We start from the raw sequence: 144,179 nt of genomic DNA, 5'->3' as shown, positions 1-144,179 counted from the left end.
CGACCATGATCTGAGGGTCTGTGCCAAACTTGGGAACAGCGCCACCTACAGGTCATGAGATATGAAAAATGGCTATTTTGGCCAATAACTTTTGAACAGTTTGTCAGAAAATCAAGATCTTGGTGTCTATGGATTCCTTGGGCCATGCCGAATCCGTGGATATATTTTGTCAACATCGGATGAAAAGCCTGTCTGCCATTTTGAATTTTGTCATAAATTGCAATATCTTTTAAACAATTTAACATATCTTCACCAAAATTGGTACGTATGACCTTTAGAAGGTCCTGAAGGTACCTGAGAAGTTTCAACACAGCGCCACCTAATGTTCCACAGATATAATGTTTTTTGCAAAAACGCTTATAACTTTTGAAAACACTTTCCAAAATGTGTATGCTTTATGTCATTTTATTCCCTGGCTAATGCCAATTCCAACGATGTGTCATTTGTCATTTTCCTTAAATGTACCTGTCCGCCATATTGAAATAAATGAAAAACAGTTTTTTCGCTACTCCTCCCACAAATTTTGTCCAATTTTGTCCAAAATCAGCTCAGATGATCTTTAGACCGAGCCGCATAGAAATGACTGAACGGATTTTTGATATTCGCTACCATTCCCGAGATATTCGTCTCTGAATATGACCTCGCAGTGGCGCAAAGAGTTGAGTGACAGACACATGACGTAGAGACTGTGGGTTCGAGTCCTGTGTGGGGCAACTTTATGAAATGCTCTGTTTGATGTGCTGTGTTGCTCTGCTTGCGGTGCCTTCGGTGCTTAGCCCCGCATTGCTGCTTGCAGCTATATTTATTATTATTATTTTTCCCGAATGGGAGTCTATGGCAGCCCTATCAACGGAACATGAGAAAATGATGAAATTTGGCACACTTGTAGTGATTTTCATGTCTAGAAATCTGACCAATTTTGGAGTCTCTAGGACCAACTCTATAGCGCCACCACCAGTTCAAAAATTCACTATTCTAATGGTTATAACTTTTGAACCATTTGCTCTATAAAAATGAAATTTAGTACAGCTGATTTGCCTCTTAATGCTGATGCTATGCAACATCTGACATCAAGTCTCCGCCCATTACAGTAGCAGCCATTTTGAAAAGTACAGTATTCTGTTTTTTTGCTACTCCTCCTCCAAATTTTGTCCAATTTTGTCCAAACTTTGATCATATGATCCTTGTTCTGAGCTGCACAGAAATGACTGAAGAGATTTTTTGTATTCATCTTTGTTCAAAAGTTATGATGTCACGAAGTTAATGAGGTCGACCCGAAATTAGTATAGAGGCTGTATTTCGGCCAAACTTTGAGCAATCGAAACAAAAATTGGTACACATCATCACGACCATGATCTGAGGGTCTGTGCCAAACTTGGGAACAGCGCCACCTACAGGTCATGAGATATGAAAAATGGCTATTTTGGCCAATAACTTTTGAACAGTTTGTCAGAAAATCAAGATCTTGGTGTCTATGGATTCCTTGGGCCATGCCGAATCCGTGGATATATTTTGTCAACATCGGATGAAAAGCCTGTCTGCCATTTTGAATTTTGTCATAAATTGCAATATCTTTTAAACAATTTAACATATCTTCACCAAAATTGGTACGTATGACCTTTAGAAGGTCCTGAAGGTACCTGAGACGTTTCAACACAGCACCACCTACTGTTCCACAGATAAAATGTTTTTTGCAAAAACGCTTATAACTTTTGAAAACACTTTCCAAAATGTGTATGCTTTATGTCATTTTATTCCCTGGCTAATGCCAATTCCAACGATGTGTCATTTGTCATTTTCCTTAAATGTACCTGTCCGCCATATTGAAATAAATGAAAAACAGTTTTTTCGCTACTCCTCCCACAAATTTTGTCCAATTTTGTCCAAAATCAGCTCAGATGATCTTTAGACCGAGCCGCATAGAAATGACTGAACGGATTTTTGATATTCGCTACCATTCCCGAGATATTCGTCTCTGAATATGACCTCGCAGTGGCGCAAAGAGTTGAGTGACAGACACATGACGTAGAGACTGTGGGTTCGAGTCCCGTGTGGGGCAACTTTATGAAATGCTCTGTTTGATGTGCTGTGTTGCTCTGCTTGCGGTGCCTTCGGTGCTTAGCCCCGCATTGCTGCTTGCAGCTATATTTATTATTATTATTTTTCCCGAATGGGAGTCTATGGCAGCCCTATCAACGGAACATGAGAAAATGATGAAATTTGGCACACTTGTAGTGATTTTCATGTCTAGAAATCTGACCAATTTTGGAGTCTCTAGGACCAACTCTATAGCGCCACCACCAGTTCAAAAATTCACTATTCTAATGGTTATAACTTTTGAACCATTTGCTCTATAAAAATGAAATTTAGTACAGCTGATTTGCCTCTTAATGCTGATGCTATGCAACATCTGACATCAAGTCTCCGCCCATTACAGTAGCAGCCATTTTGAAAAGTACAGTATTCTGTTTTTTTGCTACTCCTCCTCCAAATTTTGTCCAATTTTGTCCAAACTTTGATCATATGATCCTTGTTCTGAGCTGCACAGAAATGACTGAAGAGATTTTTTGTATTCATCTTTGTTCAAAAGTTATGATGTCACGAAGTTAATGAGGTCGACCCGAAATTAGTATAGAGGCTGTATTTCGGCCAAACTTTGAGCAATCGAAACAAAAATTGGTACACATCATCACGACCATGATCTGAGGGTCTGTGCCAAACTTGGGAACAGCGCCACCTACAGGTCATGAGATATGAAAAATGGCTATTTTGGCCAATAACTTTTGAACAGTTTGTCAGAAAATCAAGATCTTGGTGTCTATGGATTCCTTGGGCCATGCCGAATCCGTGGATATAGATTTTGTCAACATCGGATGAACCACATGTCCGCCATTTTGAATTTTGTCATAAATTGCAATATCTTTTAAACAATTTGACATATCTTCACCAAAATTGGTACGTATGACCTTTAGAAGGTCCTGAAGGTACCTGAGAAGTTTCAACACAGCGCCACCTACTGTTCCACAGATATAATGTTTTTTGCAAAAACGCTTATAACTTTTGAAAACACTTTCCAAAATGTGTATGCTTTATGTCATTTTATTCCCTGGCTAATGCCAATTCCAACGATGTGTCATTTGTCATTTTCCTTAAATGTACCTGTCCGCCATATTGAAATAAATGAAAAACAGTTTTTTCGCTACTCCTCCCACAAATTTTGTCCAATTTTGTCCAAAATCAGCTCAGATGATCTTTAGACCGAGCCGCATAGAAATGACTGAACGGATTTTTGATATTCGCTACCATTCCCGAGATATTCGTCTCTGAATATGACCTCGCAGTGGCGCAAAGAGTTGAGTGACAGACACATGACGTAGAGACTGTGGGTTCGAGTCCTGTGTGGGGCAACTTTATGAAATGCTCTGTTTGATGTGCTGTGTTGCTCTGCTTGCGGTGCCTTCGGTGCTTAGCCCCGCATTGCTGCTTGCAGCTATATTTATTATTATTATTTTTCCCGAATGGGAGTCTATGGCAGCCCTATCAACGGAACATGAGAAAATGATGAAATTTGGCACACTTGTAGTGATTTTCATGTCTAGAAATCTGACCAATTTTGGAGTCTCTAGGACCAACTCTATAGCGCCACCACCAGTTCAAAAATTCACTATTCTAATGGTTATAACTTTTGAACCATTTGCTCTATAAAAATGAAATTTAGTACAGCTGATTTGCCTCTTAATGCTGATGCTATGCAACATCTGACATCAAGTCTCCGCCCATTACAGTAGCAGCCATTTTGAAAAGTACAGTATTCTGTTTTTTTGCTACTCCTCCTCCAAATTTTGTCCAATTTTGTCCAAACTTTGATCATATGATCCTTGTTCTGAGCTGCACAGAAATGACTGAAGAGATTTTTTGTATTCATCTTTGTTCAAAAGTTATGATGTCACGAAGTTAATGAGGTCGACCCGAAATTAGTATAGAGGCTGTATTTCGGCCAAACTTTGAGCAATCGAAACAAAAATTGGTACACATCATCACGACCATGATCTGAGGGTCTGTGCCAAACTTGGGAACAGCGCCACCTACAGGTCATGAGATATGAAAAATGGCTATTTTGGCCAATAACTTTTGAACAGTTTGTCAGAAAATCAAGATCTTGGTGTCTATGGATTCCTTGGGCCATGCCGAATCCGTGGATATATTTTGTCAACATCGGATGAAAAGCCTGTCTGCCATTTTGAATTTTGTCATAAATTGCAATATCTTTTAAACAATTTAACATATCTTCACCAAAATTGGTACGTATGACCTTTAGAAGGTCCTGAAGGTACCTGAGACGTTTCAACACAGCACCACCTACTGTTCCACAGATAAAATGTTTTTTGCAAAAACGCTTATAACTTTTGAAAACACTTTCCAAAATGTGTATGCTTTATGTCATTTTATTCCCTGGCTAATGCCAATTCCAACGATGTGTCATTTGTCATTTTCCTTAAATGTACCTGTCCGCCATATTGAAATAAATGAAAAACAGTTTTTTCGCTACTCCTCCCACAAATTTTGTCCAATTTTGTCCAAAATCAGCTCAGATGATCTTTAGACCGAGCCGCATAGAAATGACTGAACGGATTTTTGATATTCGCTACCATTCCCGAGATATTCGTCTCTGAATATGACCTCGCAGTGGCGCAAAGAGTTGAGTGACAGACACATGACGTAGAGACTGTGGGTTCGAGTCCCGTGTGGGGCAACTTTATGAAATGCTCTGTTTGATGTGCTGTGTTGCTCTGCTTGCGGTGCCTTCGGTGCTTAGCCCCGCATTGCTGCTTGCAGCTATATTTATTATTATTATTTTTCCCGAATGGGAGTCTATGGCAGCCCTATCAACGGAACATGAGAAAATGATGAAATTTGGCACACTTGTAGTGATTTTCATGTCTAGAAATCTGACCAATTTTGGAGTCTCTAGGACCAACTCTATAGCGCCACCACCAGTTCAAAAATTCACTATTCTAATGGTTATAACTTTTGAACCATTTGCTCTATAAAAATGAAATTTAGTACAGCTGATTTGCCTCTTAATGCTGATGCTATGCAACATCTGACATCAAGTCTCCGCCCATTACAGTAGCAGCCATTTTGAAAAGTACAGTATTCTGTTTTTTTGCTACTCCTCCTCCAAATTTTGTCCAATTTTGTCCAAACTTTGATCATATGATCCTTGTTCTGAGCTGCACAGAAATGACTGAAGAGATTTTTTGTATTCATCTTTGTTCAAAAGTTATGATGTCACGAAGTTAATGAGGTCGACCCGAAATTAGTATAGAGGCTGTATTTCGGCCAAACTTTGAGCAATCGAAACAAAAATTGGTACACATCATCACGACCATGATCTGAGGGTCTGTGCCAAACTTGGGAACAGCGCCACCTACAGGTCATGAGATATGAAAAATGGCTATTTTGGCCAATAACTTTTGAACAGTTTGTCAGAAAATCAAGATCTTGGTGTCTATGGATTCCTTGGGCCATGCCGAATCCGTGGATATATTTTGTCGGATGAAAAGCCTGTCTGCCATTTTGAATTTTGTCATAAATTGCAATATCTTTTAAACAATTTAACATATCTTCACCAAAATTGGTACGTATGACCTTTAGAAGGTCCTGAAGGTACCTGAGAAGTTTCAACACAGCACCACCTACTGTTCCACAGATATAATGTTTTTTGCAAAAACGCTTATAACTTTTGAAAACACTTTCCAAAATGTGTATGCTTTATGTCATTTTATTCCCTGGCTAATGCCAATTCCAACGATGTGTCATTTGTCATTTTCCTTAAATGTACCTGTCCGCCATATTGAAATAAATGAAAAACAGTTTTTTCGCTACTCCTCCCACAAATTTTGTCCAATTTTGTCCAAAATCAGCTCAGATGATCTTTAGACCGAGCCGCATAGAAATGACTGAACGGATTTTTGATATTCGCTACCATTCCCGAGATATTCGTCTCTGAATATGACCTTGCTTGTGTTTGTTGTCTTATTTTGCTTACATTGCTGCTTGCAGCTATATTTTATTTTGTTTTCCGTAGGCTAATTTAAGGTAGTTTTGGCGCCTTTCGAAAATCACCAATTCACTAAATTAAAAGAATGTATAGCTGATATAAAAAACTGGATGACCAGTAATTTCCTACTACTAAATTCAGGAAAAACAGAGATTCTAATTTTTGGACCAAAAACTTCTTCACGCAATAATCTAGAATACTGTCTAACACTTGATGGCTGCTCTGTTAAGTCTTCGTCGTCAGCTAGGAACCTGGGTGTGCTCTTTGATACCAATCTTTCATTTGAAGGCCATGTTACTAGCATCTGTAAAACTGCATTCTTCCATCTTAAAAATATATCTAAACTACGACATATGCTCTCAATGAAGAATGCAGAACAGTTAGTTCATGCGTTCATGACCTCAAGGTTAGACTACTGTAACGCTCTACTGGGTGGTTGTTCCTCCCGCTTGATAAATAAACTACAGCTCGTACAAAATGCAGCAGCTAGAGTTCTTACTAGAATTAGGAAGTATTACCATATTAGCCCAGTTCTGTCATCACTGCATTGGCTTCCTGTTAAACATCGTATAGATTTTAAAATCTTGCTAATTACTTACAAAGCACTAAATGGTTTAGCTCCCCAGTACCTAAGCGAGCTCTTAATGCATTATAGTCCTTCACGTTTATTGCGATCTCAGAATTCAGGCCAGCTGATAATACCTAGAATATTAAAATCAACTGCAGGTGGTAGATCCTTCTCCTATTTGGCACCCAAACTCTGGAACAACCTTCCTAGCATTGTTCGGGATGCAGACACACTCTGTCAGTTTAAATCTAGACTAAAAACACATCTCTTTAACCTGGCATACACATAACACATTATCAATTTATATTTTCAAATCCGTTAAAGGATTATTAGGCTGCATAAATTAGTTCAGCTGGAACCGGGAACACTTCCTATAACACCAGATGTACTCGTTACATCAGAAGAAGAATGGCATCTACGCTAATATTAGTCTTTCTGTTTATCCCGAGGTTTACCGTAGTCAACCGGATCCAGGCCGTATCCAGCTGAGACCAAGGACCGGTGCCATGACACGACCACAACGCAGCCCTGAAGTATCAGCAGAGATCGAGTCAACTAGATCATCCATTGTGAAGACATCATCAACACGACAGCCAGTAGCACAGTTCCTCAACAGACCGTCCATACCGGCGTGATGAATACGATCCTCAACTGGATGGAACTGAAATAAATACTTTGATTGTTGCGATCCTATCAGACTTATGATAGCAACCTGATTCGTAACAAAGCACTGTTTGCCAGAGGAGAACTGGCCCCCCGACTAAGCCTGGTTTCTCCCAAGGTTTTTTTTTTTCTCCATCTTAACACCTATTTCCACTTGTTTGCCACCTGATGTCACCTGATGGAGTTTGGGTTCCTTGCCGCTGTCGCCTTTGGCTTGCTTAGTTGGGGACACTTGACATTTGATATTCAATAGTATTCTTGACATTTATTCAACAGTGCTTTGATCTGCCTGCATTGACTTTAAGAGCTGCTGTGCAGCCAAATTATGTACCAGCTATCAATGTAAAGCTGCTTTGACACAATCTGCATTGTAAAAAGCGCTATATAAATAAAGGTGACTTGACTTGACTTGACTTTTGTTTTACATGTGGCAGGAAGCGCGCGCTTCTGTTGACACAGTTTATGTTTTATATGTTCTCCAGAGAAGTACTACCTCCATTACATGTTTACAGTCCTGACTAAAGCAGACACATTCCCAGAGTTCAGTGCTGTGGTTGTTGCTAATGGCAGACAGGTCAAACACTTCAGTGATGAAGAAAGAGCCTGGATTCTGACTGAAGATGACTGGACTGAAGCTCCTAAAGATCCACCTGATTCTATAGACTGGTTCATTCATCAGATCAGGACTCTGACAAACTGCACAAACTCACAGTGTTCTGGTGAGATTCATGATTTACTCTCATTCATTATCAGACATTATATTCACTGTAAGTTTGTCATGAGTGTTGTTCTGTGATTGTAGAGCTTCATGTTCTTCAGAGAATAATTGGCTGTGAACTGGAGAAACTTCCTGATGGAACAGTGAATCTGTCTTTGATGAATATGGATTTGATGGAGAGGATTTTATATCCTTTAATTCTGACACTATGAAGTGGATTGATAAAAGCCCCAAAGCCAAAGAAACCAAAGAGGAAACAGGACGAAACCAGTTCCTCAAGTATTTCCTCAAGAACTGCATTGACTGGATCTCAAAGTTTCACAACACAAAAAAGTGTATGTTCTGATCAAGTTATTTTAATTACACCTGTCTTTGTATGTGTGTGTGAGTGTGAGTGTGTGTGTGTGTTAAAACGACCTCACAAAGTACGAAACATACACTATATTGCCAAAAGTTTTGGGACGCCTGTCTTTACATGCACATGAACTTTAATGACATCCCATTCTTAATCCGTAGGGATTAATATGGAGTTGGCTCAGCCTTTGCCGCTATAACAGCTTCAACTCTTCTGGGAAGGCTTTCCACAAGGTTTAGGAGTGTGTTTATGGGAATTTTTAAACCATTCTTCAAGAAGCGCATTTGTGAGGTCAGGCAGTGATGTTGGCGAGAAGGCGTGACTCACGGTCTCTGCTCTAATTCATCCCAGAGGTGTTCTATCGGGATGAGGTCAGAACTCTGTGCAGGCCAGTCAAGTTCCTCCACACCAAACTCGCTCATCCATGTCTTTATGGACCTTGCTTTGTGTACTGGTGCGCAGTCATGTTGGAATAGGAAGGGTCCATCCCCAAACTGTTCCCACAAAGTTGGGAGCACGAAATTGTCCAAAATGTCTTGGTATGCTGAAGCAATAAGAGTTCCTTTCACTGGAACTAAGGGTCAAGCCCAACCCCTGAAAAACAACCCCACACCATATTCCCCCTCTACCAAACTTTACACTTGGCACAATGCAGTCAAGCAAGTACCAAACCCAGACTCGTCCATCAGATTGCCAGACAGAGAAGTGTGACACTGAGCTCATGAGAGCGACCCATTCTTTCACAAATGTTTGTAGAAGCAGTCTGCATGCCTAGGTGCTTGATTTTATACACCTGTGTTCATGGAAGTGATTGGAACACCTGAATTCAATGATTTGGTAATGATTAGTGTACGTAATCTTTGACTTTGTGGGGTCAAAGGGACAAAATCTTTTATATGAGACTAAATGTTGACTCAATTTGCTATCGTCCTTCCCTACACTAAACCTACCTGTCAAAGGAACCTAATGTAATTCTAACATTCTTTTTTTAAATATATATATATATATATATATATATATATATATATATATATATATATATATATATTTACACATATATACAGTGACGTGCACAGACATTTTGGGGGGCAGGGGCTCAAGTGGGAAAAAAGGGCATTTCTCATAATTATTTATTTTAATAAAATAATAAACAAAATGTTAAATATATTAACACAACTCCGACTTCCTTACCAATTTATTTTAATTCCCTTACATTCACGCAATTGTTTCATACTCCACAGATTTTTACAAAATAATCAGTTCACACAGAGTCCATTGTCTTCTTTAGTGTTCACTAGGTTTGTCGCAAGAGCATGTTTTCTACTACTATTTTTAAGTAGCTATATATTTAGAATAAATGACTGCACCAAGTGAAGTGAAGCTGTACGCAAACAGGAATATATATTAATTTACTTAAAAAAAAATAATAATAATAAAAAAACACCCCAGAAAAAGGGCACTTTCTCTAAAGGATATATATATATATATATATATATATATATATATATATATATATATATATATATATATATATATATCTATGTAAAAATTTTAAAGACCACTCCCAGGTCAGAAATCAATGTTAAGTGGTCTCTTAATTTTTTCCATAGCTGTATATTTCCCCGGTTTGTTCATGTTTTACTTTTTTTATTTTTTTTATTTATGGTTTATGTATGGTCCTGTTATTGTCACTGTATGTCTGCCTTGTCACAAGCATTTCAATGCACAGTTTTTCCCTTGTATTAACTATGCAAATGATAAATAAATGCCTCTTGACCTCTTGAAACTGAGAGATTTCTGTGCATATATTCATCTGTTAAATTTCATTATGATTTTATGCTTATTTCTTCTCCAGGTTCTCCAGATGTTCGTGTCTCTGCGAGGAAAGCTCCTGATGATGACAGTAATCTGGTTCTGACGTGTCTGGCCACTGGTTTCTACCCCAGAGATGTTCAGATGAACATTAGATTGAACAAATACATCCTTGAGGATCAAACATCTTCTGAAATCAGACCAAATGATGATGAATCCTTTCAGATGAGAATCAGTGTGAAGATCAACAGAAACCATGAAGGATCTTATGACTGTCTGCTCATTCACAGTCTGACTGAACCAGTGTCAGTAAACTTTGGTAAATATGACTATAAATTCTTGAGTGAGTGTGAGCAGAATGAGCTTTATTATACACTAATTTAATACACTAATCTTCATTCTGCAGATGAAAAATGTTTTGATCATGGAACAGAATCTCAGAATCGCTGTTGCAGAATCTGTATACCAGGAGCAATAGCTGCAGTTCTAGCTGTTGTTATAGTTCTCATTTGTTGGCGAATTTACAAACAGTGAGTTCTTCTAAATATTCAACTTTATTATTGTTTTAAATCTCTTGTTATTAAATATACTTGTTTTAAAGACATTATTTAAAATGGATGAACTAGAGCTGGACAGTTTGGACTGTATGAAAGTAGAATTATGTGAATCGGTAGAGATTCTCATATTGATTATTTTGTGTATTTGAATTGTATTTGTTAGACACAGACTATAAATTAAGATTATCCATAACTAATTTTTATTCCTTCAGCCATTTCTAATCTGTGACGCCTCTATTTTAGTAAGAATACTTAATCTTGATGGTCACTTTTTATTATGTTCCTTTATGGTTAGATGAAATATGATACTGCATCAGACATTTTATATTTGACAGTTTCTTTTCAAAGGACTGAGAACACATAATATTTGTTACATGTAACATAATTCTCTGTTGTTGTTTCAGACAAGGACATCAGATACAAAACGGTGAAACGGACTTAGAGAAGTCAGATGGTTGTTACTTGTACTGTGAGCGGGTCGAAACAATAATTATATAATAATTTTATTTTTATAAAATGTATTGCACACAATTTTTTAATTATAAATAAATGTCTTGTGTGTATTTACTTTTGTATTGGACATCTTCATTCATTTCAGACATTTCAAACCAGCCTAAATCGGGTTCCTGGATTAAGCTGTTTTCAGCATGTCTAAATCTTTGTTTATAAGATGTTCACAGACTAATATCAGAGCATAAGCTGATGATCCATCTTTATTTTCAGCAGTGTGTTGGTCTTGTCAAAATAAAGTGATTCATTCTCATTATTTGGTTCAACAGGGGACTTGAATCTCCTCCATTTATATTAATTACAGTTTTTATTCCCTTCAGCTGACAGGACAAAAACTGCAGCTTTAACTATAAACTATACGTATACTGGTTTGTTTGTTATAGCTAACTGTTGGTGGAGGATGAATTTGTCAGTCACCAATGAGTTTGAGTGAATCGAATTGTAGATTTGTTTAAATAGCCTATCTGGTTAAAAATCTGATTCATTTCAGCGAATCGGTTCGTCTTGATGAACCGATTGAAACCTATTAATTGACTCGTTATTGAGTCATTATGGAAGTCTGTTCTGATGAATACAATTTTGCCAAAGTTTAGTCAAATCAGGCTAGTGTAAAATATTTTCCTTCCCAGTCGAGTTTTACCACCATTAGGTTAGCCTACAAAAATAACTAGTTCACACAAATATAGGTTAATTAATACAGTTACTACAATTAAGCTAATGTAACATTTCCTAATAACACTGAAATAAAAAATAATTATGAGAAAGATTCAAAAAGATCTTCTTTGAAAATGAATAAAATAATCCCATATTTCATTATTTACAATGGTTTTACAGTGTCAGTGTCAACAATTATTGTAATCTTGATGTTATTTTGGAGTAGCTACATGGACTTGGTAGATTTTTTTGAGTGAAACGCAAGTTAGTTCAACTGAATCACTGCAAAGAACTGTTTCAAATGAACGATTCATATATATTCGTATCATGAACCTGTCACAGATCCCTTGTCTTCCTGGACTCCATATCCCATGATCCTCCTGTTTCCACACCTGCACTCACTTCCCTCGTCTGCTCCTCATCAGCACTCATCACCTGCACCTGGACTCTATTGTCAGCACTCCCCATATATTGCACTCACTCCCTGCACTCCTGGTCCGTTCTCTGTTTATGTTAAATGTATGTTTGGTGTTCCTGCCCTTGTTTATATTAAAGTCTCTTACTATTGTGGAAATCCGTATCTGCCTCGTCTCTCTACACCGACATCCTTAACAGAAGAACGGACCATTACCAACTGGATTTTCACAAACTGGAATATGGAGACTTCCACCAGCTCCCTGGCTTCTGCTCCTCCAAGGCCTCTCTCCCATCTGGCAGCTGGCGATCGCCTCATCGGGCTCCTGCAGGTGGGTCGTTCGCTGGAGAGGTATGTGGAGGAGTTCATTGAGCTTGCTTTCTTGACTAACTGGCCCGACGCTCAGTTGATCGACCTGTTTCTGGATGGACTGGACGACAACACTATTCGTTTTGATGAACCTGTTTTTCGTTTCTCCTTAAGTAAAACTATCAGTTTAATTTTGTGGTTAAATGGCTCCAAATTCTTCGTGGACACGGTTCATGATCAGTGTATGTCTCCAGTCCATCCGGAAACACGGTTGGCCAGGCCAGTCAGTCAATCTCCGTCTTCCTCCGCATGCCCCTCCAGCGAACTCCCTGCCTGCCCCACACGGAACCCACACTCCTCAACTGGGTCCCGAAAGCGGAGGAGGAGGAAACAGCCCGCTCCAGTGTCCCCAGAGCCCGCTCCAGTGTCTCCAGAGCCCGCTCCAGTGTCTCCAGAGCCCGCTCCAGTGTCTCCAGAGCCCGCTCCAGTGTCTCCAGAGCCCGCTCCAGTGTCTCCAGAGCCCGCTCCAGTATCTCCAGAGCCCGTTCCAGTATCTCCAGAGCCCGTTCCAGTATCTCCAGAGCCCGTTCCAGTATCTCCAGAGCCCGCTCCAGTATCTCCAGAGCCCGCTCCAGTATCTCCAGAGCCCGTTCCAGTATCTCCAGAGCCCGTTTCAGTATCTCCAGAGCCCGCTCCAGTATCTCCAGAGCCCGCTCCAGTATCTCCAGAGCCCGCTCCAGTCCCCACAGAGCCAGCTCCAGTGCCTGTGGGGATCTTAATTGTATTTGAGGGAATGAACTGGCCCTCAGCTCCAGCCGCCGCCTACGAGCCCTCAGCTCCAGCCGCCGCCTACGAGCCCTCAGCTCCAGCCGCCTCCTACGAGCCCTCAGCTCCAGCCGCCTCCTACGAGCCCTCAGCTCCTGCCGCACCAGCCGCCGCCGAGCCTGCCGCTCCAGCCGCTCCAGCCGCCGCCGAGCCTGCCGCTCCAGCCGCCGCCGAGCCTGCCGCTCCAGCCGCCGCCGAGCCAAGTTCTCCAGTCTCCGCCGCCGAGCCAAGTTCTCCAGTCTCCGCCGCCGAGCCAAGTTCCCCAGTCTCCGCCGCCGAGCCAAGTTCCCCAGTCTCCGCCGCCGAGCCAAGTTCCCCAGTCTCCGCCGCCGAGCCAAGTTCCCCAGTCTCCGCCGCCGAGCCAAGTTCCCCAGTCTCCGCCGCCGAGCCAAGTTCCCCAGTCTCCGCCGCCGAGCCAAGTTCCCCAGTCTCCGCCGCCGAGCCAAGTTCCCCAGTCTCCGCCGCCGAGCCAAGTTCCCCAGTCTCCGCCGCCGAGCCAAGTTCCCCAGTCTCCGCCGCCGAGCCAAGTTCCCCAGTCTCCGCCGCCGAGCCAAGTTCCCCAGTCTCCGCCGCCGAGCCAAGTTCCCCAGTCTCCGCCGCCGAGCCAAGTTCCCCAGTCTCCGCCGCCGAGCCAAGTTCCCCAGTCTCCGCCGCCGAGCCAAGTTCCCCAGTCTCCGCCGCCGAGCCAAGCTCTCCAGTCTCCGCCGCCGAGCCAAGCTCTCCAGTCTCCGCCGCCGAGCCAAGCTCTCCAGTCTCCGCCGCCGAGCCAAGCTCTCCAGTCTCCGCCGCCGAGCCACCCTCTCCAGTCTCCGCCGCCGAGCCAAGCACTCCAGTCTCCGCCGCCGAGCCAAGCTCTCCAGTCTCCGCCGCCGAGCCAAGCTCTCCAGTCTCCGCCGGCGAGCCAAGCTCTCCAGTCTCCGCCGCCGAGCCAGCCGCTCCAGTCTCCGCCGCCGAGCCAAGCTCTCCAGTCTCCGCCGCCGAGCCACCCTCTCCAGTCTCCGCCGCCGAGCCAAGCTCTCCAGTCTCCGCCGCCGAGCCAGCCGCTCCAGTCTCCGCCGCCGAGCCAAGCGCTCCAGTCTCCGCCGCCGAGCCAGCCGCTCCAGTCTCCGCCGCCGAGCCAAGCGCTCCAGTCTCCGCCGCCGAGCCAAGCGCTCCAGTCTCCGCCGCCGAGCCAAGCGCTCCAGTCTCCGCCGCCGAGCCAAGCGCTCCAGTCTCCGCCGCCGAGCCAAGCGCTCCAGTCTCCGCCGCCGAGCCAAGCGCTCCAGTCTCCGCCGCCGAGCCAAGCTCTCCAGTCTCCGCCGCCGAGCCAAGCTCTCCAGTCTCCGCCGCCGAGCCAAGCTCTCCAGTCTCCGCCGCCGAGCCAAGCTCTCCAGTCTCTGCCGCCGAGCCAAGCTCTCCAGTCTCCGCCGCCGAGCCAAGCTCTCCAGTCTCCGCCGCCGAGCCAAGCTCTCCAGTCTCCGCCGCCGAGCCAAGCTCTCCAGTCTCCGCCGCCGAGCCAAGCTCTCCAGTCTCCGCCGCCGAGCCAAGCTCTCCAGTCTCCGCCGCCGAGCCAAGCTCTCCAGTCTCCGCCGCCGAGCCAAGCTCTCCAGTCTCCGCCGCCGAGCCAAGCTCTCCAGTCTCCGCCGCCGAGCCAAGTTCTCCAGTCTCCGCCGCCGAGCCAAGTTCTCCAGTCTCCGCCGCCGAGCCAAGTTCTCCAGTCTCCGCCGCCGAGCCAAGTTCTCCAGTCTCCGCCGCCGAGCCAAGTTCTCCAGTCTCCGCCGCCGAGCCAAGTTCTCCAGTCTCCGCCGCCGAGCCAAGTTCTCCAGTCTCCGCCGCCGAGCCAAGTTCTCCAGTCTCCGCCGCCGAGCCAAGTTCTCCAGTCTCCGCCGCCGAGCCAAGTTCTCCAGTCTCCGCCGCCGAGCCAAGTTCTCCAGTCTCCGCCGCCGAGCCAAGTTCTCCAGTCTCCGCCGCCGAGCCAAGTTCTCCAGTCTCCGCCGCCGAGCCAAGTTCTCCAGTCTCCGCCGCCGAGCCAAGTTCTCCAGTCTCCGCCGCCGAGCCAAGTTCTCCAGTCTCCGCCGCCGAGCCAAGTTCTCCAGTCTCCGCCGCCGAGCCAAGTTCTCCAGTCTCCGCCGCCGAGCCAAGTTCTCCAGTCTCCGCCGCCGAGCCAAGTTCTCCAGTCTCCGCCGCCGAGCCAAGTTCTCCAGTCTCCGCCGCCGAGCCAAGTTCTCCAGTCTCCGCCGCCGAGCCAAGTTCTCCAGTCTCCGCCGCCGAGCCAAGTTCTCCAGTCTCCGCCGCCGAGCCAAGTTCTCCAGTCTCCGCCGCCGAGCCAAGTTCTCCAGTCTCCGCCGCCGAGCCAAGTTCTCCAGTCTCCGCCGCCGAGCCAAGTTCTCCAGTCTCCGCCGCCGAGCCAAGTTCTCCAGTCTCCGCCACCTCATGCAGGTGCCGGGGGATGAGTGGACTGGAGTGGAGGTCTCCAGGGCGCCCGCCCCCCCCTCCCGGTTATTCTATTTACGGTGCGAGGACGCGCCTACCGGGAGGGGGAGGTACTGTCACAGATCCCTTGTCTTCCTGGACTCCATATCCCATGATCCTCCTGTTTCCACACCTGCACTCACTTCCCTCGTCTGCTCCTCATCAGCACTCATCACCTGCACCTGGACTCTATTGTCAGCACTCCCCATATATTGCACTCACTCCCTGCACTCCTGGTCCGTTCTCTATTTATGTTAAATGTATGTTTGGTGTTCCTGCCCTTGTTTATATTAAAGTCTCTTACTATTGTGGAAATCCGTATCTGCCTCGTCTCTCTACACCGGCATCCTTAACAGAACCATGATCTGAGGGTTCATGACAAATTTTGGAACAGCGCCACCTACAGGTCATGAGATCTGAAAAATTGCTATTTTGGCCAATAATTTTTGAACAATTTGTCAGAAAATCAAGAACTTCGGGTCATGCCAAATCCGAGGATACCGATTTTGTCAACTTTGGATGAACCGCATGTCTGCCATTTTGAATTTTGTCATAAATTGCAATATATTTTAAACAATTTAACATATCTTCACAAAAAATGGTATATATCATCACCAGAAGGTCCTGAAGGTACCTGAAAAGTTTGAACACAGCGCCACCTAGTGTTCCACAGATATAAAAATTTTTGCAAAAATGCTTATAACTTTTGAAACCATTTTCCAAATTGTGTATGCTTTATGTCGTTTTATTCCCTGGCTAATGCCAATTCCAATGATGTGTCGTTTTTCACTACTATTTTGTCCATTTTTGTCCAAAATCAGCTCAGATGATCTTTGGACTGAGCCGCACAGAAATGACTGAACAGATTTTTGATATTCACTACCGTTCCCAAGATATTCATCTCTGAATGTGACCTTGCTTGTGTTTGTTGTCTTATGCTAGTTAGATTAGCACAGTCATCACTTAGCATGCTAACCAATTGCCATGCTTTCCAATGTGGCTCTTCAGCCATCGGGTTAACCAAAACTTAGTTGGCATTATGTAACTTTGCATACTAATATGGTTAACATGCTAAGTAACATTTTTTGTGAACTCACTCACACTGAAACCTCTGCTCAGCAGTCTGATGAACATGCATGGCTGATAGCTCAATGTGTTTTGCCAAGGATCCTGAATGCGTTGCGTTGTGGGTTTGAAACTCAGTGTGACACATGCCCAGACCGCATGAGGTACTGTGGCAGGAAAAGATGCACAACTTGTGTCTGTTCTAGGCATTGTACCTAAAACTGGTCTAATCTGAAGCTATCACATGCAATTCATTTATGTACAAATTCGTAGTTCTTCTTCCCCCTGAATGATAGTCAATGAACCATAAGTAGGAAAATGATCAAATTTGGCACACTTGTAGTGATGGTAATTAAAAGTAATTTGAGCAACTTTAGAGTGTCTAGGACCAACTCTATAGCACCAACACCAGTTCAACATTTTACTTTTGTGAAGGTTATAACTTTTGAACACTTTTTTCCAGAAAAATGAATCTTAGTACAACAGATTTCTCTCTTCATACTGATCACATTAAACATCTTACATTAAGACTCCACCCAGTACAGTAGTGGCCATTCTGAAAAGTACAGTATTCCATTTTTCACTACTTCTCCTACCAATTTTGTCCAAAATCAGATCAGATGATCTCTGGACTGAGCTGCATAGACATGACTGAACAGATTTTTGATATTTGCTACCGTTCCCAAAATATTTGTCTCTGAATGTTACCTTGCCTGTGTTTGTTGTGTTATGGGTTATTTTGTACAAATTGCTTCTTTTCCAGATATTGAGTGTATAAATTAATATAATGTGGTGCATTTTTATAAAAAAACTCTTCATTGTGAGTTCATTCTCATGAACTACTGAACTTTGACAGCTGTGTGACACTGGCTGCCCTGTGGCGAGTTCAATGACAGACACGTGATCCAGAGACTGTGGGTTTGAATCCTGTGTGGGGCGGCTTTTTAAAATTGTTTGTAATGTTGTCATATCAATTCCTTTATTATCCCAATAAGTACTGTACTAGTCTTTGTTCATCTTATTAGAAATAAATCTATTTTTGTAAATTCTGTGTTCATTTTCATCTCAGCTTCCGGTCATTTTTAGCTCATTCTTACCTCTACTTCTGAACCAGCTGTCTTTCATGTACATTCAATTTCTGCTCTTTTTGCTCTTGCCCTGCATTGTGCAAAAACTCAGACATTTGAGTGCTTGAAATGCTTGTTGTGTTTCTCTACTTGCTGTGCTCTTCGGTTTTGTAGTGTTGCTCTGCTTGAAATGCTGCTCTTTTTGCTGTGCTGTTCTGCTTGCTGTTTTGTTTTGCTCTGCTTGATGTGCTGCTCTGCTTGCGGTGCCTTCGGAGCTTGGCCTTGCATTGCTGCTTGCAGCTATATTCTTCCTCGATCCCCAAAGGGAGTCTATGGCAGCCCTTTGAACGGAACATGAGAAAATTATGAAATTTGGCATAACTGTAGAGATGCTCATGAATAGTGATTGGACCAAATCTGGAGTCTTTAGAACCAACTCACCACCAGTTCAGAAATTCACTCTTCTAAAGGTTATAACTTTTTAATCATTTGCTCTATAAAAATTAAACTTAGTACATCTGATTTATCTCTTCATGCTGATGCTACTCAACATTTTATATTAAGTCTCCGCCCATTACAGTAACGGCCATTTCGAAAAGTACAATATTGTGTTTTTTCATTACTTTTCCTTCAAATTTTGTCCAATTTTGTCCAAACTTTGATCAGATGATCTTTGGACCAAGCCGCATAGAAATGACTGAACAGAATTTTTTTACCTACTGGTAAAAAAAGGTTTTGATGTCATGAATTTAACAAGATTGACCCGAAATTGGTATAGAGGCTGTATCTCGGCCAAACTTTGAGCAATCAAAACAAAAATTGGTACACTTGATCAAGACCATGACCTAAGGTTCCATGCCAAATTTGGGAACAGTGCCACCTACAGGTCATGAGATCTTAAAAAAAGGCTTTTTTGGCCAATAACTTTTGAACAATTTGGCAGAAAATCAAGATCTCAATGTCTATGGATTCCTTGGGCCAGGGGCGTTTCCTCCGAGTAGGCAGTGCCTCCTCAAAAAAAAATAGGATGAGAAAATAATCCATATTACATACAAAACAACACAAATATTACAAATTATGACATTAAAAAGAGCGCAAGTCACGCGTAAGGAACACTGCCCAATAGCGACACCCGCAGGTAAAGTTACACAGAGGAGTCATGCTTTACAGTCTATGGAGACATACCTCCCTTTCCTTAGAAAACAATATAAAATCATCAGACCCCCGGCATGCGGTGGGTTTTGTGGGGGGATTGAAATTGAGAATGAATGGGGAAAGTCACGTGAGAGGAGGCAATGTCTCCATCGCGCTATGATTGGATGTAATTGGTTATGATTGGTTATGATTGGATATGATTGGTTTGTGCGATAAATCCCGCCTCTTGTTGACGTGCGCGTTCCGCGCGTCAGTTTGAATGAACAAATGATGGCGTCAGTGGGAAGACTAATTAAAAAGTAAGTAAACAGATCACGTCACGTGTCACGTCAAAATCAAACTTGAAATGGACTGAAAACATGACTGCAGGGTTTTTAGTGCAATCAGCTTGGTGAAATTAAAAATACAATTCGTGTCTGTGACAGATGGTGTTTACGGAGCATGACTGATAATCCAAAATGAAAGAAATACCGCAATACACAAATAAAATATATTGTTTAAATTATTATTGCCTTTAGTTATTATTTTGGAATGAATGTAGAAATGCTTAAAACACTAACTTGATAAGATTGACTTGGTTTTGATAAATAGAACATTTATTACAATACATTGTTAATGTAAAATTACAAAATAGAATTGTATTTGGTTTATTTTTTTCTTTTTTGATGTACTGTAATGTAATGTTCATTTAACAAGGAAGATGTGTCAACTTTAAGAGTAATGCACATGAATTTACATTCATTCATAAAAAAAAAATGTGCCTCCTCATTTCAGAACACCACTGCACGCCACTGCCTTGGGCCATGCCGAATCCAAGGATACTGAACATTTGATGAACCACATGTTCATCTTTAGGTTAAACATCTTTTATTTATTTATATATTTTTTTACTTACTTTTTATTAACCAACTTCTTGCAAAACATGTACAAAGGAAACATCTTTTAAACAATTTGTCATTTCTTTACCAAAATTGTTAAGTATCAACACCAGAAGGTACCTGAGAAGTTTGAACACAGCGCCACCTACATTATGTCTGTTCCACAGACATAACGATTTTTGCAAAAATGCTTATAACTTTTGAAAACATTATCCAATGTTTGTATGCTTTATGTCATTTTATTCTCTGGCTTATGCTGATTCTGATGATGTGTCATTTGTCATTTTCCTTAAATGTACCTGTTCGCCATATTGAAGTAAATGAAAAACAGTTTTTTCGATACTCCTTCTAGAAATGTTTTCAAATTTGGTTAAAAATCGGCTCAGATTATCTTTGGACCAAGCCACAAAGAAATGACTGAATAGATTTGTGATATTCACTACCGATCCAGAGATATTAGTCTCTGAATGTGACCATGCTTGTGTTTGTTGTCTTATGCTAGTTAGCTTAGCACAGTAATCACTTAGCATGCTAACCAATTTCCATTCTTTCTAATGTGGCTCTTCAGCTATCAGGTTAACCAAAATTTAGCTGCCATTAAGAAACTTTGCACACTAATCTGGTTCACATGTTAATTTTTTTGTGAACTCTTTCTCACACTGAAACCTCTGCTCAGCACACCATTGAATGTGCATGACTGATTAGCAACGTGTTACACCACGGATCCTGAATGCTTTGCATTGTGGGTTCTGGCATGAGGTACTGTGGCAGGAAAAGATGCATAAGTTGCATCTGTTCCAGGTGTTGGGCCTAAAAAATGTTGAACTCTGAAGCTGTCAAATACAACATGCAGTGAATTTATGTTCAAATTCGTTTTTCTTCTACTTCCCAAATGGTAGCAAGTAGGAAAATTATCAAATTTGCCACACTTGAAGTGATGATAATTAAGAGTAATTTGAGCAAATTTGGAGTATCTAGGACAAACTCTTTAGCGCCACCACCAGTTCAATAATGAACTATTCTAAAGGTTGTAACTTTTGAGCCCTTTGTCATAGAAAAATTAAATTTAGTACATCTGATTTGACTCTTCATGTTGATGCTATTCAAAATCTTACATTAAGTCTCCGCCCATTACAGTAGCAGCCATTTTGAAAAGTACTGAATTCTGTTTTTTTTCGCTACGCCTCCTAGAAATTTTATCCAATTTTGTTCAAAATAAGCTCAGATGATCTTTGGACCGAGCCGCACAGAAATGGCTGAACAGATTTTTGATATTCACTACTGTTCCTGAGATATTCGTCTCTGAATGTGACCTTGCTTGTGTTTGTTGTCTTGTGCTAATTAGCTTAGCATGCTAACCAGTTGTCATTTTTTCTCATTTGGCTCTTCAGCTATCAAGTTAACCATAAGCTTCATTAGCATTAAGTTATCTTATCATGCTAATCTGGTTAGCATGCTAAGTAATGCTTTTTTGTATATACTTTCTCACACTAAAAGTGCATCTTCAAGAAAGTGCATCTTCAAGAAGCTCAATGTGTAGAACCAGATTCCTGGTGAACACCTTACGCAAAGATAGTGTGTTTGAATCCAGGGTGGAACGGGTTTTATGAAATTGTGTGTTTTGATTTCTTTATTGCTTCTTGGAATAGAAATAAATGTTTTTTATTCATGCTTTGTTCATTTTCATCTAAGCTTCTGGTGATTTACAAAAAGAAATATAGTAAGGGAGGAACATAAAATGCACATATACAGTCATATAAGCTTGATTATCCGTTAGAAGTAAAAACAACTTCCAACTCAGATTTATGCTTCCTCTTTCCATGACATGTCCTCCATCTTGTGACATCATATTCTGTGACCGTAGCATCGAAAAGCATTGAGCGGGAGTGATGCAGAAAAGGTACGGGTGAAAAGCAGTGGTGTATGGGATTAAATTGATCTCTTTTAAAATGTTTGATTTTAAAACTCTAATATCATGTTTTTATGTGTAAAAATAATGTGCAAATGAAGAGTTTATTTGCAAAAACAGATAACTCCATTTTTATGAATTCTCACAAATCATGTTTTTTTTATTGTGCATTTCAAGTAATAACAATCAAACTGCAGTTGGGCTGTTTTGATTAAGAAATGATAACTCTAAAAAATACAGGTAAATTAAAAAAATAAAATTCATTGAAAGTATGTTTTATATATATATTAAAAGTTTGTTTTGTAGCAAAAGCAGATAACTCCAACAGTCGTTTTTTTTGGCAAAAGCAGATAACTCCACATTTCATGTTTCATAGTTAAACAAAACCCAAGTAATTGCATTTAAAACACTCTCAAACACACATGTGCACACAAACGCACACACACACCCACCCACCCACGCGCGCGCACACACACACACACACACACACACACACAAACAGATCGGCACACACACACACACACACACACACACACGCTCTCTCTCTCTCTCTCTCAAACACACACACACACACACACAGATCGGCACACAAGTACACACACACACACTCATCCACACACGCACGTGCGCGCGCGCACACACACACACACACACACACAAGCAAAAGGACAACCAATTTTTCAGCATGTAAGTCGTGTATGGTGTACAAGGACTTACAGGAGTCGAAATCATAAATCCTCGATCACTTTTAGTGAGCTTTGATAAAACTTTCCTCAGCTAGCGCGTCTTTTTGAAGTGACTACCCAGCTAACCAAAATACGTGACTGTTACGTAACTTCAACGTAATTTGGTGACCAAACTTTCGTCGTGGCGACGTAACTAGTTACGTTGTCTCAACCGGAAAAGTGAAATTCCCGGATACGTTGCCACAACGTAACTTTGTGACGTTGCCAGTTAGTAACTGCTACGTCGTGGCAACGTTGTGTATCATTGGTTGTGTATTGGTAATCAGTTGGTAATTTTTATATTTATTTATTTTTCTACGGGCGGACATGCAGTAGTTTAACCTAATTTATGTCCTCATTTGCCCAAATTAATTTAAAGGCTATTCCAACAGCTGTGAACAATGAATGTAGAGCTCAAAATGAATTCAATTCATTTATTTAGAAAAACATGCAGAACATGAACAAAAATCCAAATAAAAATAATGAAATACACCCAAACTAAATAAAAACATATCGCCTACAGCGAAACATAAAATAAAAGCATTCAAGACGTTTTGCACTCAGTATCATTAAAAACATATGCTATGCTAGCGTACCATTTTGCCAACATATATTTCAGACGTTCAATCACAGAGGTGAAAATATTAACATAAAGTACTTAACCCTCTGGAGTCTGAGGCTGATTTGGGGCCTGGAGAACTTTTGACATGCCCTGACATTTGTGCTTTTTTCAGTTGTTCATAAACATATTAATGGAAAAAGTGTCATTACACTGTATTCAGCACAAACTAGGCTACAATAATATGTGAGGAACATGTATGTACATGTTTGTGTTTTTGAAGGAATAACATTTATGCGTGGTTGTTGAAAAAACAAAAAACTTAAGTCACTGAAATAAGGCCAAAAAAAGTATAATAAATCTGTGTTCATAAGACTTTAGGGTATTGGAGGTTGTAGACTAGAGTTTTTGCTTCAAAATTATGTAAAAATTATGCTGCCTACTCCTTCATATTTAACAATATATTGATTTAGTTTTTGTAAGACACTTTTTGCCAAGAAACACAGTATGCAAGGAGGCGTGAATCACCACTGAAAATGGGCCATTCTCACCTGAGAAGACAAAAGAATTGGATAGTAATGAGCTGAAATGACTTGCATATTAATGAGGCATTTCAGTCAGGTAGGCTGTGAAAAAAAACCTTCTGTGATGTCTCAAGCTCATTATGATATATGAAACATACAGAAAAATATTATTACAATATAAAGTAATGGTTTTATATTATACTTTAAAATATAATGTATTTCTGTGATGCAAAGAGTCTGAATATAGGCTTTTAGTTTAAAAGCATGCACATTTGGAGAAATATTGGATTCTCATATGCTTATGTCAATTTTCTATACAGAGGAGTTATTTTTATTTAATATTCACTGTCATTACTATGAGCGCTGGTGTTTTCAATTCATCCTTGAAGTCGGAGGGCGCTCTGTGCATTTTAGTCCACAAATTCATCTAAAAGAAGAAGAGGCTATTCCATGAATGGAGTTTCCAATACATACAGCAGCAGGAGGGCGCTAAAGAAACAAAAACTCATCTAAACTTCATCTGTAGAAGACAAGTAAACAGGAAGTAACTGCATGTCTTCTAGAGATCGCTAACCATGACTTTTACATCCAGATAAACACTTTTCAAGACAATAAATACACGATTGAGATAATAAATGCATGTATTGACTGAATTAGCGTCTGAATAGCGCTGGCTCCGTGGGCGTGGCCGCATTAGCAGATAATGAGCTGAATCACAGACTTCTGACATGGCTCTCTTTTCATACAGATTACATTAACAAAGAAGGTTTGTTTTCGATTTGACTTACATGATTTAAAACCTGACATCTTAACGTTTTTTTAGACATAAGTGTAATTTTTTTGTCATTAGTATTCACTAAGTTACAGTTCATTTTCTGAGAACTATCAGATTGGAGTTCGTTCAGAGGGAGAGGAGAAATCACGCATCATGTTAGTTTTCTTTATTTTACAAAAAGCACAAAATTCTGTTTTTACTCTGAGTGTACACAAATGAAAGAAGATATTCCACAGATTAAAATGGTGTATAACTCTTAATTGTATGTGCAACATTGACGGAGTATTTTGAGTCTCTTTCACACTGATAAGAAAAAAACCACGGTGGTATCGCCGGCGATACCGTCAGACCTCAGAGTGTTAAGGTAGACTGTGGGTAATGTTACTTAACCAATCTGACGCAGTTGTTGAACTTATTGCTATAAAACTGACGAGAAACACGGAGAAACGTCGACGCCGTCCTCTCCAGCAGCTTGAATGTTTTCCCGGTTGCCATGGCAACTCTAACGGCCACCAGCACTAACGTAAACATAACAATAAAAAAAGGTTTTGCGTCTTTCCAAAGTTAACTTTATACATTTTTATAAAAGCCATTTATTCGTTGTCACCTCGGAAAAATAAATTCTTCTCTCAGAAAAATTAACTTTACTCTCTTGTCAACATACTGTGCGCGCTGCGCGCACTCCATTTGTGGAGGCGCGCGCTGTATGTCACGTCACTATATATAAAAAGCAATCATCCATATTCTGACTTGGTGAAAAGAAACATTTTTTTTTCTTAGGGGACATTTCAGTCTTGTGTCTGACGTTTAATTACACAGTTTAAATGGCAAATTCTGGTAATAATAACATATAAAGAACGCGTAAATGATGGTAATGAAATTACCAGCACATGACGTTGCTGTAACGTTGCCAGTAAGTCATGGAATGACCATTATATTACGAATAGAGTACGTATCTGGAACGTCCTTGGTTTTCTTATAACGTTAGGAGATCGTACTGACAACGTTGTGATATGGTAATTTGATGGTAATAATATTACGGGCATACAACGTTGTAGTTACGTTACTAGTAAGTCATGGAATTACCAATATATTACGAATAGAGTACGTATCTGGAACGTCCTTGGTAATCGTATAACGTTAGGGGGTCGTACTGACGACGTTGTGAGATGGTAATCTGAAGGTAATGAAATTACTGGCATGCGACGTCGTAGTTACGTTGTCAGTTAGTAAGTCATGAAATTACCAAAAAGTACGAATACATTACGTAACTGTTACGTCGTGTGTTAGCTGGGTAGAAGCCTTGTCACCTGACCTGAATACTGCGCGCTGATTCGCTAAAACGGACTTATCGGTTTCTGTCTGTACACAAACAAGGGCGCTTGTCGGCTTCTGCTGTAAAACGTGAACTTGCGATGCCTGAAAGTGGGCAAAACCGGCTCTTCTGACAAAATGGATTTAGGGTACAGAACGTGCTATATATGGAGAATAATGCACAGCACTTAGTTCATTTTTTTTAAAAATGGCGTTTATCGGTTTTTGCAAATGAACTCTTCAAATATTCTCAAACTTTCTGACACTGCGATCTGCGATGGGTTATGTGACTGTTGTCATTTATAAAAAATATACATAAAAACATGCCTATAATGAAAGTAAAAATGATTGACACACACATCCTTCGAATGGAAATAATAAGTACTTTAGGTGTATTGTTCATTATATTTATTTTCATATAAAAGCAACAGAACTTAAATTACATCCAGTTTTTCAGCAACACAGCGCACGAGAGTGAATCCCAGCTCGGAAATTGCCAGCTGTGACGGTTATCTTCCCCTGTGAGTGTGAGCGTCAGTAGCCATGAGTCGCACTGAAGTGATGTAATTTCCCTCTCTTCGATTGATTGGCTAGAGGAAGAACTGTCAGTCTAGAACTAGTGGACCAATGGTGACACTTAAGCCCAGACTAATTTACATGAAACTCCAACTGCATCATTTGAAAACGCAAGAGCAAAATGTAGAAAGAAGAGCAAAGAGAAAAACAGTACAAGTGCACAAAATAATAAAATATGAGCAGAAAATGTAAGAGAGCAGAAAGTACAGAGTAATAAAAGCAAGGAAAACAATGTTCTCAACAAACTGCAATTGCAGTAAGTAAATTCAGCACCCTGGCATCACATTTGGCTAAATTTCATTACAGTATATACAGTACTATAGCAGTGTATTGGTGTTCTGACACAAGACTATATCCCTAGGCAATAATTTCTGAGCTCTGCAAAAAATACAGTAGGATACATATAACAAATGGCTACAAAGAAAGTTCACAATCACAACATTGAGGGTGTACAACGTGAAATTTCCCTCATCTAAAGTAGCCTACTGGTACTGTGTAAGTTTAAAACACCAGTATTCTTTCAGCTCGTAAGTAAAATCGTAAGTGAACTTGGCTGCGCTGTTTTTGATTCTCAAAGAACCGGTTCATAAGAGTCATTTGTTAATGAATCACACTGGGCGCTTTGCGTGTGCGTGCAACCATCACGCACAGTTTATTGAAAGACGTGTTTTCTTGCCTTTACTTTGCGTTACGCTATTTTTTAGGTTATCATATTGAAGCGCCGCTCCTGAAAAGCAGTACTTGAAACACTGCTTACATTTATATTTTTATTCTGTGATCATTTTGGGGTGGCAAAGCTTCCGTGCCACCCCGGTAGATCCGCCCCTGCTTCTTGTCTAAGCGATCCTCATCAAGGTAAGCATTCATTTCTTTTACATCTGATCTGAAACAGAGACGCAGTTAGTTCTACAAATGTTTAAACAGTAAACGCATATATAGAGGCATATAAGCTCGATCTTCCGTTAGAAGCACAATTTCCAACTCAAATTCATGCTTCCTATATCCGTGACATGTCTTCTATCTTGTGACTTGTGTTGGTTACACCAAATTCTGTGACCATCATATTCTGTGACCGGGAGTAGTGCAGAAAAGGTTGGGGTGAAAGGTGCTCATATTAGGCGGGTGAAGTGCAGAAGTCGCGGGTGAAGTTCAGAAGGCAGTGATGCTCACAACATGCGGGAGAAGTGCTGAAGTGGCGGGTGAAGTTCAGAAGGCAGTGATGCTCACAACATGCGGGTGAAGTGCTGAAGTGGCGGCTGAAGTTCAGAAGGCAGTGATGCTCACAACATGCGGGTGAAGTGCTGAAGTGGCGGCTGAAGTTCAGAAGGCAGTGATGCTCACAACATGCGGGAGAAGTGCTGAAATGGCGGGTGAAGTGCAGAAGGCAATGATGCTCACAACATGCGGGAGAAGTGCTGAAGTGGCGGGTGAAGTTCAGAAGGCAGTGATGCTCACAACATGCGGGTGAAGTGCTGAAGTGGCGGCTGAAGTTCAGAAGGCAGTGATGCTCACAACATGCGGGTGAAGTGCTGAAGTGGCGGCTGAAGTTCAGAAGGCAGTGATGCTCACAACATGCGGGAGAAGTGCTGAAATGGCGGGTGAAGTGCAGAAGGCAATGATGCTCACAACATGCGAGTGAAGTGCTGAAATGGCGGCTGAAGTGCAGAAGGCAATGATGCTCACAACATGCGGGTGAAGTGCTGAAATGGCGGGTGAAGTGCAGAAGGCAATGATGCTCACAACATGCAAGTGAAGTGCTGAAGTGGCGGGTGAAGTGCAGAAGGCAATGATGCTCACAACATGCAAGTGAAGTGCTGAAGTGGCGGGTGAAGTGCAGAAGGCAATGATGCTCACAACATGCGAGTGAAGTGCTGAAATGGCGGGTGAAGTGCAGAAGGCAATGATGCTCACAACATGCGAGTGAAGTGCTGAAATGGCGGGTGAAGTGCAGAAGGCAATGATGCTCACAACATGCGAGTGAAGTGCTGAAGTGGCGGCTGAAGTGCAGAAGGCAGTGATGCTCACAACATGCGAGTGAAGTGCTGAAATGGCGGGTGAAGTGCAGAAGGCAATGATGCTCACAACATGCGAGTGAAGTGCTGAAGTGGCGGCTGAAGTGCAGAAGGCAATGATGCTCACAACATGCGAGTGAAGTGCTGAAATGGCGGGTGAAGTGCAGAAGGCAATGATGCTCACAACATGCGGGTGAAGTGCTGAAGTGGCGGGTGAAGTGCAAAAAAAGTATCCAATGAAAACACTACTCAACAGACAGACAGACAGACACATAGATAGAAAGATAGATAGATATATAGATAGATAGATAGGCTACTAACGTTCAAATGATTAGGATCAGTACGATTTTTGATGTTTTTAAATTATGTTTTATTAACAAAATTCGGGAGGAGCAACGTTCAAATAATCTGACTAATCATCACGTCATTGCAGCCAGCTGTTAACAATCAGTAATCAACATATCTACCCAATTAACATGAGTGAAAGCATATATATATATATATATATATATATATATATATATATATATATATATATATATATATATATATTTATTTATTAGGGGTGTGACGAGACGGGTATCTCACGAGACGAGACAAGATTTTTACACACTATTTTTCCTACACACTATATCCTCAATGGCGAAATACATGACTAGAAAAATATTCTGCAGGTGTATTTGAAATGTTTTAACTAATCATCTTGTAATGAATATCATTTCAGTTCTACTTTCTGAGTATGAATTATAATATGCAGTAAAAGACAACAATACTCAAGCACTGTAAAAGGTTTTGCCACTAACTCAACTGACTGACTTCTCTTCTGTATGATTTCAGTCTCTTCAGGCCTTGCTGTACATGATTTGAGCTTCTACAACTTTAGACCTCCTAACTGAACTCCTTTCCACAAACTGATCATAGAAATAAAAACAGTATAAATAAAAATGGTAACACTTTACAATAAGGTCTCATTTATTAACATTAATGTATTAACCAACATCAACTAACAATGAGCAATATATTTGCTACAGTATTTATTAATCTTTATGTTAGTTAATAAAAATAGTCATTCATTGTTAGTTCATGATAGTTCACAGTGCATTAATAATGTTAACAAATGAAACCTTATTGTTTGTGCTTAATAAGATTAAGAGAAAACTGTTATTCATTTTTATGGTAACACATTTCAAAAGTGCAACTATAATCGCACTCTCTCAATATTCAAAGTGCAAATAAGCAGCCTGGTCTCATTGTTAATACGTAGTTATTAATACGTAACTTTAAAAGACACAAAACGTACATATTTGTACGTTTTGAATGGTGCTAAAACGTACAAATACTGACGTTTTTTACTGCGAATAAAACGTAAAATATTTACGAATCTTTCATGTCATAAAAATATATGTATAAAATATATATAAATGTTCCCTTTTTAACATTTTTAGATGAATGTAATATCCCTAAACCCCACCCCAAACCTAAACCTACCCATTTTATACATAATGTTAAAAGAATAAATCATAATGGACAGAAATGTGTAGGAAAATGACAATTTTAGTAAAAATATGACATTAAAACGATATTTTGAGCCACTTATCCTACACCTACCCCTAAACCTACCCATAACAATTTCTTAAAACTACATACTGTTAATAAATGAAAAACAGACAAACAAGCGTAACGTTAATCACAATCATTTATTTTTTGCAAATATGTCAAAAGTGGTACCAAAAGTTAAAATGATGATGAGTTCCAGTCGCAGTCCTCTCTGGCTGTAACGTAATAGTTTTTATAGGGTACAGAGCAGAATATAATTTATTAATCCGTGAAATTATGAATCTGTCTTCTCTCCGTGAAGGCGCGCACTCATTTCAAATGTCAATCCACTGAAACACGGCATATCGCAATCTGCGACGAAGCAGGTGAGAACCAATGAGCGTTCGATATCAGTGCCGTAAATCATGTCGTAATGCTTCTCGAGGGTGGCGCAGGCGCACTGGCGCTATTTTTTAAATTTGAATCATAACGTGCGCGGGCTTTGACTGTGACGGTCGCTGTTGCTGAGAATGAAGGTGAAGATCGACAGATAAAGGGCTGAATTTGAATCTGTTCCTCGCAAACATATGGATTCTAAAGATATGGAGTACAGCAAACAAATGAAATGGGTGTGATTTGTTAATTTATGTTGTGCTTTGGTGTATCTTATGGTTGTATTGTCAGTCACTGCATAGGAAAAAAATCTCACAGCAAAATATTACAAAACGATTATAGAAATGTTATTCATTTTAAGGTTTCAAAGTGTAGTCTCTTTAACATTATGTAACGTTAATGACAATTGAACACAACATATTTGAATCATTAAAGCCACGATTTTAATATTAATACATGGTAATTCATATACATTCACACTTTACGTTAGATGTTTTACGTTTTTTAAGCTGCTAATACGTAAGTATTTGTACGCTTTAGTGCTATAAATACGTCAATGTTGTACGTTTTTGTGTGTATGAAAACGTTAGTAAATGTACGTGTGGTAGAACCACACCTCACGTAAAAATACACACGTATTCTCATGAGATCACGTTGAAATAAGACCATTTTTTTCTTTGATACAGAGCTAAGAGATGGTTACAACTACACTGCCCAGCCTAAAATAGGTTTCATATTGAGAGATATCTGTATTCGTCAGGGAGCCGCTTTCAAAATGCGGGGTATTGGAATCGCGTTTGAATGCGCGCTCGCGTTTACTTTCACTTTTAGCGATCGCGCGTAACTCTGTGAATATGAAGCGGCGGCAACCGTTATCCAACTGGATTAAATGTTTTTTTATTTAAATACAAAGCAAAACGACAGTGGAGGCGTAATGTAAACGTAGCGGTGGCATATTCTTTCCTAATTATCCTAACACTCTGTCATGGCAATATCACGAGACTACTTTCCGCCTCGACGAGAAATCTCGTCACATTTTAGTCTCGCGAGATCTCGTGACACGAGATCTTGTCACACCCCTAATATATATATATATATATATATATATGTATATGTAGACTCATATCGACTCGCCCATATTCCTCGACAGTTTTACAGCATCCCTCCACCACCCCGTCTCCTCACACTTGCCTAGTTACTTTCCTAATCAGAATACGGGGAGTACTTTGGGTTCGGGCCAAAATAGGTGAAGCTCGGAGCCCTCTCCTCGGACAGCACGCCAAATACGCATACTACTACGCATACTATTTACTATCTGATTATTTGTTTAATGTTTTTCATCTGCTCACCAAGGCTGCATTTATTCAATTAAAAATACAGTAAAAACATTAATATTGTGAAATATTATTACCATTTAAAATAACCTTTTCTGTTTAAATATTTTTTGCAAAGTAATTTATTCCTGTGATCCTGTGAATTTATTCCTGAATAATTATTCCTGTGATCAAAGCTGAATTTTCAGCATCATGTGGACTGTAGGTCCACTGCCACTTCATCCAACGCTCCGAGTGAGAAACCGCTTCAGACGATTCATCTGTAGACCCTGTAGAAAGTAAAAGTACCCACATTTAAAAAAATAAATAAATAAATACTCAAGTAAATGTCACAGCTTTATGCTTATTGGTTTAAACAACTGTGACATGTTGATCTCTTTTAAAATGTTTGATTTTAAAACTCTAATAGCATGTCTTTATGTGTAAAAAATGATGTGCAAATATTCTCAAACTCTCTGACACTGCGATCAGCGATCACTAGTGTCACCTCACTCTGACCATACCACATTAATTTGGTCACAGTGCCACCTGTGCCATCACATTCTTTGCTATTCTGATCATTTTGCATTATTTTTTAAGTTTGTGCTATATATATTTTTTACATGTGTTTTTAAATTTTTGATTCACGCTTATTTTTTGATCTGTGACCACAATACTATTGGTGGGAATTTAATCCCATAGTGGTGCTCACAATGTACGGGTGAAAGGCAGTGGCACTGACAAGGTATAGGTGAAGTGTAGTGGCACTGAAAAGTAGTTTTAAAATATCTGTTGTTATAAAATGTACAATAAAGGAGACGATGGCGTAACCTTGCGGAGAACCTGCAGTGAATGTTATCAGAGGAGCTAAGAGACTGCTGTTTACTATCACTGAGTTCTTTCTGTTAAGAAGTCTAAAACCCTGCCAACTAAATTAAGATCAGGGCCAAAATTAATAATTCACAAGTTCACATTTACAAATAAGTCCGGTAAATTAATTGGTAAATGTATTTGGCGTGCTGTCCCGGGAGAGAGCTCCAAGCTCATAAATCGGCCAGTACACGGAATATTAGGTTATATGAAGTAACCCAAAGAGTGTGAGGAGACGGGGTAGTGGAGGGATTCTGGAAACTGTCGAGGATCCTTGGGTGAGTTTGACTGTGATTATATACAGGCCTGAACTCATGCTGATTGGGTAGATATGTTGATTACAGATTGTTGACAGCTGGTTGAGATGACATAATGATTGAGTAGCTTATTTGACTTGTTCCTCCAGAACTACGTTAATAAAACATAATTTAATTTATCTGGACATGCAATGATATTTGGGTTACAGATGCCAGAAATAATGCTGTTCTCTTGTGTTTGTTGCAAAGATATCTAATTATGATAATAATAATAATTTAAATATCTATCTAAAGTATCAGATTAACTGTAATTTGATTATCAGCCATTTACCCTACCCTAATTGCATTTTTATTTTTATGATGTTTCTCTTCTCTTCTTTGTAGGCTAGGGCAGGACGACTTCAACTACCAGAATGCAGAGCATGCGCATTACAGAATGAGACTATGTTGCCTACCTAATCTAAAGTTATCGCCCGCCTGATCGCCCGCGTCTAAAGTTATCGCCTACCGAATCTTAATGTAGCCTATCTTGAACGCGCGTCTGAAATATAAACGGAAACATGTTTCACGCGATCTCATTTACAAACATTTTCTTTATATATGTAGTATTGATTTGGTTTATGTTTCACTCTTGTCTAAGCGATCCTCATCAAGGTAAGCATTCATTTCTTTTAGCCTACATCTGATCCGAAACAGAGATGCAGTTAGTTCTACAAATGTTTTTAGAGAAAACGCATATATACAGGCATATAAGCTCGATCTTCCGTTAGAGGTACAACTTCCAACTAAAATTCATGCTTCCTCTATCCGTGACATGTCTTCCATCTTGTGACTTGTGTTGCTTACACCAAATTCTGTAACCATCATATTCTGTGACCGGGTGAAGTGCAGAAGTGGCGGATGAACTTGCATTATTTTAACATGCACTTCACCCGCCTGTTGTGAGCCCCACTGCCTTATGCACTTCGCCCGCCACTTCTGAACTTCACCCGCATGTTGTGAGCCCCACTGCCTTCTGCACTTCATCCGCCACTTCTGAACTTTACGTTTAGAAGGCAGTGGGGCTCACAACAGGCGGGTGAAGTGCATGTTCAAGTAGTGCAAGTTCACCCGCCATTTCTGAACTTCACCTGCATGTTGTGAACATCACTGCCTTCCGCACTTCATCCGCCTGCTGGGAGCACCACTGCCTTCTAAACTTCAAGTTCAGAAGTGGCGGATGAAGTGCATAAGGCAGTGGGGCTCACATTAGGCCGGTGAGGCAGTGGTGCACTGCACACAATGTACAGATGAAAGGCAGAAAAGGTTTGGGTGAAGGGCAGTGGCGCAGAAAAAGTTCGGGTGGGAGTGGTGCAGAACAGAGGTGGGTAGAGTATCCAAAAACTACTCAAGTAGCCTACAAGTCGAAATTATAGTTGCTGAAACGAAGTAATCTTAATATTTACTCGAGTAAGAGTAAAAAAGTATCCAATGAAAAACTACTCAATAAATAGATAGATAGATAGGCTACTAACGTTCAAATGATTGGGATCAGTACGATTTTTAATGTTTTTAAATGATATTTAATGTTTTTCATCTGCTTACCAAGGCTGCATTTATTTAATTAAAAATACAGTAAAAACATTAATATTGTGAAATATTATTACAATTTAAAATAACTGTTTTTCTGTTTAAATATTTTTTGCAAAGTAATTTATTTCTGTGATCAAAGCTGAATTTTCAGCATCATTACTCCAGTCTTCAGTGTCACATGATCCTACAGAAATCATTCTAATATGATGATTTGCTGCTCAAGAAACATTGTGTTACAGATGCCAGTAGCCACATCTACTATCATGGCGTGTAATAATCTGTTTGGTTGTAAAATGTAGGTTATGGCTGTATGAATTGAAATCAAATGAAATCGATATCAACAGAACAATTAACCAATACTAATTAGTAACATACCTGTAGCCTATATTTCGCTTTCTTTTTCCTCCTCCTCTGTTTTTATGATAGTGAGCCCCTAATGGCTTTGATCTTTTCATGATGATGAAACTAAAACATTTAATCCAGGTAAGCACGAATGACGACGTTCCCTGCCGCCTTCAACATCTCGTTTCTCTATTCACTTCCTAACAGCAGCGGTCACTATCACCAGGGAGACTTGTCACTCAGATAATATGCAAGTAATCATGATGCAGAAATGGCAAAAGTACGAAATAATAATAGTAATGATATTTTTATTTTATTTTTTTTATTAGTGTTTATATATATATATAAATCTCTTGGTGGGGACTGGGGAGGGGGCTCTCACTGGCGCCCCCCAGCTGTTTGCGCCCTAGGCGACCGCCTAGTTTGCCTATGCCTAGAAACGGCTCTGCGGGATTGTTCACAGACAGGATACGCAGTTCAACTAATAGGATCTTCATCACTGGCAAACAATAGTCCGTATTTGCAGATTTGTTTTTAATTGACTGTAGGTCCACTGTCACTTCCTCCAACGCTCAGAGTGAGAAACCGCTTCAGACGATTCAGTGCGAGCAGGAACTGAACAAAACAAACAAACTGATTCGCGAACCAATTTAGACAGTTTTGCCAACTTGCTTGATCAATTCTTTGAATAGATTCGACTCAAAAGAGTAATGCTTTTGTGAATGGGGCTTCGTTCAAGCAAAAAAGAGACTCGCCTGGAATAAACTAGGCTACGCGTTTCTTAACATAGTATTGCATTACAGTAACGAGAGGAACGACGGCCAGCGCAGCGAAGTAAAAGTACCTACATATTTTTCATTAGAAATGTAGGCCTACTCAAGTTAAAGTAAAAGTAGCCACATTTAAATCTACTCTAAAAAGAGAAAATTTTCTAAAAAAAAATAAATAAATAAATAAATAATAATAATGTTCAAGTAAATGTAACTAAGTAAATGTATTTGTTACCCACATCTGGTCCAGAATAGCATAGGCCGGGAGGGGCGCAGAAAAGCATCTGGCATTATTAACTGATATCAACTCCTTACCATTTCGACATACATGACCCGTTGTTCTGTTACGGACAGCCACATGTCCAAAATGGACAGAGGAGGGAAGCATTCTGGGGCGCAGACTAAAAACATAAGTCACCACTTGTAGTACACTTGAACCCATCTCAGACATAGAAAATACATTTTTGAATTATTTAAAATATAAGAATAATATATGATAATTGTATTTATAATTTGTTTTTTGAAGCTGTGGGTTTTATTTACTAAGATATATATGTTAGAACGCTTAAGTTTTTAAGCTGTTTTACTGAGAAATCACATAATAGCCTAGTGTTGACAATACATTTCTGCGCTTCTGAATGATTTGTGCGCGGCCTGAGCGTGATGCATGAGTCTACAAGCTATACTGAATGTGTGTGTGTGTGTGTGTGTTACAGTTTAGTTTAGTACTGTACTTCACATGTATTGTTATTCCATTTGTCATTTTGGAAACTCATTGTGAACTTCAAAGATTTCTTGTACTGTTGCGCCCTCTATAGGACCAGCAATTATTTAACATCAAGCTTAAACCATCATGGCAGAGGATTAAAGTCGACTAGTCGGTGCAAGCGCTTCTGTAAAGCACTTTAGGTCTACCGCGGATTTGTAAAATGGACAAATACAGTTTGGACTGTTGACCAAACTCCATTAAAGCTAAATGGGTTAATGTGTTTACCTGACCACATGCATTGTGGCTGAAGCGTAATTGATTTAGGAATGTTTAAGAACATATGTTTGTTATATTATCTTCCTCAGAAGGACATTATCTGCACTACAAGTTTACAGCCATTTCCACAACATCCCCAGAGTTCAGTGCTGAGGGTGTTTATGATGACAGACGGATCAAACACTACAATAATGAAGAAAGAGTCTGGATTCTGACTGAAGATGACTGGACTGAACCTCCTAAAGATCCACCTGATCCTAGAGACTGGTTCATTCATCAGATCAGGACTCTGACAAACTGCACAAACTCACAGTGTTCTGGTGAGATTCATGATTTACTCTCATTCATTATCAGACATTATATTCACTGTAAGTTTGTCATGAGTGTTGTTCTGTGATTGTAGAGCTTCATGTTCTTCAGAGAATAATTGGCTGTGAACTGGAGAAACTTCCTGATGGAACAGTGAATCTGACTGTCTTTGATGAATATGGATTTGATGGAGAGGATTTTATATCCTTTAATTCTGACACTATGAAGTGGATTGATAAAAACCCCAAAGCCAAAGAAACTAAAGAGGAATGGGATCATCAAACGGGACGAAACCAGATCATCAAGTATTTCCTCAAGACCTGCATTGACTGGATCTCAGCGTTTAATAACACTAAAAAGAGTAAGTTCTGATCAGATCAGTTTAATTGTCCCTGGTCTTTCTGTGTGTCATTGTGTGTATTTGTCTGAAATTGACAAAACAGATCTTAGAATTTGAAATTGTCAAAATTTTACAGTACTTTGGTCTAAATTGTGTCATTTTATATTGGATGCATGCGATATCATTCAGTCCAGGGTTTTGTCCATATGCAGGTTTCTCTACAATATTATTAGATGCAATTGTGTGTGTTTTGTAAATATAAATAATAATACGAAATCTTAAAGAATACTACTCTTTTCACATGGGAGCCACTGAATTCTTGATATTCATTTGTTAATTTCTGTACATTATTATTTTCTGCTCCAGGTCCACCAGAAGTTCACATGTTTGTGAGGAAAACTCCTGATCACAGTAAGCTGAACCTGACGTGTCTGGCCACTGGTTTCTACCCCAGAGATGTTCAGATGAACATTAGATTGAACAGAAACATCCTTGAGGATCAAACATCTTCAGGAATCAGACCAAACGATGATGAAACCTTTCAGATGAGAATCAGTGTGAAGATCAACAGAAACCATGAAGGATCTTATGATTGTCTGCTCAATCACAGCAGTCTGACTGAACCAGTTTCAGTAAAATGGGGTAAAAATCATTATAAATTCATTCTCGAGTAAATATGGTTTTTATACACCAACCGTGTTTTTGCATCAATAACAAATGGAACTTCAATAATACTAGTTAATATTACTTGTTACAAATAATTACGGTTAAACTAAAGTTTAAGAGTTTAAATGCATTTTTTTAAATTCTGCAGATGGAGAATGTTCTGACTGTGAAATGGATTATACGTGGATTTTTATAACAGGAGCAGCAGCGGTTCTAGTTCTAGTTCTCGCTGTGATTGGTTACATCATCTACAAAAGAAAACAAGGTGAGTTCTAAATATTAAACACTGTTGCTTTAAATGTCTTAATAAATATCCTTTTTTTTTAAAGCCTTTATATTTGAAAATATATCAGCTGGTCAGTTTGACATTATATGTGCTGTATGAAGATAAAAATAAGTGAAGCAGTAGAGATTGGATTGTTTTTATTATTAAGATTTATTTTATTATTTATTTTATTATTATTTATTTGATAAACACAAAGTTTGAGACATCAGCAGGAAAAGTCTAAAGTGAAATGTTTAAAATTTATTCTCCAGCTAAAAGATTGAGACATTATCATAAGATTTAGTGACATTAACATGTACTGATTTCTACAGTTATGAGAACATGGTATCTGCATACTCAAGTTTGTGTATAATCTGCTTTAGCTGGTCGAATTCAAAAGACCGATGACTGGAGAGATGATGGAGAGTAACTGGCAATTAATCACCATCTCAAAAGGAACAGGTATCTCCATATTACATTCATTATCTTTCATTGTGCAGAGAGATTTGAAAAACACAATCCTGTAGTAAACTATGCTGATATAAACCCACAGTCCAGTGTTTAGTGATGCTTTTGATGTGATGAAATATGAAATTTAGAGTTAAATATAAAGTTTTGCTTTATGGGCAGTTTAGAAATGCAATGAATGTCATTGTGGTTCATTCAGAAGAGACGGTATTCTTGCGTTTCAGCTCACTTCTGTTTATCATGTTCCGTAACAAAATTCTCTGTTGTTGTTTCAGGCAAATGGACATGATGAAGGATATGTGAAGCCTCTCCGAGTTTAAAATGCTTCTGACTGCACTGACTCCCAGCCAACATAGCATGGTGGGGCCCAGATGGGTGTCACCTGGGCAGCCTAACTGGAGCCCAGACAATTGTCCATGGTTTCCATGGAGGCCCCACATGGGTTAGCCCAGATGAACTGAACACTGCTCAGTGTGCACACTACAGGCTGTTAAATGAAACACAGAAACATGCTGGAGTTAATGAGATAATTAGGTGATAATGAGTAGAAACACCGAAGGACAGAGAAACAACAAGAACTACGACTTCAGCCAGAGCCTTCGATGAAATCAACTGAAGATAAAAGACATTAAATCTCTGAAGATCTGATTAAACATCTCCACAAACAGCATTACCAGCTTCTCTTATCACTAACCAGACTGACTTTATTCTGGGTGCCTCATACAAAACTCATCCATGGCTCCCAGAATGCATTGCAGCATGAAGCATGTCACCATTGTTGAGAATCATACGCTGATTCTTGATGTCTGTGTAAGTGATTCTTGCAGGAGGTTTGAAGTGTTTAGTGAACAACGTGTTTTTCAAATTTTCTGATTAAAACATTTTTAGTGTTGTAATTCTAGAGGAGGTCCAGCACAAAGTTAATCACATTTTGCTCCTAAAAAGGTCGGTCATTAGATCAGTGATTTAAGCCACTAAATGATGACTATATTTTTATCATTTAACAGCCAACCACATTGTCTCTTGTTTTTTTTGCCATAATGAACAGCCAGAGAAAAAATTAAAAGTTATAGTTAAGAGTCAAACTGCCTAACTGAAGTAAGCGCTGACCTCGATCACGGTGACCTCAAACCAAACGTATTTTCAACAAATCATCAACATCTAAACCTCTGGTAATTCTCAATAACAACTTTTGTAGATGAATGTCAGAAATAAAGTCAGTCTGGTTAGTAATAAGTGAAGCTGGTAAAGCTGTTTGTGGAGATGTTTAATCAGATCTTCAGTGATTTAATGTCTTTTATCTTCAGTTGATTTCATCGAAGGCTCTGGCTGAAGTTGTAGTTCTTGTTGTTTCTCTGTCCTTCAGTGATTCTGCTCGTTATCACCTAATTATCTCATTAACTCCAGCATGTTTCTGTGTTTCATTTAACAGCCTGTAGTGTGCACACTGAGCAGTGTTCAGTTCATCTGGGCTAACCCATGTGGGGCCTCCATGGAAACCGTGGACAAAAATGTCTGGGCCCCAGTTAGGCTGCCCAGGTGACACCCATCTGGGCCCCACCATGCTATGTTGGCTGGGCTACTGTAAAATGACAAAGTGAATTTACTCTTCCTTGTGTTGCTGGTTGTGTTCTTAAAGGTGAAGTGTGTAATTTCTACACCACTAATGCTGGGTACACACTAAAAGATTTTTGAAAAGTGTGAGAGACCACAAACATCAGGACAAAAAAAATCCTAGATTTAACCATTTTTCTCCTATTATGTGACAAAGAAAGTACACCAAACCGATTTTCAACCAGAGTCCCGACTATGAACCCTGGAAATCTCGCAAAATCTCTCAAGACTTCAGAATAAACATGAGGGACAATAGGCAGGAAGAAATTGCGTTGATAGTGTTTGGAATGATTTTGGTGTGTTTTTCTAAACACTCGTGCTGTTGCCACAAATGGACAAGCTGATCCTCCATCTCTGCTGTCCAAATCCATTTAATTTTGTGCTGCGCCGTGACTGCGTTTGTTATGCTTCAGTCTTCTGTCAGCTCGCTTTCTGACTGGATATTATTACGTTTCACGTGTTAGACTATTCAGTTAGTCAAACCACCAATGACTTCTAGTTGCAAATTAAGATACAAGGTATTTAACATCCAAAAATTACACTCATCACCTCTAAGAACCCTGTCACTTTAGCGATTTTAGCATTGTTACTTGAATGAAATGTGCACTTTGTGATAAATCACCTCCTCCTCAGGTCCAATTCTGTTCATGGTTGCATTTCATGTGTTTCTTACAAGCTGCAAAAGGCTCATAATTTTTTTATAGAGTGAATGTGTTTAATGTGTATAAATAATGTATCAAATGTCATTATGTATATATATGTATTTTTTTAAATAAAATTTCTAAAACGTATAGCTCATTTATTATGTTTGGCCCTACAGTTGAACTACATATTGTTGTCCAGGAGCTTGGTAAGACATAATGCAATGCAGTTGATAGGAGACAGACGGGTAGATGACTGCTGTATAGTTTGACAGGGTAAAAATGTTTGTAGTTGAGATGACATGAGGATCAGCAGGTCACATGACACAGATGAGTTCATTTTACAGTAGATGCATGGACACAGGAATCTTATTGAAATGATTCATGCTTTAAATGAATAACACCTTTTATTCAGAGGTTTGTTTTTTTTTTTTTTTGGCACTTGTGTGACTTTAGTTAAGAGCTCAGAATGATGATTTCTGTTTAAGAGATTGCACTTATACACATAAGTACATGCACTGTGACCTTGAGTAAAACACCAACAACTGCAGGAGATTCATGTAAAAATAAAAACATCTCATTAGTTCATACAACATGAGAGCACTAAATGATTTTGATTTCCATTGGCCGTGATTCTTTCTCTCCATCATGCAGATTGAGTTTGTCATGTCAATAACAGATCACAGCAGCAGTAAATGATAGTGTGAGTGTGTTATTCTGAATGTTTGAGAGCCGACGGCCCCTGCAGGGCCCCACTGAGAGTCACAGTCTTCAGTTTTACTGTGTGATTTGGGTGTTTTTGCAAACAAAAGATGATCCACTTCATCAAATTGTCATTAAAACACTCTCCACATGTATGGAGTCAAATTAATGCCTTAAAGTTTTGCACAAAAATAAAGTTTAAAAAAAAAAAAAAGAATTTAGCAATAAAATATTTTTTTGCAAATAAAAATAAAGAATTGCAAAGGAAAAATAAAGTATTGAGCGGAAAAAAATATGTTTTGCAAACAAAAATAATAAATTGTAAAATAAAATAAAGTAGTGCAAAATAAAAATATAATCAATTACAAAAATCAATGACAGCTGTAATCCTATTTTATCTTTGCCACATATTTTTCATGCTCAAACCTACTAAATCATTTGCAACTCTCATTTTATTCTGCGTTTCAGTCAAGTGTGCGCTCATACCGGTTTTCCTTTGCGCTGCACTTTTCTGTGCGGTTCTCTTTACGGCACTGGTTTGACGTGGGGTGGAGTCGCGAAACACGTCATCGGCAGGAGACGCAGATCGCAACAGAACAGATCAAGCATAGAGACAGAGCGCATTTATTATAATCTGAAAACCACGCCCACCGGGGGAAAGCAATCCAACTGTCTCCATTGACTTTGTATTGCGTGAGGATGCCTTCTTGTCTTTTCTGACTTATTACAAAAAACAGAACAATGCCTAAAAGCTGCTGTGTGACAATGCACAACTAACAAGCTAAAAAAACCCAGAAATAAGTTTTTATAAGCTGTCGACCCCAAAAAACGAATGTTTAAGGACAAGGACACAAAAGAGGATACAGGGCCATCGCCAGAACATATAGAATGGGGGGGCATTCGGTTTCCATAGGGGGGGCACACATTTTTATGATCTGAGTAACAGACGTTCGCCAAAATGATAATGTCCCGTATTTATTATTAATGAAATAGACTTCTATAATGAAATAAAGTTCTATATTACCACAAAAACACCAAAAACGAAACCCCTTTGCATTATGGCAATACTTTGCAAACACGAGGCACAAAAGCTTTTCAATTCCTCGAACAACACAATAATAAAAACGATACCAAAATAGCAATAAATAGGCTAGCTTACATCTGTAGCATATTTAAGTGTAACAAAGACTTTTGAGTGTACTCACCATTAAAATAGTTGAAGGCGGCAGATCTCCGAGTGATAGTCATTAATAAATACGGCCTAATTATGTTTCAAGTTCCGTTTTATGTAATAATGCGTTATATATGATTTTTTTTTTGATCATAGGCGGAGGGTGAACCAACTCCAGGGTAAGGAGGTGCGATTCCCATTTAAAAACATATTTAAATAGATTTCCTCGAAATAGCTTTAACTTACTTTTCACAGCACAATCTACATATCCCAACATAAACACTGCTGATAAATTATTATTTGTTAATAAAGTAAACCACTGTTAATTTTAACAGATTACGCACGCGAGATTTTGCAGATAGTGCGCAAAAGGTGCTCGCTCATCTTATTTTATTGCGATCTCAAGAAGTTCTGTAACAATAAATTAAACTGCATAATTACATAACAATTTACATAATTGTTTGTTAACCAAAATCTGTTGATTTCTGGAACGCAATGACCAGTCAGAGGTGTTTAAGTTAGCACTGAACAAAAACTGGTTTTGAGCGGTGAGTGGATTTTGAGTTGTAGACGCTGGCAAATATTCCCTCATTATAATTCGTTCCAGAAATCAACAGATTATTTCGTGATTAGCTACAATGCTCAACACTGCAAGAATACGTTGTAAAGCATTGTCGTTCGTCAGAGCACAAACACAGATACGCACTGGATCGTTTGCCATGTTTCGCCAATATGCTAATATTAACTGATCCTAGATCAGAATTATGTGCAGTTTTTCCCTCTAAAAGCAATCAGAAGCAGCAGCAGTTTTGGTGCCTATCGTTTTACATGTGGCAGGAAGCGCACGCTTCCTGCCACATGTACCTCCACTGCATGTTTACAGCCCTGACAAAAGCAGACACATTCCCAGAGTTCAGTGCTGTGGTTGTTGCTAATAGCAGACAGGTCAAACACTTCAATAATGAAGAAAGAGTCTGGGTCAGAGACGGTCGGACTGTTTTTGACTGGACAAAAACACCTGCAGATCCACCTGATTCTAGAGACTGGTTCATACATCAGATCAAGATCACATGACAAACTGCACAAACTCACAGTGTTCTGGTGAGATTAATGCTTTAATGCCTTTCTCTTAGCCTATCAATAATCAGACATGTTATGAAACTGCATTCATCTACGAATATATAAGTTTGTCATGAGTGTTGTTCTGTGATTGTAGAGCTTCATGTTCTTCAGAGAATAATTGGCTGTGAACTGGAGAAACTTCCTGATGGAACAGTGAATCTGACTGTCTTTGACAGGCCAGTCAAGTTCCTCCACACCAAACTCGCTCATCCATGTCTTTATGGACCTTGCTTTGTGTACTGGTGCGCAGTCATGTTGGAATAGGAAGGGTCCATCCCCAAACTGTTCCCACAAAGTTGGGAGCACGAAATTGTCCAAAATGTCTTGGTATGCTGAAGCATTAAGAGTTCCTTTCACTGGAACTAAGGGTCAAGCCCAACCCCTGAAAAACAACCCCACACCATAATCCCCCTCTACCAAACTTTACACTTGGCACAATGCAGTCAAGCAAGTACCAAACCCAGACTCGTCCATCAGATTGCCAGACAGAGAAGTGTGACACTGAGCTCATGAGAGCGACCCATTCTTTCACAAATGTTTGTAGAAGCAGTCTGCATGCCTAGGTGCTTGATTTTATACACCTGTGTTCATGGAAGTGATTGGAACACCTGAATTCAATGATTTGGTAATGATTAGTGTACGTAATCTTTGACTTTGTGGGGTCAAAGGGACAAAATCTTTTATATGAGACTAAATGTTGACTCAATTTGCTATCGTCCTTCCCTACACTAAACCTACCTGTCAAAGGAACCTAATGTAATTCTAACATTCTTTTTTTAAATATATATATATATATATATATATATATATATATATATATATATATATATATATATATATATATATATATTTACACATATATACAGTGACGTGCACAGACATTTTGGGGGGCAGGGGCTCAAGTGGGAAAAAAGGGCATTTCTCATAATTATTTATTTTAATAAAATAATAAACAAAATGTTAAATATATTAACACAACTCCGACTTCCTTACCAATTTATTTTAATTCCCTTACATTCACGCAATTGTTTCATACTCCACAGATTTTTACAAAATAATCAGTTCACACAGAGACCATTGTCTTCTTTAGTGTTCACTAGGTTTGTCGCAAGAGCATGTTTTCTACTACTATTTTTAAGTAGCTATATATTTAGAATAAATGACTGCACCAAGTGAAGTGAAGCTGTACGCAAACAGGAATATATATTAATTTACTTAAAAAAAAATAATAATAATAAAAAAACACCCCAGAAAAAGGGCACTTTCTCTCAAGGATATATATATATATATATATATATATATATATATATATATATATATATATATATATATATATATATATAGCTATGGAAAAAGTTAAGAGACCACTCCAAGTTCAGAAATCAATGTTAAGTGGTCTCTTAATTTTTTCCATAGCTGTATATTTCCCCGGTTTGTTCATGTTTTACTTTTTTTATTTTTTTTATTTATGGTTTATGTATGGTCCTGTTATTGTCACTGTATGTCTGCCTTGTCACAAGCATTTCAATGCACAGTTTTTCCCTTGTATTAACTATGCAAATGATAAATAAATGCCTCTTGACCTCTTGAAACTGAGAGATTTCTGTGCATATATTCATCTGTTAAATTTCATTATGATTTTATGCTTATTTCTTCTCCAGGTTCTCCAGATGTTCGTGTCTCTGCGAGGAAAGCTCCTGATGATGACAGTAATCTGGTTCTGACGTGTCTGGCCACTGGTTTCTACCCCAGAGATGTTCAGATGAACATTAGATTGAACAAATACATCCTTGAGGATCAAACATCTTCTGAAATCAGACCAAATGATGATGAATCCTTTCAGATGAGAATCAGTGTGAAGATCAACAGAAACCATGAAGGATCTTATGACTGTCTGCTCATTCACAGTCTGACTGAACCAGTGTCAGTAAACTTTGGTAAATATGACTATAAATTCTTGAGTGAGTGTGAGCAGAATGAGCTTTATTATACACTAATTTAATACACTAATCTTCATTCTGCAGATGAAAAATGTTTTGATCATGGAACAGAATCTCAGAATCGCTGTTGCAGAATCTGTATACCAGGAGCAATAGCTGCAGTTCTAGCTGTAGTTATAGTTCTCATTTGTTGGCGAATTTACAAACAGTGAGTTCTTCTAAATATTCAACTTTATTATTGTTTTAAATCTCTTGTTATTAAATATACTTGTTTTAAAGACATTATTTAAAATGGATGAACTAGAGCTGGACAGTTTGGACTGTATGAAAGTAGAATTATGTGAATCGGTAGAGATTCTCATATTGATTATTTTGTGTATTTGAATTGTATTTGTTAGACACAGACTATAAATTAAGATTATCCATAACTAATTTTTATTCCTTCAGCCATTTCTAATCTGTGACGCCTCTATTTTAGTAAGAATACTTAATCTTGATGGTCACTTTTTATTATGTTCCTTTATGGTTAGATGAAATATGATACTGCATCAGACATTTTATATTTGACAGTTTCTTTTCAAAGGACTGAGAACACATAATATTTGTTACATGTAACATAATTCTCTGTTGTTGTTTCAGACAAGGACATCAGATACAAAACGGTGAAACGGACTTAGAGAAGTCAGATGGTTGTTACTTGTACTGTGAGCGGGTCGAAACAATAATTATATAATAATTTTATTTTTATAAAATGTATTGCACACAATTTTTTAATTATAAATAAATGTCTTGTGTGTATTTACTTTTGTATTGGACATCTTCATTCATTTCAGACATTTCAAACCAGCCTAAATCGGGTTCCTGGATTAAGCTGTTTTCAGCATGTCTAAATCTTTGTTTATAAGATGTTCACAGACTAATATCAGAGCATAAGCTGATGATCCATCTTTATTTTCAGCAGTGTGTTGGTCTTGTCAAAATAAAGTGATTCATTCTCATTATTTGGTTCAACAGGGGACTTGAATCTCCTCCATTTATATTAATTACAGTTTTTATTCCCTTCAGCTGACAGGACAAAAACTGCAGCTTTAACTATAAACTATACGTATACTGGTTTGTTTGTTATAGCTAACTGTTGGTGGAGGATGAATTTGTCAGTCACCAATGAGTTTGAGTGAATCGAATTGTAGATTTGTTTAAATAGCCTATCTGGTTAAAAATCTGATTCATTTCAGCAAATCGGTTCGTCTTGATGAACCGATTGAAACCTATTAATTGACTCGTTATTGAGTCATTATGGAAGTCTGTTCTGATGAATACAATTTTGCCAAAGTTTAGTCAAATCAGGCTAGTGTAAAATATTTTCCTTCCCAGTCGAGTTTTACCACCATTAGGTTAGCCTACAAAAATAACTAGTTCACACAAATATAGGTTAATTAATACAGTTACTACAATTAAGCTAATGTAACATTTCCTAATAACACTGAAATAAAAAATAATTATGAGAAAGATTCAAAAAGATCTTCTTTGAAAATGAATAAAATAATCCCATATTTCATTATTTACAATGGTTTTACAGTGTCAGTGTCAACAATTATTGTAATCTTGATGTTATTTTGGAGTAGCTACATGGACTTGGTAGATTTTTTTGAGTGAAACGCAAGTTAGTTCAACTGAATCACTGCAAAGAACTGTTTCAAATGAACGATTCATATATATTCGTATCATGAATCATGATCTGAGGGTTCATGACAAATTTTGGAACAGCGCCACCTACAGGTCATGAGATCTGAAAAATTGCTATTTTGGCCAATAATTTTTGAACAATTTGTCAGAAAATCAAGAACTTCGGGTCATGCCAAATCCGAGGATACCGATTTTGTCAACTTTGGATGAACCGCATGTCTGCCATTTTGAATTTTGTCATAAATTGCAATATATTTTAAACAATTTAACATATCTTCACAAAAAATGGTATATATCATCACCAGAAGGTCCTGAAGGTACCTGAAAAGTTTGAACACAGCGCCACCTAGTGTTCCACAGATATAAAATTTTTGCAAAAATGCTTATAACTTTTGAAACCATTTTCCAAATTGTGTATGCTTTATGTCGTTTTATTCCCTGGCTAATGCCAATTCCAATGATGTGTCGTTTTTCACTACTATTTTGTCCATTTTTGTCCAAAATCAGCTCAGATGATCTTTGGACTGAGCCGCACAGAAATGACTGAACAGATTTTTGATATTCACTACCGTTCCCAAGATATTCATCTCTGAATGTGACCTTGCTTGTGTTTGTTGTCTTATGCTAGTTAGATTAGCACAGTCATCACTTAGCATGCTAACCAATTGCCATGCTTTCCAATGTGGCTCTTCAGCCATCGGGTTAACCAAAACTTAGTTGGCATTATGTAACTTTGCATACTAATATGGTTAACATGCTAAGTAACATTTTTTGTGAACTCACTCACACTGAAACCTCTGCTCAGCAGTCTGATGAACATGCATGGCTGATAGCTCAATGTGTTTTGCCAAGGATCCTGAATGCGTTGCGTTGTGGGTTTGAAACTCAGTGTGACACATGCCCAGACCGCATGAGGTACTGTGGCAGGAAAAGATGCACAACTTGTGTCTGTTCTAGGCATTGTACCTAAAACTGGTCTAATCTGAAGCTATCACATGCAATTCATTTATGTACAAATTCGTAGTTCTTCTTCCCCCTGAATGATAGTCAATGAACCATAAGTAGGAAAATGATCAAATTTGGCACACTTGTAGTGATGGTAATTAAAAGTAATTTGAGCAACTTTAGAGTGTCTAGGACCAACTCTATAGCACCAACACCAGTTCAACATTTTACTTTTGTGAAGGTTATAACTTTTGAACACTTTTTTCCAGAAAAATGAATCTTAGTACAACAGATTTCTCTCTTCATACTGATCACATTAAACATCTTACATTAAGACTCCACCCAGTACAGTAGTGGCCATTCTGAAAAGTACAGTATTCCATTTTTCACTACTTCTCCTACCAATTTTGTCCAAAATCAGATCAGATGATCTTTGGACTGAGCTGCATAGACATGACTGAACAGATTTTTGATATTTGCTACCATTCCCAAAATATTTGTCTCTGAATGTTACCTTGCCTGTGTTTGTTGTGTTATGGGTTATTTTGTACAAATTGCTTCTTTTCCAGATATTGAGTGTATAAATTAATATAACATGTGGTGCATTTTTATAAAAAAACTCTTCATTGTGAGTTCATTCTCATGAACTACTGAACTTTGACAGCTGTGTGACACTGGCTGCCCTGTGGCGAGTTCAATGACAGACACGTGATCCAGAGACTGTGGGTTTGAATCCTGTGTGGGGCGGCTTTTTAAAATTGTTTGTAATGTTGTCATTTCAATTCCTTTATTATCCCAATAAGTACTGTACTAGTCTTTGTTCATCTTATTAGAAATAAATCTATTTTTGTAAATTCTGTGTTCGTTTTCATCTCAGCTTCCGGTCATTTTTAGCTCATTCTTACCTCTACTTCTGAACCAGCTGTCTTTCATGTACATTCAATTTCTGCTCTTTTTGCTCTTGCCCTGCATTGTGCAAAAACTCAGACATTTGAGTGCTTGAAATGCTTGTTGTGTTTCTCTACTTGCTGTGCTGTTCGGTTTGTAGTGTTGCTCTGCTTGAAATGCTGCTCTTTTTGCTGTGCTGTTCTGCTTGCTGTTTTGCTCTGCTTGATGTGCTGCTCTGCTTGCGGTGCCTTCGGAGCTTGGCCTTGCATTGCTGCTTGCAGCTATATTCTTCCTCGATCCCCAAAGGGAGTCTATGGCAGCCCTTTGAACGGAACATGAGAAAATTATGAAATTTGGCATAACTGTAGAGATGTTCATGAATAGTGATTGGACCAAATTTGGAGTCTCTAGAACCAACTCACCACCAGTTCAGAAATTCACTCTTCTAAAGGTTATAACTTTTTAATCATTTGCTCTATAAAAATTAAACTTAGTACATCTGATTTATCTCTTCATGCTGATGCTACTCAACATTTTATATTAAGTCTCCGCCCATTACAGTAACGGCCATTTCGAAAAGTACAATATTGTGTTTTTTCGTTACTTTTCCTTCAAATTTTGTCCAATTTTGTCCAAACTTTGATCAGATGATCTTTGGACCAAGCCACATAGAAATGACTGAACAGAATTTTTTTACCTACTGGTAAAAAAAGGTTTTGATGACATGAATTTAATTGGTATAGAGGCTGTATCTCGGCCAAACTTTGAGCAATCAAAACAAAAATTAGTACACTTGATCAAGACCATGACCTAAGGTTCCGTGCCAAATTTGGGAACAGTGCCACCTACAGGTCATGAGATCTGAAAAAAGGCTATTTTGGCCAATAACTTTTGAACAATTTGGCAGAAAATCAAGATCTCAATGTCTATGGATTCCTTGGGCCAGGGGCGTTTCCTCCGAGGAGGCAAGGGAGGCAGTGCCTCCTCAAAAAAAAAATAGGATGAGAAAATAATCCATATTACATACAAAACAACACAAATATTACAAATTATGACATTAAAAAGAGCGCAAGTCACGCGTAAGGAACACTGCCCAATAGCGACACCCGCAGGTAAAGTTACACAGAGGAGTCATGCTTTACAGTCTATGGAGACATACCTCCCTTTCCTTAGAAAACAATATAAAATCATCAGACCCCCGGCATGCGGTGGGTTTTGTGGGGGGTAATTGAGAATGAATGGGGGAAAGTCACGTGAGAGGAGGCAATGTCTCCATCGCGCTATGATTGGATGTAGTTGGTTATGATTGGATATGATTGGTTTGTGCGATAAATCCCGCCTCTTGTTGACGTGCGCGTTCCGCGTGTCAGTTTGACTGAACAAATGATTGCGTCAGTGGGAAGACTAATTAAAATGTAAGTAAAGAGATCACCCAGTTAGATATCACCGCTTTATGTCACGTCAAAATCAAACTTGAAATGGACTGAAAACATGACTGCGGGGTTTTTAGTGCAATCAGCTTGGTGAAATTAAAAATACAATTCGTGTCTGTGACAGATGGTGTTTACGGAGCATGACTGATAATCCAAAATGAAAGAAATACCGCAATACACAAATAAAATATATTGTTTAAATTATTATTGCCTTTAGTTATTATTTTGGAATGAATGTAGAAATGCTTAAAACACTAACTTGATGAGATTGACTTGGTTTTGATAAATAGAACATTTATTACAATACATTGTTAATGTAAAATTACAAAATAGAATTGTATTTCGTTTCTTTTTTTTCTTTTTTGATGTACTGTAATGTAATGTTCATTTAACAAGGAAGATGTGTCAACTTTAAGAGTAATGCACATGAATTTACATTGATTCATTAAAAAAAATGTGCCTCCTCATTTCAGAACACCACTGCACGCCACTGCCTTGGGCCATGCCGAATCCAAGGATACTGAACATTTGATGAACCACATGTTCATCTTTAGGTTAAACATCTTTTATTTATTTATTTATTTTTTTACTTACTTTTTATTAACCAACTTCTTGCAAAACATGTACAAAGGAAACATCTTTTAAACAATTTGACATTTCTTTACCAAAATTGTTAAGTATCAACACCAGAAGGTACCTGAGAAGTTTGAACACAGCGCCACCTACATTATGTCTGTTCCACAGACATAACGATTTTTGCAAAAATGCTTATAACTTTTGAAAACATTATCCAATGTTTGTATGCTTTATGTCATTTTATTCTCTGGCTTATGCTGATTCTGATGATGTGTCATTTGTCATTTTCCTTAAATGTACCTGTTCGCCATATAGAAGTAAATGAAAAACAGTTTTTTCGCTACTCCTTCTAGAAATGTTGTCAAATTTGGTTAAAAATCGGCTCAGATTATCTTTGGACCAAGCCACAAAGAAATGACTGAACAGATTTGTGATATTCACTACCGATCCAGAGATATTAGTCTCTGAATGTGACCATGCTTGTGTTTGTTGTCTTAGGCCGTGTGTCCACCAGAGCGTTTTTTCCAGCTGCTAGCGTACTTTTTCAATTGTTTTCAATGGGAGCGCCGCGTTTTTTAAACGCCAGGAGCGTAACGAGGCGCTGAGCGTCTTTTTCACGCTCAAGCGCTGAGAGCTGGGCGTTTTTTACTGGTCGCCTCGAGTTGAGGATTGTTCAACTTTGAGTAAAACGCTGCGCTCATGACTGTCACTTTTTAGCCAGCCGTCCAATCAGAGTGGAGGAGGGGCGGGACAAATACAACTCCGACCAACTGTCACACTCTTGCTGTACAGCGACATCAATAAACAGAAACAAAATGGATGAGAAATTAATATTGCTGGTCTCCGAACATACATAGCAAGTAATTCCACATTGTGTGAACATTTTTAGTCTGAAACAAATTACCTGCAAAATCAGTTATAAGTAACAGTGACGCGGATATTCCGTATCATAGCAACAAAGCGTCTCAACGGAAAAAAACGCTGCGCTGCAGAAGCGCTCTCAAGCGCTCACAGACGGGCGTTTTAAGCAGAGCGCCTAGCGTTTTCAGCTGGCTAAAAACGCTCTGGTGGACACACGGCCTTATGCTAGTTAGCTTAGCACAGTAATCACTTAGCATGCTAACCAATTTCCATTCTTTCTAATGTGGCTCTTCAGCTATCAGGTTAACCAAAATTTAGCTGCCATTAAGAAACTTTGCACACTAATCTGGTTCACATGTTAATTTTTTTGTGAACTCTTTCTCACACTGAAACCTCTGCTCAGCACACCATTGAATGTGCATGACTGATTAGCAACGTGTTACACCACGGATCCTGAATGCTTTGCATTGTGGGTTCTGGCATGAGGTACTGTGGCAGGAAAAGATGCATAAGTTGCATCTGTTCCAGGTGTTGGGCCTAAAAAATGTTGAACTCTGAAGCTGTCAAATACAACATGCAGTGAATTTATGTTCAAATTCGTTTTTCTTCTACTTCCCAAATGGTAGCAAGTAGGAAAATTATCAAATTTGCCACACTTGAAGTGATGATAATTAAGAGTAATTTGAGCAAATTTGGAGTATCTAGGACAAACTCTTTAGCGCCACCACCAGTTCAATAATGAACTATTCTAAAGGTTGTAACTTTTGAGCCCTTTGTCATAGAAAAATTAAATTTAGTACATCTGATTTGACTCTTCATGTTGATGCTATTCAAAATCTTACATTAAGTCTCCGCCCATTACAGTAGCAGCCATTTTGAAAAGTAGAGAATTCAGTTTTTTTCGCTACGCCTCCTAGAAATTTTATCCAATTTTGTTCAAAATAAGCTCAGATGATCTTTGGACCGAGCCGCACAGAAATGGCTGTACAGATTTTTGATATTCACTACTGTTCCTGAGATATTCGTCTCTGAATCTGACCTTGGTTGTGTTTGTTGTCTTGTGCTAATTAGCTTAGCATGCTAACCAGTTGTCATTTTTTCTCATTTGGCTCTTCAGCTATCAAGTTAACCATAAGCTTCATTAGCATTAAGTTATCATGCTAATCTGGTTAACATGCTAAGTAATGCTTTTTTGTATACTTTCTCACACTAAAATTTCTCTTCAACAGCCTGTTGAATGTGCATCTTCAAGAAGCTCAATGTGTAGAACCAGATTCCTAGTGAACACCTTACGCAAAGATAGTGTGTTTGAATCCAGGGTGGAACGGGTTTTATGAAATTGTGTGTTTTGATTTCTTTATTGCCTCTTGGAATAGAAATAAATGTTTTTTATTCATGCTTTGTTCATTTTCATCTAAGCTTCTGGTGATTTACAAAAAGAAATATAGTAAGGGAGGAACATAAAATGCACATATACAGTCATATAAGCTTGATTATCCGTTAGAAGTAAAAACAACTTCCAACTCAGATTTATGCTTCCTCTTTCCATGACATGTCCTCCATCTTGTGACATCATATTCTGTGACCGTAGCATCGAAAAGCATTGAGCGGGAGTGATGCAGAAAAGGTACGGGTGAAAAGCAGTGGTGTATGGGATTAAATTGATCTCTTTTAAAATGTTTGATTTTAAAACTCTAATATCATGTTTTTATGTGTAAAAATAATGTGCAAATATTCTCAAACTTTCTGACACTGCGATCTGCTATGGGTTATGTGACTGTTGTCATTTATAAAAAATATACATAAAAACATGCCTATAATGAAAGTAAAAATGATTGACACACACATCCTTCGAATGGAAATAATAAGTACTTTAGGTGTATTGTTCATTATATGTATTTTCATATAAAAGCAACAGAACTTAAATTACATCCAGTTTTTCAGCAACACAGCGCACGAGAGTGAATCCCAGCTCGGAAATTGCCAGCTGTGACGGTTATCTTCCCCTGTATGAGTGTAACCCTGCGTTCCAATGTCCATACTATCCATCCTAAATAGTATGTGAGATTAAAATAAGTGTGTCCCAAAGCATAGTATGTTGAAAAGGGTATGCCAAAAGTCCCCGGATGGTCTACTATTTCCGGTAGATTTTCGAAGTGTGGATCCGTGCACACTATAAAGGCTAATATTGCCCACAACCCATTGCGCATTGGACGAGGATTCAGTTCAGAACTACAAACACGAGTAAAAAGTGTTAAAAAACTACAAAACATGGCGGATACGCGCGATCGACGCTGAGAGATTTGAGTGACTAATAATCATTTTAACCTGATAGAAAATATATATTTAATGTTACCCGTGTTATTTTTCATCTGCAAATACCAATGTGGACTTTTATAAAGATCCGAATGGCCATTAACTTTTAAATGCATCATTATGCATAAATATGAGGACAGTTCTCCACATGAAAGACCAGCGACTGCAGATCAACGTGCTGCATTTCTCTCCGATACGGTAGGAAATTAACTAAATGAAATGTGGAGGATGTAAGATGATTGACAGGCCAGTTTACGGTGACAGGATGCGACAGAGAGAAAAGACGCGATTGTATGACGTGTTAGTATGTCCCAAAGCTTGTCTACTCTTTTGCTACACACTCAAAAGTAAGTACTTTTTGTTCACAGAAAGAGTACATACTTTTAGGGCGTAGTATAAGTAGGCGAATTGGAACGCAGCATAAGCGTCAGTAGCCATGAGTCGCACTGAAGTGATGTAATTTCCCTCTCTTCGATTGATTGGCTAGAGGAAGAACTGTCAATCTAGAACTAGTGGACCAATGGTGACACTTAAGCCCAGACTAATTTACATGAAACTCCAACTGCATCATTTGAAAACGCAAGAGCAAAATGTAGAAAGAAAATGTAGAAATCTAATGGTGCGTTCAAGTCCTCCTGGGAAGTTCGTATGTACGAGGTGGGAAGTCGTGTGTACGACGGTAGGTGCGTTCAAGTCACTTTCGTCGGGGTATGATGGCGGTGTGCCTTCTCTAAATTAATTACACGAAATAACAACACTTAAACTTCTAGAAAATGTAGAGCAAATAATGTGCATTAGTTGTATGTTGCTTTTTTATGTTTTTTAATTAATTTATGAAGCTATTGTTAACTTTATTGTTACATATTACATTTTTATATTGTGATGCTATCGTATTTTTTGCTGGGAATCAGCTTACTTCGTTGTATAGAAAAGCCTGACAATGTCACTGCTAAATACCTGTAAGTATTGTGGTATTTTCAGGGTATTTTGCTATGTTTCTGACTGACACGCCCCCAACTCGTACAGATCGGAGCTTAAAGAAAATTACGAGCTTCCCACTGGTATTTACGACATTGTGGTGGCGTTCATGTCAGTTCTGCTCGTAAATACGATCTTTCCGACATGACTTGAACGCACCATAAGTCCAGCGGCTGGCGACTCACTGCATACTGGAGTTTGGAGAGCAGTCTCTCCATTACCATACGCCCCAATTCAACCCTGGTGGAATCGTTGTGCCCACCGACCTACAAAATAAATTTCTTCAATTAGTTATGAAATATACAAAACACTAAAGACTTTGCGTGATATTTTTGAGTACACCTTACAATATGAAAAAGACATCTAAGTTTGTTATAATTTAGTTATTTATTTATATAGTTAATTTTTGGCATTACGTTTGGTTACACATATTTCGTTTCTGAATGTGTAATAATATAATAAAACAAAATATACAATACAATACAATGTGTCTGCCAATTTAATGTGCCCCGCAACCTCTCCTGTCCATCTGTGGCTAAGCTTAAGTGAACCTTTCTAATTCGACTTATAAACGTACATTTGGGTGGAAGAAGTAAAACCAGATAGAGTGGTATGTTGTGTTGACTCTGTAGCAGCCCTTTACAGTATTCAAAATATGAAATCTAATAGAGAAGATTTAATGTTAGAAATCCACCAAAGTTTATTTAGATTGCGGAGGCTTCAGATAGATGTGAGATTCTGCTGGGTACCTTCTCATGTAAATATAAAAGGGAATGAGAAAGCAGACAAAATAGCAAAGAAATCAACCAGGATAAACGATATTATAATTATTCCATTTGGCAAAGGAGAGGCTAAAGCAATAATTAAAAAAGAAATAATGAAGAAATGGCAGGAAATATGGGACATGGATAATAGTGGAAGAAAATATTATAGTATACAGAAATGTATTAATGCACAGGGTGTTAATGGAAGGAAAAGAAGGGAGGAGTCTGTTTTAACCAGACTAAGGTTTGACCATACAGGGTTAAATAAAACACTGTTTTTGTTAGGTAAATGTAAATCAGATGAATGTATAGAATGTAAAATCACAGAAAATGCAGAACATACACTGTTATATTGTAGGAAATATAGGGAAGAGAGGAATAGATTAAAGCAAAAGATAATTCAGATTGGAAGGAAATGGAACCTTGAAGGTGTTTTGGGAACAACAGGAGAAGGGGTAAAAAAATGCTGTTGTGGAATATTTGAAGGATACAGGGACGGACTGGGACTAAAAAACGGCCCTGGACTTTGACTAGGCCCGGCCCAAAGCAATCGGCGTGCGGAAACTCGACAACAACAACAATAACGCTTGGCATGAGTGTCACAAGACTTTAATTGTGGCTCATGATACTATACCATCCAAATTATAGCAATAGCACTGATGTTGACTAGATGTTGTGTTAAAAGCATATTAGATTAACTTGAATACTCATATAGCAGGGGTCTCAAACTCAAATTGTCGGGGGGTGTTTCTGTGATTTACACCATATTATCCTTCAAGCGCAAAAAAGCGCAATATTTCAGAAAATTTACTTTCCTTTGCATTATTTCTCATTTACTTCAAATTTCATTAGGCCTACTAAAATATTTTTATACCTATACTATAAATATCTTATTTACCATACTAAATGTAAACAGCAGTGTCTCTCTCATTGTTACAGAGTGTAATATAATTATATAACACTATTACTAATATAATACTACTAATTGAAATAGTCTGGTGCGACTTCTCACATCCAACAAGATATATGGAATAAAAAAATCAGTAATTTAGGAACAAAACCAGCAACACTTGTGGCGTGGAGGGGTCAGAAATAAACAAAAAACGAGAGCTATATATCAACTTTATTTTGCCAAAAAAATAAAAATCTCTCATTGTTACATACATTATTAGTTTTTAACATCTAGTGGAAGTATTTTCCCTTACTTTATGTTAGCTTAAATAACATTAAAATCTTGCACTGAACAACACTGTACTGAACAAATACAATCCCTGAATACATTTGTACACTCTTCTGTTTCTCGACAGACACCTGCAGCGCTTGTGCTCACACAGCTGACACACATTTGTCCAAGATGCTGTTTGAGCATCGGTAACGTTTAATGGTTGCATCGGACGCGTTTCGGTGGTTTAAATCGACGCTTGTGACTTAAAGTCGAGTGCTTTTACTGTAATTTAGGCAAGCGCGCTCGTAATAGACCCTTTTCACAATGACGTCAGTTAACTTCCGCCTATCCGCAAAGCAGTGTATCAGTTGTTCCGTCTTACCTTCGCGCCGGCGACTTTGAGGGAAAATGCTTTAATAACTTTAAATGCGAACTGTTTATGTCAAGGATTTACACAATCGGGTTCTTCTGGTAATGATATTTATTATTTCCTTTCTGTAACTGCCTTGCTTAGGGTTTCCACGAGCAGAAACTTTAGCAATGTTGTGTCCGTGAATTACTGTCAGAGTTTTATCACAATGATTGTGTGTCCACTCAAATCTGTTAGCCTATTTGGAATAACAAGAATATTGTCTTTAAAAACAAATCTTTATTTTTAGAAATTGGTAGGCTATGATAATGGATATTGTTCTTGTGAGATTTATTTACGACTATTGGACACCTGAAAGTAGCACATCCACATACAATACTCCGAAGAATTAATGGTGTGAAGATTTTAGATCATTTTACATCATACCAGTTTAAACTGAACTGCTGCAATATATATGAAGATTGTATAATTTGTAAGAAGTGTATTGAAAATACAAAACGGAAGTAGCCTATGTGTTCATTTAATGTTATTCCCTGGAGAAAAAAAACTTGATTTCGGCAATGCGGCTATAACAATGAGTACTGTTGTAAATCCTCTGTATATTTTTGTATGCGACGATCTTGTTCTGCAATAAAGATATGAATGATGACAATGTTTTTTTTTACTATCGTAAAAATGCCATGTACATGACTCCGCTTTTACATTAACAGTCTTCATGTAGAAATAGTATTATATTAAAAACAATTTATATTATTATGTATGTCATATTTATCGAAATAAAAGTGGAAAAATAGATATTTAAAACGAATAAGCTTATGTTGATCTTCATTGTACATAGGCCTGTAGGCACTGATTAGTGGGGGGAAAAAAACAGATGATGACTGCGTGCGTAGCGGGTGGTGGGCCGGCCCGCCGGCCGTCCTGGAGTACCGGCCGTTCTGTGATTCTCCAGATCACACAGATGGCCAGTCCGCCCCTGGATACAGGGTTGTATTATAGGATATAGATAGAATTCCTTTTTTTTTTTTTTTTTTTTTTTTTAAAGTAGATGTAAAGTAGATTCAAATCCATGCTACATACTCCGATACAGTAGGTGGCGGTATGCACCTGATAAGTCATGGTTGCCATAAAACTAAGAAGAAGAAGAAGGGCAAAATGGGGAACATGCTTTCGATTAAAAACAATTTTATAGCGGTAGTTTGGCTTATTTCTCGCGATTTTCTAAGCGATGCGCATCAAGGTAAGAACAGTTCATTTGTTTATTTCTGATCAGTTTCTGTTCAAAAAGACAAAAACAACAAAACGAATCTTTTAGACAGGCTTGTATCTGCTTTTAGTGTCTATATAGCCTTATAAGTCTTTTAATGTTTTATCTTTCTATTGCACCTTGGGCTATGAGCATAGTTTTATCTTTTCTTTGTAATGTATTTTAGTACGCACAGCATTGCTTAAGGTCAACCATGTGCGTTGTGGCTGGGACATGTCCCAATCACTTTCTGAAACATTTCGTCGCACGGATACCCAATACAGAATATCTCCCGTTGGCCATCGTATTATTATTGATTTCTGTGTCGATAAATTAAATTCGGTGTACTATTGAAATTGACTTCTGAATATCGTAATGTTATGCTGTGTGGAAATGTCGCACCCATGACCTTAATGTGTCCCCATGACACTCTTCTTCTTCGTTTGAGTTTCCATAGTGATGGCATTACTGCCATCTGCTGTCTCACTTTAACTTACTATCTTAATTAAATTCGTCCTTCCAATCCAGTCCTCCTTAGAAAATTAAATAAATATCTCCGTCCTTGGTCATTATTTCCATATGTTACTATATTTTTAACATACTCTACTATACCCATTTCCCATAGTTGACTTTTGAATTGTTGCCTTTCTTGCAAATGTAACCTTGCCCACGTAATGAGCTTACAGGTATATCATGTATGGAATAAACCAGCTGTCAAGATGATTTTAGTACAAAAAGCTTTTACATAGCAGTTTTTATTGGAAACGCCAAAATACACTCTGGAACAGGTGGAGTGAAAAATTAATAATACTCCAAACCAAATATTCACCATATTAAGTACTTACTATGTGAAAACTGTAAACCCACACACCTAACCTCTGCATCCACAAAAACACCACACGTGCGCCCACTGCCCCTCAAGTGCAACCACCTGGGAAAACCTAAAAAGAAACAAACACAAAAACATTTAAAACAACAACTCAGCAGTCACCATTCCTTCTCATGAAAACCATCTATATGTTGTTACCTCCCGATACACGTTGGACATTTATCGAAGGGAGGGACTCAACATATACCGAGCACACTAAAAAAGCAAACACTTAATGAGTTCAAAACTCAATAAAACCCCACATTGGCTACACAATAGAATACAAAACTCTAAAATAAACAGATAACAATTGGTGCCAGTCCTACGATAAAAATGCACACATTAGTACATTTCTAAAACAGGGCCAATAAATTAACTACCGATTCAGCTACTACCTTGTTGTCTCAGTAGTGTGTGCTATCCTCTGATATAGTCATCAGCCCCGGTCCTTTTCTTAGTTGGTTGTACTATCCACTGATATAATAGTCATCTGTTCCGCTCTTGAACCATCACATACTGCAACAACAAGGAACATAAAGACAAAAAAAAAAAAAAAAACATTTTATAACCATAAAAAGCAGGTGCTACCTTGCCTTAGCAGCTTGTGTTATCCACTGCTATAATTAGCATCAGCCTGCTCCTGAACAAACAAAGAGCCCAGCTTCCTATTCCCATTCTATCCTTCTGATAGTTTATCTTAACTTTTAAAATTAGTTATTTTCACCTGATCTAATTTGTGTGGCTCACCACCCTTTCCGGTCTTGCCTCACCAATTCTCCCCCAGGTCCTAGTTTCCGCCAAACCACACATGTATGTCTTGCATGATATAAATATGTGCTCAATTGATTCCTCCTCCTGACATTCATCACACAGTCCTGTTGGGTGTTTCCCTATAACATGAAGAGTTTTATTTAGCTTGCAACGTCCAATCCTCAGTCTATTTATTATGACTTGTTCCTTCCTTTTATTTTCCTTCTTACTTTCCATACCTACCCTATTTTGTATAATGTACAGATGTCTCCCTTTAATTTCATTGTCCCACTGCAGCTGCCTTTTTTGCAGTCTTGCAACACTGGTGCCGTTTCCACCATTTTGTGGTGAAAGCGAGTCGTCAGTCCACTAGTTCAATGGCAATATCAGCTGCTTTGTTAAAAAAAAGTACATTAAAACTAAAATCAAACCTGAAATGATGAAAACACAGAATAAAATACTACCACTAGTGATCATCAAATCCTTTTAACAGTTTATTTTACACACTTTGTGTTTAGCTCTTCCACTGTTTTTTTTTTTTTCTTTTTTTTTCTCAAAACCTTTGCTCTCTGGAAACGTAGTCAGTTTGGGTTTGAAATAGGCATGTGACGGTATCAAATTTTCATGTTGCGATTAATTGCTGAAGCTTTTATCACGGTATACGGTATTGTCACGATATTGAAATAAGTTGCAAAAAAAAGTGTTGTCATAGTATAACAGGTTTAAGAACTCTTTTTGTAATAACAAAAATAACTCTGAATGTTTAAATACAATAATACAATACATCAAAAATATATAAAGTTAAATTTTCAAACAGATTAAAATGCAAAAGAATTAGGCTATAAAGAACAACAGGAAACACTTCACAATAAGGTCTCATTATTAAATGCATTAACTAAGATTGAGCAATAGCTACATTTGTTAAAGAAAGTTTTATTTTTTGTTAATGTTAGTTAAAGGTACAATTTGTGATATTTTTTTCCGCTAGAGGTCGCTAGAAGCCTATTCAAAACAAAGGCGTAGTTTGATGACGCCAAGTTTTAGAGCGGAATCTTGGGACATGTGGTCTCCATCTCAACGGACGGTGCAAAAGAATAGGGATTGGAGTCTGGAAGAACTCATGTTCGTGGATGCGATTATTAACGTTACTGTAGTATGAAGCAGAGCAGGACCGAGTGTTGCGGGAGCTGAACGAGGAGCTGGAGCGATTGATCAACACACGCCTCACGAACAGCGGGACTTTTATTATGACACAGTCGCCGGCGCCGCTTCCGCTTTTCCGGTCATGAGTTTACGGGAGCTGTCCTTGTCGACAGAACCAGCGGCAGATGGTAAACAGTAATTATGTTCCATAAATAAGTAACACAATCCACCATAAAACGTGCAAGAAGTAAATAAGGAACTGCTTGAAGCAAGCTAGTGGTTTGCTGGACGCTAGACACTACTTCCGTATTTGTCCACGGCACTGTTGTCATGTGGTTTCTACGTCAGTAAAGGCGGTAACAAAGGGTAACTGACGTCATTGACAGGCGACTGCACTGCCCCGTGTCACTGTTTAGAATGGGAATTTTCTCATGATTTACAAGTAGTTGAAAACATTAGAGATATTGTTAGTAATCAGCTGGACAAAATATATAACACTAGCCTAGTGGTTTTTGGATATTTTACTGCAAAAATTTTACAAATTGTACCTTTAAGAAACACAACTGATCATTGTTAGTTTGATCTCAGGTCCATTAAATAAGTTCTTTTGATTTTAGTAATGTTATTAAACAGTAACTAAGAAATTCACATTAACTAAGAATAATTAATGCTTTATAAGTATTTTTCATTGTCAGTTTGGTAATAATGAATTAACATCTTAACGAATGAAGCCGTATGTCTCAAAGTTTTACTGAACAACAACAAATAATCAGAACATTTATAATCATTATGGCATGTTGTAGTCCAGACTAAAATATATGTTTGAAGCATTTTAAAAACTTCACTAGTGCAGTTGCTTTGTTTATGGGGTTTCCGGGGTAACCGTTGCACTCTGCTGTTCCATCAGCGCCCTCTGCTGTCAGAGAGTGAACGCGCACTTTCATTCAGCTCGTCTCCTTCACTCGTTCGGCCATGTGCTTCTCGTGCACGTTGGGATTGTTTACATCTGAGCGCGTGTCCCTTTGACGCAGAATACAGCGGTGTTGTGCATTTTATACGGTTGATGGGGAAAGTATTCTTATATGCATTATAAAAATTGTAATAATTGGTAATAAATTATTTACGGTATTTTGAAATGCCCACGATAACAATACCGTGCATATTTATTATCGCAATATATCGCATTACCGAATATCGGCACAAGTCTAGTTTGAAATTGCAAGTATTAGAATTATAAACAATGAATTAATACCAACATATGAAATTGAATTAAATTAAGGACATGATCAGAAAAACTGGGAATGTGGGAGAATAAATAGGCTATAAAACTGGAATATAACAGCTTGACAGTAAACAGTTTTTGCAGTGTTGTCTATATTAATGTCCGTTAAAGCAAGACTAAAAAACACAAAGACTATGTCCAAAACTGGCAATTATGGGATAACACACAATGCATAATGTTCTATAAGATCATTATGTCTGTAGCATAAATGTACAACACAGTGCCCTCCACAAGTATTGGTACAAAATTGCTCTGTTAGCTGTGGTGTAAAGACATCTATAAATATGATTAAAAGATTAATATGAAGCAGAAGTACAGAATGTCACTGTTTCAACACAAAATGTTTTACCAACTAAGAAGAACAACACTTTTAGAGTTTCATCCCTCTGCCTAATGTGAGCAGAAGTATTGGAACGGTTTAACTTAAAGTATGTAAAAGTGGAAAAGTTCATATTTAGTTGTAAATCCCTTGCAAGCAATCACAGGAGTGAGTCTGTGACCCATAGACATCACCAGAGTCTTGGTTTCACACTTTGAAATGCTTTTACAGGCCTTTAGTGAAGCCATTGCTTGTTTTGGGGAGTTTCTGCCTTTAGTCTCCTCTTCAGCTTGATGAAATGCTTGTTCAGTAAGATTTAAATCTGTAGATTTGGTCAATCTAAGACCCAACATTTCTTTACCATGATATTCTTGATTGAGTTGGCAGTACTTGTGTTTGGGTCATTGTCCTGTTGCCATTTGAAGTACTTCCCAGTGAGTCTGTTGGCATTTTCTTGAACACTGGTAGGCAAGATTGATTTGTACACTTCTGAATTCATCCTTCTGCTGTGCTTTTTTGGCTTAATTCCTAAATTTCCTGAATTCCTAATTGCCGCATTTCATCATCAGTGTGAAATGAGGCACATTTTTTACTTATTTCTGAATCAATGTAAATTCATGTGCATTACTCTTAAAGTTGACACATCTTCCTTGTTAAATGAACATTACTTTACATTACATCAAAAAAGAAAAAAAGAAACCAAATACAATTCTATTTTGTAATTTTACATTAACAATGTATTGTAATAAATGTTCTATTTATCAAAACCAAGTCAATCTCATCAAGTTAGTGTTTTAAGCATTTCTACATTCATACAATGTATTTTATTTGTGTATTGATGTTTTTCTTTTTAATAGTCAACTTAGGCTATTTTGGATCATCAGTCATGCTCCGTAAACACCGTCTGTCACAGACATGAAGTTGTATTTTTAATTTCACCAAGCTGATTGCACTAAAAACCCCTCAGTCATCATGATTTCTGTTCATTTCAAAGTTTGATTTTGACATGACATAAAGCGGTGATATCTAACTGGGTGATCTGTTTACTTACTTTTCATTTAGTCTTCCCATTGACGCCATCATTTGTTCATTCAAACTGACGCAGGGATCACACCCCTGGGATATGCGTACTGTTACACCCCTATTACAGATTGTTTATTGATTGAAAAATTAGATCTACGTTAATGTTAAATTAAAATGTATATAGAAATTGACAATCTAAATGCTGTGAAGGTTGTTAATGATGCAATAACAAATGTTTATGAACTTAGAAGCATATTATAAAGTATAGCAAACTCTCTCATTTAGTGGATGTTTTGTGCTTTTGTGGATTGTGTGCCTCTAAATCAGGGGTCTTGAATCCTACTTCTGGAGAGCAACTGTCTTGCAGAGTTTAGCTCCAACACTAATCAAACCAGCTAATCATGGGCTATAATCCAGAAACTTAAAAAGTGCTGCCTTTGGAGGAAGCATTCCAAGGTAGGAAGGCATCAAGGCATGCCCAAATCCAATGTTAGTTTCACTTTCTGTCGCATGAGATTCCTTCATCTGATGTATTTTTGAAGACAGCAGTGATGTATCCCTCACTGTCTTTTATATTCCACAATCCTATGCGTTCCATTCGGTGAGTTGAGCTAAAAAAAGATAAAAATAAAGACGGCATCTGAAAGTTGAGGTTGCTGGTAAGTTTGTGTGTAAATGTAGTTTATTTTGTCATACTATATAGTGGAAAAGAACTGGCTAATAAAAGGCTGGTGTTACATATATTCCCATCCGAATATGCCCACTTCTCTTATATATAGTAGGCAAAAAATAATATAGGTTACAAAAGGAGAGTATGCATTCAGAGTATTCTTAAAGCAATTGTTGGAAAAAGTACCTGGATGAATTACTACCTGCAATATTTTGAATTGTGCATACAAAGGACACTTTACTATCCCAAGAGGCCATGGGAGAGGATGTGTAAATGTGTGGAAGCAATGCAAGTTAATGTCACATGACAATGTGTAAAATTGAGCTTGCTGTGGCTAGTATGTGTGTTCACATAACTACACAGTGTGTAATTTAGGTCTAAGACAGTGTTTATACAATTACACATGTATAAAAGCTTGTCAGAAAGGTTTGTTGAAAGGACAAGGACAAGTGTGTGTGTGTGTGTGTGTGTTTGTGTTTTCATTGTTGCTTGTTTTATGTTCCTCAGAGAAACACTTCCTCCACTTCAAGTTTACAGTCCTGACTAAAGCAGACACATTCCCAGAGTTCAGTGCTGTGGGTGTGTGTGATGACAGACAGATCAAACACTTCAGCAATGAAGAAAGAGTCTGGATTCTCACTGTAGATGACTGGACTGAACCTCCAGATCCACCTGAAACTAGAGACTGGTTCATTCATCAGATCAGGACTCTGACAAACTGAACAAACTCACAGTGTTCTGGTGAGATTCATGATTTACTCTCATTCATTATCAGACATTATATTCACTGTAAGTTTGTCATGAGTGTTGTTCTGTGATTGTAGAGCTTCATGTTCTTCAGAGAATAATTGGCTGTGAACTGGAGAAACTTCCTGATGGAACAGTGAATCTGACTGTCTTTGATGAATATGGATTTGATGGAGAGGATTTTATATCCTTTAATTCTGACACTATGAAGTGGATTGATAAAAACCCCAAAGCCAAAGAAACCAAAGAGAAATGGAACAGTCAGAGAGTACGCAATGAACTCCTCAAGTATTTCCTCAAGAACTGCATGAACTGGATCTCCACGTTTAACAACACAAAACAGATCAGATCAGTTTAATGAATACATTGTGTATCATGATAAAGAGATAATGATTTATCATAATTCAGTAACAAATAAATACTGATGAGTAGAAAATGTTCTCATTTGTGTATCAGGACTCTAGTTTAATTTCTTCCTCCTTGTATGTGTGTGTCTGGGTGTGTCTATGAGTGTTGTTAAAGTGTGTGTGTCTGTGAGTTCTGTCTACTGTTTTTTTTTTTGTTTTTTTTGTTTTTCCTCTCCATGTGCAGCCTAGTCTTGTCCCGTTTAGCTTCAGTGCTCTGCCCAGTCCAGTCTTTCTCTGTCCAGGTTGGATTCTGCTCTCTGGCTCAGCCCTGTCACCGGTGCTCATGCTCAGCTTGGTTTCTGATTTCTGAAAGATGTACGGATCTGCTCTCCTCTAATAAGCTACCCTTCACATTGTGAAATACTTTTTTTTCTTTTTTTTTTTTTGGTAACACTTTACAATAAGGTTCATTAGTTAACTACATTAGTTCACCCAAAAATGAAAATAATGTCATTAATTACTGATGGCCGAAATCCGATGGCTCAGTGAGGCCTTCATAGGGAGCAATGACATTTCCTCTCTCAAGATCCATTAATGTACTAAACACATATTTAAATCAGTTCATGTGAGTACAGTGGTTCAATATTAATATTATAAAGACGAGAATATTTTTGGTGCACCAAAAAAACAAAATAACAACTTATTTAGTGATGATCGATTTCAAAACACTGCTTCAGAAAGATTCAGAGCACAAATGAATCAGTGTGTCGAATCATGATTCGGATCGCGTGTCAAACCGCCAAACTGCTGAAATCACATGACTTTGGTGATCCAAATCATGATTCGACACACTGATTCATTTATGCTCCGAATCTTCCTGAAGCAGTTTTTTTGTTGTTGTTTTTTTTTTTTTGCGCACCAAAAATACTCTTGTCGCTTTATAATATTAATATTATAACTGATTTAAATATGTTTTTAATACATTAATGGATCTTGAGAGAGGAAATGTCATTGCTGGCTATGGAGGCTTCATTGAGCCATCAGATTTCATCAAAAATATCTTAATTTGTGTTCTGAAGATTAACGAAGGTCTCACAGGTGTGGAACGGCATGAGGGTGAGTAATAAATTACATTATTTTCATTTTTGGGTGAACTAACCCTTTAAGAAGAACTAATAATCAACTGCACTTCATTAATTTCAACATTTACTAATACGTTATTAAAATCTTAATATTAGTTAATTTACTGTGAACTAACATGAACAAACAATGAACAACTGTATTTTAATCAACTAATTAACAAAGAATAGTAAATTAGTAAATAACAAATGTATTGCTCATGGTTAGTTCATGTTAGTTAACACATTAATGTTTAACCAATGAACCTTATTGTAAAGTATTAGCTTTTTTTTGACATTAGGCAAAGCCTTCTTTGCTTGTACTATATGCAGTGCTTTTCTCTACAGTTAAGATTTGTGTGTTTGCAACAGGAAATATGATGTTTTATATTTCTCGGTGCAAAAGCTTTAGTTAAAGTTATAATTTACCTAAAAACTAATAATAAATCTGTTATTTACCCATGTGTTTCAAATCTGTGACTTATTTTCTTACAACATGAATATGTAGAATACTACTTTTTTTTTTCAGCACATTGAACCAAATTATTTGGAAATATTTATTTGTTAGTTTCATTATAGTTTTCTGTTTCTTTCTGCTCCAGGTTCTCCAGATGTTCATGTCTCTGTGAGGAAAGCTCCTGATGATGACAGTAATCTGGTTCTGACGTGTCTGGCCACTGGTTTCTACCCCAGAGATGTTCAGATGAACATTAGATTGAACAGAAACATCCTTGAGGATCAAACATCTTCTGGAATCAGACCAAATGATGATGAAACCTTTCAGATGAGAATCAGTGTGAAGATCAACAGAAACCATGAAGGATCTTATGATTGTCTGCTCATTCACAGCAGTCTAACTGAACCAGTTTCAGTAAAATGGGGTAAATATGATTAGCACATTGCTAGCCCGATTACCATGTTTCTAGCATGATTTAATGTAACAAAAGATAGATAGATGGATATATCCAAAAGTGTTCATCCCCTGTTCAACAGGTGATAATGTTGATGTAATAAACATTCATAGTGTTTGTTTTCTGCAGATGGATCATGTTTTGTCTGTGAAACAGAACTCTTCTGGCTTTATATAGCAGCAGCAGCAGCGTTTCTACTTCTAGTTCTGGTTATCATTGGTTGGTGGATCAACAGAAAGAAACGGTCAAACAGTAAGTTCTGAATATGTTACTGTTTAATCTGTTGTTTTTAAATATTCTTGTCTTAAAGATATTTTTATAATGTATGAAGTTGATTTGGATAGTTTGACTGTATTCAGGCCTCAGAGCAGGTTGTTGGTTTGTGGTTTATGGGCATCAATATCTTTTCTAGCTCAGAGGGAAATGACAGAGGAGAATAATATGCAGACAGAAACACATAATCATCCTCTCCACATACAGGTATCTACATCACATTTATTTGTCCGTCTTTGTGCGGAAAATCCTAATTCAGTCCAGTCATGTACAGACACCAGTCCAGCGTTTAGTGACGTGTTGATCAGGAGGCACAGACTGGACTGGGATAGGAACAGGTTTACAGGCACTGATTAGAAATTAAATGTTTTGATTTTAGTTCATTCTGAAGATAAATAGTATTCCTAGGTTCTGGCTTTGTTCTTAGTTTTCGTTATTGTCACTTCCTTCAACTGTTTCTAATATCTGTTAATAATATCACCTCTTCTTAAATATTTAATACTTAATATTGACAGTCATTATGTTCTGAATTAAAGCTTGTTTCACATTTTTTTTTCACATTAGAGAGTTTCTTGAATGTTTCAAAGGCTCAAGAACCCATTGAATTTTTTATTTGTGTAACTTAATTCTCTGTTGTTGTTTCAGGCAAATGGAAATGGTGAATTAGGAAATGGCATGTTACTGCAGTGAAGCATCGAAGGATTTTAAAGTTATTGTAGCCATTGTATTAGAAACCCCCATACAACAGTGTTAACATTTTAATGGCAAAACAATTACTGAAAGCATTATGAATGTACTTTACAATACGTTTAATTACGATTGTAATAACTGTGGCCCTGTGTACACCTGCTATTCAGATGTGTTTTGGTTGATCGGATCACTGGTGTTTTAATCCGTCTCTTTTGTCCACTTACAACCACTTTTGTCCTGATTTCTTTGAGGGGAGGGTCTATGGACAGTTAAAACATTTTTTTTTTCAGGTCTTTTGATTTAATAAACAAAATAAGCTCACGCAATTTACATATGAACACGCCTGGAGACAACGGAAAAACATACAGAGAGCATATGCTTTCGTTTCTGCTCTGACAGCCGAACCAAACTTGTGTCTTTCACCGACAAAGTTTAAATCCTATCTGTCTAGAGTACTTCCAATAATGTTTACTCATCAGGTCAGTGGGCAGAGAGTAGGTGGTCTTTTGTGGCTGTGCGAACACATTCGATCACATTAGCGTTTACACTACAAAAGCAATCTGGATGTGCTTTCAACTACCTCTGGAAGTGGTAGAAAGTGGACAATTTAAAAACATTTTACACTCCGTTTACACCTGTATTTAGTGCCATCCACTTGTGATCTGATTGACCAAAATGCATCTTAATACCAGGTGGAAACAGGGCCTGTGAAAAGTGTCACAGTTGGTGAAAGAAGCCATTAATTAAGCTGCTCTTTCAAAATTAAGTGATAAAGAATACATATGTTTGAAAGAAAACTGTATATATATATATATATATGTGTGTTTGAAAGAAAGAACTATATATATATATGTTTGAAAGAAAGAACTGTGTGTGTGTGTGTGTGTATATATATATATATATATATATATATATGTATGTATGTATGTATGTATGTATGTATGTTTGAAAAAGAACTGTATATATATGTTTGAAAGAAAACTGTATATATATATATGTTTGAAAGAAAGAACTGTATATATGTTTGAAAGAAAGAACTGTATATGTTTGAAAGAAAACTATTATATGTTTGAAAGAAAGAACTGTATATGTTTGAAAGAAAACTATTATATGTTTGAAAGAAAGAACTGTATATATGTTTGAGAAAAGAGCTTGTAACAGGCTACGATTTTTTTTTTTTTTTTGCTTTGTTTTAGGAGATGGTATAATCAAACTTCTAGCAGCTGATATCTGATTAAAAGACTGCTGCAAAATTATCATTTCAAAATGATCTGAGATCTACATGTTCTTTCTGTTGCGTTAGGTCTTTTTTTTTTAATCTTAAAACAGCTTGTTTTGTTGTTGTTGTTTTTTTGTAGTTTTCTTAGTTGATTTTATTTTTTTCTATAAATAACCTGATAATAGCTGTTGGTGGGAAGGAGAGTAAGCTATTTGTCTTCCATAGAATAAGTACTATGGGAGTTAATGGGTGCCATAAAGTGTTTGGTTTACTATCATTCCTCAAAATATCTTCTTTTGTCTTCAGCAGAAGAAAGAAATTCATTAACGTTTGGAACAACTTGAGAGTGAGTGATGACATTTTTTGGTGAAATATATCTTTAAGGGAGAGTTTTCACTTGTTTTGTGTTATGCCTCACAAACCATGCCTACATTTGAGACATTTGTTTCAATGGATGTTGACACTTTCAATAATTTGACTGCATTAAATGAAGTTTACTTTTTTTTTTTTTTTTTATAGGCCTAGGCAGCTCTTTGTAACGTTTACTTCATTATGCTGCTGCATCATGATTATATATCAACCTGCGTTCCTTAAAGTGTTCCTGTAACATGGATAATCAGGATCATTAGCAAGCACAAGGACATGGGTTTGATTCAGGGAACATGTACTGATCAAACTAGTAAGAGTGTCTGACAGATTCATACTGTAAATGTGCCTCTTCTGACAACATGTTTTAAATGTTTTAAATTAAGAAATAAATGAGTCTTGAGTAAGTGTGAGTGTGTGTTTGTTATGGTGAAACATGATCCTTTAGTATAAAGATCTTCACTGATATCAGACATTTCTCTCAGCAGAAACACATGTAAGATAGAAAATAACAATATATATAAAATAATATATATAAAATAATAATAAGGGAACTCAAGTTTTGAGACTATGATGCACAGAAATGCCATCTATGTAGGAAATTCAGTAGGTTCACTTCATGCATTCAACTGTCGTAGCTTTAATAGTTTATTCTTTGGTGCATCTTTGACTAGACCTATCTAGAGAGGAAATTTTAACCCTGCCATATTTGACACTCTGTTCATGTAAAAATACAATCTATACCTTAGAGCAGAGACTGATGTGCATCATTCTATTCATTCATTTAGATTTAGATTTCACTCATTTAATTAAACTAAATGGAAGTAAAATTAATCAATCATGTATTTTGTGCCACATGATGGAGACTCGTCTGATGAGGTCGACTCTGATTGGGTGAGACTCCTGAAGATTTATGCCAAACACTCTGCGATTTGTGCAATTTTCAGTTATTATTGAATTAAATTTCAGCCTGTTCTGCACATAAATTTGACAAATAACTTATGAAGACTTTATAGCACACAAATCAGGAACTACATTTTATGGAGTAGGATTATTTATTCATTTACTTATTGACTGATTGTTCTGTTAAGACAGTGACAGAATGTTTTGTTGTATATTCACAGTTTATGCTCTCAAAACTGGGTTTTGATCGATTTTTAAACAATAATACTGTTAAAAAAAACGAATAAAATGATTTTTACGGTTGGAGTTTTCCTCAACATATGACCTCAGGAATGAAAGCGAAAGTGTGATTTCATAAAGCGGCCAGTGAGGGGCAGTAATGCGCTCAAAACAGCCAGAAAAGACGAGATAGCCTACTTTCACTTTAATGAACCGTTAGATCTGTTCAGGGCGCTCGGTTGAAATAATGGACAGAAATGGCTGATACGCTATCTTAAAACATGTTCTGTATAGACAAAGGAATATTTTTGCTTATATTTTTATGGTTTTACCCTTTTCTTAGCGAAAGCGATGTGCTGCAAGGTAAGAACACAGTTTATTACAGGAAACTGAAATCACGACCATCATATTGCAGTCACTTATAGGCCTAAACAAACTATAATAAAATTTATAATTTCATAAAATTTTATATAGCCTAGCCTAAAATAAAGTACAATTTTATCGCATATTTTATTTTGTTTTCCGTAGGCTAGTTAGGTAGTTTTGGCGCCTTTCGTTTTACATGTGGCAGGAAGCGCGCGCTTCTGTTGACACAGTTTATGTTTTATATGTTCTCCAGAGAAGTACTACCTCCATTACATGTTTACAGTCCTGACTAAAGCAGACACATTCCCAGAGTTCAGTGCTGTGGTTGTTGCTAATGGCAGACAGGTCAAACACTTCAGTAATGAAGAAAGAGCTTGGGTCAGAGACGGTCGGACTGTTTCTGCCTGGACAAATTCACCTAAAGATCCTCCTGATTCTAGAGACTGGTTCATTTCTCAGATCAGGACTCTGACAAACTGCACAAACTCACAGTGTTCTGGTGAGATTCATGATTTACTCTCATTCATTATCAGACATTATATTCACTGTAAGTTTGTCATGAGTGTTGTTCTGTGATTGTAGAGCTTCATGTTCTTCAGAGAATAATTGGCTGTGAACTGGAGAAACTTCCTGATGGAACAGTGAATCTGACTGTCTTTGATGAATATGGATTTGATGGAGAGGATTTTATATCCTTTAATTCTGACACTATGAACTGGATTGATAAAAACCCCAAAGCCAAAGAAACTAAAGAGGAATGGGATCTTCACACAGGACGAAACCAGTTCATCAAGTATTTCCTCAAGACCTGCATGAGCTGGATATCAAAGTTTCACAACACAAAAAAGTGTATGTTCTGATCAGATTATTTTAATTACGCCTGTCTTTGTATGTGTGTGTGAGTGTGCGTGTTAAAACGACCCCACAAAGTATGAAAAATACACTATATTGCCAGAAGTTTTGTATATATACAGTACTGTGCAAAAGTCTTAGGCACGTCAGTATTTTCACCCCCCCAAAAAGGTTTTAAGCTGTAGTGTGTCAATAGGAAATATCCGTTCACATTTCCAAACATTCATTTTGCCATTAATCAAGTGAGATTTTTGAATACACAAGGACTCTGCACACAGTGATCTGATCTCACCATCATTGAATCCATCTGTGATTACATGAAGAAACAGATGAAACTGAGACAAACTAAATCCTGTGGCCGTGTCTCTAAAATGCTTGAAGAAACCTGCCTGCAAAGATACAGTACTGTGAAGAGTTTTAGGCACTTGTGTAAAAATGCTGTAAAGTGAGGATGTTTTTACTAAATACTGTTAAAAATTTATTTCATTTATCAACTAAATCAAAACAATATTTTGTGTGACCACCCTTTGCATTTAAACCAGCTCTTGTCCAGGTACACTTGGGCATCATTTCAGGTAGCTTTGGAGGCAGATTTCTTAAAATCTCTTGGAGACACGGCCACAGGATTTGGTTTGTCTCAGTTTCATCTGTTTCTTCATGTAATCACAGACGGATTCGATGATGGTGAGATCAGATCACTGTGTGGAGCACCGGCTGTTATCAGTCTTATTGTGTATTCAAAAATCTTACTGGATTATTACAACTGATGGATTTTTTTTTTTTTTTTTTACTCCCTGGTTTGTTCATGTTTTACTTTTTTTTTTGATTATTTATGGTTTCTGTATGGTCCTGTTATTGTCACTGTATGTCTGCCTTGTCACAAGCATTTCAATGCACACTTTTTCCCTTGTATTAACTATGCAAATGATAAATAAATGCCTCTTGACCTCTTGTATTTTATGCTTATTTTCTTCTCCAGGTTCTCCAGATGTTCATGTCTCTGTGAGGAAAGCTCCTGATGATGACAGTAAGCTGGTTCTGACGTGTCTGGCCACTGGTTTCTACCCCAGAGATGTTCAGATGAACATTAGATTGTACAGAATTAATCTTGAGGATCAAACATCTTCTGGAATCAGACCAAATAATGATGAAACCTTTCAGATGAGAATCAGTGTGAAGATCAACAGAAATTATAAAGGATCTTATGACTGTCTGGTCAATCACAACAGTCTGAAACGGCCAGCTTCAGTAAACTTTGGTAAATATGACTATAAATTCTTGAGTGAGTTCGAGCAGAATGAGCTTCATACACTAATTATACACTAATTTAATACACTAATCTTCATTCTGCAGATGAAAAATGTTTTGACCGTGGAACAGAATCTCTACGGCAGAATCGCTGTTGCAGAATCTGTATACCAGCTGCAGTTCTAGCTGTAGTTATAGTTCTCATTTGTTGGCGAATCTACAAACAGTGAGTTCTTCTAAATATTAAAAATTATCATTATTGTTTTAAATCTCTTATCAAATATCCTTGTTTTAAAGACATTTTTAAAATGGATGAACTAGAACTTGAGAGTTATGACTGTATGAAAGTAGAATTATTTGAGATTTTCATATTGATTATTTTGTGTATTTGAATTGTATTTGTTAAACACAAACTATAAATCAAGATTATCCATAACTAATTTTTATTCCTTCAATTTCTAATCTGTGACACCTCTATTTTAGTAAGAATCACTTTTTATTATGTTACTTTATGATTAGATGAAATATGATACTGCATCAAACATTTTATATTTGACAATTTCTTTTCAAAAGATCGAGAACACATAATATGTGTTACACATAATTCTCTGTTGTTGTTTCAGACGAGGACATCAGATACAAAACGATGAAACGGACTTAGAGAAGTCAGATGGGAGTTACACTTGTACTGTAAACGGGTCGAAACAATAATTGTATAATAATTTTATTTTTATAAAATGTGCTGCACACAATATTTTTTATTATAAATAAATGTGTCTTGTGTGTATTTATTTTTGTGTCAGATATCTTCACTCAAATAAGACATTTCCCTCGGCTCATATGAATACATGTGTTAGTCAAAGAAAAGAAAATATTAACTTTCAAAAAGAATTGCAGAAAAGAATGATTTGAATTGAATAAGAATAAATTGTTGAATTAAATAACCACTTAAGAATAATTATGAATGAATAGCAAAAATATGAATAAGCAAAATCAAAGTATTTGTTCACAGATATTCCAGAACACTAAAGCAACATTTTAATCTCCATTTAACACTGGATTGAGTTTCAGACTGTTAGTTTTTGATCGTTGTCCTTGAGCCCTTTCAGAGAGTTTAAATGAACAAAACATTTCATTCAGAGGCTTGAGTGTTTTTTTTCTTTGATGCATTTAATCAAACTCTGAATCTGTGCAGATCTTAGACTGAATGATCAATGATTCCTGTGAGTCTGTTTCTGATGCTCGGACATTCCCAAAGAGAGACAGGAGAATCCCACTGATTTCACTATTATATCATCTAAATCTGATAAATGAAGCTGCTGAACGCTGTCAAAGCTTCTGAGCTCCAGCAAATGCTAAAGACTGTTACTGAAATAAAGGAAATTACAGGCCTGGAGGAGGACGACACATGTAGGCAAGGCAAGGCAAGGCAATTTTATTTGTATAGCACATTTCATACACAATGGTAATTCAAAGTGCTTTACATAAAAAAGAATAATAAAAATAGAACATAAGGAATAGAAATAACAGTAAAAACAGAGAATTTTGCTATCTGGATGGAAGAGCTAGGAAGTCTCAGGGAGTTTGTTGTTTTTGTTGTTGTCGTCCATCAGAGTTGGATCTAAACTACTCCACACCAAAGGGGTATTTTTATAATTCTTTAATTATAATTATTCAGCCAGTTTTATTAATTTATCAACCGGAATATTCCCATCAACACTTTATTTTCCGTCAGAGCGGATCTAAAGCGATGTGTCCTTACTACACTATTTACGTTCAGCGCTTCCGTTTTTATGTCAGAACACAGGCTCAGTATGCGCATGCATTGTGCTGCTCACATGACCAGAATCGGCCAATAATGAGCCCCCATTCTGACGTAAACATGGAAGTGCTGAACGTAAATAGTGTAAGAGAATGACGGGGAAGAGGCGAGTTTGTAGAATAAAGTCATTTTGTTTTGTTTTTGTGCACAAAAAGTATTCTCGTTGCTTCATGACAGTAAAGTTGAATCACTGTAGTCACGCTGACTATTTTATTGATGTTTTTACTACTTTTCTGAACCTTGAATGTCGTAAAAAAAAAACAAAAAAAAACTCTTGGATCATCAAAAATATCTTAATTTGCATTCTGAAGATGAACGAAGGTCCTATGGGTATGGAATGACATAAGGGTGAGTAATTAATGACAGAAATTAACTAACCCTTTAAACCAGCCTAAGGTTTCTGGTCAGTTAAACAGGATTAAGCTGTTTTCAGCAGGATTAGAGGATGAGTACTGACATAGGTCTAAATCTTTGTTTATAAGACATTCACAGAAAGAGCATAAACTGATGATCCATCTTTATTTTCAGCAGTGTGTTGGTCTTGTCAAAATAAAGTGATTCATTCTCATTATTTAGCTCAACGGGGGACTTGGATCGCTTCCATTTATAGTAATTACAGCTCTGAGTTTTTATTCCATTTAGCTGACAGGACAAAAAACTGCAGCTTTAACTATAAACTATAGGCTACATATATAGGCCTACTGGTTTTGTTTAAATGTATGTTGTTTACATACATTTGTTTGTTATAACTGTTGATGGAGGATGAATTTGTCAGTCACGAAAGAGTTTGAATGATTCTGATTGCAGATTTATTTTAAAAATCTGATTCATTTCAGCAAATCGGTTCGTCTTGATGAACCGATCGAAACCTATTCATCGACTCGTTTTTGCAATTCCCAGCCAGCAGAGCCATGTGGGGCCCAAATGGGTTTGACCTGGGCTATCTAACTGGGACCCAGCCAGTTTTGCACCCAGTTTCCATGGAGGCCCCACATGGATTTGCCCAGATGAAATGAACACTGCTTAGTGTGCACACTACAGGCTGTTTAATGTAACACTTAATCAGTGTTGGAGGTAATGAGATAATTAAGTGATTGAATAATGATTTTGTTTTAGTGAAGAACACCTGCTGTTAACAAGCAGAATCACTGAAGGAAAGAGAAACACAAGAACTACTTCCAGCCACAGCCTTAGATGAAATCAACTGAAGATAAAATACATTACATCTCTCAAGATCTGATTAAACATCTCCACAAACAACATTAGCTTCACTTATTACTAACCAGACTGACTTTATTTCTGTCAGACATCTACAGAAGTTCGTATTAAGAATTAAGAAGAGGCTTAGATGTTGATTACTTATTTGAAAGTAATAGTTTGATTTGATGTTACCATTGTGGCGATCAGTGTGTGCTTTAGTCAGGCTCTTGACTTTTTAACATTAGTTTTTCTCTTGACAGCTGTGTCTGTTTGTTATGGCGAGAACAGCAAGAGAAAATATAACCAGATGCTGTAAGCTGATTGATGATAAGAATATGATCGTCATATATTGGCTTAACTCATTGATATTATGTGGGAGGTTTATACGGGTAGTATGTTATTAATTCTGTTTTATTGTTATGATTCTACAGCAAGAGAATAATAGACTTTAATCAGAACATCAAACGATTTATAACACACCATTTTCATATTTTGGGCTCCTGTGAGTTTTACTCGCACACAGACATCAAGAATCAGCGTGTGAATCTCAACAATGGTGACATGCTTCAATGGTGCAATGCATTCTGGGTGCATCATATGAAACTTATCCATGGCTCCCAGAATGCATTGCAGCATGAAGCATGTCACCATTGTTGAGAATCATACACTGATTCTTGATGTCTGTGTAAGTGAATCTTGCAGGAGGTTTGAAATGTTTAGTGATTGATGTGTTTTTCAAATTTTCTGATTAAAACATTTTTATTGTTTTAAATCAAGAAAAGATCCAGCACAAATTTAAACACATTTTGCTCACTAAAATCAGTCAGATCAGTGATTTAAGCCACTAAATGATGACTATATTTTTATCATTTAGCAGCCAACCACATTGTCTCTTGTTTTTCTTGCCATAACAAACAGCCAGAGAAAAAATTTAAAGTTATAGTTAAGAGTCAAACTGCCTAACTGAAGTAAGCGCTGACCTCGATCACGGTGACATCAAACCAAACGTATTTTCAACAAATCATCAACATCTAAACCTCTGGTAATTCTCAATAACAACTTTTGTAGATGAATGGCAGAAATAAAGTCAGTCTGGTTAGTGATAAGTGAAGCTGGTAATGCTGTTTGTGGAGATGTTTGATCAGATCTTCAGTGATTTAATGTCTTTTATCTTCAGTTGATTTCATCGAAGGCTGTGACTGAAGTCGTAGTTCTTGTTGTTTCTCTGTCCTTCAGCGATTCTGCTCGTTATCACCTAATTATCTCATTAACTCCAATAACAATTCAGTGTTACATTTAATAGCCTGTAGTGTGCACACTGAGCAGTGTTCAGTTCATCTGGGCAAATCCATGTGGGGCCTACATGGAAACTGGGTGCAAAACTGGCTGGGTCCCAGTTAGATAGCCCAGGTCAAACCCATTTGGGCCCCACATGGCTCTGCTGGCTGGGTTGTGTAGTACAGTTTTGTTAAAGTTAGTAAAATCAGGCTATATCCTATCATAAAATAGCCTATTTTCATATACAGTCGAGTGTTTTACCACCATTACAAAAAATCATCATGGTAACTAGTTCTCTCTAAAATAGGTTAATACAGTTATTGGTAGTACAAAACTAACGTAAACGTTACAGCATTGCCTTTAAAATTGCCTATGAAACATTGCCTATTTATCCCATATTAATTTACAATTAATGTAATCTCGACGTTATTTTGGAGTAAATGGACTTGGTAGATTTTTGAGAGAGTCGGTTCAACTGAATCGCTGCAAAGAACTGTTTCAAATGAACGATTCGTTTCGGAACAAGCTGGACGCGGATCAGAGCTGAACCGCACTGACGGGTCACGATGACGTGAGATCCACCGGTCGAACCGATTGAATGTGAATATCAGGGAATAAAAAGACTTTCATCCTGCCAGAATATGACGGAGTTTCATCGCAGATCGTCAGCCGGTACCGGAGGCTCTCCGCCCGGGATCAGCCGCTCCAGCGCCGCGGGTGGAGGAGGAGGAAAAGGCGGATTATCGCAGCCGGCTGGATGTCAGTCTCTGCTGTCTTTCACCATCCTTCTCCTGGCGTGTGTGTGTGGATTCATCTCCAGACTCTTCGCCGTGATCCGCTTCGAGAGCCTCATTCATGAGTTTGATCCGTGGTGAGGAACTTTCCGTCCTGTCAGATATTAGCGGTCATTACTTCAGACTCACTCTTCAAACTCTTGATAACTGTGAAAGTCTTCCTGTATTTGATCTGTTGTACTTTAACTGTCAGAGCTGCAGTAAAGAGAGTGTTTATTTAGAGAGACTGTCGATATTGAGTCCGTTTCTGAGGAAAACTGTGTCAGTGACCTGACTAGCTGGGCAGCATGTGTGAGCTGACTACCTAGACTGCAACTGTAAGCTTACTACCAAGACAGCATGTGTGAACTGACTAACTAGACAGCATGTGTGAGCTGACTAACTAGACAACATATGTGAGCTGACTACATAGACAGCATCTTTCAGCTGACTAGCTAGACAGCATAGATCTGTGAGCTGACTACCTAGACTGAATCTGTCAGCTGACTAGCTAGATGGCATATGTGAGCTGACTACCTAGACAACGTCTGTGAGATGAATAAATAGACAGCATCTGTGAGCTGAGTACATAGACGGCATCTGTCAGCTGACTAACTAGACGGTGGATATGTGAGCTGACTACCTAGATGGCATCTGTGAGCTGAATAAATAGACAGCATCTTTGAGATGACTACCTAGACGGAATCTGTCAGCTGACTAACTAGATGGCATAGATATGTGAGCTGCCTAACTAGATGGCATCTGTGAGCTGACTACATAGACAGCATCTTTCAGCTGACTAACTAGACGGCGGATATGTGAGCTGACTACCTAGACGGCATCTGTGAGCTGACTAATTAGACAGCATGTGTGAGTTGACTAACTACGCAACATCTGTGCGCTGACTACATAGACAGCATCTTTCAGCTGACTAACTAGACAGAATAGATCTGTGAGATGGATGAATAAATAGACAGCATCTTTGAGATGACTAACTAGACAGCATCTGTCAGCTGACTAACTAGACGGCATATATGTGAGCTGACTACCTAGATGGCATCTGTGAGCTGCCTAACTAGATGGCATAGATATGTGAGTTGACTAACTAGACAACATCTGTGAGCTGACTACATAGACAGCATCTTTCAGCTGACTAACTAGACAGAATAGATCTGTGAGATGGATGAATAAATAGACAGCATCTTTGGGATGACTAACTAGACAGCATCTGTCAGCTGACTAACTAGACGGCATATATGTGAGCTGACTACCTAGATGGCATCTGTGAGCTGCCTAACTAGATGGCATAGATATGTGAGTTGACTAACTAGACAACATCTGTGAGCTGACTACATAGACAGCATCTTTCAGCTGACTAACTAGACAGAATAGATCTGTGAGATGGATGAATAAGTAGACAGCATCTTTGAGATGACTAACTAGACAGCATCTTTCAGCTGACTAACTAGACGGCATATATGTGAGCTGACTACCTAGATGGCATCTGTGAGCTGCCTAACTAGATGGCATAGATATGTGAGCTGACTACCTAGACGGCATCTGTGAGCTGCCTAACTAGATGGCATCTGTGAGCTGACTACCTAGATGGCATCTGTGAGCTGAATAAATGGACGGCTGCTTTGAGCTGAATAAATAGACAGCATCTGTGAGCTGACTAACTAGACAACATCTGTGTGCTGAATAAATGGACGGCTGCTTTGAGCTGAATAAATAGACAGCATCTGTCAGCTGACTAACTAGACAACATCTGTGAGCTGACTACATAGACAGCATCTTTCAGCTGACTAACTAGACAGAATAGATCTGTGAGATGGATGAATAAGTAGACAGCATCTTTGAGATGACTAACTAGACAGCATCTTTCAGCTGACTAACTAGACGGCATATATGTGAGCTGACTACCTAGATGGCATCTGTGAGCTGCCTAACTAGATGGCATAGATATGTGAGCTGACTACCTAGACGGCATCTGTGAGCTGCCTAACTAGATGGCATCTGTGAGCTGACTACCTAGATGGCATCTGTGAGCTGAATAAATGGACGGCTGCTTTGAGCTGAATAAATAGACAGCATCTGTGAGCTGACTAACTAGACAACATCTGTGAGCTGACTACATAGACGGCATCTGTGAGCTGAATACCTAGATGGCATCTGTCAGCTGACTAACTAGATGGCATAGATATGTGAGCTGACTACCTAGATAGCATCTGTGAGCTTACTACCTAGACGGCATTTGTGAGCTGAATAAATAGACAGCATCTGTGAGCTGACTAACTAGACGGCATCTGTGAGCTGAAGCTGGAGCTGAAGCATCTAATGTTCTTGAATGATTGAGAGGGATCTAGATTCTGGTCAGACTCTGTGTTTGTGTTTTTACCATCAGACGAGTTGGACGAGACCTAGAGGAGTCAGATTGAGACGTAGACGGATGGAGAAAGCATGCTCTTTGATCCTCCCGCTGCTTGGCGAGACACAGACAGTTAACCAGTATTGATGAAGTATCTGTAGAAGCACCGCTGTGGTCTGTTCTCCCCGATAACACACACATATGGATTTCCTCCATCGTTTCAGGCTGTAATCCACTGAGTGTCTGGATTCAATCCAAACTGTAGATTAGTAAAGTAAATCAGGTCACAATGTAAAAGACCTACTTGAGAATAAGACACATTTTTGTATATGATTGCTTAAGTATTTATTGCATGTTTCTCTTCAGTAATAGAATAACATTTCACCCATCTCTAGTGAAATTAATAAAAGATGTTTGATCACAGAGCAAGTGAATTTAACCCATGAACAAGAGGTTAATTACGTCTTCTCACAGTCATTATTGAAATGTCTATGAATCCAGCAGCTTTTATGAGACACTTAATGTGCTGAAACCGGTTTATTGTGTGGTTATAGATTATAGACGGTTAATGGCAGTACATACGGTGCTCGTCGCAGTGTTTTTATATTTCAGTCAGATTGTGTGACGCATGTGACCCCGGTGAGATCTTGAGATGTGCATCATGTGACTTCGGTCGTGATTGACAGCTCAGCTCCGTTTGTTTGTTGTTTTGACTTGAAGTCATTCTCCTTCAGATATGCACACTCTGTCCTTGCATAATCCAATGCATATTATCTGGTGAAATTATAAATATTTATTAGATTATTCCTTTTTTTGCTGAGTGCTTCATGAATTTGTTGTATTATTCAGCAGTTTTTGGGATCTGAAGAGAGAGCACCGCTATAAGTCAACAGTCAAGCTGAGTAAAGTGTTTAACACTCATACTGTTTCAAACGAACATTAGAAGATAAAGATTTATATACTTTTTTCCATTATAGTCGGATTTCACTTTTTAAACTTTAGTTAGTGTGTAAAGTTGCTGTTTGAGCATAAACAATTCAATGCAGTGCAAAGGGAGATAGTTTCTTTTAAAGAATTCTGTTTAAGGACTACAACAAATGGCTTTTAGGGACTACAACAAGCTTCTTCCTGGGTTGGTGACATCACAAACCCCAAAATTTACATAAACCCCGCCCCCGAGAACACGCAACAAAGGGGGTGGGGCCATGTTGGGCTGCTTTAGAGAAGAGGAAGAGTTGTTGTAGTAGAGTGTTGTTGACATGCCGTCATTTTACGCCGGACTGCTTCACAAACGAGGATCAATTCAACAAAAAAAGATTAACATGACGACACATGCTAGTGAAATGAGTTGAATCAACTCCACAGCAACTACATAAATTTATCCACTAACCATTCAGAAACGTCCAGTTTCATTCTAAAAGTTGTAACTTCTTCCTGAGTCTCTCCATCAGTGTCGACTCCGGTTTGAACAATGTAAGGCTGAACACCGTTACTGACAATCCTCATTTTGGCTGCGTGAGATTCTCCAGCTTTGTTGTTGTTGAGCTGTTAAAGCTCCGCCCTCTTCTGGAAAGGGGGCCAGGAGCAGCAGCTCATTTGCATTTAAAGGGACACACACACAAACGGCGTGTTTTTGCTCACACCCAAATAGAGGCAAATTTGACAAGCTATAATAAATGATCTGTGGGGTATTTTGAGCTGAAACTTCACAGACACATTCTGGAGACACCAGAGACTTATATTACATCTTGTGAAAGGGGCATTATAGGTCCTTTTAAGGAGCATATGAACTTTATATGTGTTTTATGAGTTCTGTATTTAGTGATTTTGTGTATCATATCATTATAAGGTTTGATTTGTTCGTGAGTTTATTATACAAACACAGATGGCTCAGTTCCCTCCTGAATTAATTATACATGTGCATTTAAAGTTGTGTGGAATTCTGGAATCTGAATTCCAGTTCCAGAATTCCAAAGTTCCATCAGAAATAATCAGCTGTTCTGTAATATTATAGCTTTCTCTGTGGGTTTGGAGCATTTAAACTCACGCTGATGATAAAAACCCAGTGTTTGTTGCACTGCGAGCGACTCTGGGTTTGTACGATAAACAGCTTTGTTTGTCTCTTGTAGCAGAAAAAGCCTCCGGTGCTTCAGCAATTGCTTCTTTCTGAAGTCTGTCTCCTTCTGAAGGAAAATGAATCACTCTGACTGAAGCTGATTGTGTTTCTCTTTGTTTAAGTCTGAGATGTCACAGTGAAATCTGATGGTGTGACGCTCAAACCTGCTCAGGTGATGCTTCTGAAGTCATCAGGGTCTGTTTATGATCGTCTTTGTCTCACATCATGAGTCAATAGTCATAATACAGTAAGAGTCTAGAGATATGAAATGAATCATCTGATCATCTGATGAGAAATGTTTGAGCTCATATTGAGATCTCTGACGTTTCATTGCTGAGCAGTTTGAGACGTTGCTGAGATTCTAGAGGAGCTTAATATGAGATTAATATGAATAAAACTATAATACCATATAAATAACACTGCTCCGGTCATCTGTGAGTGTTTGTTTGTCTTTGTTGTGGCAGACATTATTGTGAATCTTTGGCATAAACGCTTGTTGATGTCTCTTCTCTAAGCCGGTCGGCTGGCGCTTTTGTGTGTGTGTGAATATAATGACATCATCCTCGTCTCTGGTGGCACAGACTGTGTTCAGTCAGTGCATGTGTTGCTGGCTGGCAGACTGTCAGTCAAACACAGAGACACATGGACCAAATCATCAGACGGAGCCAGATCAGACCCAGAGGATCTCGAAAACTGACAGTGATGGAGAAGTAACAGATTCCTGGAGTAAAGATGGATCAGTGCTGGATGGAGGATTGTTGATGGTTGCTCACAGTCAGTTTTCAGCACAGAGATTGAGAACAGTAGTATAGGGCTCTATAAAATAGATTCCTGCAGTATGGATAAATCAGTGTAAAGTGTTTACTATTGATTCTTCAACCTGTAATGCCCCTTTCACAAGATGTAATATAAGTCTCTGGTGTCTCCAGAATGTGTCTGTGAAGTTTCAGCTCAAAATCCCCCTCAGATCATTTATTATAGCTTGTCAAATTTGCCCCTATTTGGGTGTGAGCAAAAACACGCCATTTTTTGTGTGTCCCTTTAAATGCAAATGAGCTGCTGCTCCCGCCCCCTTTCCAGAAGAGGGCGGAGCTTTAACAGCTCAACAACAACAAAGCTGGAGAATCTCACGCAGCCAAAATGAGGATTGTCAGTAACGGTGTTCAGCCTTACATTGTTCAAACCGGAGTCGACACTGATGGAGAGACTCAGGAAGAAGTTACAACTTTTAGACGTTTCTGAATGGTTAGTGGATAAATTTATGTAGTTGCTGTGGAGTTGATTCAACTCATCCATTAGCATGTGTCGTCATGTTCATCTTTTTTTTGTTAAGTTGACCCTCGTTTGTGAAGCATAAAATGACGGCAACAACACTCTACTACAACAACTCTTCCTCTTCTCTAAAGCAGCCCAACATGACCCCGCCCCCTTTGTTGTGTGTTCTAGGGGGCGGGGTTTATGTACATTTTAGGGTTTGTGATGTCACTAACCCAGGAAGAAGCTTGTTGTAGTCCCTACCAGCCGTTTGTTGTAGTTCTCAAAAAGCGATTTCTGTAAAATAAAATATCTCTCTTTGCATTGAACTTTGAGCGTCGTAACTTTGCAGATGTTGTTTATGCTCAAACAGCAACATTACACACTAACTAAAGTTAAAAAAGTCAAATCACAATCAAAGACCCCTTTAATAGAGTGAAAAGGTAAGAATAATTATGCATAGATGAAGGGCATAAGCATATTAGTTGAAACATCATGGCACTCGCATCACCAAAGTCATTGGTTGTTTAGAGTATTTGTTTTTAAGAAGCACTAAAGGGAATTGCTGGCGGTGTTTTCTTCATGCTATGATAAATGCTTTTGAAAAAGTATTATTTTGAAGCTCAAACACTCATTTGTCATTGATCAGGTTTTCAGATGCACACATTTCAAAGGATCTGTTTTGTCAGTATATTCAGGTGTTTGAAGAGATTTCACTGTAAATCACTAAATGTCACAGAGGCTTTTTGAAGTTTCTTGTCATTCTTTCGACAGACTCGGTGAGAATATACAATGTGCAGTTCATTATTTGCTACAAAATGTGTCTGATATTTGACAAGAGAGGGTCACATCTGTAATGCAGCGGTTCTCGACCCAATTAATCTCATTGAATCGAAACTTAAATAGATTTTTAAAAAAGCATTTAAATGAGCTAAAATAGTTAATCCTATATTAAACTATATAATATTAATATCAAGTTATTTATAATAGTAAAGCTGACATAAAATGTTTATGTTAATTCATTGCCTCAACAACTGCCATTTTTATTCATGAACCAGGATTCTGACTTGAAAAACCTGGATATATGAGGGAATTTTAAAGTTTTTTAAAGATATAAAATAAATAAATAAATTTTAAATTTATATATATATATATATATATATATATATATATATATATATATATATATATATATAATTTATTTTTTTATTATGACATGCTGTAAAATATTTTATTGGGTAGAAATTGCTAGTTGTGAGTAAAAAAAAATTAAAAACCCTTTAATCACAAAAATGTAAAAACTAACTTGGTAATAAACTTTCAATTCAATTATTGAAACTTCTGTAATAACGGTATTTAATGATTTTAATAATTAATAATTATTGTATTTACAGGGTTCATACAAGGTGCTTAAAGTGCTTGAAGTACTAGAATTTGACTTTTTGAGATGTGCTTTGAAAAACAATATATATGAAATTAGTGGGTTTTTTTTTTTGTTTTGTGTTCTTTTGCCAAAAAAACAATCTTTTCATGCAAAATTAATGCTGCAGCCTGTCTGATATAGACATAGAGCCATTTTGCATGGCTATGTGCATGATATGGCTTATATAAATATCCAAGTATACGACAGCTTTTATTCTTCAGGGCAATCCTATATTCATGAAAATAAATCATTTTGAATAAGGAAAGCGATATATTTGTCATAGTATCCTTTCAATGTTAAAGTTACCACAGTCATTGCATGCTTTGCATGTGCTGCACTGAATTTGTTTTTATAGTTTATTTTTATTTATCTATTTACCTTTTTTGAATTTGAAAGATAATAAAGATATTGTTTGATAAGTCAGATCTCTGATTGTAGTCCTTGAAAATCAAAAAGTAGTGCTTGAAAAGTTCTGGAAATTTATTTTACAATATCTGTACGAACCCTGTATTTAATTATTTAAATATATTGGTTGTATGTATGTATCTACATTAGCACTTATTATTTACAATACTATTATATTGCTTAATATTATTTGGCATGTTATAGAATATTTGATTGTGATTGGTCAATAGTGTCTTTCTTTGGTTAAATATCTAAACTGTATGAAATTCATGTCTAGTTTCACTCACTGTCTTTCTGCTCACAGAATAAAATACTTCAGCTATATAGCGGTGATCAGGTGGACGTGATTATTGTGTGTCCAGACGTTTTGTGGATAGTATACACGATGAAGTTGGAAGTAAACGCTCCGCTAGCGGATTCTCTCCACCTGGTTTTGTTTTGCAGGTGTTTCAGTATTTCTCAGTCCCTGAAGATGATCTGAGTCAATGAGGTGAAATTCAGTCTGAGTTTTCAGCCTTTCTTCTTCTCCCGCTGTTGTTTGTTTCTTCATTTGTGTTCGACTCTGGCATTTCCAAGCTGTTTTCCTCTCTCTTTCTGTCTTACAGTGATTTGTTGTATGTGTTTGTCTCAGTGAAGCTCTGTTTCTAAATCTAGTGAGCTGTCTACACGTGCAAATTTCTAAGTCATCTTATAAAGCAGCATACTGCCCAGCTTTTCACATTGGAAGCACGCCTGTGATGCCTTAAAATGCTGTCAAGTTTTGGAAACAAGCGATTATTATTCATTCTGCCACCCTGCACTCATCATCACACATATTGATTTGATTCAACTCACAAGAGTCTTTGTTTCATGATCTGTTTTGAGAATATGAGAGAATATAAAGCATATTTTATCAGAATGTCCTGCTAAATTGTATTAGGTAATGATTTTATTCAGAGATCTCTCTCTCTCTCTCTCTCTTGTTGGTTAATAGCAGAGCTCGTTTATTTTGCAGTCTCAGTTTCTCTTTAGCTTGTCCTTGACTTTCTGGAGGCAATTTTCTCAAAAGACAATCGATATCTTTCAGCGGCCCTGAACTTCCTGTCATCCCTCGCTCCACTTACTTGTGTGCATGTAATTGAGAAAGTCAAGAGGCTTCATTTACATTTCACACTGATTTGCATAATCCTAAAAAACAGGCTTTGTATGCAAAATATAATGAATGTTTTCTGTTGATTTTGTTCAGTCCTTCGTCTCTGCCAGTTTTAAAGTTGAACTCGTGAAGATCAGAGTCTGTGGAGAAACTGAGAGTTTGTACAGACTCTTACTCACAGTAATTCAGTTTGATTTGAAGGGCTGTTTTCCACTGTCTCTGTGTCCTTGTAAACTGAAGCTCTTCTTTACAGTTTTATACGTCTGTCTGTGACCCGTGAAGTTATCAAACACAAGCGTCTCACACCTGCTATGTATAAAGTTTGAGCTAGACCTGGACAGTTTTTATGATCTATAAATGTACGAATGTCAAGATCTTTTATGAATTTATTAGAGTTAGGGTTAGTATTAGTATTAGCAGTGTGGATTGATTGCACAGTAACCGTATAACACTTTATTTATTTAAATCTCAGTTTAATTAATATTTGTGCCCTGAAGTGTGCTGTGATGTTTTAATCTGATTTCTGCTTCATTTGGCAGGTGGGACGCAGCCAGCGCTCGCAGTCATCAACACTGAATACAATTATTGTGCATTTTTATTAATATTTATAATGCACTAAACATCTCTCTTGTCCTTTGTTTTTACTGCATCGCCCAATGAAATGGTTCCTTGCGGCTGAAATCAGTGTTCACACTGAAGAGGGACGTACAGGTCACTGTGTGCCGTTTATAAGTTCATGTGCGAACTCAGTCAGATCACGATTAGGGCCTTTTATGAAAACTTTATTTTTTAAGGAACATCACAAAATTTTTGACATCATGAATTGAATCTTTTTGGAGTCTAATAAGAGCTGAATCGTGTCCCTGTGAGATTTGAATAATTTCTGACTGATCTCAGACCAGCTGTGAATCTCAGATCAGGATGAAACGAGTGCTGGTTTCCTCTGATCATGAAGTGAAGTGAGCCTCGTTCACTCCATCATTAATGAATCACTCCACGTCTAACCAATCAGAGTATTCACTGGTGCTTATCCTTAACTCTATCTATCTATCTATCTATCTATCTATCTATCTATCTATCTATCTATCTATCTATCTATCTATCTATCTATCTATCTATCTATCTATCTATATGTGTGTGTTTGTGTGTGGGCCTCCATCTGTCTTTCTCTCTCTGTCTTGCTCTCATTCTTCTCTTTGTTCATGGTAAATTTGTGCTGTTCTTTCTCTCTAAACTCTCTTCTCATTCAGTTCGGCTCTTGTTTTCTATAATTTGTGAGTTTCTGTTGTTCTTGTGTGAGTCTGAGAGTGAAGTGAGAAGACATGCTGAGCTGAAGCATCTGTCTGAAAACCTTCATCCCTCCTTCATCATCATCATCATCTGAGTGTGTGAGACTATATGACTGAATCTCTTCTGTTCTCCTCCTCCTCTTTAAGTGTCACATGATTCGGAGTCACATTCAGAGCTGGAGCTCCAGTTGATTCTGATTTTTTTTTAATAGTTTATTTCAGGTGATGAAAGTGAATGTGTGGAAGAATGCAGAAACATGAACACTGTTGTGTGATGAATAACAGCATGTGAAATTCACACACTGACACAATCATATCTTATTAATATTTACTCTCACAAAGTTGTTTTTAATTCAAATTAATTTTGTTTTTAGTTTAGAGCAGTTCTGTTTTTAATTCAGATCAGTTGTATTTAATCTCTTTCAGTATGCTTTTTAATTCAGTTCAGTTTTCTTTAATAAATTAGGTTCTGATTTTAATTCAGATCCTTGTGTTTGTAATACATATATCAGTTTGATTTTTAATTCAGATCAACTGTTTTTAATTCAGATCAGTTGTATTTTTTAATAAATTTTGGTTCTGATTTTAATTCAGATCAGTCTGGTTTGTACAAACCCGATTCCAAAAAAGTTGGGACTCTGTACAAATTGTGAATAAAAAAAAGCAATGCAATAATTTACAAATCTCATAAACTTATATTTTATTCACAATAGAATATAGATAACATATCAAATGTTGAAAGTGAGACATTTTGAAATGTCATGCCAAATATTGGCTCATTTTGGATTTCATGAGAGCTACACATTCCAAAAAAGTTGGGACAGGTAGCAATAAGAGGCTGGAAAAGTTAAATGTACATATAAGGAGCAGCTGGAGGACCAATTTGCAACTTATTAGGTCAATTGGCAACATGATTGGGTATAAAAAGAGCCTCTCAGAGTGGCAGTGTCTCTCAGAATTCAAGATGGGCAGAGGATCATGCTGCGGCCAAAAATAGTGGAGCAATATCAAAAAGGACTTTCTCAGAGAAAAATTGCAGAGAGTTTGAAGTTATCATCATCTACAGTGCATAATATCATCCAAAGATTCAGAGAATCTGGAACAATCTCTGTGCGTAAGGGTCAAGGCTGGAAAACCACACTGGATGCCCGTGATCTTCGGGCCCTTAGACGGCACTGCATCACATACAGGAATGCTACTGTAATGGAAATCACAACATGGGCTCAGGAATACTTCCAGAAAACATTGTCGTGAACACAATCCACCGTCCATTCGCTGTTGCCGGCTAAAACTCTATAGGTCAAAAAAGAAGCCGTATCTAAACATGATCCAGAAGCGCAGGCGTTTTCTCGGGGCCAAGGCTCATTTAAAATGGACTTTAGCAAAGTGAAAAACTGTTCTGAGGTCAGACGAATCAAAATTTGAAGTGCTTTTTGGAAAACTGGGACGCCATGTCATCCGGACTAAAGAGGACAAGGACAACCCAAGTTGTTATCAGCGCTCAGTTCAGAAGCTGCATCTCTGATGGTATGGGGTGGCATGGGCAGCTTACACATCTGGAAAGGCACCATCAATGCTGAAAGATATATCCAAGTTCTAGAACAACATATGCTCCCATCCAGACGTCGTCTCTTTCAGGGATGACCTTGCATTTTACAACATGACAATGCCAGACCACATACTGCATCAATTACAACATCATGGCTGTGTAGAAGAAGGATCCGGGTGCTGAAATGGCCAGCCTGCAGTCCAGATCTTTCACCCATAGAAAACATTTGGCGCATCATAAAGAGGAAGATGCGACAAAGAAGATCTAAGACAGTTGAGCAACTAGAAGCCTGAATTAGACAAGAATGGGACAACATTCCTATTCCTAAACTTGAGCAACTTGTCTCCTCAGTCCCCAGACGTTTGCAGACTGTTATAAAAAGAAGAGGGGATGCCACACAGTGGTAAACATGGCCTTGTCCCAACTTTTTCGAGATGTGGTGATGCCGGGAAATTTAAAATCAACTTATCTTTCCCTTAAAATTATACATTTTCTCAGTTTAAACATTTGATGTCATCTATGTTGTATTCTGAATAAAATATTGAAATTTGAAACTTCCACATCATTGCATTCTGTTTTTATTCACAATTTGTACAGTGTCCCAACTTTTTTGGAATTGGGTTTGTAATTTACATCAGTTTGATTTTTAACTCAGATCAATTGTGTTTAATTCAGATCATTTGTATTTTTTAATAAATTTTGGTTCTGATTTTAATTCAGATCAGTTTGGTTTATAATCTGTATCAGTTTGATTTCTAATTCAGTTTAATTGTTTTTAATAAATTTGGTTCTAATTTTAATTTAGATAAGTTGTGCTTGTAATCTATATCAGTTTGATTTTTAATTCAGATTGTGTTCTTATAAAGAGCATCTCATTCTGACATATTTGACTGTACCACAGAATCTGTCATAAACACAGCTGCAAAATTGATTTTTTTATCCTAAAATTGTGTGTGTGTGACATCTGTGATGGATCACTAGCGCTGGTATAACAACCACTAGAGCAGAGAGTTGAGGTTTTTTTTTTGGAGATCAACACACACGCACACACACAGTTGTGTGTGTGTGTGTGTGTGATGGTGCTCAGTGGGAGTTTGTGTGTTTCTCTGCTGGTCTGATCCAGACTGATGCCTGCAGATGATGTTCACGTTCTCTCAGTATGTGAACAGGTGCAGCATCATTGTTTTCAGCTCATGCCTTCAGAAGAAGATTATGAGTCCATCATAATTCATACCATATGTGTGACGATGGACTGATTCCAGATCAGCTGTCAGAAGAGCAGAAGCATCACACCGCACAAATGACATTCTATCTATGTTTGACAACAGCAAAAAACCTTTGTATCTCATTTGCATAAGCAACATTCTGTGAATATTCATGAGTCTTTGTGTGTGTGAACAGGTTTAATTACAGATCGACTCATCATCTGAGCACCAACGGCTTCTACGAGTTCCTGAACTGGTTTGATGAGAGAGCTTGGTATCCTCTGGGACGAATCGTTGGAGGAACGGTGAGTCGCGATTCAGTTCGTTCACGTCTGAACTCTGATTCTCTTCTGTCAGAATCCAGTGTCAAACCAGATTCTGTGTGTTCCTGCAGGTCTATCCTGGTCTGATGGTGACCGCAGGTCTGATTCACTACATTTTGAACCTCGTCCACCTGACCGTCCACATCCGGGACGTCTGCGTGTTCCTGGCGCCCGTCTTCAGCGGTCTGACGGCGATCTCCACCTTCCTGCTGACGTGTGAGCTGTGGAGTCATGCGGCGGGGCTTCTGTCCGCCTGTTTCATGGCCGTAGTGCCCGGGTACATCTCGCGCTCGGTGGCCGGATCCTTCGATAACGAGGCCGTGGCCATATTCGCCCTGCAGTTCACCTACTTCCTGTGGGTAAGAGGAAGTGCTGGAGGAGGTTCGGCGTCACTGTTTGATTTGAAATGGAAGTGAGTTTTCTGTGTTTGTCCAGGTGAAGGCCATCAAAAGTGGATCAGTGTTCTGGACTGTCGGATGTTGCCTCTCGTATTTCTACATGGTGAGTGTTTGAGCGAGAATAATGTACCTGAATTCATGTCTGCTCTTAATTGTATTGAATGTGCACCTTAAATCTTAAAAGTATACTTAAGAAAACTCTTTGCAGATAATAATATCAATTGAAAAACAGTATTAAGAGTACACTTTCAGGACTGTGTTTCGGAACAATTCATTCATGAACCTTGACTCAATCAGTGTTTTTCTTTTGAATCTTCAAAGCTGATTGATTCAGAGTTTCTGAATCATTTTTGACTGAGGGCAATTAATGTTTGTGTTTCAGGTGTCGGCGTGGGGCGGTTACGTCTTCATCATCAATCTGATTCCCCTTCACGTGTTTGTGCTGTTGTTGATGCGCCGCTTCAGTAAGAGAGTTTACATCGGTGAGTCTCAGTCAAGATTCGCAGAAGAATATGAACTTTGATTCATTCCAGCGTTTTACTGACTAGAGGAGACTGTTGATCATGTCGGTCAATGCTTCTGTTGTTGTCTTGATTCTGATTGGTCGGCTCTCTGTCTCTCTCTCTCTCAGCGTACAGCACGTTCTACGTCATTAGTCTGATTCTGTCTATGCAGATTCCTTTTGTTGGGTTTCAGCCAATCAGAACCAGTGAACACATGGCAGCAGCTGGTGAGTCTCTCCTCATTGGCTACAGCGTCACAAATGTTGATTCAGTGTATTTGTGTATCTGTATCTCTCAGTTCCCTATGTGTGTGTGTGTGTGTGCAGGTGTGTTTGTGCTGGTGCAGCTCTACTCTTTCCTGCAGTACCTGCGAGAGCGACTGACGCGTCAGGAGAGACAGACTCTGTTTTCTGTGGCTGTTTGTGCCGCTGCGCTGCTGCTGTTTGTGTGTGTCGTCTACCTCAGCTGCACAGGTCAGTTTACCGCGGTGCACCATCATGTGACATGTCGTTGTTGGGCGGAAACCTTTTATCTTCATATTTTGTCTTCTTTGTAAATCATTACTATTGGTCACACTTTACATCTGTGGGTTTTACAAATATTAAACCAATAAAAAAAGTAATAAAAAGAGGTTGTGACTAAACCTTGTATATCCAATGGATCCTCAAATTATCGGAAAAAGCTCATAACTCCACCTGCCTCAATCGTGAATGAAGTGCTTCACACAGTTTGGAGCGTCTCTGCTTGTTTGCAATGCAATAGTAAATAAAGAATTGGTTCTTTTAATAAAGTACACCAGTGTTATGCAGGATAATGTTTTATGTATTTGAGGAGCAAAGAAGTGTGTCTTAGTCTAGTATTTGCCTTATTTGACTTATACAACAAAATAAAATATGAACAAATGACAAGGAACAGGTTAAATATGATAAATGAAACAATCACTGCTTAATGTTTTTTCTGGTAAGTCTAACAGTATTCAGGTACAGAAACGGAATAATCAAACATAAAATAGCACTGCATAGTCTTTGCCATATTAATTAAATTTAGATTAATCCTTATTATAGTCTTATTAAAGCTATTTAAGTTATTCAGTCAAGATTAGTGAGTGTTTTTGTCTTTGTTATCTGTTGTTTGATTAACATTAATGACAGACGGCAGCAAGTTTATTAGGCTGCTGTCACTTTAAAGGTGCCCGAGAGTCAAAAATTTAATTTACCTCAGCATAGTTGAATAACAAGAGTTCAGTACATGGAAATGACATACAGTGAGTCTCAAACTCCATTGTTTCCTCCTTCTTATGTAAATCTCATTTGTTTAAAAGACCTCCGAAGAACAGGCGAATATCAACATAACACTGACTGTTACATAACAGTCGGGATCATTAATATGTACGCCTCCAATATTTGCATATGCCAGCCCATGTTCAAGGCATTAGACAAGGGCAGCCAGTATTAACGTCTCGATCTGTGCACAGCTGAATCATCAGACTAGGTAAGCAAGCAAGAACAACAGCGAAAAGTGGCAGATGGAGCAATAATAACTGACATGATCCATGATATCATGATATTTTTAGTGATATTTGTAAATTGTCTTTCTAAATGTTTCGTTAGCATGTTGCTAATGTACTATTAAATGTGGTTAAAGTTACCATCGTTTATTACTGTATTCACGGAGACAAGACTGTCATTATTTTAATTTTTTAAACACTTGCAGTCTGTATAATTCATAAACACAACTTCATTCTTTATAAATCTCTCCAACAGTGTAGTGTTAGCTTTAGCCACGGAGCACTATCAAACTCATTCAGAATCAATGTAAACATCCAAATAAATACTATTCTTACGCGATGTGTGAACTGTGTGAACTTTGTTTATAGCTGTTTAAAGCAAGCGCGAGCTCCGTGGGCAGAGAGCACGAGATTTAAAGGGGCCGCACTGCTTAAATCGGCGCATTTTTAATGATGCCCCAAAATTTCTCTTTTGCAATTTTTTTTGCGTTTGAATCTGAATGGTTAAAATCACTTGAATGTTTAAATTGACAAGACTTAAAAATGCGTGCAAATGATAAACTTTCATGACGACACAAGTGTGGCCCAAGCGTCTTTCACACTTGCCCCAGATCATAGGCCAGCACTTGTTGTCAAGCTCTGAAGTTACTGAAGTTATTATAACGCTGGACAAAAACCTCATAACTCCAAAATATGATTTTGGTAAAATGTTAATAATATAATGACACATGCAAGTGTCTGACCATATATAAAGCCACAATATCAACTGTGTTTCTAATCAATGTGTTCAACTAATCAATGCTGTGTTTAATTATTTAAAAAAAAGTTTTTTCCACTTCCTGAAAAGTAGCATGTTTGAAGATACAAGGTTTCCGCCCGACAGCGACGATGTATGCTAACATGAGTGTCTGCTGATGATGGTGTGTGTTTGGTGTGTTCAGGTTGGATCGCTCCATGGAGTGGACGCTTTTATTCACTCTGGGACACGGGGTAAAAATTCACAATATTTACAATTAAAAACATCATTCATGAGCTGATTCAGGACAGGCTTGATTAGTTTAAGTCAATCATTACTATTACTAGTGTTAAACTCTACATATTAAACATCAACACGTAGTCTCAGTACCCTAGCAACCACTAACATCACCCTAGCAACTGCATGGCACATACTCAACTCTGAAACGCATGTAAGGTAAGGTCCAGTTTTTTACAGGCACAAAAATCTCATTTGTGCTCAGAGTTTGAGGTCATTTTTTGAGGATGTTTTTTCTGTGTGAAGCTACGCCAAGGTTCATATTCCCATCATCGCGTCGGTATCGGAGCATCAGCCCACCACCTGGGTTTCTTTCTTCTTTGATCTTCACATCCTGGTGTGCACCTTCCCAGCAGGCCTCTGGTTCTGCATCAGAAACATCAATGATGAGCGTGTGTTCGGTACGGCCGTTTTCCTTCAGGTCCAGGGCTGAGTGTCTCTGTGTTTGATGTGAGTCTCTCTGCCGCCCTCCAGTGGTGCTGTACGCCGTCAGCGCGGTGTATTTCGCCGGTGTGATGGTCCGTCTCATGCTGACTCTGACGCCGGTGGTGTGTGTGCTGTCGGCCGTGGCTTTCTCCAGCGTGTTTGAGCGCTATCTGAGCGATGATCCTCCGGCTGAGGACGACAGGAGGAACTCTGGGAGTCTGTATGAGAAGGTTCACACAGCAATAAACCTGCAGGGATCTAGAAACTCAGATGATTCTGAAAACCTTCAGATCAGCAAAACTAATTTCACATGTTTGTAAATGGTTGATTTGATGGAAAACGGGAGTTCTATAAATCTTTTAAAATGAAAGTTTGTAAAGATGGCATTTACTGTTGCTTATAGATGAAATACAGTCACAACTCAAAACTCTTTCAGTCCAGCTGACAATTATTTAAAACTAAACTGCAAAAACAGCTAGTTTATCCTGCAAACATTTACATGTTTCAGAGGTGTAGAATTTTATATAAATATATAAATTATTGATATATAAATTTATTAATAACCAATTAATGAATAAATGTATAATTTTTATTGTATAAATAATTTTTATATTTATAATATATATAAATAAATATTAAATAATTTTATATATTTTTATATTAGATATTTCAGAGGTAGAGAGTTAAATAAATATATAAATTATTATTTTAAGTTAATATAAAGTATAATATAAAGTAAATACTTTATAAATAAATGTATTTTTTATTATATAGAATATTGAAAATAAAATATATACTAAATATTAAATAAATGTTTGTTTATTTTTATATTATATATTTCTGGAATGAGAACATTTAAAAATTTAATACATTTTTATTTAACAGTGTATACATTTATTTATAAATAATTAATATGTTTATTCGTTTTTATATAAAATTATATAAATCAAATATATTACATAATTGTTTATATATTTTTATATTATATATTTCAGAGGTGGAAAAGGTTATATAAATATGTAAATTATTGTTTAAAAATGTATCTTCAAGTGCAATGTATCTAATTTATTCATAAATAATTAATAAATAAATACATGCAATATTTTATATATAAAATTATATACAGATATAATCAAATATAATAAATACATATTTTTGTATATTTTATATGATAGATTAAATAAATATATAAATTATTAATTATGAAAAAATACATAAATGTACATTTATTTATAAATAAATAAAAAGTTAAAGTGATAAAATAAAAAAATATAAGTGTTTATATAAAATAGATACATAAAGATATAAAATATAAACAAATTTTATAAGAAAAATATCAAAATATTTATAAAGATATAAAATAATGTGTGAGAGATTTATAATAATGTCTTCATGAATCGTTAACATGAAGATCAAACATTTATTAAGACAGTAAACTTTTAAGTCATGTTGACAGAGTCAAAGTGATGGTCTGTGTTAAACTGATGTGTGTCGCCCCCTGCTGGTGATCAGACTGTATGTGTGTGTGTGTGTGTGTGTGTTTCAGGCTGGTAAGGTGCGGAAGCAGGTCGTGTGTGAAGAGGGTTTGGGTTCAAACATCAAGAGTCTGGTGAGCGTCCTGCTGCTGCTGCTGCTGCTCATGTTCACGGTTCACTGCACGTGGGTCACCAGTAACGCCTACTCCAGTCCCAGTGTCGTGCTGGCCTCGTACAACCATGACGGGTACCATCACACACACACACACACACTACAACACACACGTACACCTGCTCATCCATCCTCCCTGTGTGTTTCCGTCAGCTCGCGCAACATCCTGGATGACTTCAGAGAGGCGTACTATTGGCTGCGGCTCAACACCGGCCAACACGCGCGCATCATGAGCTGGTGGGATTATGGGTATCAGATCGCAGGCATGGCCAACAGAACCACGCTAGTGGACAACAACACCTGGAACAACAGCCACATCGCCCTGGTGAGACACACGCGCCACAGGAAGAGACGCTGATCCACAGGAAGTCTGATTCCCTCTCTCTGATCGGCTCTTTCAGGTGGGGAAAGCCATGGCGTCCAATGAGAGTGTGGCGTATGACATCATGAGGCTGCTGGACGTGGACTACGTGCTGATCGTCTTCGGAGGGGTGATCGGATACGCCGGCGACGACATCAACAAGTTCCTGTGGATGGTGAGGATCGCCGAGGGAGAACATCCTCGAGACGTGCGGGTGAGACGCGCTTAACCAACAACTAAACTATTACAAATCATGTTCTGATGCGCCGATAGCCTCGTGGGCAGCACCGACATATAGCGCCGTTGCTTCGGGCGACCCGAGTTCAAGTCCCGGCTCATGGTCCTTTCCCGATACCATCCCCCTCTCTCTTTCACACATCACTTCCTGTCCGCTCTGTACTATCCTATCACAATAAAGACAAAAATTAATAAAAAAAAATATTGTTCCTTAATTGAAATAAAACTGAAATAAAATATAAATATTAGATGTAAAAAAAGTATTTTATTTCAGTTAGTTCCCAAGGCAACATTTAATTTTTGTTTAAGTTTTTATACTGTTAGTAATTTTGCTATTGTTTTTTATATGTATATATATAATATATATATATATATTTCTGTTTAGCTTTAATTTATTGTATTTCAGCTTTATTGTATTTTATTAGTTTTTTTTAATATATATATATATATATATATATATATATATATATATATATATAGTTATAGTTATAGTATATATATATAGTTATAGTATATATATATAGTTTTATTTATATTTTATTTCAGCTTTATTGCATTTTATTAGGTTTTTTATATTTCTATTTAGTTTTAATTTATTTTATTTCAATTAGCTGCAGAGGCAACGTTTCTAATTTTAAGTTTAAGTTTTTATCTAATAATTACATCTAATATTTATATATATATATATATATATATATATATATATATTTTTACGATTTATTTTAGTTTTTTAATATTTCTGTTTAACGTTAAGTTTTTTTCCCAGTTTTTGTATAATTTTATCACTTATCACAAGTTTTTTAAGTTGAAGTTAAAGTACTAAAATGACTAAACATAAATAAAAGGTACAAATATTTACAAAAAACTAACACATGACAAAAACTCTGAAAATTAAAAGTATTAAAAATAGTTATCATTAATTCATTAATGAAATAAATTAAAATATAAATATTAGATAAAATGCTTAAACCAAAATACTTGAAATGAAAATTAGAAACATTGCCTTGGCAAATAACTAAAATAAAAATAAAGCTTAATAAAAATATTTAAAAATAATACAATAAAGATGAAAAAAGCAAATAACAAATTAAAAATTAGAACTGAAAATATTCCGATAAAAGCTCATTCAAAATATTAATAAATATTATAATAGTATATGACGAGGTTAACTAGAGATCAACCAGAGTGCAGCTGGTTAATTTCACATTTACATCTAAAAATCTACTTCCTTTTCCTGTTGTTCAAAGCTCTCGATTAGACATGAGATGTTTAACAGTCTTGAACAGGAAGTGATTTTCCCTCTGAATGAGTGTGTTTGTGTCTGTGGGCAGGAGAGCGATTTCCTCTCGCCGCAGGGAGAGTTCAGGGTGGATAAAGCCGCGTCTCCAGCGCTGCTCGACTGTCTGATGTATAAGATGTCCTACTATCGCTTCGGAGAAATGCAGGTGGATTCTGCTCACGTGATCTGAACCGTGTGACCGTGTTCAATCAGGAGCTCATGTGACGTCTAACATGTTTCTCTCTGTTCAGCTGGACTTCAGAACTCCTCCAGGATTTGACCGAACGCGCAACGCTGAGATCGGAAACAAGGACGTCAGGCTGAAGCACCTGGAGGAAGCGTTCAGCTCCGAGCACTGGCTCGTCAGGATCTATAGAGTCAAAGATCCGGAGAACCGGCCGCGGCTGGAGCACAAACCTCGAGTGACCAGCTCCGCTAACAAACACAAACGGAAGGTACGAGACCCTTCCATCTATAAACTCACACTTGTTTTCATCAGCTGATGTTGTTTCCCAGACAGCAACATAGTGTCGGCCCACATCTGGTACGTGTGGATTCCACGCGGGCCAGATGTGGGCCGGATCTGGGCCGACACTATGCTGTTGTCTGGGTTTAACGCTGTCGATCTGTGCAGGCGACCAGGAGGAGACGTGGATTCATCAAAAACAAGCTTGTTCTGAAGAAAGGCAGAAGATTAAATCGGAAACAGAGGCGAACTGGACTAAACTGAACTAAACCGGATCACTGGTGTCTGGAGCTGCTGCCGTGACTGGTTATTATATTTCATACTTGAATGTGTTTTTGATAATAAGGGAACAGATTGTTTTTATATGACAAAATGGGAATGCGACACTTTTTAGCTTAAGAAGAATTGAAGATGTTGAACCAAAGAGCTCATGTTCTCCTCATATCAGACATTTACACTGACTGTTTCTGAGCGGAAAACTACAATTACACTCAAAAATATAAATTTAGGCCTGAATTTAAGATTTATGTGTTTGAATTGCATATCAAATTTCTGTCTTTTTGGATTTCACAGTTTTAAACTGATCAACTTCATGTGATGCATAATTGTCAGTCATACATTTTTACATATTTTTATATATTGTTTATGACATTTTCAAAAGGCATTTATTCAGATTGCTTAGAATCAGCATAAATCTGTCTTTCATTTATGCATGACAAATATGCATCACATTAAATGTATTAATATTTTGTAAGTGTTTTTATATTTAAATGTTTCTTTCTTAATTTAGTTTGGAGTATGAATCAAAGATACAGTAATGTTCAGGACTTTTGGACTGTTTCTCATGACTTTGAATGGATTTTCTCTGTGATAGATGGACAACATTAAAGTTTTTACATGTAATTCATAACTCAGATTTTATTGTGCAGTTTAATATACAAAAATCAATGCGACTGAACAGTGTCTCTGAATGCTGATATCACATTGTCACTGAGGAGGATCAAACCGCAGACTTCAACTCATGAATTGAATTGAATTGATTCTCCGTATTTTTATATTGTCTCTCTGAACTGCTGAAGATTTATTTCTCAGTAAAAGTTCCTTATTGTTTGTGCTTTTCTTCAGTTGTAGGCTGATTGTGATGGAGGTAAAATACAAATAATAAAAAAATGTTTTTTTGTTCAAAATTGTATTTTGTTTACCAAAACATTCTAGCAAAAAAAAAACTTTTTCCATTAAAAAAAAAAAATTGCTCTGTGCTAATGGTATATTATAGTATGTCATAATCCCTATATTCCCCGTTACAAATAAGAATATTATCATGATAAAAACCCTGATGTTTTTGTGTGTACATACAGTAGCCTATACTTGCACTGTAGTTCAGCCGATCCTCACTAGAGGACGCTATAACCTCAAACCAGCCGAGCAGATCTGGATTAAAGGTAAAAAATGTGGTGAAAGGACATGTATGCTACTATTATTTGGTTACAAATGCTTGATATTTCAATAATTTTGAATGTCAGTGAAAAAAAATACAACGCTGTGAGTGCTGAGGCAGGTTTATTTCAGACAGAAATTTCCAAAATATCTCTTGTCGGCTCCGTTTTACTCAGTTACACACGATCAACAGCGTTTAGAAAGACTTGCTGTAAATTATTTTACTCTGAGAAAAGCAAGGCATGTTTCATGTTTATTTCAGCACCCATATGAACAGTTTACAGTACTCGTTGCAAAAGGAGCTTAATTTTGCTGTGTGTAAAGGTGCGGCCACATTAGCGATATTTCCGCGAAATTCTTTAAGTCTCTTGTATAAAGCACAGCTCAAACAGAACACATTTTCAAACCACATAGTTTTCGGTTGGTCAGTATGGTTAATTCAAATCACCAACTTTAAAATGCACAAATTTTACGTGAGCATTTTTTTCCTGAAACGATCCAGCGAGCAACAATAAATGTGACCGCACCTTAAAGGAACAGTTCACCCTATGATCATTCACTCATTAATTACTCACCCTCACGTCCTTCCAATGTACATATTAACCAGACAAATGAAAATATTTTCATGAAAGATTTCTGTCCCTCCATTTAAAGTCTCTTGACACTTCAAAATTTCCTTAAAGGGATAGTTCACCCAAAAATGTTGTCATCATTTACCCTCATGTTGTTCCAAACCTGTATGAATTTCTTTCTTCTGCGGAACACAAACGATGATATTTTATAGAATATGGGCAACCAAACAGTTGATAAATACTATGGAAGTCAAAAACAGGACTCCCTTGCTCCTTCCTCTCCACCAGATTGTTTGTTTTTGATTTTGTTTGTTCTTGCTAATTTGTACATATTGTAAATATTCATTTTTTTTCTTTATTACTTAACTTTATTGCATTTAAAGAAATTAAAAATGTTATTTGTAAAAACGACAAAACTTTTAGTCCATCCCATTTCGCTTGCAATCCCCTCACTGTCGTCACACACACGTGCAAAACATTTGTTATGTCTAATAATTTTCCTAGACAAATAACATCTATATAAATAACGAGGGACAAACAAAACCCGCCCAGTTGCTTCTCAAAACTAGCCCAATTGCATTTCAGGGGTGTCCCACGGTAAAAATCACGTTCCAGCAGGTAAAATCCGCTATTTTGGCGGGGTTCCCTGGTAAAATTTGCATCCAAGGGGCTAAATGTCATGTTATTTGAGGTTGCTTCAACCTGTGGATATTAAAAACAACCCGTGGCAACAGCGTAAAAGTAGTCCAATTCCACAGGAAAACCACAGACTTGGCAACACTGCGAGGGATGTAACATATTTGGGGGCTCGTCCGGGATATAAACCCAGGACCTCTCTGTAAACAATATAAAAAATTGAGATCCCTTTCCCAAAAAGGGATAGAGATCCCGGACGAGCCCCCAAATATGTTACGTCCTTTGTTAATTAGGTTATTGACATTCTTTAAAATATATATTTTTTGTGTTTGGCAGAAGAAAGAAATTCATACAGTTTTGGAATAACATGAGAGCGAGTAAATAATGACAGAATTTTCATTTTTGGTTGAACTATCTCTTTAAGATCATTTTGAAGCTTTAGAGTTTTTGGTGAATAGATGGACAGAAATCTCTCATAAAAATATTTTCATTTGTGCTCTGAAGAAGAACAAAAGTGTTATGGGTTTGGAATAACATGAGGTGGTTAATTGATGACACAATGATCATTTTTGGGTGAACTAACCCATAGACTCATCAGAAAACACATGTCCCGGGTAGAGCTTTATAACACTTCTTCTGCTATATCCAGAATATAGTTTAGAATACAGTACTGTCCCTTTAAAGTCTTGCATCATGTATCATACAGCAGTGACTGCTGGGAACCTACAGTTCAAATCAATGTACTTTACATCAGTGAATACTGTTAATATAAAGTCACAGGATTGAGGTGTGCATGTGCAGGTCATATTTCACCCCAAAATACGGTTTCATTTAGTTCTTCTTAACTAAAAATATATGAAACTGAAGCTTATTTTAGGACGTCAAGATTTATTTAAAATAAATATATTTTAAATGGCAAAGTATTTGTACATTGTGATAGTATTTGTTGTTTCACATTTAATTTATGCTGATTTAAATAAAATATTATATTACAATATTTTTTCTGTAATGGAGTAAAAAAATACTATATTGCAGTACTAACAATTGAAGTGGTAAATTCACAATGTAAAAAAATCTTATAAAAGATGTATATATTATTTATGATATAATTACTATATAATTATACTTTATTATTTAATTTAATTTGTAATTAATATTTTTTATCCTGATTTTGGGGTGAAATATGAGCTGGTTGTGTTTTCATGACTGTTTGAAGCTTGAATATAAACATCTCTTCCATGTTGCTTGTAAATTTCTGACTCTGTTAATAAATCATCTAATGGCAGATCACATTAATACTGTGTACATGTGTATATTCACAAAAGTTCGGTTAAATAATCGTGAAAAATAATATAATTTATACAGTGTATAAAAGTCTATTCTATGCATCCATGTTTTCATATTTACACATTGGTTTCTGTACAGTCTATAATGTGATGCATCATAATGCATGATTATCCAGTCTTTTTTTTTCTTTGCGGTTTGTTGAGTCCCTGTGTTGTTCTGATCAACGGTCATCTCTCTCCTGTGGTTTGTTGTTTATCTCTCTTTTCCATAGTGGGTTTCTGTAGACCCAACCGTCACCCTGCACAGACAAACACAATTAAAAACTCTAGAAAAAGCTGTTTAAAATGATTTCATCTTAGCTGCACAAGAGTGATAAACATCACAATTTTAAACAGTCCATTTTTTAGATAAAGTTTTTTAATATATTTAGTTCATTTTTGCAGTTTGTCACATTTCAAACTATGGAAGTTTTTTCCACCAAGGAATAAAAAGGTATGCGAGTTAATAACTCACAAATGGTGTCAAAACAATTCCGTTCACATGAATAAAATTGCTGTATTCTGCTGCCAGGCCAGTAGATGGCGATGTCACTTTGTAAAGAAATGCATACGACTATAGACTGAACGCACAATACGCAATTGCACGACATCACAGTTTTCACAAATTTGCATTTTTGTAGTTTACACGGAGATGATAACGGTATCGTTTTCAAAAATTGCAATTTGAAAACCGTTTCCAAAACGTTGCATTTTCAGACCCCCAAAACGTTGTTGTCGTGTAAATGAACGACCAAAACAATACTAAGTTTTCATTTATAGTTGAAAACGGTGTAGTGTAAACGCCCACTAACACTTCTGAGGAAGAGTTAAAATTGCTAATTATAAACTTGCAATTGCAAGTTATAAAGTCCGAATTGTGAGATATGAACTCAAACAATGAATTAAACAATTTATTCTGTGGCGGTTTCCATATCAAACCCAGTTCAGTCTGTAACACAAACACATGTTGCTGTAGTTTCTGAGCCGGTCTGGGTCATGAACGCACCTCTTTGTTGAAGTATTTGGGTTTCCAGGGCATGTTGTTGGTGGCTCTCTGTCTCTCGCCGGATCGCTGGTCTTCCTCTAACTGATGCTTGTGTTCAGTCGCCAGATCAACGTTTCCTTCCTTCAGAGCCGCGGTCACATACTGCCAAAGACGCCTGAGCTCAAACACACACAGACCGGCAGAATATCACAACTGATTTACAGTATTTTAGGAAAACCATATGTTCATAAGAGTCTGCAAGAGTTTTTTAATGTTTTTTGACAGAAGTCTCTTCTGTTCATCAAGGCTGCATTTATTTTAGTAAAAAAACAGTAATATTGTGAAAAATCACCTGGACTCGCTCCGGCCCTGTTTCTCCACCGGGCGAATCATCTTCTTGATGACGGGCATTTTGTTGGTGTCAATCACCTTGGTCTCTCCGCTGCTGTATGTGAACTCAAGCATCCCGTTCCACTCGCCCTGAGCTTTACAAACCACCGTCCCGCTGGAGTTCTGCTTCACCTCTGCACTTACCCTGAAACACACATCATCATCATCACTCAGAGACTTCTCAATTACGTCTCATTTAACTATCAAAATAATGCATTTACATTTAAAGAATTTTCATGATTGAAATACAGTAATTACTATAGGAATCCATGCAATCAGTGTGAAAGATTAAAGTTGGTCATGGTGGACATTTTTTGCCGTGAAATTTTGCTGACATGACCGCACAAGACCTCCTGGGAAATTCGTATTTACAAGTTGGGAAGTCATAATTAAGATGTCAGGTGCTTTCAAATCACTTCAGTTGGAGCAAGATGGCAATGTACCTTTTCTAAATAAAATTCAACAAGATTTCTGTTGTCGTTGTACAAGCAAGATGTGATAGTTGGTCGGTGTGGTATTTGTCCCGCCCCTCCTCTACTGTGATTGGAAGGCTGGGTAAAATGTGACAGTAATGAGTGCTGTGTTTTACCCATTTTTCAACTCTCGGAAAAGCCAGAAAAAATGGCAAGTGCGCAGTGCTCAGTGTGAAATAAATGCTCAGCCCCTCGTCATACATGGCGCTAAAGACTATAGAATAACATAAGACGCATCACTCGTATTGTTTTGAATGGGAGAAATTGCAACGCACAATATGGCGGAATAAGTCCCGCCTTCTAAATAAGAGCCAATCGCCAATTAGTAAAGTCATCGCATCACTGCAGAAGCCGTTAGAAGCTCAGGTTCCTATAGAAACAGTCAGATGCACGTTTCCCATAGAGACGCGCACTTAAGATTGCACATGCGCATTAGCTTGATCCAGCCTGAAAAATACAGTTTTTTCTCATGATTTGAGTGTTTAGAAACAAAATTTATGAGGCAGTTGTTGTCAGATTTCATTGGTGATTTCAAATATGAAATTTAATCGAAAGCTAGGCAAACAGCTTTGGAGAATTTGATGTTTCCCCATTCAAAGATATAGATAGGAGCTGCACTTGGATGCCCGAGAGGTGTTTCAAAGATGGCCACTGAGTGAAATGACTTATCTTAAAAGGGACTTTGGCGGTGCTCCCATTGAAAACAATTGAACAAAATAGTCTGGAATTTAGAAAAAACACTTTAGTGGACACATGACCTTAAAGTTGGCATGAAACAGAAGTTGCGCTAGTCTTTTCTTCCCTATTATGACGTATATCTGTGTGAAACTACTTCTCAAACAAGAACAAATGTAGGGCGGGGCTTGATTTTGTCTGTGGGGAATTGATTGTATGGTTGTGGCTTGCTATTGGTGGATCTCATGTGAGTGACAGGTTGCCCCGCCCTCATCATCATCAGAGAAGAGATGTTGCTGCAAGAGAGAGGGAAAGTTTACTCGTCCAACTCGTAAATCCAATCTTTCCGACACGACGTGAGTGCAGCACCGACCTGTGAACTTTGCCCGCGTAGAAGGGTTTAGTGTGGAATGTGACGCTAGCAGAGTATCCCGTCTGGGCGCAGCTGATGGTGACCTTTCCCCCCAACTCCACCCACGGCACAGTGATGATGGATCGAGCGAACGCACTCGGGAATGTAAACACGTACTCCTCACCGTGATCCCGCAGGTGTAACACACCTGATGGACAAAGGTCAAAACTGCCTAAACAAGACTGAACATATGGAGTTTGGTGTTACGACACTCCCTGTGTTTTTTCCCTGAGCGTCACCCACCTTCTCCCACCATGGATACGCCGACTGACATTCCCATGAACTTGCTCTTGGTCCAGATGTGCGCATTGACGCACATGCCTCTCTCCGCACACTCACAGTAAAACCCAGACACCGGAGGATGATGGGAAACCTGCTCCGCCACAAAACGCACCCTGTAATAGTCTGACTCCGCCCCTGCTGCCACCTGATTGGTCACGTCTCGCTGCTCCACCCTCAGTGGGTGGACACGTTCTCGCGGAACCGCCCACGAGCAGCAGAAGGTCTCGCCCAGCACCGGGTTGTAGGGCTTCTTGGCGACAGCGCCCTTACGTCCTTCATGGAAGGCGGTCATGTAATACTCGACGAAACGCACCATACGCTCCTCCGGCGTGTTTCCGGCGGAGATGGACAGGAACAGGTCTGGGTGCGCCATGAAGTTAGCGTACATCTCCAGTAATGAACGCTTCTCCAGGATGAATGTGGGAAGAACAACCTGCGCAAACCACATATTTTACTGTAATGTAAAGTGAAACTCTAATATTATCAGATGTGTCGTGTAGTTCACTCGCACCCGTGTGAGGTCCATGCCGAGTTTGAGCTGAGACAGCAGATGCAGAATGACGCTCCTCTGGTCCTCCAGCACACCCAGATCTTCTTCAGAGTTATCATCCGAATCCATCACCTCCTCATCAGGAGAAATCACCTCCATCCCGTCCTGCTGCAAACACTTATATCACACACACCGCATGGACGCATTATACATAATGTTATTCCAGTCTCAGACAGGAAGGCTCTGCTTACACCTGGTATTAAGATGCATTTTGGATGACAGGTGTAAAAAGAGACTAAAATGTCCACTTTTGACCACTTCCAGAGATAGTTGAAAATGCATTTGATCGGATTGCTTTCATTGTGGAAACACTCATGTGCTCGAATGTGTTCGAACAGCCACAAAAGACTCTCTGCCTACTGACATAACGCGTAAACATTATGGGAAGCGTGCAAGCCGGACAGGATTTAAACTTTGTCGGCTGAAGACCCAAGTTTGGTTTGAAGACAAATAAATGTACCAAGCACAATGTTCTCCCACAATTCCTGATTTCTAATAACACATTCACCGTGATTTTGTCCATTAGATTGAAAGATCTGAAAAAAAAAAAAAAACATACATTTACCGGCCCATAGACCCTCCCCTTGAAGAAATCAGGACAGAAGTGGTTGAAAGTGGACAAAAGAGATGGATTTAAACACCAGGTGTAAACGGGAATGTGTCTCTCTCATCTACTTGTGATCCGATCGACCAAAATGCATCTTAATATCAGGTGTAAACAGGGCCTAAATGGTCTTACCTCAGTGTTCTGCAGCAGGTTCTTCTTCCTGATGGAGGGCGAGGGCTCTGTGGAGCTCAGGGTAGAAGCACCGCTGTTCCTCAGACCTTCTTCTGAGGGCGACTTTGGGACGGTCCATACAGGAACATTTTCTGCAGGAATGAAGAGCACATGACCAGCGGTCAGCAGTTACACATCACGCCCAAACTCCAAACCAGATCAATTAGTGACCTTAAGCTGGAGTTCTTCAGTCCATCAGCGCCAATGTTCAGCCCTCTGTTGAAAAGCAGCGTAAACCAAGCTTAAGGTTTACAAATGCATTTAAACTAGAACTTCCTGACCAGCAGAAACCAGATAAAACCAGCTTAAGGGCAGTTTTTTTCAGCAGGGAAGGAATGTAATCACAGCTTTCAATACAAACATGTGCTGCTTTGACCTTCACATGAAAAGCATGGCAGTTGTGTAACCAATACCAATGTATTGTTTGTTTTTATAAATATAACAAGTTAATTTTATATTCTAAACTTCTGAGTGTCTGGCAGCCGTTCAGTGTGTTGTGAAAAGATGTGAAAGGGTCTTGTACTGATGCACAAACATCTCATAAATTGGTTTCATTTCATAAATTCTCATGACGTCATGATCAAAGCATCGTCAGGGCTGGATGAATCTGCTGAATTGGCACCTGCTCTCATAATATTTCTGATCAGCAGATGTCAAGTTTTCCTTACATTCTGACAGATTCAGCCAATTACAGAACTGAGATGAATAAATACGATTCTTCTCTGTGACTAAGTGCTCATGTAGATTACTGACCTTTAAATAAATCAGTATTAAATTTACACATTTTTATCGAAAGCCACTTGCATTGCATTTAAGTTTTAACATAAGCTAATGTCTTTAGTCAAGATGCATCAAAAAGAAAACAAAACATTAGAATCTGAACCTGTTCAGTTCCTTCAAAACAGTCTCCTTCCAGGAAATAAAAATTAAGATATTATTAAAGTTTTAGTTCACCCAAAAAGGGCAATTTTGTCATTAATTACCTTATGTCATTCCAAACCTGTAAGACTTTCATTAACTTTCGGAACACAAATGAAGATCTTTTTGATGAAATCTGAGAGGTTTCTGTCCCTCCATTGACAGTCTATGAAACTACCCCTTTCAAGCCCCAGAAAGGTAGTAAAGACATCATTAAAGTAATCCATGTGACTCCAGTGGATTCTCCAACGTGCGTTGGAGATTAATATTTTGTAAATAAAGAGGTTAATTCTAATTTTTTGCACAAAGCAATCCACTAGAGTCACATGGATTACTTTATGATGTCTTTACTACCTTTCTGGGGCTTGAAAGTGGTAGTTTCATAGACTGTCAATGGAGGGACAGAAACCTCTCAGATTTCATAAAAAATATCTTAATTTGTGTTCCGAAGATGAACGAAAGTCTTACGGGTCTGGAACAACATGAGGGTGGGTAATTTTAAAATTTTTATTTTTGGGTGAGCCTTTAACAAGAAAGTAAAAATTAAGATAGTAGCTGTGTTTGATTTGAAGCGGCGCTGCCGAGACCGATCGGGGCTTGCGATGATCTCAAGTCAAAATAAATTTTAAAATATTTAAATAGAAAACATTTATTTATTTTATATTATATATATATATATATATATATAAAAGCAGGAAATAACTAGATTAACACTACATCTGACAGCATCAAGCATCACTTCAGATTAATTCTTTAATTTCTCAAACAGCTGGAAAAAAATAAATATCACACACAGACCATGCAGAGAAACATCCGTGCACAAAAGAGAACGTGTGAATATGTGCGATGTTCTGACTGATTATTGTGATGAAGAACAAATGGATCATGCAAACAAAACACAAAATATGTATTTACCTGATTGGCGTTTCCCTCGTTTGGATCTGCAGGTTCCGCCCCATTCACAGCCCCACCCCTGTCCAAGACTTGCCCACTCTTTGTCATTAGCCCTCCCCATTCACAGCCCCGCCCCCTCAATACACACAACTAACCCTTAATAGACCTGTCAGAGATCAAAGGTGTCGTCTAAACTCAGGATTTTAATTAATTTAATTCATTTCTGTAACATCAGAAACATTCTGGGTGATCCGTTTGGGATTCAGTCCATTCAGTATATACCAATAGGGTCTCATTTTCACCTCAATTTGAAGCATTCAGGGCGAGAGAAGAACAAGCACACTCTCAGAGGAACAAAAATATATTTTACAAAAGAAAAACAGCATTAAAAAGCGCTGAAATTAATGTTCTGTCCAAACACAAGAAACAGAACCTGAGATCTGAAGACCAACATTCAGAAACAAACATACAATATTCAGACCAGGAACAGAGTCATTGGGCTCTCAAGTGTTTCTCCTCAAATGTGTCCATTCATATCAAAGAGTTCTCGTTTGGCCGAGTCAATCAACATTAAAAAAAATGATCAAACATAAAACAAAATCAAATATAAAATCATGGCGATTGATCTTGACGCCCAGAGCGAAGCACCTGAGTCCATGTCAGGGTTGATCTGAAAGTTTTACTGGATCCACTGTGTCGGTAGGAGTTTTCAGGCACCTGTGTGTTTCTTTGGCATGTGGTTCATCCAGCATTGAAAAGCAACAGGAATCAGATTCCAAACACTCACACGAATCATGCATCGAGAGACGGTTTCATCCGTGTTACACACTCAAGCACAAATACAAATGATACAATCAGGCACAGAACTGAATGAACAAATGAAGAACCAAAATACAGATGAACTCACACAGACACTGAACATGCAAACAGCCCTTCAACAGCATTTATTGCAAACGTTTAGCTGCATGGGCCCCGTTATATACGGACAGGGGCCGCAGTCGACCTCGCCCTGATCTTTGGCCGACTCAGTCTGTGGGGCGTCCGTGTCGGACTCACCGCGGTTGTGAACCGGCTTAGCGCTGCTGCTGCCGCTGTGTCCGGCGCTGTGCTGTAATATAGTCAGGCATTCTCCCAGGCAGCTCAGCGTGGCGGCAGACGTGGCTTTCAGCAGCAGCAGGTCCTGATCCAGACAGGACAGGGATCCTCTCGCCGGCAGAGACTCGATGGACTGGACCAGACTCTTCTGCTGACCCTCGGCCTGGTTCATAGCCTGAAGAAAAGAGGAAGGTTCTTACTGCAGTTGACCAGCAGGTGGAGCAGTTCAGTTTCACTACTAACTAGAACATAACCCCAGGGGTTACTCTGGTCAAAACATCAGAGCTAACCATCACAAAACTGGAAGCTCGTTTCCGCCACTGAATGAAACAAAAAATAACTTTTTATCTCACAATTGCAAGTTTACATATTGCAATTCTGACTCTTTCTTTCTCTGAATTGTGTGATATAAACTTGCAATTGTGAGAAATGCACGAAAAAAAAAAGTCAAAATTACGCAAAAAATGTCAGAATTGTGAGAAATAGTCAGAATTGTAAAGGAAAAAAGTCAGAATTGCAAGAAAAAGGTCAGAATTGAGAAAAAAAGGTCAGAATTGCGAGAAAAAGGTCAGAATTGCGAGATATAAAGTCAGAATTTTGCAAAAAATGTCAGAATTGTGAGAAAAAGGTCAAAATTGAGAAAAAAATTTCAGAATTGCCAGAAAAAGGTCTGAATTGTGAGAAGAAAGAATTGCGAGAAATAAAGTCAGAATTGTGAGAGAAAAAAGTCAGAATTGCGCAAAAAATGTCAGAATTGTGAGAAAAAGATCAGAATTGTGAGAGAAAAAAGTCAGAATTGCAAGAAAAAGGTCTGAATTGTGAGAAGAAAGAATTGCGAGAAATAAAGTCAGAATTGTGAGAGAAAAAAGTCAGAATTGCAAGAAAAAGGTCAGACTTGTGAGAAGAAAGTTAGCATTGTGAGAAAAAAGAATTGCGAGAAATAAAGTCAGAATTGCGCAAAAAATGTCAGAATTGTGAGAGAAAAGAACTGCGAGAAAAGTCATAGTTGTGAGAAAGTCAGAATTGTGAGAAAAAATTCAGAATTGAGAAAAAAAAGGTCAGAATTGCGCAAAAAATGTCAGAATTGTGAGAAAAAGGTCAAAATTAAGAAAAAAAGGTCAGAATTGCGAGAAAAAAGGCTCAGTTATCTTTTAAATTGTTTTATTCTGTAGAAGAAACAAGCTTCCATAGAAGACTGTCATGTTCACTGTTACTACAATAATTTACTAATCATCCAAGATGAATGTTGAATAATGTCACTTGTCTTTCGTCTGTTTTACAACTGAATTGAATTCAAATCATCATATTAGAATGATTTCTGAAGGATCATGTGACACTGAAGACTGGAGTAATGATGCTGAAAATTCAGCTTTGATCACAGGAATAAATTACACTTTACTATATATTCACATAGAAAACACTGTACTGTTTGTACTGTAGCTTTGATCATGTACAGTAGTTAATATGAAATTAAAATTGGTGATTGACTTTCTTACTGTATTCTTGGCACATTATTATAAAGAATAAAAGTGGTAAGTATCTTCATTATCTTCCATTGAACTTCCTCTAACTCTGACTGACTTTCCTTTATTGCTGATGAAATCGAGGGCCTGAAAGTTTGAACTGAAGTCGAGGCGGATGATCACGTGAGATCTGACAGATGAGGTAATAATGTTTCAGCTGACGCAGCACTTTAATTCACTAAATGATGTTCTGGCACAGAAATGAAACCCATAGAATTCAAAACTCACTTTATATGAGGAGAAACATCTCTGTGATACATTTCTGTTTAATGAAGATGATGTTTCAAGAGAAAATCCAGTGAACAGGAGGCGTGTTTTAGTTGCGTTACATATTTACCTTTGTGCATGTGGCAGATGCTTTTATCCAGAGTGATTTACATTAATAAAATCTCTATCATAAATTCAATGTAAGTCACTTCGGATAAAAGCATCTGCCACATGCATAAATGCAGGAAACTGTATAAATGCTTCAAGTGTAGCGTTTAATAATGCATTTAATATTCAGTATGAATTACCGGGTATCTTTGAAACATCAGATGATATTAAAATGCACATACATTTGATTTTATAGATGATGTGAAATTAAACTCTTAAATAAACTCTTCATTTCTTAGAATGCCATTTGATGTCAATATCTATTATAAAGATTTTGAAAACAACATGGGGTGATTTTGTAGTGCTATATGTAAATAATATTATAAAAACTAGTTAAAATATTTGTGTTTTGGACTAATTAAATTCTTATGCTGCACTGAATTTCTTTGAATGTCAGTGAGTTAGTGTGTGTGTGTGTGTGTGTGTGTGTGTCTGACCTCTTTGACCTCCAGGAGGCGCTGTGGATACTGGTTTTTGGCACGGCGGGCGGCTGCAGGCGACTTGTGGTGCGTGATGGTGACGATGTTGCTCGGAGGCCCGGGGTGAGGAAGGTGCCTCTGAGACGCAGGAGAGGAAGACGGAGTGAGGTGAGGAAGCAGAGAGAAGCTCCGCGTGCGGCCCGATGAACCCTGAGACGGACAGAGAGACACGGTGAAAGATTCACACACACTCACACACACACACACACACACACAGCCTTACTTTGCTATCACTGAGATACCGTCATAGCTTTTATTAATAGCTTGAATTAGTTTTTAATTTTAGTATTTTCTGTTTTCACTTTAATTTTAGTTAAAGTTTTAGTAATTTTGTCATTTTTATTAGTTTTTAAGTTTTTATTTTATATATATATATATATATATATATATATATATATATATATATATATATATATATATATATATATATATATTACATTTTAATTTTAGTAACTTTGTTGTTTTTGTCTCTTTTTTTACAGTTTCTATTCATTATTATTTCAGTTTTAGTTGATTTTAGTAACTAAATGAAAATGAGAATTTAATAACAATTAAATCAGGGTTATCACTAAAACCATGACAATATTTTTGTTACTATAGTAAAATAAATGTTAACTGATATAAAATAAAATATTCAAACTTTTTTTTTTCATTTTATTCAATGTCAAGGAAACATTTCTTGATTTAGTTTAAGTTGATGTACCAAAATTACCCTAAACTTAAAAAAATGTCTATATAATTTTTTTAATTGATTTTTATTTAAGAAATAAAAATGACAAAAACAAAACAAAAAAAAAATACTAAAATTAAAAACGTAAAATATAATACAAAAACAAATTAATAATATAGCTGCGAGCAGCGATGGCGGGCCCAAGCCCGGTGGCACCGCCACCCCGGTGGCTTCAGGGCAACTGTGCACAGCGGGCAATAGGCACTTAAAACGGTTAAACATCAAAGGACTATGTCAAATTCACTCCACATTTACTGCACTACAAGGTGCCGTTATAGAGCCCCTCCTCCCTGCCCATTTTCAAAGGATTACATGTGCCAAGTTTTAACATTATTCTGATGAATTTTGAAGCAAATCAGGTAAAAATAAGAGGGTGATCTCAATGTATGCTGAAAGTGACACATTTTCTGCTTCCAGTTGGTGGCGCTATGACTTTGAATCACAATAGTCAAATCCATGTGATCAGCCTTGTACAACGAAGACTAAGCCAAAGTTTCATCAAAATCAATTAATGTATGCAGAAGTTATAACACTTTGTTTCCCTTTTCTTGCCATAAATTCGTTGCCTCGCCACGGCCAAACCGTTTGAGATATCCAAAATCCGTTTGCAATTAAACAACTTCAATGTGTTAGCAACAAGTTAAAAAAGCTTGGTGTAAATTGGATAAACCCTGTAGGAGTAGTAGTATAAAATTCATAGCCTGTTTTTTCAAAAAATTAACATTCAAACCAAAATAGCTGACTTCCTGTTGGTCGGAGCTAATGAATGTAAATTAGAAAATTGTCCGGCTTGATGAGAATAATATGTGTACCGAGTTTGGTGACTGTAGGAAAAACTAACCCCCACTTTTGTCAAAAGGTGGCGCTACTGAGCCCCTCCACCACGCCCATTTCTATGGCTTTGTCCATGTCTACTGGTTGACAATATTGATGTGTGTGTCGAGTTTCATGCAATTTGAAGCATGTTAAGAGCCTCAAAAACACTCAAGAATATTATTACAGTTTGACCTGTTGCCATGGCAACAATATTTCAAATATCAAAAATCCTGTCATAGGTCTACATCTGCTGTGTATTGACATTACACTGATGAAGTTTGAAGCAAATCAGGTAAAAATAAGAGGGTGATCTCAAAGCATTTTAAAAGTGATACACTTCTTGCTGCCATTTGGTGGCGCTATAACTTTGACTCACAATAGTTACATCCATGTGATCAGACTACTACAACCAACACACTCCTGAAGTTTCATAAACATCAATCAATGTATGCAGAAGTTATAACACATTTCCTGTTTCCCTTTTCTCGCCATAAATTCGTTGCCTCGCCACGGCCAAACCGTTTGAGATATCCAAAATCCGTTTGCAATTAAACAACTTCAATGTGTTCGCAACAAGTTAAAAAAAGCTTGGTGTAAATTGGATAAACCCTGTAGGAGTAGTAGTATAAAATTCATAGCCTGTTTTTTCAAAAAATTAACATTCAAACCAAAATAGCTGACTTCCTGTTGGTCGGAGCTAATGAATGTAAATTAGAAAATTGTCCGGCTTGATGAGAATAATATGTGTACCGAGTTTGGTGACTGTAGGAAAAACTAACCCCCACTTTTGTCAAAAGGTGGCGCTACTGAGCCCCTCCACCACGCCCATTTCTATGGCTTTGTCCATGTCTACTGGTTGACAATATTGATGTGTGTGTCGAGTTTCATGCAATTTGAAGCATGTTAAGAGCCTCAAAAACACTCAAGAATATTATTACAGTTTGACCTGTTGCCATGGCAACAATATTTCAAATATCAAAAATCCTGTCATAGGTCTACATCTGCTGTGTATTGACATTACACTGATGAAGTTTGAAGCAAATCAGGTAAAAATAAGAGGGTGATCTCAAAACATTTCAAAAAGTGATACACTTCCTGCTGCCAGTTGGTGGCGCTATAACTTTGACTCACAATAGTCACATCCATGTGATCAGACTCCTATAACGAACACACTCGTGAAGTTTCATAAAGATCAATATATGTATTAAGACGTTATAACACATTTCCTGTTTCCTTTTTCTCGCCATAAATTCGTTGCCTCGCCACGGCCAAACCGTTCGAGATATCAAAAATCCCCTGGCAATTTTTAATCATCAGTGTCTTGACTTCATGCTGACCGAGTTTGGTGGCGATCGGATTAATCGTCTAGGAGGAGTATATCAAATTCCAGAGCATGCGTTTTTCAAACAACCCTTAATAGCTGACTTCCTGTTGGCGTGGCGATTAACTTAGAGTGCGAAAGTTGTTCGGCCCGATGAGGTCTATATGTGTACCGAGTTTCATACTAATACGTGCAAGCATGTTTAATATATGGACCAAATTTTCAGACTTTTTTCAAGGGGGCGCTGTCGAGCCCCCTGCCACGCCCGGGTACCAGCCTCTCCGGCGTCCTAATGGCCGCGGATTCCAATGTGTGTGCCAATTTTCAAGAGTTTTTGAGCATGTTAAGGCCCCCAAAAGCCCCGGAAGACGGAAAAAAAAAAAAATAAAAAAATAATAATCCTTAGAAGAACAAGAGGGCCCTGCGCGAATTTTCGCTTGGGCCCTAAATATAGCTGCGAGCAGCGATGGCGGGCCCAAGCCCGGTGGCACCGCCACCCCGGTGGCTTCAGGGCAACTGTGCACAGCGGGCAATAGGCACTTAAAACGGTTAAACATCAAAGGACTATGTCAAATTCACTCCACATTTACTGCACTACAAGGTGCTGTTATAGAGCCCCTCCTCCCTGCCCATTTTCAAAGGATTACATGTGCCAAGTTTTAACATTATTCTGATGAATTTTGAAGCAAATCAGGTAAAAATAAGAGGGTGATCTCAATGTATGCTGAAAGTGACACATTTTCTGCTTCCAGTTGGTGGCGCTATGACTTTGAATCACAATAGTCAAATCCATGTGATCAGCCTTGTACAACGAAGACTAAGCCAAAGTTTCATCAAAATCAATTAATGTATGCAGAAGTTATAACACTTTGTTTCCCTTTTCTTGCCATAAATTCGTTGCCTCGCCACGGCCAAACCGTTTGAGATATCCAAAATCCGTTTGCAATTAAACAACTTCAATGTGTTCGCAACAAGTTAAAAAAAGCTTGGTGTAAATTGGATAAACCCTGTAGGAGTAGTAGTATAAAATTCATAGCCTGTTTTTTCAAAAAATTAACATTCAAACCAAAATAGCTGACTTTCTGTTGGTCGGAGCTAATGAATGTAAATTAGAAAATTGTCCGGCTTGATGAGAATAATATGTGTACCGAGTTTGGTGACTGTAGGAAAAACTAACCCCCACTTTTGTCAAAAGGTGGCGCTACTGAGCCCCTCCACCACGCCCATTTCTATGGCTTTGTCCATGTCTACTGGTTGACAATATTGATGTGTGTGTCGAGTTTCATGCAATTTGAAGCATGTTAAGAGCCTCAAAAACACTCAAGAATATTATTACAGTTTGACCTGTTGCCATGGCAACAATATTTCAAATATCAAAAATCCTGTCATAGGTCTACATCTGCTGTGTATTGACATTACACTGATGAAGTTTGAAGCAAATCAGGTAAAAATAAGAGGGTGATCTCAAAGCATTTTAAAAGTGATACACTTCTTGCTGCCATTTGGTGGCGCTATAACTTTGACTCACAATAGTTACATCCATGTGATCAGACTACTACAACCAACACACTCCTGAAGTTTCATAAACATCAATCAATGTATGCAGAAGTTATAACACATTTCCTGTTTCCCTTTTCTCGCCATAAATTCGTTGCCTCGCCACGGCCAAACCGTTTGAGATATCCAAAATCCGTTTGCAATTAAACAACTTCAATGTGTTCGCAACAAGTTAAAAAAAGCTTGGTGTAAATTGGATAAACCCTGTAGGAGTAGTAGTATAAAATTCATAGCCTGTTTTTTCAAAAAATTAACATTCAAACCAAAATAGCTGACTTCCTGTTGGTCGGAGCTAATGAATGTAAATTAGAAAATTGTCCGGCTTGATGAGAATAATATGTGTACCGAGTTTGGTGACTGTAGGAAAAACTAACCAACCCACTTTTGTCAAAAGGTGGCGCTACTGAGCCCCTCCACCACGCCCATTTCTATGGCTTTGTCCATGTCTACTGGTTGACAATATTGATGTGTGTGTCGAGTTTCATTCAATTTGAAGCATGTTAAGAGCCTCAAAAACACTCAAGAATATTATTACAGTTTGACCTGTTGCCATGGCAACAATATTTCAAATATCAAAAATCCTGTCATAGGTCTACATCTGCTGTGTATTGACATTACACTGATGAAGTTTGAAGCAAATCAGGTAAAAATAAGAGGGTGATCTCAAAACATTTCAAAAAGTGATACACTTCCTGCTGCCAGTTGGTGGCGCTATAACTTTGACTCACAATAGTCACATCCATGTGATCAGACTCCTATAACGAACACACTCGTGAAGTTTCATAAAGATCAATATATGTATTAAGACGTTATAACACATTTCCTGTTTCCTTTTTCTCGCCATAAATTCGTTGCCTCGCCACGGCCAAACCGTTCGAGATATCAAAAATCCCCTGGCAATTTTTAATCATCAGTGTCTTGACTTCATGCTGACCGAGTTTGGTGGCGATCGGATTAATCGTCTAGGAGGAGTATATCAAATTCCAGAGCATGCGTTTTTCAAACAACCCTTAATAGCTGACTTCCTGTTGGCGTGGCGATTAACTTAGAGCGCGAAAGTTGTTCGGCCCGATGAGGTCTATATGTGTACCGAGTTTCATACTAATACGTGCAAGCATGTTTAATATATGGACCAAATTTTCAGACTTTTTTCAAGGGGGCGCTGTCGAGCCCCCCTGCCACGCCCGGGTACCAGCCTCTCCGGCGTCCTAATGGCCGCGGATTCCAATGTGTGTGCCAATTTTCAAGAGTTTTTGAGCATGTTAAGGCCCCCAAAAAGCCCCGGAAGACGGAAAAAAAAAAAAAATAAATAATAAATATAGCTGCGAGCAGCGATGGCGGGCCCAAGCCCGGTGGCACCGCCACCCCGGTGGCTTCAGGGCAACTGTGCACAGCGGGCAATAGGCACTTAAAACGGTTAAACATCAAAGGACTATGTCAAATTCACTCCACATTTACTGCACTACAAGGTGCCGTTATAGAGCCCCTCCTCCCTGCCCATTTTCAAAGGATTACATGTGCCAAGTTTTAACATTATTCTGATGAATTTTGAAGCAAATCAGGTAAAAATAAGAGGGTGATCTCAATGTATGCTGAAAGTGACACATTTTCTGCTTCCAGTTGGTGGCGCTATGACTTTGAATCACAATAGTCAAATCCATGTGATCAGCCTTGTACAACGAAGACTAAGCCAAAGTTTCATCAAAATCAATTAATGTATGCAGAAGTTATAACACTTTGTTTCCCTTTTCTTGCCATAAATTCGTTGCCTCGCCACGGCCAAACCGTTTGAGATATCCAAAATCCGTTTGCAATTAAACAACTTCAATGTGTTAGCAACAAGTTAAAAAAAGCTTGGTGTAAATGGGATAAACCCTGTAGGAGTAGTAGTATAAAATTCATAGCCTGTTTTTTCAAAAAATTAACATTCAAACCAAAATAGCTGACTTCCTGTTGGTCGGAGCTAATGAATGTAAATTAGAAAATTGTCCGGCTTGATGAGAATAATATGTGTACCGAGTTTGGTGACTGTAGGAAAAACTAACCCCCCACTTTTGTCAAAAGGTGGCGCTACTGAGCCCCTCCACCACGCCCATTTCTATGGCTTTGTCCATGTCTACTGGTTGACAATATTGATGTGTGTGTCGAGTTTCATGCAATTTGAAGCATGTTAAGAGCCTCAAAAACACTCAAGAATATTATTACAGTTTGACCTGTTGCCATGGCAACAATATTTCAAATATCAAAAATCCTGTCATAGGTCTACATCTGCTGTGTATTGACATTACACTGATGAAGTTTGAAGCAAATCAGGTAAAAATAAGAGGGTGATCTCAAAGCATTTTAAAAGTGATACACTTCTTGCTGCCATTTGGTGGCGCTATAACTTTGACTCACAATAGTTACATCCATGTGATCAGACTACTACAACCAACACACTCCTGAAGTTTCATAAACATCAATCAATGTATGCAGAAGTTATAACACATTTCCTGTTTCCCTTTTCTCGCCATAAATTCGTTGCCTCGCCACGGCCAAACCGTTTGAGATATCCAAAATCCGTTTGCAATTAAACAACTTCAATGTGTTCGCAACAAGTTAAAAAAGCTTGGTGTAAATTGGATAAACCCTGTAGGAGTAGTAGTATAAAATTCATAGCCTGTTTTTTCAAAAAATTAACATTCAAACCAAAATAGCTGACTTCCTGTTGGTCGGAGCTAATGAATGTAAATTAGAAAATTGTCCGGCTTGATGAGAATAATATGTGTACCGAGTTTGGTGACTGTAGGAAAAACTAACCCCCACTTTTGTCAAAAGGTGGCGCTACTGAGCCCCTCCACCACGCCCATTTCTATGGCTTTGTCCATGTCTACTGGTTGACAATATTGATGTGTGTGTGGAGTTTCATGCAATTTGAAGCATGTTAAGAGCCTCAAAAACACTCAAGAATATTATTACAGTTTGACCTGTTGCCATGGCAACAATATTTCAAATATCAAAAATCCTGTCATAGGTCTACATCTGCTGTGTATTGACATTACACTGATGAAGTTTGAAGCAAATCAGGTAAAAATAAGAGGGTGATCTCAAAACATTTCAAAAAGTGATACACTTCCTGCTGCCAGTTGGTGGCGCTATAACTTTGACTCACAATAGTCACATCCATGTGATCAGACTCCTATAACGAACACACTCGTGAAGTTTCATAAAGATCAATATATGTATTAAGACGTTATAACACATTTCCTGTTTCCTTTTTCTCGCCATAAATTCGTTGCCTCGCCACGGCCAAACCGTTCGAGATATCAAAAATCCCCTGGCAATTTTTAATCATCAGTGTCTTGACTTCATGCTGACCGAGTTTGGTGGCGATCGGATTAATCGTCTAGGAGGAGTATATCAAATTCCAGAGCATGCGTTTTTCAAACAACCCTTAATAGCTGACTTCCTGTTGGCGTGGCGATTAACTTAGAGCGCGAAAGTTGTTCGGCCCGATGAGGTCTATATGTGTACCGAGTTTCATACTAATACGTGCAAGCATGTTTAATATATGGACCAAATTTTCAGACTTTTTTCAAGGGGGCGCTGTCGAGCCCCCCTGCCACGCCCGGGTACCAGCCTCTCCGGCGTCCTAATGGCCGCGGATTCCAATGTGTGTGCCAATTTTCAAGAGTTTTTGAGCATGTTAAGGCCCCCAAAAAGCCCCGGAAGACGAAAAAAATAAATAAATAAATAAATAAATAAATATAGCTGCGAGCAGCGATGGCGGGCCCAAGCCCGGTGGCACCGCCACCCCGGTGGCTTCAGGGCAACTGTGCACAGCGGGCAATAGGCACTTAAAACGGTTAAACATCAAAGGACTATGTCAAATTCACTCCACATTTACTGCACTACAAGGTGCCGCTATAGAGGCCCTCCTCCCTGCCCATTTTCAAAGGATTACATGTGCCAAGTTTTAACATTATTCTGATGAATTTTGAAGCAAATCAGGTAAAAATAAGAGGGTGATCTCAATGTATGCTGAAAGTGACACATTTTCTGCTTCCAGTTGGTGGCGCTATGACTTTGAATCACAATACTCAAATCCATGTGATCAGCCTTGTACAACGAAGACTAAGCCAAAGTTTCATCAAAATCAATTAATGTATGCAGAAGTTATAACACTTTGTTTCCCTTTTCTTGCCATAAATTCGTTGCCTCGCCACGGCCAAACCGTTTGAGATATCCAAAATCCGTTTGCAATTAAACAACTTCAATGTGTTAGCAACAAGTTAAAAAAGCTTGGTGTAAATTGGATAAACCCTGTAGGAGTAGTAGTATAAAATTCATAGCCTGTTTTTTCAAAAAATTAACATTCAAACCAAAATAGCTGACTTCCTGTTGGTCGGAGCTAATGAATGTAAATTAGAAAATTGTCCGGCTTGATGAGAATAATATGTGTACCGAGTTTGGTGACTGTAGGAAAAACTAACCCCCCCACTTTTGTCAAAAGGTGGCGCTACTGAGCCCCTCCACCACGCCCATTTCTATGGCTTTGTCCATGTCTACTGGTTGACAATATTGATGTGTGTGTCGAGTTTCATGCAATTTGAAGCATGTTAAGAGCCTCAAAAACACTCAAGAATATTATTACAGTTTGACCTGTTGCCATGGCAACAATATTTCAAATATCAAAAATCCTGTCATAGGTCTACATCTGCTGTGTATTGACATTACACTGATGAAGTTTGAAGCAAATCAGGTAAAAATAAGAGGGTGATCTCAAAGCATTTTAAAAGTGATACACTTCTTGCTGCCATTTGGTGGCGCTATAACTTTGACTCACAATAGTTACATCCATGTGATCAGACTACTACAACCAACACACTCCTGAAGTTTCATAAACATCAATCAATGTATGCAGAAGTTATAACACATTTCCTGTTTCCCTTTTCTCGCCATGAATTCGTTGCCTCGCCACGGCCAAACCGTTTGAGATATCCAAAATCCGTTTGCAATTAAACAACTTCAATGTGTTCGCAACAAGTTAAAAAAAGCTTGGTGTAAATTGGATAAACCCTGTAGGAGTAGTAGTATAAAATTCATAGCCTGTTTTTTCAAAAAATTAACATTCAAACCAAAATAGCTGACTTCCTGTTGGTCGGAGCTAATGAATGTAAATTAGAAAATTGTCCGGCTTGATGAGAATAATATGTGTACCGAGTTTGGTGACTGTAGGAAAAACTAACCCCCACTTTTGTCAAAAGGTGGCGCTACTGAGCCCCTCCACCACGCCCATTTCTATGGCTTTGTCCATGTCTACTGGTTGACAATATTGATGTGTGTGTCGAGTTTCATGCAATTTGAAGCATGTTAAGAGCCTCAAAAACACTCAAGAATATTATTACAGTTTGACCTGTTGCCATGGCAACAATATTTCAAATATCAAAAATCCTGTCATAGGTCTACATCTGCTGTGTATTGACATTACACTGATGAAGTTTGAAGCAAATCAGGTAAAAATAAGAGGGTGATCTCAAAACATTTCAAAAAGTGATACACTTCCTGCTGCCAGTTGGTGGCGCTATAACTTTGACTCACAATAGTCACATCCATGTGATCAGACTCCTATAACGAACACACTCGTGAAGTTTCATAAAGATCAATATATGTATTAAGACGTTATAACACATTTCCTGTTTCCTTTTTCTCGCCATAAATTCGTTGCCTCGCCACGGCCAAACCGTTCGAGATATCAAAAATCCCCTGGCAATTTTTAATCATCAGTGTCTTGACTTCATGCTGACCGAGTTTGGTGGCGATCGGATTAATCGTCTAGGAGGAGTATATCAAATTCCAGAGCATGCGTTTTTCAAACAACCCTTAATAGCTGACTTCCTGTTGGCGTGGCGATTAACTTAGAGCGCGAAAGTTGTTCGGCCCGATGAGGTCTATATGTGTACCGAGTTTCATACTAATACGTGCAAGCATGTTTAATATATGGACCAAATTTTCAGACTTTTTTCAAGGGGGCGCTGTCGAGCCCCCCTGCCACGCCCGGGTACCAGCCTCTCCGGCGTCCTAATGGCCGCGGATTCCAATGTGTGTGCCAATTTTCAAGAGTTTTTGAGCATGTTAAGGCCCCCAAAAAGCCCCGGAAGACGGAAAAAAAAAAAAAAAAAAAAATAATAATCCTTAGAAGAACAAGAGGGCCCTGCGCGAATTTTCGCTTGGGCCCTAAATATAGCTGCGAGCAGCGATGGCGGGCCCAAGCCCGGTGGCACCGCCACCCCGGTGGCTTCAGGGCAACTGTGCACAGCGGGCAATAGGCACTTAAAACGGTTAAACATCAAAGGACTATGTCAAATTCACTCCACATTTACTGCACTACAAGGTGCTGTTATAGAGCCCCTCCTCCCTGCCCATTTTCAAAGGATTACATGTGCCAAGTTTTAACATTATTCTGATGAATTTTGAAGCAAATCAGGTAAAAATAAGAGGGTGATCTCAATGTATGCTGAAAGTGACACATTTTCTGCTTCCAGTTGGTGGCGCTATGACTTTGAATCACAATAGTCAAATCCATGTGATCAGCCTTGTACAACGAAGACTAAGCCAAAGTTTCATCAAAATCAATTAATGTATGCAGAAGTTATAACACTTTGTTTCCCTTTTCTTGCCATAAATTCGTTGCCTCGCCACGGCCAAACCGTTTGAGATATCCAAAATCCGTTTGCAATTAAACAACTTCAATGTGTTCGCAACAAGTTAAAAAAAGCTTGGTGTAAATTGGATAAACCCTGTAGGAGTAGTAGTATAAAATTCATAGCCTGTTTTTTCAAAAAATTAACATTCAAACCAAAATAGCTGACTTTCTGTTGGTCGGAGCTAATGAATGTAAATTAGAAAATTGTCCGGCTTGATGAGAATAATATGTGTACCGAGTTTGGTGACTGTAGGAAAAACTAACCCCCACTTTTGTCAAAAGGTGGCGCTACTGAGCCCCTCCACCACGCCCATTTCTATGGCTTTGTCCATGTCTACTGGTTGACAATATTGATGTGTGTGTCGAGTTTCATGCAATTTGAAGCATGTTAAGAGCCTCAAAAACACTCAAGAATATTATTACAGTTTGACCTGTTGCCATGGCAACAATATTTCAAATATCAAAAATCCTGTCATAGGTCTACATCTGCTGTGTATTGACATTACACTGATGAAGTTTGAAGCAAATCAGGTAAAAATAAGAGGGTGATCTCAAAGCATTTTAAAAGTGATACACTTCTTGCTGCCATTTGGTGGCGCTATAACTTTGACTCACAATAGTTACATCCATGTGATCAGACTACTACAACCAACACACTCCTGAAGTTTCATAAACATCAATCAATGTATGCAGAAGTTATAACACATTTCCTGTTTCCCTTTTCTCGCCATAAATTCGTTGCCTCGCCACGGCCAAACCGTTTGAGATATCCAAAATCCGTTTGCAATTAAACAACTTCAATGTGTTCGCAACAAGTTAAAAAAAGCTTGGTGTAAATTGGATAAACCCTGTAGGAGTAGTAGTATAAAATTCATAGCCTGTTTTTTCAAAAAATTAACATTCAAACCAAAATAGCTGACTTCCTGTTGGTCGGAGCTAATGAATGTAAATTAGAAAATTGTCCGGCTTGATGAGAATAATATGTGTACCGAGTTTGGTGACTGTAGGAAAAACTAACCCCCCCACTTTTGTCAAAAGGTGGCGCTACTGAGCCCCTCCACCACGCCCATTTCTATGGCTTTGTCCATGTCTACTGGTTGACAATATTGATGTGTGTGTCGAGTTTCATGCAATTTGAAGCATGTTAAGAGCCTCAAAAACACTCAAGAATATTATTACAGTTTGACCTGTTGCCATGGCAACAATATTTCAAATATCAAAAATCCTGTCATAGGTCTACATCTGCTGTGTATTGACATTACACTGATGAAGTTTGAAGCAAATCAGGTAAAAATAAGAGGGTGATCTCAAAACATTTCAAAAAGTGATACACTTCCTGCTGCCAGTTGGTGGCGCTATAACTTTGACTCACAATAGTCACATCCATGTGATCAGACTCCTATAACGAACACACTCGTGAAGTTTCATAAAGATCAATATATGTATTAAGACGTTATAACACATTTCCTGTTTCCTTTTTCTCGCCATAAATTCGTTGCCTCGCCACGGCCAAACCGTTCGAGATATCAAAAATCCCCTGGCAATTTTTAATCATCAGTGTCTTGACTTCATGCTGACCGAGTTTGGTGGCGATCGGATTAATCGTCTAGGAGGAGTATATCAAATTCCAGAGCATGCGTTTTTCAAACAACCCTTAATAGCTGACTTCCTGTTGGCGTGGCGATTAACTTAGAGCGCGAAAGTTGTTCGGCCCGATGAGGTCTATATGTGTACCGAGTTTCATACTAATACGTGCAAGCATGTTTAATATATGGACCAAATTTTCAGACTTTTTTCAAGGGGGCGCTGTCGAGCCCCCCTGCCACGCCCGGGTACCAGCCTCTCCGGCGTCCTAATGGCCGCGGATTCCAATGTGTGTGCCAATTTTCAAGAGTTTTTGAGCATGTTAAGGCCCCCAAAAAGCCCCGGAAGACGGAAAAAAAAAAAAAAATAAATAATAAATATAGCTGCGAGCAGCGATGGCGGGCCCAAGCCCGGTGGCACCGCCACCCCGGTGGCTTCAGGGCAACTGTGCACAGCGGGCAATAGGCACTTAAAACGGTTAAACATCAAAGGACTATGTCAAATTCACTCCACATTTACTGCACTACAAGGTGCCGTTATAGAGCCCCTCCTCCCTGCCCATTTTCAAAGGATTACATGTGCCAAGTTTTAACATTATTCTGATGAATTTTGAAGCAAATCAGGTAAAAATAAGAGGGTGATCTCAATGTATGCTGAAAGTGACACATTTTCTGCTTCCAGTTGGTGGCGCTATGACTTTGAATCACAATAGTCAAATCCATGTGATCAGCCTTGTACAACGAAGACTAAGCCAAAGTTTCATCAAAATCAATTAATGTATGCAGAAGTTATAACACTTTGTTTCCCTTTTCTTGCCATAAATTCGTTGCCTCGCCACGGCCAAACCGTTTGAGATATCCAAAATCCGTTTGCAATTAAACAACTTCAATGTGTTAGCAACAAGTTAAAAAAAGCTTGGTGTAAATGGGATAAACCCTGTAGGAGTAGTAGTATAAAATTCATAGCCTGTTTTTTCAAAAAATTAACATTCAAACCAAAATAGCTGACTTCCTGTTGGTCGGAGCTAATGAATGTAAATTAGAAAATTGTCCGGCTTGATGAGAATAATATGTGTACCGAGTTTGGTGACTGTAGGAAAAACTAACCCCCACTTTTGTCAAAAGGTGGCGCTACTGAGCCCCTCCACCACGCCCATTTCTATGGCTTTGTCCATGTCTACTGGTTGACAATATTGATGTGTGTGTCGAGTTTCATGCAATTTGAAGCATGTTAAGAGCCTCAAAAACACTCAAGAATATTATTACAGTTTGACCTGTTGCCATGGCAACAATATTTCAAATATCAAAAATCCTGTCATAGGTCTACATCTGCTGTGTATTGACATTACACTGATGAAGTTTGAAGCAAATCAGGTAAAAATAAGAGGGTGATCTCAAAGCATTTTAAAAGTGATACACTTCTTGCTGCCATTTGGTGGCGCTATAACTTTGACTCACAATAGTTACATCCATGTGATCAGACTACTACAACCAACACACTCCTGAAGTTTCATAAACATCAATCAATGTATGCAGAAGTTATAACACATTTCCTGTTTCCCTTTTCTCGCCATAAATTCGTTGCCTCGCCACGGCCAAACCGTTTGAGATATCCAAAATCCGTTTGCAATTAAACAACTTCAATGTGTTCGCAACAAGTTAAAAAAAGCTTGGTGTAAATTGGATAAACCCTGTAGGAGTAGTAGTATAAAATTCATAGCCTGTTTTTTCAAAAAATTAACATTCAAACCAAAATAGCTGACTTCCTGTTGGTCGGAGCTAATGAATGTAAATTAGAAAATTGTCCGGCTTGATGAGAATAATATGTGTACCGAGTTTGGTGACTGTAGGAAAAACTAACCCCCACTTTTGTCAAAAGGTGGCGCTACTGAGCCCCTCCACCACGCCCATTTCTATGGCTTTGTCCATGTCTACTGGTTGACAATATTGATGTGTGTGTCGAGTTTCATGCAATTTGAAGCATGTTAAGAGCCTCAAAAACACTCAAGAATATTATTACAGTTTGACCTGTTGCCATGGCAGCAATATTTCAAATATCAAAAATCCTGTCATAGGTCTACATCTGCTGTGTATTGACATTACACTGATGAAGTTTGAAGCAAATCAGGTAAAAATAAGAGGGTGATCTCAAAACATTTCAAAAAGTGATACACTTCCTGCTGCCAGTTGGTGGCGCTATAACTTTGACTCACAATAGTCACATCCATGTGATCAGACTCCTATAACGAACACACTCGTGAAGTTTCATAAAGATCAATATATGTATTAAGACGTTATAACACATTTCCTGTTTCCTTTTTCTCGCCATAAATTCGTTGCCTCGCCACGGCCAAACCGTTCGAGATATCAAAAATCCCCTGGCAATTTTTAATCATCAGTGTCTTGACTTCATGCTGACCGAGTTTGGTGGCGATCGGATTAATCGTCTAGGAGGAGTATATCAAATTCCAGAGCATGCGTTTTTCAAACAACCCTTAATAGCTGACTTCCTGTTGGCGTGGCGATTAACTTAGAGCGCGAAAGTTGTTCGGCCCGATGAGGTCTATATGTGTACCGAGTTTCATACTAATACGTGCAAGCATGTTTAATATATGGACCAAATTTTCAGACTTTTTCAAGGGGGCGCTGTCGAGCCCCCTGCCACGCCCGGGTACCAGCCTCTCCGGCGTCCTAATGGCCGCGGATTCCAATGTGTGTGCCAATTTTCAAGAGTTTTTGAGCATGTTAAGGCCCCCAAAAAGCCCCGGAAGACGGAAAAAAAAAAAAAAATAAAAAAAAAAATAATAATAATAATAATCCTTAGAAGAACAAGAGGGCCCTGCGCGAATTTTCGCTTGGGCCCTAATAATCCTTAGAAGAACAAGAGGGCCCTGCGCGAATTTTCGCTTGGGCCCTAATAATCCTTAGAAGAACAAGAGGGCCCTGCGCGAATTTTCGCTTGGGCCCTAAAAAACTATAATAACATCTCAATGATACTAAAATAACACTGGATGAAATTAATTCATTTTTAATGCATGTACTCAGTAAGACTTTATTACTTTGTTCTCAGCTTTCTAAAGATTGATCTGAACATTTAGAGCGGATTGAATCTCACAGGATTTTATCACACATGCACAAAAATCTCCTGTTAATCAGTAAATGATGGAGGAAAACCTCTTTTTATTGGTAACGTATATATAAAACATAGACATGACGTTAAACAAAAGTCATTCGGCGTGTTTGTGTGCTGAAGATTAATGATCAGTGAAGATCAATGAGTGAAAAACACACAAGTCATTCATAGAGTGTTTCTCTACAGTAAGAATCAATCCATAAAGTGAGGAAAGATGTTTGTACAGTTTAAAAATCTATCTGTGAGTGAGTGTGATTGTGTGCGATGTACCTGTGCATCCAGTGTGTTCTGCGTTTGGTTGACACAAAGATTCTCATCACAGTCTTTCAGTTTCCTCATCTGTGAAGGACAGCAGATCAGATTACAGCATCCACACAAACACACAACGGGCCGAAACTATAACAGGAGTGTCCACAGACCAACATGAGCTCTGGAGTCAGTGAGGTTCAGAGCTATATCAGTGAGTTCATCTCATCAGACTCTCCTAACCTTAAACTCCCTCAGAACCCTGTGTGCATCATTAGATTGACATCATATGGACCACACACACACACACACACATCAGATGTCCTTGTCATTATATTTCACTATTAGTGATTGCATTACAAATCTTTGCATGCCACACACACAACTCAAACTCTCCCAAAAGCAAAAAAAAACAGGCTGTCCCATAATAATTTATTAACATACTCCAACACACGTGTGTGAGTGTGTGTGTGTATGTGAGTGTGTGAGTGTATGTGAGTGAGTGTGAGTGTTCACACACCTTGGCGCTGCTGTCGGAGTGGCGTCTGGTACCGGCCTGTATCTGCGTCATCCACAGCTGCTGTTCTGTGGCGTCCACCGCTGACACAGTGGAATTATGGGAGGAAACAAGAGAGAGAGAGAGAGAGTAAATATGCAAAATATTAATGCATTATAGATACCATGGCAACAAAACATGCATTGTATTATGTCATGTTAGATTATGACTGAAGTAAAGACACTAGAGTTATTATAGTTAAAGATAAAGTCTGTAAGATTTTGTATACAGGTGGAGAGTTTGGGGCGTGGCTACTGTAGTGGACGGAGAGTTTGGGGCGTGGCTACTGTAGCAGCGGACAGTTTGGGGCGTGGCTACTGTAGCAGACGGAAAGTTTGGGGCGTGGCTACTGTAGTGGACGGAGAGTTTGGGGTGTGGCTACTGTAGCAGAGGGAGAGTTTGGGGCGTGGCTACTGTAGCAGACGGAAAGTTTGGGGCGTGGCTACTGTAGCAGCGGACAGTTTGGGGCGTGGCTACTGTAGCAGCGGAAAGTTTGGGGCGTGGCTACTGTAGCAGCGGACAGTTTGGGGCGTGGCCACTGTAGCTGGCGGAGAGTTGAGCGTGGCTACTGTAGTGGGTGGATATTTTGGGGCGTGGCTACTGTAGTGGGTGGAGAGTTTGGGGCGTGGCTACTGTAGACGACGGGGAGTTTGGGTGTGGCTTCTGTAGTGGGTGGAGAGTTTGGGGCGTAGCTATTGTAACTGGCGGATAATTTGGGGCGTGGCTACTGTAGCGGGTGGAGAGTTTGGGGCGTAGCTATTGTAGCTGGCGGATAGTTTGGGCGTGGCTACTGTAGCAGACGGAGAGTTTGGGGCGTGGCTACTGTAGCAGACGGAGAGTTTGGGGCGTGGCTACTGTAGCAGACGGACAGTTTGGGGCGTGGCTACTGTAGCAGACGGAGAGTTTGGGGCGTGGCTACTGTAGCAGACGGAGAGTTTGGGGCGTGGCTACTGTAGCAGCGGACAGTTTGGGGCGTGGCTACTGTAGCTGGCGGAGAGTTTGGAGCGTGGCTACTGTAGTGGGTGGAGATTTTGGGGCGTGGCTACTGTAGTGGGTGGAGAGTTTGGGGCGTGGCTACTGTAGACGACGGGGAGTTTGGGTGTGGCTTCTGTAACAGACTGAGAGTTTGGGGCATGGCTATTGTAGCTGGCAGATAGTTTGGGCGTGGCTACTGTAGTGGGTGGAGAGTTTGGGGCGTGGCTACTGTAACAGGTGCAGAGTTTGGGGTGTGGCTACTGTAGCAGGTGGAGCAAGAAGGTGTTTAGCTGCTGTGGGACCATAAACCAGAACTAATGCGTTATCTGGGAAAAGACATTCAGGAGAATAAGATGAAATTCACTGCATTTAGACTAGATTAAACGGGTCATGAACACATCAAAGCGATGCAGTGCACTACAATAGTAACTTCAGTACCATAAAGCGTAAATAAAGTTTATAATGTTTACTTTCATGTGTCCCGTGGCCTCATGGGATGGTAAAGTGTCCACCGAATGCACACTTCAGAATCTCGCCAGAAGCAGTAGGTCATCCGGGGCCTTTTCACCTACTATTTTTCGATTACTATATAGTAGGGAAGTATTTCATTTTGGACGCAAAACAGAATTCTTTGCATTGAACAGGAAGTCACTCTACCAAAGAGGAAGTAAAGACTATTTCTATTAACAAAACAAGCATCAGTGAAGTATTCGAGCTGTAACTATTGAACTTCACTGAGCTTCAGCACTGAGACTGAATGAACCACAAACAGACCATTAATGAGAAACAGCAGCAGTGAGAGCTGGAATATATCTGGATCACCAGCCGCCCGAATGTAAACACACACACACACACACACACACACACACACTTTTGTAACATTTTGTAACTGAATCAAAATCAAAACGAATCATCAGATGCCTAAAGTGTAAGCTTACTACACCTTCTGATCTTGCAAGCCTTCTAAATAAATAAAAATAAAATCAATAAATAAAATTTACATTTTTTTATAGTGTAGCTTAGCCAAATCCTTACAAGTGAGAACCACTTTAGACCAGCTAAAAACCAGCTCCCAGAACTTACAGTAATTACCCAAAGCCCCTTGCGATGGCAGTAGTGAGCAGATCTTCTGAAAGTCAATGTGGCAGATGTTTCTTAGTTATTGATGCTCATAGAAATTGATTTTCTCTCTCATGCTGCATCACCTTCATCAGAATCAGATTAATGCTCAATCTTATGAGCTGTGGAGAATGCTTCATCACGAATAACCTTCACTTCGAGCAGCTCGGCATTAGCAATTTAAACAAGCTCTTGATATAATTATGACAGAATGATGCTTCTATAATGAGCAGGAGATGAAATGACTGCAATTAACATGAGGTGAACGAGTCACAGAGTCATTAAGACTCAACACTAGACCTGAAGACACAGACGTGGACTGAACATATACATATATATATATATATATATATATATATATTTGTCATGTGAATAGACTGGACAGACTGAGAAACCTCCAGTAGTACAGAGAGAGAAACCCCTGAATAAATGCTCTGGACAATGACAGTCACATGATCCTCAGTGATGTCATTGGCACAAACTCCTGCATGGAACATGAATTTCTTAAACTGGTTGCCACAGTAACGGCGAGACAGTAACCTTCAGCCACTGTCACCCAAATACACTGACCTGAGAGTCACATGCACATCTTGAAGCTCAAGAAGCGAGTGTAAAAATACCTCTGAGTTTGTAGAGCTCCCCATTGGCCGAGCTGACGATGAACATGTGAGGCGCCTCGTCGCTCGACGTCACGGACGCACCAATAAGAGGCAGAGAACCACGCGGCTTTTGGCTCCGCCCCTGCTCGTTCACAAAATACTGCAGCTGACCCACATCAGGGTCCAACACGAAATACCTGCAGACACACACGAACACATAATGAGATGCATCACAATAGAACTGGATCTGGACTTTTCCAAAACATGGAAGTGAATCCAATAGAGCTGGAATTAATAACTATTTTCCACTTATTTTTCTGTTGCACTGGACCATCTGTCTGAAATAATATGACTACTTATCAAAAACATAAAAACATAAGGACTTTGGACATGAAATACAGAACACGGAAAGCTGTTGTGACATGCTGCATTTAATTACTGCATATTATTACAATTAACAGAAGCAACAAAATTATATATATATATATATATATATATATATATATACACACAGTGGGTACGGAAAGTATTCAGACCCCCTTAAATTTTTCACTCTTTGTTATATTGCAGCCATTTGCTAAAATTATTTAAGTTCATTTTTTTTCCTCAATGTACACACAGCACCCCATATTGACAGAAAAACACAGAATTGTTGACATTTTTTCACATTTATTAAAAAAGAAAAACTGAAATATCACATGGTCCTAAGTATTCAGACCCTTTGCTGTGACACTCATATATTTAACTCAGGTGCTGTCCATTTCTTCTGATCATCCTTGAGATGGTTCTACACCTTCATTTGAGTCCAGCTGTGTTTGATTATACTGATTGGACTTGATTAGGAAAGCCACACACCTGTCTATATAAGACCTTACAGCTCACAGTGCATGTCAGAGCAAATGAGAATCATGAGGTCAAAGGAACTGCCTGAAGAGCTCAGAGACAGAATTGTGGCAAGGCACAGATCTGGCCAAGGTTACAAAAAACGTTCTGCTGCACTTAAGGTTCCTAAGAGCACAGTGACCTCCATAATCCTTAAATGGAAGACGTTTGGGACAACCAGAACCCTTCCTAGAGCTGGCCGTTCAGCCAAACTGAGCTATCGGGGGAGAAGAGCCTTGGTGAGAGAGGTAAAGAAGAACCCAAAGATCACTGTGGCTGAGCTCCAGAGCTGCAGTCAGGAGATGGGAGAAAGTTGTAGAAAGTCAACCATCACTGCAGCCCTCCACCAGTCGGGGCTTTATGGCACAGTGGCCCGACGGAAGCCTCTCCTCAGTGCAAGGCACATGAAATCCTGCATGGAGCTTGCCAAGATTGTGAGAAATAAGATTCTCTGGTCTGATGAGACCAAGATAGAACTTTTTGGCCTTAATTCTAAGCGGTATGTGTGGAGAAAACCAGGCACTGCTCATCACCTGTCCAATACAGTCCCAACAGTGAAGCATGGTGGTGGCAGCATCATGCTGTGGGGGTGTTTTTCAGCTGCAGAGGATCCCCAAATCCAAGTGTGAAAAACTTGTTGCATCTTTCCCAAAAAGACTCATGGCTGTATTAGATCAAAAGGGTGCTTCTACTAAATACTGAGCAAAGGGTCTGAATACTTAGGACCATGTGATATTTCAGTTTTTCTTTTTTAATAAATTGCAAAAATGTCAACAATTCTGTGTTTTTCTGTCAATATGGGGTGCTGTGTGTACATTAATGAGGAAAAAAATGAACTTAAATGATTTTAGCAAATGGCTGCAATATAACAAAGAGTGAAAAATTTAAGGGTGTCTGAATACTTTCCGTACCCACTGTAATATATATATACACACACACACACACACACACACACACATTATGTACATTGTACAAATTGACTTGAAGATCTGCATGTGACTGCTGAGCTCAGATGATTGACTCTCTTCAATCCCACAATCCCTCTGGCCAGAGGCCAGCGCACCAATCAGCCGCTCTGACAATTAGAGGGTGTAAATGAGACTGAAAGTCAAGCTCAGCTCTCTGTGTGATTAAACCCTTCGAGAAACTGCACATGAGAGAGAAACACAGAACCGCAGCTGAAGAACAGGTTTACAGAGATGGACACGATCCAAACCTGAGAATACCACTCTCATATTTTTATTTGAATTAGCCATGCTTTCTGGTGATTTATCAAAAGTAAGTGTTTTTCACCAGTTTAACAAAACCATTATAGACACTATTATGAATGTGAACATGGGATATTATATTAAGTTGGATAAACAAATATAAACCATATCAACAATCTGTACTGTAGAAATAATCTATTCCTCAAATGATGGTAAAATTAAAATCAAAATGCAATACTAGGATACCAAAAAGTGTATATATAAGAATGGGTGCAATTTTGCAATTATTTTTGCAATACAAACGTTTTTTTAGGGAGGAGAGAAAGAGTGTTTTTTTCTTCTAAACCAGATCAATGACTCTGATCACAGAAACAGAAGCACTGACCATGAACAAGATTCACTCACTACACCACAAACACACACACACACACCGAAACACACACAAGCACGCACACAACACACACTCACATGCACACACATTAGGGATGCACAATATATCGGCCACAATAGCGGTATCGGCCTATATATGTTCATTTTTAATGTTATCGTTATCGGCCTGATAAAAGTTTGGCCGATATATTAAAGCCGATAAATAATGGAGGCTCTCAAAAATTATATAAAAATTGGATTTAGATTTAACAGCCAATATATCGGTTATCGGCTTTTGAAGAATTATCGGTTATTGGTATCGGCCAAAATTTTCATATCAGTGCATCCCTAACAAACACACAAAAACATACACGCAAAAGCATGGATCTTTGTTCTACTTGTGACAGGCTAATTTTTCCATAAAGGTCAATCATAAATGTAAATAATGATAAGATCTGCACTGCCATATGCACTATAATCACAGCTCAACAACATGCATGAGTTGTATATCCAGCTCAAAATGCACAGTAATTTTGTTTCAAGATGATTTGTTAGTCTATACTAGTTTAAAATCGAGCCACACTTCTTCTTTTAGCGCACAGAAACAGATCCAGTCTGTGCAGTCCAGTTTCCTCACGCAACAGACGGAAGTAAAAATCCTGTAGATTTCCTTTATAAAGAAAGAACATATAAACCGTTCAGTACAGACCATGAGCTCTGAGATTGTTAAATGAGGAGATTTGCTTCTCAAAAAGCAGCAAATTAAATGTGATTACCACTTAGGTTTTTATGTTATTATTTAATTGCCCAATTAAATCCTTTAAGAACTAAATTACCCATAATGCTGCACTGCAAATGAGGCGATCAAGTCAGTTTCCTTATACTCTGAAACTACTGAATATTTTGCAATCCACGTAAAATGTGATTAAATGATTAAATGTCATTTAAATGTCACGATTAAATGTAAAACACATTTATTATATGTGATAAAAATGAAACCAATTGTTTTATTTTGTACCATTGTTTTTTGAGTTGATTGATGAAAAATTTTACCAATTTTGTAATGTGACTATCAAAGCTGTTTGGTTTGATTCATGCTTAAGCACGTTTTATTGAGAAAAAATTCATAGAAAATACTTCACACGACACCATTTTTATAGTAAGATTTTTAAAATGACCAAAAATAGTCTCATAAAGGCAAAGGACAGAGTTACAGTTGATAATAGACATGATAAAATTAGAGTCCATTCTCTTGGAGGATTCTCTTCATGTCCACAGACTCCAGCCTTCGGCACTAAACACTTTAAATGTGCTCTGACCTCGAATCAGAGCCTTTCAAGAGCATGTAATCATGTTCACAAAGACATAAAACAAACCCGGCTTCCAGAAGCACCTCGTGGATTTACTGAAGCAAACAAACACAGTCAGAACGAGCTTCATTCATCATACGAGCATGTGGTTTATTTTAGTTTATGTGTGTCCTAGATAACAGACACATGTAGTGACTCAGTATTGAAATCATATCTGTGAATAATTCACTTTTATGGCTGAAGGTTTCAAGTCCAGCACAACAACAATAGAAGCACTGACAAGCTTCTGCGTACATCCTTCACGGAATGTTTTATTCTGAACATTTTTTAAATGTTACAACTTGTTTCGGAATGTTCAGAGAACATTCAAAAGTAACATTCAAAATGGAATGTTCCCTTATCGTTTGAAAAACATTTAAAAATCTGGACGTTTACAGAAATAACGTTCCCATAACTTGACGGCAACATTAGACAAATGTTCTCAGCGCATATTTTTGTTATACAGACGCACAACACTCCAGTTATGAGCTTTGATACACCGAGAGTGTTTTCTGAGCTGTGCGGCCTGTCCTGAGTCAGACGGGTTCAAGCGCTCTCGTTTACTGCGCTCTCGCTCTCTGAATCCACCGTCACCCTGGAAACCAGCTGCAGGAGTGCATTAAAAAAACGCTCATGGAAACCGCAGAGATGGTGCAGTGATGCCGTGAGGAGGAGGTCAGAGGTCAGGAAGCCAACTCAACTTCACCATCTGACACACTGTATCACGGCATAACCTTCACTTCCAGGACTGACCGATCTCTCTCATCTAAACATGCAGTGAAGCAGCAGTGTTTCCTGTGCCATGTGTTGGCAGGCGGTTTAACACGCTCAAGATGCTGCTGTGACAATCACATTACACTGACAAACACACAGTATGTGAAACAGAGAGTGAAGAGACACAACAGAATTATTATTAACTATATTTTTGCTAAAAGGTTCAAGAAAAATCTGCTATGCACTAACATTACAAAATTTGGAGTTGGCAGGATGGATGTTTTTTTTTTAAGTCTCTTCTGCTCACCAAAGCTGCATCTATTTGAAAAATTTGTGAAATATTATTCCAATGTAAAACAGCTGTTTTCTATGTGAATATATTGTAAAATGTAATTTATTTCTGTGATCAAAGCTGAATTTCAGCATCATTAATCCAGTCTTCAGTGTCACATGATCCTTCAGAAATCATTCTGATATGATTATTTGCTGCTCAAGAAACATTTATGATTATTATCAATGTTGAAAACAGTTTCATATTTTCTTTTAGGATTCTAAAAAGAACATTATTTATTTTAAATAGATTCTTTTGTAACATTATATATGTCTTTACTGTCACTTTTGATCAATTTAAAGGGATCGTTCACCCAAAAATGAAAATGTGATGTTTATCTGCTTACCCCCAGTGCATCCAAGATGTAGGTGACATTGTTTCTTCAGTCGATCACAAATGATGATTTTTAACTGCAGCCGCTGCCCTCTGTCATTCAAATAATTGCAGTAGATGGGAACTTCTTCTATAAGAGTGAATAAACCTTGCTTAGACAAATCCAAATGAAACCCTGCGGCTCGTGACGACACAACGTGTCGTGACGACGCTCTGTCAACGGCAGTGATGTCTGACACTCATTGAAGTATATGCGCGAGACATCACTGCCGTTGACAGAGCGCGATCAGACATCACTAACAGGAAGCTGAACGAAGTTGGACATAGTGGTGTATTAGAGGTAAAAAATGATATAAATACTTTTCGGTTTCTCACACAAACCGATCGTTTCGTGTCTTAGGACATTAATGTGTCGTCACGAGCCACAGGGTTTAATTTGGATTTGTCTAAGCAAGGTTTATTCACTCTTATAGATGAAGTTCCCATCTACTGCAATTATTTGACTGACAGACGGCAGCGGTTGCAGTTAAAAATCATCATTTGTGATCGACTGAAGAAACAAAGTCACCTACATCTTGGATGCACTGGGGGTAAGCAGATAAACATCAAATTTTCATTTTTGGGTGAACTATCCCTTTAATGCATCCTTGATTAATAAAAGTATTAATTACTTGAAAAAAAAAAAAAGTCTTTGCTCTCAGTGTTTCCTATTCAGTGCTGGTGAAATAATGCATGTGTTACGTTTACACCGGTGGAATCCATCAGAGCTGAAACTGGATTAACATTTCCTGACTCATTTACTGCCTGGACATTTATTAGTTAAACAGACACGTTCACTGAAGAGCTGTTGAGATATACTGCAGTTTAAATGTAAAAATAGAACGTTGAAAAGCGTTCTGTTGTTTAGAACACGGAGCTGATCTTTTGTTGTGACACAAACACATCAGGATCCGTCACCCACAGATACACCTGAGAGTCTCACCGAAAAATAACAAAGAAATAAAACTACAGATGCATTTTTCTCTTCTCTAAAACAAACTCGGCCACCTTTACTTTACATTTACATATTCATAAAAAGCTCTGAGATCTGTGCTGTGAGAAACATGTCGTCTGTAAAGAGGACTTCATTCCGCTCTAGCTCATAATCGCAGAACAGAGTTACATTTCTATTCTTCAGGCTGTCTTTTAGTCTACTAAAAATGAGAAATACACACAATAAAATTACTTAAACTTTAACTAGAATTAAAATGTAAATGAAGAAGAACTCAATGATACTAAAGCAGCTCTGGCAGTAAGAAGTGTTTAAATAAGCTTTAGATGTGAAAACCACAACAGATCAACTGTTCAACAGCCAGAGAGATCAAGGACAAACACACGCCATGAATAACTCATATCAGACATATTCATACTATATTACAGGACAAAATCAGCTTGAACCTGCTGAACACAGAGAAACCAGTGTGTGTGTGTTTGTGTGACTATCCGAAAATGTCAGCCCTATTTTATCATCTCTTCCTACACTATGGTCTGAATAACTGCACATGGGGCAGAATTTTAATATCTAATTATATTTTAATAATTTGAATATCTCAATAAGTTCTCCTAGCAACATTTAGATCAAATGAAGAGCAGATTCAGCATAATGTCACAGAATTTGGCAAATTTTGGAATAATAAATCAAAAATAATGTAGTTAAATTAATCAAATTAAATGGCGCTATGAACTAGCATCTGTAATCATTAACGACTGCTGTTTAAACGTGCAATCTGCTTTTTTAGCATGTCTATATAAAGATGAAACCACATAAACTTCATCTTCAGAGCCGCTCTGAAAGCATTTAACAAGCATTTCAACATTTCATTTCTAAAAATTAAAAAAATAAAAACTCTGGCATGTCAAATAATCACAGAAACTTGATTTTTTTTATGACAATTCGCCAAAATAAAAGTGTGAGTTCAAGTTAACTTGAGAAATTATGATCAAAATATATCACTAGAATACAGTAAAATGTGCTTTTCAAAGCAATACTACTACTACTAATGATAATAACATTGATTTTAGATTATTATTATTCAGGAATATCATAATCAAGAGACATCCATATTGAAAAAATAAAAATGCAATGTTTTATTTTGAATTAATTCTTTTTTTTTTATTTGATTTTAAAAGATTGATTAAATTGTTAATGGAATAAATTAAATTCATGAAAGTTAAGAAAATGTAAGTATGTATCATAACAGAACAAACTTCTCTTGAGTCAGCAGTAAATCAGATGTGCAGGTGTGTGTGAATCTGCTCTGAATATCAAAGCTCATCTCTTCACTGACTGCACACACACACACACACACACACACACAGGTCACAACACCCGAAAACTGATGCGTTTACACAACCTCAATCTCCACCATCAGACCATGAGAAGAGCTTGAAATAGCCTGTGTGTGTGAAGAAACTGTTTCCACTTCTGCTGTTTTACAACATACAGACAGACTGTGTTTATAGACCAAAGCTCAGATTCTCATGCAGATAACGTTCATGTGTGTGTGTGTGTGTGTGTGTGTGTATCCTGACCTCTTGTGCAATTCTTCGTGAATATCAGATCACCTCAGAATCTCCTGTGAAACGAGCAACAAGTCTGACGTTGAGTGTTTGTTCGATGACTAAAATAACAGGATGAATGATGAATTCAGCTTTAACTCAATGAAAAAACACATCAACATCAGGAAGTTTGAACTTTTTGTTCTGATGCAACACTTGAGTAATGATGGACATATGCCAGAATACACCAAAGATGATAACACACCACTAATATGAGAATAATAATCACAGAATATGAGCATATAGGAGTTCAAAAGCCAGTTCAAGAGTGTATATACTCATTTAAAGCTTGTCTTATACTATAATTCTCCTAACATTCTATACATATATAAAATTGCTCTCAAATCTATTCATTGCATCTGACATAAAAGTATGTGTTTGTATAATATATGTTTACTATGCATATTTATAAACCCATATACATACATGTATATCATTGGGAAATATTAACTTATATATATATTTATATATAATTTAAATTATATATATGTGTATATATGTATATAATGTGTGTGTATATACACACACACACATATTATATAAACAAACTTTTATGTTAGATGTGATTAATTGTGATCAATCGATTTGACAGCCCTATGTATGCATGTATATGAGTACAGTAATATTTGTAGTGTATGTAAACATAACTGTATGTTAATGTTTATATGAACTAACACTGCACTAATGAAAGCTGTCAGAACACAACTGACCTTAACTAATAAAAATGTCAGTGCCGCGCATGTGTGCTGATGATCTGAAATGACACAGTGAGGGCACGAGTTGAGCCCAGTCTCTGTAAACTTCATCATGTTCTTGAGTGTGTTCTGGTTCGGTACCTGTTCTGCCAGCCCTGGATGAGGTTAGTGTATTTGCTCAGCACTCCCTCTATCCTGCGCGTGCGTCCGGACTGCAGCGGCGCGATGTTCCCCGGCGGAGACGCGCCGAACCCGAGCGAGGCCGAGCCCGTCCGAGCCGCCAGCCTCCTCTCCACCGGCTGCGACGAGCAGAGCGTCTTTTCCATCGCGATGCGGGAGTGGATCCCGATCTAAATCATGACGGAGGAGTTGGAACCCGTTCCCATCGCGCTGCGCTTCCGCTTCCCTCTTCCCAATGCCATTTTCCCGCGGAGCGCGTCTCTCTCTCTGCTCTATCCAGCGTGTTTCTGTTGGGAATCAGAGACACACCCTCCTTCCAGTCCAACCCGGAAATTACAAACACATTTGAACGCGTATATCTCGGCCGTGACAGCGACGCGTGCGTGACGCGCAGCCAAACGCTGATTCACCGAATCTTGAGTCTCTCTCTCGCTCTCGCGTGGGCACATGCATCATCTGCATTGACTGTAACACTATAGTGAATAGTGTCAGGAGACAGATATTACACCCAAGAAAGATGTTGTGTCTCATACAAAATAAACACAAGGTCCTTACAATCAGATATTATTCAGTATATTCATGATCTGCATAGTAAAATATTTTCTAAATGCATAAACAGAGGTTATTTGACTTCCCAGCTAACAGCGGACGTTCTCAGAACTTTAGCTATAACGTTCTGTCAAGGTTCTCTCAAAGTTATGAACAAATGTTTTTCCAGTAACATTAATAAATGTCTTTAAATGGGACCTATAATGCCCCTTTCACAAGATGTAATATAAGTCTCTGGTGTCTTCAGAATGTGTCTGTGAAGTTTCAGCTCAAAATCCCCCACAGATCATTTATTATAGCTTGTCAAATTTGCCCTTATTTGGGTGTGAGCAAAAACACGCCGTTTTTGTGTGTGTCCCTTTAAATGCAAATGAGCTGCTGCTCCCGCCCCCTTTCCAGAAGAGGGCGGAGCTTTAACAGCTCAACAACAACAAAGCTGGAGAATCTCACGCAGCCAAAATGAGGATTGTCAGTAACGGTGTTCAGCCTTACATTGTTCAAACCGGAGTCGACACTGATGGAGAGACTCAGGAAGAAGTTACAACTTTTAGACGTTTCTGAATGGTTAGTGGATAAATTTATGTAGTTGCTGTGGAGTTGATTCAACTCATCCACTAGCATGTGCCGTCATGTTCATCTTTTGTGTTGAATTGAGCCTCGTTTGTGAAGCAGTCCGGCGTAAAATGACGGCATGTCAAAAACACTCTACTACAACAACTCTTCCTCTTCTCTAAAGCAGCCCAACATGGCCCCGCCCCCTTTGTTGTGTGTTCTCGGGGGCGGGGTTTATGTAAATTTTGGGGTTTGTGATGTTATTTCTGTAAAAGAAAATATCTCCCTTTGCATTGAACTTTGAGCGTCGTAACTTTGCAGATGTTGTTTATGATCAAACAGCAACATTACACACTAACTAAAGTTAAAAAAGTGAAATCATAATCAACCACCCCTTTAATATTTTAATTTACCATGTGTATTTTTGGGGTGGGTAAGTTTTTTTCTCTCCCTTCGATTCTAAATGTATTTCCCTCCAAACCATACACGATAATACAGTTTGTTGAATATTATTAGTTGCATTTAGCATTGATTTCTTTGCCACTGCTGTCCACAACCCATCAGAACAATCCATTTTTGGCCACTAAATATGGTTTTGCTGTGGTTGCAGGACAACAAACCCGCTGCTATTTAAAGAACCATTCAGAGCCGTTTGCCTTAGTGCAGAAGATTCATTCAGTCATAAATGGTTCTTTATGTTTCTAAATTGAACTAATAATATCATTATAAAGAAGCTTTAATGAACCTTAATTTAATGAACCTGTTTTTTAGGTAGCCATATTTTCCCAACTTTCTTCTATGTTTGAAATGTCATACTGCATACTGAAGAATAGCATGTGAAACAGTATGCAACAATAAATGTGTCAGATAGTGACTTCAGTAGTGGAATTTACTAATAAATATGGTTATTTTGCATTTTGAATCCAATCTTGTGAAGAAAATAAATGTCTGAGCTTTTGGCAGTATGATTAAATAATAAGTTGGTGTTAATCATTCTTCATTAATGGAAGGTCAAGTCTAGCACATTG

General features: G+C 38.3%; 5 protein-coding genes and 2 pseudogenes across 5 annotated transcripts; 6 read left to right on the top strand and 1 right to left on the bottom strand.

Annotated features, from left to right (window-relative positions):
* LOC137037156 (zinc-alpha-2-glycoprotein-like) overlaps positions 1-33,310 on the top strand; it is an 84,944-nt pseudogene extending 51,634 nt beyond the window's left edge.
* On the top strand, positions 33,230-38,942 carry LOC137037821 (RT1 class I histocompatibility antigen, AA alpha chain-like). Its single transcript, XM_067412128.1, has 7 exons — positions 33,230-33,483; positions 36,588-36,818; positions 36,902-37,168; positions 37,514-37,789; positions 37,962-38,078; positions 38,462-38,540; positions 38,822-38,942. The coding sequence occupies exons 1-6, from the start codon at positions 33,390-33,392 to the stop codon at positions 38,506-38,508; spliced, it is 1,032 nt and encodes a 343-aa protein (XP_067268229.1). The 5' UTR covers positions 33,230-33,389; the 3' UTR covers positions 38,509-38,540; positions 38,822-38,942.
* A 19,876-nt stretch (positions 38,943-58,818) lies between these two features.
* LOC137001971 (major histocompatibility complex class I-related gene protein-like) lies at positions 58,819-66,338 on the top strand (annotated as a pseudogene).
* A 751-nt stretch (positions 66,339-67,089) lies between these two features.
* LOC137001972 (beta-2-microglobulin-like) lies at positions 67,090-71,088 on the top strand. The gene is made up of 5 exons (XM_067361352.1): positions 67,090-67,229; positions 67,834-68,112; positions 68,272-68,394; positions 68,555-68,622; positions 69,061-71,088. The coding sequence occupies exons 1-5, from the start codon at positions 67,100-67,102 to the stop codon at positions 69,103-69,105; spliced, it is 645 nt and encodes a 214-aa protein (XP_067217453.1). The 5' UTR covers positions 67,090-67,099; the 3' UTR covers positions 69,106-71,088.
* Positions 71,089-72,034: 946 nt separating this feature from the next.
* Positions 72,035-75,023, top strand: LOC137002166 (zinc-alpha-2-glycoprotein-like). The gene is made up of 6 exons (XM_067361669.1): positions 72,035-72,175; positions 72,432-72,677; positions 72,761-73,027; positions 74,010-74,288; positions 74,384-74,504; positions 74,902-75,023. The coding sequence occupies exons 1-6, from the start codon at positions 72,094-72,096 to the stop codon at positions 74,987-74,989; spliced, it is 1,083 nt and encodes a 360-aa protein (XP_067217770.1). The 5' UTR covers positions 72,035-72,093; the 3' UTR covers positions 74,990-75,023.
* A 4,119-nt stretch (positions 75,024-79,142) lies between these two features.
* On the top strand, positions 79,143-101,413 carry LOC137037627 (dolichyl-diphosphooligosaccharide--protein glycosyltransferase subunit STT3B-like). Its single transcript, XM_067411762.1, has 16 exons — positions 79,143-79,449; positions 92,289-92,397; positions 92,487-92,774; positions 92,851-92,916; positions 93,196-93,295; positions 93,445-93,543; positions 93,643-93,789; positions 95,765-95,813; positions 96,103-96,257; positions 96,331-96,512; positions 97,829-98,004; positions 98,083-98,254; positions 98,331-98,504; positions 99,859-99,972; positions 100,058-100,261; positions 100,441-101,413. The coding sequence occupies exons 1-16, from the start codon at positions 79,220-79,222 to the stop codon at positions 100,534-100,536; spliced, it is 2,361 nt and encodes a 786-aa protein (XP_067267863.1). The 5' UTR covers positions 79,143-79,219; the 3' UTR covers positions 100,537-101,413.
* Positions 101,414-101,826: 413 nt separating this feature from the next.
* On the bottom strand, positions 101,827-142,440 carry LOC137002258 (oxysterol-binding protein-related protein 10-like). The gene is made up of 13 exons (XM_067361817.1): positions 142,012-142,440; positions 133,413-133,588; positions 130,663-130,742; positions 130,167-130,235; positions 114,030-114,221; positions 111,674-111,869; positions 108,749-108,885; positions 107,971-108,117; positions 107,421-107,892; positions 107,139-107,325; positions 105,580-105,762; positions 105,249-105,402; positions 101,827-104,502 (listed from the first exon to the last, which is right to left on the bottom strand). Exons 1-13 carry the CDS (start codon positions 142,194-142,196, stop codon positions 104,425-104,427), a joined length of 2,256 nt encoding a protein of 751 aa, XP_067217918.1. The 5' UTR covers positions 142,197-142,440; the 3' UTR covers positions 101,827-104,424.
* Positions 142,441-144,179: the final 1,739 nt, after the last annotated feature.

The sequence above is a fragment of the Chanodichthys erythropterus genome, chromosome 15 (assembly GCF_024489055.1).
Source record: "Chanodichthys erythropterus isolate Z2021 chromosome 15, ASM2448905v1, whole genome shotgun sequence".
Taxonomy (NCBI): Eukaryota; Metazoa; Chordata; class Actinopteri; order Cypriniformes; family Xenocyprididae; genus Chanodichthys; species Chanodichthys erythropterus.
This window is presented reverse-complemented; position numbering and strand designations above follow the sequence as displayed.

Coding starts and splice junctions, on each gene's coding strand:
- LOC137002166 (XM_067361669.1), top strand. CDS start 72,094: ATGTTCTGTATAGACAAAGGAATATTTTTGCTTATATTTTTATGGTTT. Junction 74,289..74,383: donor GCCAGCTTCAGTAAACTTTG/GTAAATATGACT, acceptor TTCATTCTGCAG/ATGAAAAATGTTTTGACCGT. Junction 74,505..74,901: donor TGTTGGCGAATCTACAAACA/GTGAGTTCTTCT, acceptor TTGTTGTTTCAG/ACGAGGACATCAGATACAAA.
- LOC137037821 (XM_067412128.1), top strand. CDS start 33,390: ATGTTTCACGCGATCTCATTTACAAACATTTTCTTTATATATGTAGTA. Junction 33,484..36,587: donor TCTAAGCGATCCTCATCAAG/GTAAGCATTCAT, acceptor TATCTTCCTCAG/AAGGACATTATCTGCACTAC. Junction 37,790..37,961: donor ACCAGTTTCAGTAAAATGGG/GTAAAAATCATT, acceptor TAAATTCTGCAG/ATGGAGAATGTTCTGACTGT.
- LOC137001972 (XM_067361352.1), top strand. CDS start 67,100: ATGGATCTTGAGAGAGGAAATGTCATTGCTGGCTATGGAGGCTTCATT. Junction 67,230..67,833: donor AGGTGTGGAACGGCATGAGG/GTGAGTAATAAA, acceptor TTTCTGCTCCAG/GTTCTCCAGATGTTCATGTC. Junction 68,623..69,060: donor ATCATCCTCTCCACATACAG/GTATCTACATCA, acceptor TTGTTGTTTCAG/GCAAATGGAAATGGTGAATT.
- LOC137037627 (XM_067411762.1), top strand. CDS start 79,220: ATGACGGAGTTTCATCGCAGATCGTCAGCCGGTACCGGAGGCTCTCCG. Junction 93,296..93,444: donor CAGTAAGAGAGTTTACATCG/GTGAGTCTCAGT, acceptor TCTCTCTCTCAG/CGTACAGCACGTTCTACGTC. Junction 96,513..97,828: donor CTGGGAGTCTGTATGAGAAG/GTTCACACAGCA, acceptor TGTGTGTTTCAG/GCTGGTAAGGTGCGGAAGCA.
- LOC137002258 (XM_067361817.1), bottom strand. CDS start 142,196: ATGGAAAAGACGCTCTGCTCGTCGCAGCCGGTGGAGAGGAGGCTGGCG. Junction 133,589..142,011: donor ATCCAGGGCTGGCAGAACAG/GTACCGAACCAG, acceptor GTGTGTCTGCAG/GTATTTCGTGTTGGACCCTG. Junction 105,403..105,579: donor CAGGGCCGGAGCGAGTCCAG/GTGATTTTTCAC, acceptor GTTTGAGCTCAG/GCGTCTTTGGCAGTATGTGA.